The sequence below is a fragment of the Limanda limanda genome, chromosome 17 (assembly GCF_963576545.1).
Source record: "Limanda limanda chromosome 17, fLimLim1.1, whole genome shotgun sequence".
NCBI classification, from domain to species: Eukaryota; Metazoa; Chordata; class Actinopteri; order Pleuronectiformes; family Pleuronectidae; genus Limanda; species Limanda limanda.
In genome coordinates this window covers 12220959-12339455 of record NC_083652.1, presented here as the reverse complement: position 1 = coordinate 12339455, position 118497 = coordinate 12220959, and the positions used below count along the sequence as shown (strand labels likewise).

Below are 118497 nucleotides of genomic sequence, written 5' to 3'. Positions count from 1 at the left end.
TGCTACTATTTTTTATAGTTTTTTATGTAACTATTAATTCCAGGAAAGACTGTTTGTTTGTATGTGGAAAAAATATCTCTCTTTATGTTTATCTTATCAGCTTCACACTTGGCAAGTGTATTGCAAATTGTGAGGGAGGAAGGCCAGTGTAGAGTTGATTTATATATTTTTATAGATATTATCATGGCAACAACATTCATAGAATCACTTCCTGTTTGACAGTTTGTCCCCAAAGTAAAAACACAGTATTCGTGTTGTTGCTGTGAGGCTCGTCACCAGCATGAAGACAACAGGTCCCTGAGGTAATAACCTCCAAGGACGGATGAGTTTGAGATTATCAATTTAAAGAAGAGCCAATAAATCTCCATTTCAATCACCATGCGACTTTTCTGGATCCGTCGTCGGAAGATTAAATCATCGAGTGTTTGGCTTCTTCTTGGCTCAACCGGGTTTCCCTCGTTTTCACATCGTCACTATGTTTTATTGTTTCGCTGGGAGACTTTTTCTCTGAGCTGATTTCCATAAGACATCTCACAAAATGGCAGAATCTCAACTCTCAATCATCTGATGTCCCACGCGCCCCACAGGGATCACGCAGTTTGGCGCCGTGTTCTGGCATTTTGAGCAGGACGCTGATTGGATCCACGTGGACGCGGTAATTAAAGGTCAAGATTTCGTACTGATGCAACTCGGTGGAGCTCGTCGCTGACGGCCTCCATCATTAGTTTGGACCCGACTCCCTGTGTAATTACATCTGTCATTGTTCTGGTTATAGTTTCTGTCTGTTGGTTTTCGTGTTTTATACTTTTATACTTAAAGAACCTATACTGCAACCAGCCAACAGGGGGCGATCATAACACTTTGGCTTCATTTAAGGAGGCAGTCATGTCGTTCATCTTTATTTACCGTCCACACTCTTGATCCACCATCAAAACTGAATCTTGTTTACATTCCTCTCGATCTCTCTTCCAAGATGTGATCTCAGCCCAGTGAAGGTTTATTGTTTGTGTCCACAGTCCACACCAGCGTCTCGTCTGCTAAAATTAGAGAGACTTTCTCTGGAATACTCCTGACCGTCTCGTGTGTTATTCTGCACACGTCCCGGCCTCGGCTGCGGTGTTGAGCCACTTCACTCTGAAGAGCCGGAGTCTGTCTAGTTTCAACAGGAGCTCGAGTGGGACCAGAGCTTCTCCGGCGTTCATCACTTACAGATCTCTGCCCGACAGGAAGCTCTCAGCCCCGCTCGCCGATATCGATCTGTTCAGATGCTCTCTGAGGTGGAGGCTGCATTAAAGATTAAAAGATACAAGGCAAACACAGTGAAAAGTGAATTAGCCACCAGAGGGCTGCGAGGAAGCAAACAGATCATCAGCTCTTCATGAATAGAGTGCATCATGAATTACGTGATACTGTAATAAGACGTCAGACATGATTAATATTTAAATGTTTTGTTAATTACGTCAACGCATAACATCCTGGAGCAAAATGCCAAAGAGAAGAAATTTCACAACGACTGGGCAACTTTTATCTTTCTAACAAAATTCAAGTTTGTTTAAACATATTTTCCGAAACGCACAAGGTTCTTTCAGGGTCGACTAAAAGTGACTCATTCTACGAAGGCGTGCGCTCCACAAAATATGTAAATAAACTGATCCATCACTGCAGCTTCGGTCGGTCAAAGTTCAGAGAGGAATTGAGTCTGTAAACTGATGCGTGCTACCGCAGATCATTTGGATAATTGCGTGTCCCTCACGGCCGGGAGCTTTGAATCTCGGCTGTGGTCAGTGACTTCCTGTGCAGGAGGAGGCTGGACGCGTGTTCCTCCCCAGAAACAATGTGCATGAGGGAGTGATATTCATGAGTGTGAAGATGTTGATGGCACTAGAGGAACTGTTGGCTCTTGGTGGAGGTTACAGACTCCTCCTCTGGGTTATAGACCTGAAACTAAGACCCTGAGTGCGAAGTGGAGAAGTCATCGAGCCTCTCACCGCTCGTACTCGACCTTGTGTAACGTCTCAGTTTTAAATCTGCAAAGCTCGTCTCACCAGAGGCAACTGAAGAGACGCAGCACTCACATCAGCCTCCAGCTCCACTTCATGTATGTAATTATAATTTAGCAGGTCACATGGGGCAGGTAGAGGCACGGAGGGGGAAGGTGTGGAAGGACCTGATTCATCCTCAAACTGTCTCTCTGCTAAATCTCTTTTAAGTGTCAGGGAACAGACTTTTGCACGACTCCCTTCATTGTGATTTCACAGCCGACACCGAGACAGTCTCCCTTCAGTCAGCAGGAGATTTACGCCCCTTACCTGCTTCCACATCTGAGGCCTCGAGCGTTTAGCTTCCTCGTCTCCTCACAGTTTGTCCCTGTGGCCCCGAGGCTCGTGAGGAACACTATGTACTTCAGGAAAATTGAATGAGAGGAACACAGAGAATCTGAAATTAACTTAGAGCCAGAGACGATTATTTTAAATGAATCAAACATTGCTCAATTTAATCAAATATGTTTATTGATTTCGGACCCAAACTTGGGATGAGATTTTGTCGACTCAGCAAAGAGGCTCAGTTCATTTCGTCATGTTTCTTAGTTTTTTAGCTGATTTCAACAGAACTTGGTGGATGAAGCGTCAGGAACCTTTTGAACTTTGTGGATACAGATCAGGTGGCGGATTCAGGAAGTTTCAATGTCTTTGGTGCAATCTCCAGTTCATTTATTAATCATTTTCTGCCATCGGAAAACAAATATCAGTCCGTCTGTCCATCATGATAATTGAGTGTGTTTAATTTGGTGCAGATTCAAATCAAAATCTGGATCTAGTCAATTTAAATGTGGTTTCACTTCATGTACTTTATCATAATGCAAGTTAAAAAGGATTTTTTATTTATAAAAAGCTTTTTTAAGTTACAGGAAACTCATATTCTAGCAGTTTTCAGTTAGTGTTGGTTCATGTTTTTTGGGAGGAAGTTCTGACGAGAGGCCTGATGGTCGACATGGAAGCTGCTCCACTGCCAGCTCGGATCAATTAATTAATTAGCGGGGGTGGGATGTATTGGTTGCTATAGCAATAGCGTTCCCAGGTTCACCAACCCCGGGCTTTAATTTCCGTCCGCTCCCCCCCTGGTTCATCCTGTTTATACACGTCTCTGAATATTTATTATGATGTTTGCAATTTGGTTTAATTTATCGATATCCATGACGAGTGACTGTGCCGCTAAAAATGTGTTTGTGCTCTTCTGTTTGACCATTAGAGAAATATGATTCTAATGAATCCCCTGACGAGGACCTCATCTCAATCACAGGCTCCATTTGTTTTACTGTTTTCACACAAACTTTGTTTTTACTTTCATCACTGGGCAGTTACTGGAAAGAGAGTTAAAATGGAGCCAATCCTGTTTTTCATGAGCACATTTATGGAGGTTTTCTCTGAGTCAAACGAGAGCAACAGGTGCTGCTGAAACAAACATGGAGGCGGCTCAGTTCAAGGTTGTTTATTATCTGTGTAATAACCGTCGTTACTCTTCTCGTATCGTCTGAAACTTCTGTTGTGAATGCCACAGCCAATGAGCGACATGTTTTCTGCTCATTAGCTGTGAACGGCACACGCGTGTAAATGAGTCATCGCGCTGGAATCATTCGTGTTCGTCTGCGTGATCATTTTTCTCTCGCTGCCAAATTCCAACCTCAAGAATTATGGGAATACCATCTCTCATCTTGAGGAGTTGACATAACGTCTGATTCGCAGTCGTTTGATCCGACTTTATTTAGATGTGAGTCCAGCTGCCAGATGTTTGTGGGTGAGGATCGTGAGGCAACACCTCCGCTAATCTGTAGATAGGACATGAGGATGTGATCAGTGTTTCCTAAAACAAAGGGATGTTTGATTTGAAGGTGGACGTCTGGACGACTCTGACGTCTGATGTTCTGCAGGTTTACAAACGTTTACAAAGCAACAGACACTCAATTGACAGTAGGAAAAAGAAATTAGCCGTCAGCCTCGGCCTCATTATTTCACTCGATATGTTTCTCCTGCCGTCCTCACTTGACCTGCCGTCTCCCCTCAGAGCGGAAGGGTTGAACACCGGCCAGATTGTGAGGATTTCTGGGAATAACAAATTACACAGAGTAATGGCTCCGTAATGGATCCTTCTCTCCTCTGCGATGAGGGACGTGTGGATGTGACTTTGAACAGCACTGTGGGAAAGGAAAGAGTAAAAATAGCAGCAGAAGTGATGCTGCAAAAGACAAGTGTGTGTTGTCAGGGTTGTATGTGTGTGTGCTTTTTTTTGTGCAGCAGTAAAAGGCCACTAACGTCCGTCACACCCATTTCAACTGATGCCAAACACCAGGGGATCCGGTTTGAAAGTAAATCAAGTGGCTCATTAAACTTTTACGACCGAACACATCGCTGTAGTTTGTCGTTAAACGCTGCAGCCAGAACATGTTGACAATATTATTTATTATCATGTCTTTATTAGTCACGTAGATCGTAGATAAGCACGACGACTCCCCGGCTGTTTACCGTTACTGATAAGATCCCAAAGTAAATACAGTGGATGGAGGGAAAGTTGTGTAGATTTGCAAAATGAGGAAGAGTATCTAATATGTAGAAAGAAAGTTAACCCACTTTAAAAACTTAAATATACATGTTAAGGGCAGTGTGTTGTTGTGAAGTCTGAAAATACCCAATCAGCAGTTTCCAATCTGTAGCCGTCTCTAATGAAAACACGGTAACGTGGCTGTAGCCTCAGAGCAAATGTCTCTGGCCCTTAACGTACACTGGGTTCATCACAGCTGTGTCACTGAATAGATTCAGAGAGTACGTGTTTTCGATCCATGCTGCCATTCAAATATGTTCCTGGTTCCCGGTGTTGCTGGCAGGCAGATGAAGACACCGTCATGGGGAAGAGGGATTAGTGTAAAATGGAGAAACACACAGCGCTGTCTCCTTCGAGGCATCGTGGTGTTTGCTCTCGATCCAAAGAATGTGCCAAGATGAAGAAACAAGACGAGAGAGGATCTCACACCCGCAGGCCGGTTCCTCTCCTCCTCACAGCTGCCCGGCCGTGGCACCCTTTCATTAATGTGAGTTTCCAAAGTGTTGGTTGTTGCTTCATACGTTCATGTGTTGAGGGTTTGATCCCAGACACGAGCAGATCACATCCCCAGTGTTCACTGCTTCGCTCTGCAGTGATCTCTGCTGTGTGACGAGTCCCTGTTCTATTTTTCCTTTTCTGGTCAGGATGCAGCGCTTCCACGTTAACGCTCACAGCTGCGAAGCTTCACAAAAGACGTCCTCCTCCTCCTCCTCTTCCTCTTCCTCTTCCTCCAGCTCCTCTTTCTCCAGAAAATAAAAACTGTCCTGACGTAGACGACAACGGATCGTGCATCCCACCAAACACTCCAGTTGTCTGGAGGATCAGGGATAGAAGCAGTTAACTGAGTCACACATTTCCCGTTCTGCCAAAGTTTGGGTCATCAGACTCTAAGACTCTGGGATCAGGAGACAAGGGTTCAAACCATCTAAGTCCATCCAAGAGGAATGATGCGTCCCCCTCCCTCTGTCCAGCAATGATGCCAACATATCCCTGGTTTGAACGCTGGTGCTGTGGATGTAGCTTAAATGAAGGCTGACCTGGCTCCATGGAAGAACATTGTAAATACTTCTTAAATGTCTCTTGATGCACGTTTAACTTTCTTTTGAGTTTTGGTTTGAGACTCTGGAGTCTGTTTCCTCATCGAGCTTTATTGTGGATAAAGAATAGAGCTGGTGAGTTATTGTGCTGCACAGAGGACGAGACACTGTGAGGTGAGCTGACAGAACAGCGCTGGTACACAGAGTTTATTGTCCTGACGTTATAACTATTGTCAGTAGCTTCTTGTCTCTTATCTAATCCCCGAGGCTTCATACTATGAGGTTATGTCACTTAAGAGTGTTCTTTCATTTGATTCTTCTTCTATAAACCTGAGGAACATTAGACTTCGATCTGAAAATCCATCAATCATCCATAGCATCCTCTGAGGGACGTGAGAGGACGGAGCTGCTGACACTGGACGAAAGACGGACACATCCTGGAACGTCGATTGTGAAAATTGGCTTCATTCTCGAACTAAGGGAGGAAGTGGAGATCACCTGTCAATCAGACTTAACCCCCCCCCCCCCTTCGTCCAAAAGCTCAGTTTCATCGCTGCAGACGTCAGATGAGTTCCATCAAACTTAAATCATTATGTGAAATGTAAAAAAAAACATGCGGTAAGTATTTTAGAATTTAAAAAGGAGCGAATCTGGGGCAGAACCTTGAAATAACCTCCCTGGTGGAGGGAATAAACTCTTTAATGATAACTAACTGTTAGAACCCAGAGCAGTGACTCTGTTCAGACTCAGATGATGAAACAAGACGTGCAGCAGATGAAGGAGGAGGAGACTGGTTCTGGACCATAACTCAGACGACTGACTGGGTTTAATCCCGCAGAAAAAAACCTCCGCCTCCGACTTTGTGTTTAAATTCCAAAGTGTTAATACCAAGATGGATGGAAATCTTCCTCAGAGTGAGAGGGATTCCTCCGCCGTGTCTTTCACAAGTCGAGTCATGTTTTTAAGCTCTCAGCTGAGATTCAGATGTTTTCTCTCTTTCAGACTTTTCTCTGTCTGGTGTGGAGACAAGAGCCCAGTGTTCTGGAAAACGCCCCAGAGTTAAAAATCATTACCCTGAAACCCGTTTGATTCTGAGCTCGTCTCTCTTCACGTCCCTCGGTGTAAGTTCTCGTCTCTCGTGGTGACTTCCTCCGGTGCTGATGTGGCAGACGGGATCACTGAGTATTACCTCATCCAAAAGGGATCGTGCAAATGAGCTCATTCGCGGCCCGATCGCCTGGTTGCCAGTTGGTACACGAGTGGATTCGCTTATTTGCCGCTAAAAGACAAAACATCTGGCGGCTACAAGCGGTTCCCTCTGGAGGCTGCAGGCAGCTAATACCATCTGTTTCACTGAAAGTCCACATTTTCTGCTGAAAGGGAATCACTTAACATGCGTTTCGCCCGGCCGAGCCAATTCCGCCCACATCTGGACCACGAAATGAAGACCAACTGTTTCATGGCAGTCACTCGTTGGATATGCATAATAGATTTTAAAAGGGATATCATGTTTTTATGTGCGCTACTAGCATGTTGGTCGAGGCCTCGTTTCTGTTTGATCTCGACCACTTGTGGGCGCGCGGCCATGAGACTTGTTACAGATGTTCCATCCTCAGATATGACAGTCGTTACATGAACGTGATTTATAGAATCGCAGCAGATGATCAAAGAACCGCTCGTCTCCTGCACTCATAAACATTTAAGACCAAAAAATCATCAAGAGGGTCTACTTCGTTGTTTCCAATTATCTTTGTTTCATACGGAGTTTTCTAACTAAAACGGGACCAGCAGTGTTTACAGACTTCTCACTTTCAGCAGCAGAGTTGATGCATTTTCAAATGAAATCGTAGTAGTGTGGTGTAGTAGCCTATGAATATGTTAATATGGCCCCGCCCCCCTGTCCCCGTCTCTCCACCCTCACAGCGCCACCTGCAGATGAGGAGCTGAGCCCCACCCACAAATAGAGAGGATTGGTTTCTTAGGTTTGTGACATCAGAGACCCTGACTCCGTTTCGTTTTGTTTACGGCAGTGTTGAGGTGCATATTTTCAAATGAAGTCCTTTATCATATAAAAGCTTTTTGATTTTCACTGTACGAGGATTTTAAAATGTGTGTGTGGGTGTGTTTGTGTGTGTGTGTGTGTGTGTGTTTGTGTGTGTGGGTGTGTGTGTGTGTGTGTGTGTGTGTGAGGTGGAGACACAAACCTGTAACTGAGCCAGAGGCAAACAAATTGGGGATTTTATCAGTGAGTGCATGTCAGTTATTTCCTATTTGCTGCTCCACATACATCAGCGCTCAGTCTCTTTGTGTGGCCGTCAACACAAACTCTGCACATCTGCTCTGCGAGGTTCAAAGTCCTGAAACATCATGTGTGACGAATCGAGTCCCTGCAGCTCCCGACGACCTTGTCTGCAGCAGCATCCGAACGTGGAACAACAAAGCGTCCGTGAGGAGTTGGAGCTCCGGGCCTCGGCCTCATCGCTGCCTCACAGATAAACAGATGAGCCGAGCCAGTCATAGCTTTTCATTAACTTCATTTTACAGAGTGTTTCCTGTGCAGGCTCCGTTCTTTTTGTTTCGCTCTCGGCCTTCTGCAAATAAAAACCATACAAATAGGACATCTGGGACGTATCCCAAATTGTGCAAGGACCATGGCGCTCAGGAAGAAAACCAGCATTGTCCCCTGAGGAGGTCCCATTATATCTGGAGGTCAAGAGGAAACTGCAGCAGGTGATTGGGTGAATGAAACCGAGCTGAGAACGATCACAAATCCAAGTGTTTGTCGTTTCAAGGAAAGTGGAGGAACAAGGAGAGATATCATCTTTCTATGGAGTCATTGTTATAGTTTGTCACAGCGGAGACCTGCTGCTGAGACAGGATGACCTCACGTCTCAGGGGACGGGAGCTGCTTGTTTAGTTCAATCATATTTCAAAACATCTTTATAAAAATACACTGGGTGGTAGAAACCAGCTGTTTATGAAAACTACACCCAAGTATTACAAAGGAACTATTCAAATCTCATACCCAACCTTTACTACTCTGTATGTGGAACTGTAGGACTAATTAACTTTGCTCTCGGTGTGATTTGGATACGTCATAAGATTAATATTCATAACATTTTAATAAACAGGCTCCGTAGCTCAAAATTGTTCCCACATTTTTGATGTTTTGTTTATTTCAGCATATCGGACATTAACATTAATGATCTCTGTCATGACAACATTCATAGAAGCAGATCCTCTCTATCAATTTGTCTACAAAGTAAAAGCACAACGTTTGTTTTGTTGCCGCAAAGCTTTAAACCAAACTGAATTCCAGGGCTTTTATTGTGAAACGTGGCAACCTTGGGTCTGAAGATTAACACATGAACAGTAATAAGTAAATTCATTTTATTTAAAGAAAAACATTCAGAGTGTCATTTTCAGTGCAGATAAACCAGGTAGAATGAAACACAAAGTTTGAGGACGACTCACAAATGAAAAGGAATAATTCTGAAGCATCACAGGTCAAGAGAAACTAAACATTACAAACACAAATATTTACGAGTACTTCACTAGTTTAAAATACAGAGAGGGAAAAATATATGCTTTCTAGATAATAACAGTGGCATCAGTGTAAGATGTTTCCTTCTGAGTTTCATCAAAGCTTCATCATCTGTCAAACACAAATATTTGCATCGCAGCTTATATTGTCAGCCAGTGATTTATGAGCGTGCACGTCGGAGCCGGCTTCAGATTTCCTCAACTCAACACATTTGTTTGTGTGAAAGTTTCAAAATACCTGCTTTCGTTATTAGTTTGTTTTTGCAAGGTAAAGTTTCTGCTGATGGTAAATAAAGTTCGGGACTTACAGATCACACCCTGTCTGGAAATCTTTGGCATTTAAAAAAAAAAACATTCAAAACACATTTTGAAGGAGTTGAATTATTTCATTTTGGACTTTTGGCCTAAACTGTGGGTTTATAAAACTTCTGAGGGAATTGGCAGGAGTCTTCTTAAAAACCCGTAACTTGCCTGTCGATCTTTGGATTTCTTCACATGTTGATCTGCTGCAGTAAGTGTCTCCATGTGTCCAGAGACTCCACGCTGCTGGTGTCTTAATGTTCGCCTTCGCAAAACGTGTGAGGAGTTGATCGAACCTGTCAGGTGGCGGCTTCGCCTCGCTCGCACTCGCCCTCCGGTTGCTTCTGGATTCCGGGTATTTCTTGTTTATGCCTCGTGTGTGTCTGTGTGTGTGTCTGTGTGGTGTGTGTGTGGTCCAGGGGTATGTGTTCACATCATGGGGACAACAAACACGTTCTCATAACATTAATCATTAAATTCTAAGGTGAAGAAATGTTTTAAAGGTTAGTTTTGGCAGGAAGGAGATTAATGCAAGTCAATTCAACGTCCTCTGAAAACATGGTTGTGTGTGTGTCTGTGTGTGTGTGTGTGTGTGTGTGTGTGTGTGTGTGTGTGTGTGTGTGTGTGTGTGTGTGTGTGTTGGCCCTCTGGATCCTTGTTCCTGCCAAATCACCTGCACACCTGCTTCAGATCAGCTCTTGACTGCTACAGTATTAAAACCTCGGCTCTTACTCGTCCGTTCCTCTTGTCTTTTACTTAATTTTCCTCGTGTTTCGTTCATGTGTCCAAACTAATTTTTGTTCACCTGAGCTTCAGGTCACCTTCAGTTCCTTGTTGGGTCCCAGGCCTGAGATCTGGGGTCCAGAGATCTGTCCTCCATTCTGGGTCAGTATGTAACTAAGCTTCCTGCCAAGATGACCAGGAACCTCAACCCTCCGCTCGGCAGCCGGACTCTGCTCCTCCTCCTGAGCACCAAGCTCTTCTTCTTACATTCTGTCTCTGACTCTGAAAGCTAAGTTCAATGTGACATTGGGTGTCTCCTTCAGCAGGAACCTGTCGTTACGTCTCAGGGCCAAGATGCATTTCATTCACATTATTAATGGAAAAGAAAAAGATTCACAAACCTACATTCAAGTGTTTCTCATCGGAACAGGAGCTGGTCCTCAAGGCTTCTGTGTCTCTCTGCTGGATTCAGTTAACTTCCTGTTTGAAATCAAGGACACGTTTATTTGGAAATCATTAGAAAAGTGCATGTTAATATTAAATTGCGGATACCCAACCTGTTGGTGGCGCTGTGGAATCCTGGATTGTGTTTGGTCTTTCATTGTTCAGTGTTTTTGTGTGTTTTCATTTGCTTGATTTGCTTCCTCCCACAGTGCAAACACTTGCAGGTTGGGCGGAGGTCAATAGATCACTCTGACTTGACCGAAGGTGTGACTGGATGTTTGTCTGCGTGTGTTGGTCCGGTGACACGCTGGCGAAGCGGATGTCCCCCCCGCCTCTAGCTCAATGTCAGCTGATTGTCTCCAGCCCCCCCCTGCGACCCTGGAAGGATCAGCTGGAGAAGCGATGGAGGACATTTGGGTTCAGGTCGGGTTCTGTCCCGTTGGCTGAGCTCTTTCTGACTCTTTGACTTTGCACGTGTCTGTTACCTGGGAGAAGACACAAAAAACAGACTCAGGCAGTTTCAGGTTGGGATTGATTAGTTTTTCTCTCAAGCTCCAACGTGTTTGGACAGAAACTTACAGACTGAACCTCAAACTAAATCACTGTAAAGTGCACATGTGAGACCGAGGCACCGGTGGAAGTGTTTTATTCCATCTCCTTCAAACCTCAACCAGTTGCAGCCACTTCCAAAGTCTCATTTTCACTTCAGTTTGCAGTAGCCAGAATAGTTTGGTTTGGTTTCCTCAGACAACTCATGGAAGTGGATACACCAACGTACACATTCGCCTGTGCAACATTTGTGCGACTACAACAGCGACCGATAGAACAGACCGAGCCTGTGTTGTGCTGATGTGCTGCAGAGCGAAGAATCTGCAGCATCTGGTCTTAATCGAGGAGGCCACAGGCAGGAGAGGCCATTACTCTCTGGCTGGCACTTTGTGAATGAGGCCTTTATGAGAGGTTTGGACATACGTCTGTGAACCAAAACAGCCAGTTCAAGCCACACTCTGACATTTAAATTAGCTTTTGGCCATTAACATGACATGCAGCCACTCATACACAAACATTTTGGTAGGTGAGTGAGTGTGGCTCCCAAAACCACATTCCTGTAAATGCTTAGTGGAGAACTTTGCCGCTCTCGCCGTCTGAAGCAGCCGTCCTTGTTGTTTTCAGGTCGCATCAGTAAACATGTGAAATCAGAGCAGGACGCTTCTGTGTGTCTTTGAAATTCAGAGTTAAAATGTGTTTCTACTGAGGCACCTGGCTCCGGACGCCTGTTGAATGACGTGCGGTTTTATTCAAGTAGGAGTTTTCCTGTTTTCTTTTCACACACATTGATGTTTTAGCAAAGTTCACTTTTCCCAGAGACCGAGGATTGTGACAGAGGACATCAGAATATTAATTTACGAGAAAACGGGCGACGTAGGGACTGATTAAAAATAAAAATACTAAATTAAGTCTGATTGTTTAGGATTTTTTAAACATTCATGTATTTAAAAAGTCATGATTATTGTCTAATGGTTCAAAAAATATATTGACTTTCATAACCTCTGGGTGTTTTTGGTCAAATTTCAAAATGATTAAATTTGTGACTTTCTGGATCATAATTATGAGAAATTGCAGCTTCGAACTATATAGATAATAAAATATATAAATATAAACACTGATGTATCATATCAATTAAAATGCCTTTTTATTTAATATTTAATGACAATCATCCAAGATTATTGTCTCATAATTGTGCCAGAAAGTCCTCAGGGTGGGTTGGAATAAAACAGTTCATGAACTTCTCTGCAGATTTCACGTTCGGTGTCTGGACAGAAAACACATGAGCTAATAACATGGAATTTACAGACTTACTCTTAATGAGATAATTGCACATGATTGGTGTCATTAGCCTGGGTTACGGAGGAAGTCATATTCAGACTGAAGTGTGATATTCAGCCGGAGGAGCTGCTGGTGAACAAGGACCAACGGAGACTGATCCTCACTTTGAGATCTCATCTCATGCATCTTCGTCAGTTCTGCACTTGCTCCTCTTCACCCTCGTCCACCTCATCCAGATCAGATGATTTCTTCTGTTCAGGTGCAGCTCGTGTAACTCTCCACAAAGGAGCAATCGATTTAATCTAAATATTTAACTTTGTTTCCTAGAAATTATAAACGCATTGCGATCTTCTGATTCAGGCGGCTGCTCGAAAAAGACCAGAAACCGAAATTTTTGCAGAAATGACCAGAAACCAAAGACAACTTAGAAGGTTTAAGCGAGAAAAAGTTCAGAATTCCAAAACACCGATGTTTGGATAATGGTTGGCAGGATATATGATATTTGCGGATACTGGCTTTTAAATACGAACTTAAAAACACTGGAAATGTTTTTTCCTGAATAGACAGAAAAGGTTCTGTTTTCACACATGATGCAATCCTCTGGTGAAACAAAGATGCTTAATATTCCAAACACTTTGCCTGTGTGGCTGTTAATGGAGTCCGTAAATGAACGGCACCGCCTATTAAGTGTAACGCTACAGGGCAAAGGGGGGGTGGGGGGGGGGGTCTCGTTCTGCAGTTTCCTAGCACTGGTGTTTATCCAAAACAAACCTATTTTTGGAGTTGATAAGCAGAATATGCATTAGGCCCGTTTTAAAGTTGTACCACTTAACAAGCTGTGTGTGTGTGTGTGTGTGTGTGTGTGTGTGTGTGTGTGTGTGTGTGTGTGTGTGTGTGTGTGTGTGTGTGTGTGTGTGTGTGTGTGTGTGTGTGTCTGTGTGTGTGCCCCCTCACTGGGTGTGGTTTACTGTACAGGGACAAGCTCAGTGTGTTTCCTCCTGGAACTGAAAGGCCACTTCAGACCCTGAAGTGACTCGAGGGTCCGAGCTCTGAGGCCTTCGTTCAATAAACACTTTCTTTAGAAGATGTTCACGAAGCAGAGCTCACGCTGTTGAACACGGGAACATCAACACAAAGATACAAAGATTAGAGAAAATGTTTTGTAACCTTCGTGTTTTCCCTGAAACAACTTGGCTCAGGGAGACTTGATTACATGCCGGACGTGTCTCTCTCCATGTTCAGACACACAGGCTACATCCAAAATACATTTTACTGTTAAAACAGGATTTAAAAACAATCTCTGTCCAAATGTGTTTTAGCTCAGTAGCAGTAACAACCCCTGTTCATGATAACACACCTGAAAACTAAATATATATAAATTCCACTGCAGCGATCACCTGATTTTTATCGACACTGGCGTCGGCTCTTATCACTAAAAAGCTTTGGAATCTCCTCGTCTTTAGTTGACGTCATTATCAGAATCTAGTACGCGAAAGGCTCCTCTTCTTCAACCTGAGATATCTAAATTCTTTCTGTTTGTTTGTGTTCTTCACTCGCTCATGAGAATCCACCAGATGGGGAAATCGGGACCAGCAGCATTAATAAACGTCTCTGTTTAAAGAGGCGTTTAAAAAAATAATTGTGTTGATGTGGCCACAGAGAGGGTTGTTAAAATCTTTATCTAATTTTGAGTGCATGTGATTAGCAATTGTTGTTAAACTGGTTCTTACCATAAGACGTTTTCATTGTTTGTCTGGACTATGCAAAAAACTCCTGAATTTTTCTTCATGATACTTGGCAGCAGGAAGCAGAATGAGCCTGAAGAGAAACAAACACATTTTGGAGCAGATCCGGACTGAGGAGCAAATCCCCTATTGTCTTCTTCTCATTTAAGTTTTTTAGTTTTTTACCTTTCTCTCCGATTTCCCAGGGATTAAATCATGGATCGAGAGGAAATAAATTTGGCCGATTCATGATACGGATGCCTGTGTGTAATTTGGTGCGGCTTAATTGAATTTATTGGGACCACTGGGCCCTGGCGGAGATCTACGCTCCAGTGAGAGCGGCTCTGGTTCCTAATAAGACATGACAGAAAACAGACTTTGAAATGTCCCAGAGACCAAAACAGTGGAAGATCTACGGCTTGTTCGTGATAAATGCGATCCTAAGAGATTGTGATTCCAAAGGAACTTTGTGTTAAAGTAACACAAAGTTCTTTTCTGTGCTGGAGACTCAATCTTCTGTGGATGAACCCGGGTGGAGGAATGGATGTGACTATAACCTGGTTCCACAGATCACCTCTAAACATGAGTTAATGCAACACCTCGTCCTGTTGGCATTACACCCGCCTAATAAAATAACAAGTCTAATTAGACCTTGTTACTAGACTTTCCCCCGCCTGTCATGGCTGCTCCGTGTGGTTGCCAGTCTCCGCTCTGCTTGCATGCATCGCTCTTACATTTGATTGGTGTTGGCAAGAATTAAGCCGCTGCACACCATGAGTCCAGAAAGTGACTCGACTACCATGTGGAAAAATTGAGGGTGAAAAAAAAGCATCTAATTGCACGGGACAGACAGTTTGGACTTTACACTTGAGTGGAAGTTTTCCCATGATTGCCTAAAGGTTTCTTTTCAGAGTTTATAGAATAAGGCTGATGGAACGTGCCAGCAGAGAGCATTGGAAATGGAGATGGATAAACTATTCAACTTTCTGCTATTTCTCCAGTGATTAGTTTCCCCCCCTTTTTGATATAACATGGCACTTTTTGGAAATGTAACACTAGACCAGTTTTGGAAACAGTGTTGTGGCTCAAAAGAACCTTTTGTCTATTAAAATCAAACTGTGGTGGTTAGCGCCTCACAGGAGGGAGGTTCCTGGTTCGATTCCCACATTGGCCTCATCCCACAGTGCAGACACATGCACACTGGGGTTGATTGGAGGATGGAACTGGCTGCAGGTGTGAGTGGTTGCTTGTCCGTGCACGTTGGTCCTGTGATTCGCTGTCCTCGTCAAACGGAGGCTGTGATTGGCTCTAGCTCCCCGCGACTCTCAAAGGATAAACGTTCCAGATGATGGATGTTTCTGACAGTTTGTATAAACTATGGATCCACAGTGATCCACCACAATCCTTATTTCCTCCCTTCAGGACCTGAGTGTCTCAGGCTCTGCTCTCTCCCTGCTCTCATCCTGTGTCTGAACCTTGTCCTCTCACTACTGGGGTCCCACAAGGTTCCGTCCTGGGACCCGTCTTCTTCTCTCTGTACACCAACTCTCTCTGCTCTGTTATTCACTCACATGGCTTTTCCTACCCAAGCTACGCTGATGACACCTAACATATCCTGTCTTTGCTCTGATCTGAAACACAGGTAGCAGCAGGAATGTCTGTCTGTCTGTCTGACATCTCTCTGTGAATGACCGCACACCACCCGAAAATTAAGCTTGACAAGACTGAACTACTTTTCCTTCCAGGGAAAGACTCTCCCATGACCAGATCACCACCTTTGACAACTCCCACCCAGACTGCTAGGAACCTGGGTGTGACAGTCAACAGCCAACTCTCCCTTACTGCCAACATTACTGTAACAACACGTTCCGGTAGATTCATGATGCACAACATAAGGAGAACACGCCCCCTTCTCACTCAGAAGGCGCCGCAGGCTCTAGTCCGGGTTCTGGTCCAGGTTCTGGTCCAGATCCAAATTAGATAAGAGCCGGAGCTGCAGAGTCATTTGACCGGGGAGTGAATGACGATTGAATGTATTCACATTATAGATAAAAGCCAGATGTTCCTGGGTTTTTAACCAGTGGTAGAGGCGCTTCATTTGAGCGTGAGGCAGCTATAGATCAGATATTTCTCCAAGAGATGGTGGAGACCAAAAATGGGCTAAAAGAAAAGTAATTAACTAATAGACCATGGGTTTGAGTTCACCAGTATAACCAGGCTGGTGCACGGGACCATGGAAATCACGATAGTCTCTGATTGGCACATGAGGCCGATTACCAATCTAAAATATGGTATTTTACTTTGAATACATTCTATTATTTCTTCATTCGACCCCAAGATATTCTCTCACGACACTTGTTGGGGTCGTGACCCCCAAGTTGTGAATCCCTGTATCAAACTAACTATTAAGCAGGAACCAGAAACTTAATTAATTATTAATAATAATTAGGGCTGTCAGTTTAACGCGTTATTAACGGCGTTAACGCAAACCCATTTTAACGCCGTCAATTTTTTTAACTCGAGTTAAAGCAGAGCTGCAGCTGCAGCTTCAGTATCTGTGTTCGCCTCCAGTCTGACCTGCTCTCGGTTTTTGTTTTAATATTTCGCCACCTAAAATATATATTTTAAAGCTATTGTAGCGTCCCACAGGACACGGAACTTCTTCGTGGTTTAGTAACTGGTATTTTCCTCTACACGAACATGTGCACCTCTCGCTGTTACTCCGTCTCTCGCAGACATCAACACTTCACTTCCTCATTGATCCCCGATCCCCCCATCCTATTGGTTAAAACAGTCACATGTCCCACCCAGACCCCTTCATGACCGTCAGACATCAGAGCGCTCCTTCAACAGTGTTTTACTGAGCATACGTCAAAACCAAACATAAACATAAACCCAGTCCGTTACACTATTAGGCTGCAGCTATATGTTTTTATTTATTTAAAAATAGGGTACTTCTTATTTCATACATTTTCCACAAATAAGGGGAGGACTCAAATAGCCCTACAAAGTTGTGTGTTTCATTTATTTCAAAGTAGGCCAACACCTGCCTGTGTATTTTGTTTGTTTGTTATTTGTTGCTTGTCTGTTTGAGTAGCTAGCTTAAAGCAAAGAAGTAGTAGGCTTACCTTTTATTGGTAACCTAACTGTTATGGTTCATTGTTTCTGAAATAAGAGGACTGACTGCTATGTTCACAGCAAACTTGAAAAAAAGAAAATATTAAGCCATGGTTTAACTGCACTATAGGGAGAGTCCTTGTTTACCTGAAATGTGCACTTTATAATCTTATTTTGTACCGCCCTGTTTGGCAATGTTGTTTTTCAATAATATAAAACATTTGCATAAAGCAAGCCAATCCACTTTTCCATGTTGATAAGAGCATTAAAACGAAAGTAAAATTATGGAAAAATAATAAATGAAGGAACATTCAGAATAGATACAAATTTGCGATTAATTGCGATTAATCGCGAGTTAACTATGACAAAATGCGATTAATCACGATTAAATATTTTAATCGTTTGACAGCTCTAATAATAATGTAAGCTTAAGAGTTGCACTTCACCCAAATTGTTCGAGAATCCACTAGGTTTAATACATTTTAGGATTGATGGGGATTTATTTTAAATAATGCAGCTCCACCTTGGTGCAGCTGCATTATTCACATTAACAACACAATAACCAGAACATGATATACAGTATGTGCCTCGCAAAACGAACCTGGTGCATTTGTGCATCACATAACAAGTAAAACCAGGCAATCATGTCATGATTTCCTATGAAGCAACTGATTGGGGAAAAAGCTCCGGGAATTGAGAGTAGCTTTTCTCTCACCGTCAGCCGTCATTCATGCCAGAGGAGAAACTGAGCTCAGAGAAGCACCAGCCAGCTCCGACTGCTGAGCACAATGTGAAGACAGTCATGGGCAAGGACAAGTCGGAACAGGACGAGCGCCGCTGCCCAGAGCGCCGACGGAGGATGGGATACCAGCAGTGACGTTTAAAATAGCTCAGAATTGCCACATGTCAGTGTGTTTCAGGACGAGGAGAGAAGTCAGACTTTCCTTTCTCTGTGAAAACGCTGATGAACGTGAGCTCGCTTTTAGTCACTGAGCCTTTTATTTTGAAAACTTAGCTCCTCAATAGCAGGTAGCGATTATAAAAATGACAGAAATCAAGGATCCTTAAACCAAATTTATAAATCAACATTACTCATTCACAAAGGTCCGGCTGAAATCACACAGACGGGAGTTATGCATCCAGATCCTCTGCAGTGGAGACGTTTTTGTCTCTGCAGCTGAAAGACGCTCGTCCCTCTCACACTGTGCAGATGATTGTTTTATTCCACCTTCATACGTTCATTTGATTCATACAACAGGTGAATGATAAGTCGGCTGCTGGGTCACACTCCGCTGAGTCAGGAAAGCTGCAGCTCCTGATGTTTGGTGATGAGAGACAGGAATGATAATGGAAGCAGCTCAATGACACTGTTCATTCATGCAGAGCAGGTTAAATAGGAAGAGCCTTGGATGGAAAGGACAGTGTCTGATGCCATCAAACCAATAAGTGTGTGTGTGTAACTGTATCTTAATCTGTGTGTAATCAGATTTTTGATTGTGTACAACCTCAGTTTTTCACGCCGTATTTAATTTTGCACCACATTACTAATTAAAACAAAATTTAACGTAACATAAGAACGACTTAAAATCACGGAGACAACCTTTGAGAAACATTTATTAAACGTGTACTTTGGTCCATGTCCCGTGTGTTAACATGGTGGAGGCGGGATTTATGACCTGTACTGCAGCCAACCACCTGGTGGCGATAGAGACGCTTTGGCTTGTGTGTGTGTGTGTGTGTGTGTGTGTGTGTATGCGTGTGTGCATGGGTGTGTGATATATAAACTGCATTTCCGTACAACATGTGTGGGAAGTTGTTCCCACGCTCCTGGGACAAACTGGACTTCATGGTCACTTCTGCAGAGCATCGTGATTTGGCCGTGAGTTTGAATCCCCAGGTGACTCAGCAGATATATTCCCGAAGGGGGTTTGTCTACAGCTCCCCCGGGATGAATCGTTGTTATGTTGTTATTTTCCTATCTTGAGTTGTGTATTCTGTCCCGGCAGGACGATGCTCTGGTAGATTCGCAGGAATCCACCGGCACATTTCAGCTGCATGATTTATGAATTCTCATTAGTGGCATGTTGCTATTAAATCTCTTGGAAGGAGGGAGAGTGGTTCGATTTTTCTGGAAGAGCAGTGAGGTCATTTACTTTATGCATGTTTCATTTTAGCCTTCCCTTGATACAGATCAGGTTTACATAAATACAGTAGCTGTGTCTGGTCATATTTTGGGCGGCTGTGGCTCCGGAGGTTATGCATGGTGTCCACTAATCAGAGGGTCGGGGGTTCGATCCCAGTCTCCTCCATTCCGTGACGCACTGAACCCCAGATTTATTTTTTTTATTTTTTATTTTGAAGGAGGTTAATATTATTGCCGGTTTCATTATCTGTAATAACAGGTTATTAATGAGCTCTCTATTCATATCAAACATTTTCATATGTCTGGCAGTTTCCAGTTCCACGTCTGTGTTCGTGCCGTTATTTATTACTGTAACCTTGAGGCGGTTTAATTTGGGAAACATGATTAAGAGAGTGCTGTGCCTCAGCAGGCCGTTGGTGAGATATTGGATATGAGCGAGGAGATTGTTTTGAAAGCAAATCGGTTCCAGGGAAAAGACCGTTTGGGTCGATGAGATCATGTTTCATATCAATAATTATTCCTCTGAAGCACAGTCGACCTCAACTTCCTGTCTCTCCTCTGCTCCCCCGTCGCCTCGAGGAGCCCACAGCCGCACTTCCAGGAAGAGGAAATGGACATTTTTCTACTGCATGTGGTCGGTCGAGATGCAGTCAGGCGCCGAGACTTTTCTGGCAAACATGCGGTGCTTTAGGCAAGGTTGAACCCAAAGTGGCCCTTGAATGATGACTAAGGCCCAAATGGCACCAAGCAAATCTGGGCCACCTTTGGTTGACACGCGGTTTTTCTGTGGCTTTGTTGTGACCCAGTTCTGGCAAACGGGAGCGGACAGGCCCCGGTGCCATCATTCCATGCGGTCGATGGGCCGGACGACACTGTGGCAGCGCGACAGTTACTATCAATCCTCCAGAGAACTAATCATCGTGCACAAAATGACTTTACAGCGTGGAGAAATATCTTAAATCCCTTTTTCAGGACCAGCAGCTGTCTTATCAAACCTCACTCCCCTCAGACACTGAAGAAGTCACGCATGTACGAGCCGGAGAGCACGACACTCACAGTTACACAAAAATGTCTGCACCAATGTCAATGCAATTATGAGGTTTTCAACAAATAAATCCTGGAATGTGTTTTGGGCTTGTTTCTTTTACAGAAATGCAGAAAATGGTGCAAAACAAACAAACTGCAGCCGGTCGTGTTCTTCTTCTTCTTCTGCTGCTGTGGATTCTCACTCGAAACAGTCGCACAATTAAGAGTTGTATTAGACAAACTGAGTCACATGGAAAAATGAAAAATGTGCAACAGGGGGAATTGGCCTTTTGAATAAAACCACAAAATATGGAAGTGTTGCAAACATGATGACCCTGCAGGAGCACACAGCTTTTCCCATGAAGTGTTGCTGCTGAACTGGGTTTGTTGCTGAGCCCTGGGCAGCACCAGTCCGATCCAAGATTCCTGTGTAATGAAGGAGGCGTCCACTGTCAGACAAGATCGTGCTCTCTGTGTTTGAGCGGTCTCCACCAGGTGAGAGTGGTTTTCTTGCAAAGCTGGAACATTTGTTGCGTTGGTTGAACCGAATGTTGTCGTCCGGTGCGGCGTACAACACAAATCCTCTCGTAAAACTTATTTACAGCTGTTTTGCTGTGTGGTTTCCAGTTTTACGATGTGTCCCTTTGGTGCAAATTAAAATACGCAATCAGCATGGCTGCACGAGTAAATAGCCTCCATGTGTAGTGAGGAGACGGAGGAGAAGGCCGAGGATCTCGGAGGAGCTCTTTCCTCTGCCACGCTGAGCGACTGAGCAGCCGAGCCAGCGACGGCGTTTTCAGGATCGTGTCTGCAGACACACAACAGCACAGACGGACCTGGAAAAAGACGTTTGCAGCCAAGTGAATCAGACACTTAAAGACTCTTTCACCTTTTTTTCTTTGATTCAAACATGTTAGCTTTTACATTTCTAATGGAAACTGTCTGTCTGCATCAGCTCAGTGAGATAGCAGCTGCAGTGCAGTGGATCAATGTTTTGCAATTATTGTATCGGTTCCAATCACATAAACATGAACAATGGAAATCTTTAAAGATATGTTTTCACATCTATTCACTGTGTTTATGTTGCAGCTTTTCCAGTCTTCTGCCCAAACTGCAGCCGACCTCATCAATAAGAACCAGGATTCCATCACTTTGAAGAATGTGATTGTTACATTTGAACTCTCCGTGGCCAGTAACGGTCATTGTGTAAATATCTATTATTCATACTGTGTTTATGATGTTTATACACTGTTGTGTATTGTTTACTTTCATATTTGTATACTTATGCTCAGCACATACAACGGCAGATTCCTGTATGTGTAAAACCTTCTTGGCAATAAATTATCAACCCCCTCGAACCCACTTCACCTCCTGAGCCGACGTGGAAACATCTTTTTCTGTCATCACACTAAAGAAAGGACTTTTATGTCTTTAAATGCTTCCGTGGCTGAAGCTGTGTGTTTATTAAATGGGATATATTTTGTTTCTCTCCTGCCTTCTAATTGACTTCCTGCCTTTTAATCCTAATGGCGTCTCCTCTCAATAGATCACTCGCCCAGATGCTGCTTTTCCTTTCACGAGCTCCGGCTGGTTCCTCGGTTCAGCTGGATCAGGTGTTGATTTTATCCAGGCTCTGAGTTTTATAGCACAACAGAGAGGGATGCATTAACCTCGGCTCCACCTGTTCCTAATGGCTCCACTGGCTGACTCTTTCTGTAAATGCGTGTAGGAACAGACGCACACAGGCGATGTACAACCTGGACTTGAATGTGAGCTTTCAAAAACAATATTTTTTTCATTAAAGTGTTCTGGCAACGCACACACACGCACAACATGAGTAGATGCACACACACTAGCCAGGGCCATGCATCGCTGCCTTGCCAGTCAGAGAGGATGTGTTTCAACACACAGGTGCAGTGTGTGTGTGTGTGTGTGTGTGTGTACGGACAAAGAGTTGCATTGTGTACAAGCAGATCCTGTCTACATGTTATTTTAGTTATACTCTTTGGACATGTGGGGACAGTGAAATAAGACGACCTCTCACTGGAGGAGGAATTCCAGATGAATTTAGCGATATGGCCCGAGAAGTGATGACGGGAATCTGATGTGGCACTGATCCGTGTATTCATTCTCCCTGCGCTGATCAGGAATCAGTTTGCTTTTCCTCCCTGGGGCGAGACCTGGAGCATTAAACCCCGACGTCCCCCCCCCCCCCGCAGCCCCAGCAGCACCGGCCTGGTGGGTCTCCTGAAGAACTGGGAACCCATTTGCATTTCCAGCTGCAGCTACACACTGAGAGAGATGTTTGCAGTGGCGTGAGCACAGCTGGTTCCCATTGATGAGCGCTGACCACAGGTCCTCTGAGGTTTGTACAGATGAGGCTCGATGGAGCAGGTTTCATTTCTAAACAATTAACAGACATCAGATGAGTCTCCAGAGCCGTAAAACATACAAGTAGTTCATGTCAAACAGCTTCAAACACCGAAATCTGCCTTTACACTGAGGACGCTGATCTGGCTTTGATCAGTTTGGGCTTTATGTTATTTCTGACTGAGGTGTTGTTGTATGAAGTCATACATATTTGAGTTAAAAGCCGTAATCACTGCTCATAAAAGTACATCTTTAAATGGGTGTTTTCCTGGAGCCTCAGGCGACTCTGCGTGTTTGATTTGAAACTCTACAGGTTGTTGTTATTATGGGCTTAATATTTAAGAGCTACATCCTCTGACTGGTTTGTGAGGTGGAGTCGGGATTTTAAATATTCATATTCCGCTCTGGGATTTCTCTGAGTGGCCCTTTCACTCTGCTCCTCCGCTGCTGCTGCTGCTGACTGGAAATCAGGCTTTTCACTGAGTGAGCCACCCAGAGGGAATGTGAGCGCGCTGCAGCGTATAAAAGCAGCAGGCTGCGGCCAGCAGGAGCAGAGACATGCTTGTGCAATGAAACGGAGGAGGCAGCTCAACACCGAGAGAGGAGTTTCTGCACAGTGTGTCTGTTGCATAATGAGGAAACAGTTCAGGTGAAGAAGACGTGTGAAGGGAGGACGTGAGGAGCGACCTCATCCGAGTCACAGCTTCAGTTATGAGTCATTGTCTTCATCAAAGTGGTCGTGATTGTCTCCATGGATTTATTATTCCAAAGGTAGGTTATAGACCTTTTATCTAAATTAAACCCCGTCTTCTCTGAAGGGGTCACTTGGGAGATTTATTAATTTTTTACAATTTTAAAAATCAGAAAATATTAATACTTTGAGGAACACCCACTTTAAAACATAAAAATGTGACAGCTGGAAGGAAAATGCTCCTTAAACCTACAGACCAACACCGACCGTGCCTTAGTGTCATTATTATACATGTGATTTATAGCTCATTTGTCTTAACAGCTTCACTTCTGTTATTGAACATAATCTTATTCCAAAGGCAGATTAAATATCTTTATCTGATTCAAAACACAAAGGTTTTGCCCTGGAGTCATCATTCTTTTTTGGGCGTTAAAATGAAATATTATAAAGAACACCGACTTCAAAACATGAAAACTTTTCAAAAGAATATGGAAAAAAAGTTGTTATAGAGTCAAAAATGTGATCGCTGGAAGGGAAATGCTTCTTCACCGTGCACGGACCAACAGAGATAAAGCCTGAGTCATTATTTCACATGTATCATCAGGTATTATCCTTATTATTCATTAAGTAAGATTCTAAAATGCAATGACACGCACCAAATACTAAATTAGTAGAATATTGCAATTCATATTGAAGAATTACATTTTTTTTTTTTAAATGTTTAAAATCAGCAAATACAAATAGTTTAACATGTTTGCAATATTTGATCATCTCATTTTAAGTTGACTTATAAAGCACCTGCAGACTCGTATATAAATAAACACTGGATTTCTGCCCCGACACCCTTTGCACGTACGCCGGGCTGTGATCTGGATTTAATGATTCCTCGCTGCTGCTTCCCAGTAACTGCATGTTTCTGAGGAATGCGATGCGCTCGCTGTCAACAGAAACTGCCAGAACTTGCCTGGTGTGCAGAGAAAAGTGAGGCCGGAGATGTCAGACAGAGCTGAGAGCTAATTAGTTCTGCTTAAGAGATGAGTCATGTTGTCCGGAGGGGCTTCTCCCGCCCTCCGAGATGACAACACTCGAACCAAAGGTCGAACGAAACCTCAGATTGGATGTTGATGTATTTGACAACATGTTGAGACTGCACAGGATCATTTTGGGGGAAGGAGGAGCTGGAGAAGAGACAGTATCAAATGTTTTTTTGGCGGAAAAAGACATTATTAAATCACTTTGTTCTAATGTCATTTAATCTGACTGACATCTGTTTTCACTTTGAATCTTGGCTGGTGTCAAAAGGATGACAGTGGAATCAGTAACAAGAAATAACAACTTGTAGATTAGTTGCTCTTTCTCCAAGAAAAGAAAAGTAGCTGGAATATTTATATACATTTCCTCCTCATGTACTTCTTATAGTTCTCTTTTAAAACATTTGTTATATTGTAATATACTTTATTTCTTTATTGTTTTTATTCTTTTGTTATTGTAACTTAGGAGAAAAATATAGCAGAGGAATTTCCTTCTGGATTCTAAAGTTAACTGTATTTGTTATAGCTGTATTTATTGTAATGTTAGTGGCTCTTTTTGTTCTATTTTATAGTTTTATTGCCCCATCACAAACCTTATGAGTGTACATACAGATACACGATCAGACTAGTTATACCAGGTTGATGGGGTTGAGACATTGGGGGAGGGAGCTGCAGTTCAGGATCTTAGAGAAATATAAAATGTAATAAAGTTTTCCTGTCTCACACTGATCCGCTCCCTGTTCCCTCTCAGAATCGTCTCAGCCAGAGGAACCACATCGGGCCCGGGGCTCGGTGGTGATGCTGGCGATGCAATACAACAGCCCCTCAGGTGATATCTCCCCCTCCCCCGTCTCTAACCACACCACCATGGGGCCTGAGGTGGAGGCCGTCGCTCGTAACGACACGCGTCCACCCAACAACCCCACGGCTGCAGGCCTCAGCATGACTCTGGGCATCCTGTTCAACGTGGTGGCCCTGGTCATTCTGGCCAAGGCTTACAACCGCTTCCGCCGCAGGTCAAAGGCCACGTTCCTGCTCTTCGCCAGCTCCCTGGTGGCGACAGACCTGGCTGGACATGTGATCCCCGGAGCCCTGGTGTTAAGGATATACTCGGCAGTTGCTGTCTCCACACCGAACACCACCAAATTCAAGGGGGACCCCGATGCCCCGTGTCTGTTTTTGGGGGGGTGCATGGTGTTCTTCGGCCTGTGCCCACTTTTCCTGGGTTGTGCCATGGCTGCCGAGCGCTGTCTGGGCGTCACCAGGCCTCTACTACACGCACGCCTGGTGACCACAGCACGGACTAAAATGGCACTGACCCTCATCTGGCTGCTGGCGCTATGCGTGGCCATGCTGCCCGTCTTCAGCCTGGGGGCCTACACCTACCAGTACCCAGGGACGTGGTGCTTCATCCGGGTGATGGAGGACACCGAGGCCACGGACCTGGCCTTTGTGATGCTGTTCTCTGGACTGGCGCTGAGTTCTCTGGCCATGGCCTTTGTGTGTAACACCATCAGTGGGATCACGCTGGTGCGAGCCCGGCTAAAGAAGAGGTGCAGCTCCCAGCGCCGCTCGGCCAGGTCCCATGACACGGAGATGGTGGTGCAGCTGGTTGGCATCATGGTCACCTCCTGCATCTGCTGGAGCCCTCTGCTGGTGAGTTTAGTCTAAATAACTCAAGTTAATAAACATTTAAAGAGGCATATTCTAATACCCCAACATGATGATATATTCATATTTGATTTGAATCTGGTTTTGAGGACAATAAAGTAGTTTCAAGTTGTAGGAATTCACAAACAGCACTTTTTGCTTGTTTTTTCATGTTTTTAAATCCTCTATTCCGTTAAATGTTCTTTAATATCAGAGTTATTCCCTCAAACCCTCTGTTCGGCTCTGGAATGCCGAGCTGTGCAAGTTTCAAACAAGACGAATGTGTTTCATGTTTCTGCAGGTTTTATAGGACCTGTCACTCAGGACAGGTGGATTGATTTACTGAGATGGAAGCTGAAACATCTCCTCCATCGATTCAGGGGCAAACACTTCAGTCGATTAGCAGCTGACTCACTGTTCATAACTTTAGTCAAATGTCACAGTTTGATTCCCATAAGACAACGTGAGCCGACCTGCAGATGCTCGGTTCGTATCACGCTGAATGGTGAAAGTGCTATTTGTAAATGACAGGATACAGGAAGTCTTGAATTTCATAATAATTACAACTGACTAAAAGCAGCATCCATGTCAACATTAACAATGACAGGACTTTATGACCCTAATAGGAGTTGGCTCATAGCAACTGCCTAAAAATGCATTTTCTCCTTTTTAATTCCTGTGTATTTGAGGCTGGAAAATATGTTGATGTCTGAGGATTTTGCTTATGTCCCAGAACAGCACATGTTTTTATGATCCATCCAATGGAAATTCTTTAGATGTAATTTTCCTCATCATTTTATCCATAAACGTCCTAGTGACGTGTTTGAAACTCCACTGGGATTTTAAAGAAGAACGTTGTGTGAGTTTTCTTTAGTTTAGAGTTTGGAATCACACTCCTACTACAAGTAGTTTCAACTGGTGAATATGTAAAAACAACTTTTTTGGCACTCAAAGGAAATAAATCATACAAACTACCATGACACTCGCCCACATTTCCACCAGGGCCCCACAGTCTCCTTGTTAAGCCATAAATTCACTAGATCCAGATTTTTATTTGGATCTGAAGCAAATTTCTAAACATGCACACGGACATGCTAGAGGAGCACATTAGAGTTTCTACCTCCTCCAAGGCCCAACAGCAGATTAAATACTATCAAGCTGCATCGAATTTCACAGTGTCATAAATATCAGTCCCCTCAACATGCCACATTTTTATTAAATCAAGATCCTTCAATTATTCTCTGGGAAAAGCATTGAAAACAGGGAAAAACTTCCTATCTCACAATCGTAAGAGAAATGTTCAAGAAAGTTCCTGGATCCACACCAAAGATTTTATGAGTTCTTCACTGACCCGCATCACATCCTTCCGCCAAGCTGGTTAGATCGTACGATATTACATGACTGAGGCTGTTTCCTCTTTATTTGGCAGATCTTTGGAGTGATGTCGGCCATGCGGTCCTACAGCGGCTCGCTGAGCAGCGACCGGGACACTTACCGGGCTCTGATGGTGACGGGCGTCAGGATGGCGACCTGCAACCAGATCCTGGACCCGTGGGTCTACATCCTGCTGCGGCGGGCCATCCTCAGGAAGATCTACCGCATCACCAAGAAGCAGGCCAGTTTCAAGGGAAGCACGTTCCGCACCACCCGCTGGGACGTCAGCTCCTTTCAGAACTCGGAGAAATCCAGTGTTAATAAGACTTAGACGATCAGGTGGTCAGAACTGAACCCGGCAGCTTTTCATCCTGAACTGACTTCAGTCTCAGAAGGTCCGAAGGATGAAAAGAGATTTCTTTCCGTGGGAACGAGGCCACGTTTCCTTCGACTTATGAAGCATAGACTGTAAATAAAGAAGGACGACATGACAGCTGCTTAAAGTGATGCCAAAGGGTCTTCATCATCCCCTGGTGGCTGCCTGCAGCATTGGTCATGAACCCCACCTCCCCAATAACTTTTTCTCAAAGAGGATTTCTGTAATATTTCTGCTACATTTGGTTTTAATTAATTATTTAATCATATAAAAACGGGTGAATCATTATGACGGTTAGCTGAGACTGACTCACGATTGGTGGAGTGACCCCCCCCACTGCCATCACCTCTTTGAAACGGTTCATCACTGAAGAGCAATGGATAGTGGGGGAGGATGGGACCCATCGGAGCTCTTCTTCTTTCGGGGATGGAAGGACACATATGTCGGCCACATTTGAAGGAGCGATGAAATGGGACCGCCAAGCCACGCCCCTTTAAATGCAGCCCACGAAGGATGTCACCTATTATACAAGACACAGCTTCTGGCTGCAAATACACAAGATGGAAGTTGTTAGTAACCAGGATATTATGGCTTCGTATCAGGATAGTGGGAGGAAGAGGAGGAGCGTCGGCCATCTTTATTTACAGTCTATGTGTGAAGAGGTGAAAAGGTGGAAACGAGCCAGTGTTAAACTACCGAGGGGGGAATCGCCCCAGCTCCTTATAAACTGCTGACGATGCACGATGGCAGTCTGTCCTCTATGAGAGCAGATGTAAATATAAAGTTGGGCGGGAGGACGATGACTTCAACCCCAGTGACGACTGTTTGAGTCTCACAGCGAACATCTCAAGTCTAGAGTGTCTTTAAATGTTTGATTTGTTCAGTGACACAATGTAAAAGTCAATGACTTGTGTAGATGCTCACGTGAGAGAGCAATGAAAAAGGCTGTGCTCTTACCTCAGCTTGAAGATGTGAAAAACACCATTGTGTGTGTCCAGTGTGATGCTGTGATATGAATGTGTGTGTGTGTGTGTGTGTGTGTGTGAACAGTATTTCCCTCACATGAGTGGGGACTGAAGTGAAACTCTGTGTTACCAAAGCTAATTAATAAAGGTGAATGTCAGATTACAAAATAAATGGTTCTGCTACAGTTTGTCAGTGGCTTTTGCTCATGTCTTGAAACTGTATTAAAATTCTGCAACAGCTATTTTTATGGGACATCTCATTTCTATTGCATCAAATGTTTAGCTGTTTTCTCAACATGGAAGTCAAACCCTGGAGATGCTGCTTATATACACACCTGTATTTTGACAGTGATTTCTTCCTGCACTATAAGAAGAATGAATAATGCAGATTCGGTCAAGTTGAATATTGATGTTGATCGCACTGAGCTTCAGAATCTGCTTTCACAGGAAGTAACAAACACCAGGAAACTCCACACGGTGGAAGACCACATGTTTATTTGTATGTGTACATTAAATTTGTAACAATGTGTTTAAATCTACTGTAAACTGAAAACCCACCTCCGAGGACTTTCAACAACATTCCATTCTGAGGAAAACATGCAAAATATCTTTCTCACCGCAGAAGATGAGTATAAAACAAACAACACCTCCTCCATGTGAAGGAATGTTTGACCTTCCACGCACATTTCATCTGTAGAACATCATTGAGAGAATTAAGTCTCATTCCACACATATTCCTTTCTCTCTCCAGCACCCAGGGTCAGGTTGTAGATGAAGGGCCACACAGCAGCACACTGTCTACGCTCTGGGACTTTCTTATCTAACTCAAACAGCCCAGAGAGACACCAACTCTTTTATAGATCATATCAGAAACAAGAATTATGGACACAGGATTTAGGTAAGGATGCATTAGGTTTAACTGTCCAATAGGATGCAAACACCTTCATGTGACACAACACAACAGACTATTGAGAACATAGAGAACTTGGAGAACATAGAAACATATAGAACTCAGAACATGGAGAACATGGAGTACATATAGAAAATACAGAACATGGAGAACTCAGAACATGGAGACCATGCAGAACATAGAGAACATGCAGAACATGGAGAACTCACAACATGGAGAACATGGAGAACTCAGAACATGCAGAACTCAGGACATGAAGAACATGAAGAACATGAAGAACATGAAGAACTCGAGCGTGGAGAACATAGAGAACATACAGAATATACAGAACATGGTGAACTCACAACATGGAGAACTCATAACATGTAGAACATGGAGAACTCAGAACATGGAGAACTCTGAACATGGAGAACTCAGAACATGGAGAACTCAGAACATGGAGAACTCTGAACATGGAGAACTCCGAACATGGAGAACATGGAGAACTCAGAACATGGAGAACTCAGAACATGGAGAACTCTGAACATGGAGAACTCAGAACATGGAGAACTCAGAACATGGAGCACTCAGAACATGGAGAACTCTGAACATGGAGAACTCAGAACATGGAGAACATGGAGAACTCAGAACATGTGGAACCCAGAACATGGAGAACATTTAGAACAATTGTTTGAGTTAGAAAACTAAATTGAGAGCCTCCATCACAGGCCACGCCCCTGCCACCGTACCCTCCGAAGTCGCAGCCAATGGGAACACAATCACATGCAGCCTCCCTCCAATCAGCTTCGTGGCTCTCAGATAGGGGCGGGGTTTGCCCACAGGTTTCCATTAGCTCTCCAGCAGCAGATCGGGAGCAGCCGCGCAGCAGCGCCCGTGAGCCGGTGAGTTTCTAGCGGTCCTTTGATGTCTTCTGTCTGTGATCCCGGGGACAAGTGCTGGATGTTCTTACGACACCAGCAGCACGAACCGGTCCGGGGGATAGTGTGCTCTGTGCCGGGGAGCTGTGAGCTGCAGGAGCGAATCCACTCGGCTTTGTTAGGCTAAGCTAACATGCTAGGTGCTAGCCCTGGCTAATCATTCACTGGGGTCTCGGTGTCTTGTCCTCGACCATTTTGACATAACGGCAACTCACCGGTGTTTTAACGACTCTCCTGTCGGTGTGGAGCTTTATTACCCGGGGTTCTTCGTGGTGGTCGTGTCCCCGGGTCGGTGCAGCTCGGGTGGGCGAGGAGTGCATTGTGTGTGTGGAGGGGGGGGAGTTAGCTTGTTAGCTTGTTAGCTAGCTAGCCTGTCAGCTTCTGCACTGAATTAAAATGGCGTCTGTTTTTAAATTCCCCCGGTGGAGCTGTGATCTCTGCCGGTGGGTTGCAGCTCTTCTTTAAATCCCTGTCACCGAACTATATGGGGTCCCGGTGCAGGTTCACCGGGGGAATCTCCAGCTTGTGTGTTGTTTTAGTTGTGTTGCTGAACCTGTTGGCTTCTGCTACTTGTTGACTGCAACACACATGGGTGATGCTCATGGGCTTTAAAATAGATGCATCCTCTTTTAGATTAAGTCACGTTTAAAGGTTGCTAGACTGACCTCTACTTTAAGATGCAACTGATTATTACTGTCCATCGATCTTGCTGGCTGCTGACCAGAGACTATGATTTCGGCAGGAAATCTGCTTGACATATAGTATTGAAGTTATCCTTCAAAATGTTTACCCTCATCAATGCTGCTAAAACCTATATCCTGATGTTTTCCTACATTTGACATCTGTTGCACTTCTCTCCGTCCTTGGAGACTTATCCCTCACATGTGGCTCTCTCTGAGGTTTCTACGTATTTTTACCTAAAAGGGTTTTTAGTAGTTTTTCCTGACTCTTGCTGAGGGTTAAGGACAGAGGAGGTCACACCATGTTAAAGCCCTATGAGACAAATTGTAATTTGTGAATATGGGCTATACAAATACAATTTGATTGATTATTGTACTGTTGCATTTTGCTCATCTCTTTTCCTGAGTTAACACAACGATAGCAATGTGTGTGTTGCGCAGATGAATGTGTCTGTGTCAGCTTGTGTGTCTGCCTGTGGACCTAGGGCTGCATTGTGTCCCTGAGGCATGTGATGCTATGCCAACAAACCTCCTTCTGTCTCTACAGCTGGCGGCAGCTTTACTTCACTGGGAGAAAAACAGACTCCCTGTTCACTGAGCTGGAGAAAAACCCATTCAATGATTTTCCTGAAACATCTTGTGTCCAACCAACCCTTACTTTGTGCAGCTTTGTTAATATTTACAATTTTGTGTATGATTTCCCCCCCCATAGAGACGGACTGCAACATCTTCATCTGCTGCAAGAAAGACCAGTTGTAACACTGCTGTTCACTGAACATAGCAACAATGGTAATTATGTCATTTAAGTCTTAATTTTATTTGAAGTTGCATATCTGTGTGTTGTGTGTAATGTTCAGACAACATGCAGGCTGCCAATACACAGGTTACACTGATCGTTTTGTTGACTGTGACTGATAACAGAGCAAACAAATATGTCACATCTGAACAGCTGACAAGGAACTGGTGCCAGTGTTTCTTTCTGGGAGTCTGCCCGGGGCTTTCGGAGCACATGCTGCTCCTTTTAAATTGGCTCCGGCTGCCTGTGCACACATTTGCCTTGTGTAATCACTGGTGTTGGGAGCTTGGCAAAGACATGAGGCAAAGCTACTCAGCGTTTTGTAATTAATCAAAGACAAGTGAGTGGCACAGAAAGTAGGTCTTTCCGTTTAATGAAGTAGGAACGTCTAATCTTTATAAAAGCCTCACAGAGAAGGATCAGTGGACTCAGGTGAATAGCGGTTCTGAATAAAACCGGGATAAGGAAGTGATGTATTACCTCTCTTGCGTAGATCTTGTGATTTTGTTTACAGCACAAGACACCGTTGTCATCTTTTATCACTACAAACTCTCTTGACGTCTGTGTCTTCTACCTGCATGACAACAGTCTTCACTGGGAGATGGTAGTTTTTCTGCGTCTGCTGCACGTTAGAAGCATCCTCAGGGATTGTTCACACATCGACTGCTCCTGGATTTCTACAGACTTCATCAGCCTGGACTCCTAGTATAAAGTCTGTAGAAATCCAGGAGCGTCCACACATACACCTCCTCTGGAGAAACTACAGACGATCTGCGGAGTCCAGTGCACGTTTGAAAGCAGCTTGAGTGTCTTTTGTTTTTCTGCTCTGTGTTTTGCAATTTTGGGCCTGAATAAAATGTCCAGGGGAAACACTGGATCTCCCAAAATAACTCTTAGCACGGTGATGCATTGATGCATCATCAGAGGTAGATGTCAGATTTAGCTTTGCACTTTGACAAAGTTACTAACTTCCCGCCTGGATGCATTCATCACTCAGTGATTGATGTGTGATTTGGTGTAAACTAGTCGCTGTGAACTCTGGAACCACTTTCTCATTTCTCCTTTATTCATGATCTTACTTCCTTTCATCACTAGCCTCCCCCAATGCGCCACCGCTCAATGCGCGTCTTCATGAATGATGACCGCCATGTCATGGCCAAGCACTCGGCCATCTACCCGACTCAAGAGGAGCTGGAGAGTGTACAGAACATGGTGTCATACACAGAGCGGGCCCTCAAGGCTGTCTCTGATTGGCTGGACAAGCAGGAAAAGGGAGTGTCTAAGCCTGAGTTGGATGGCACAGACACAGATAAGGACAGGTGAGAAGATGTAATTTCTTCTGTCCAGTTAGTAAGAAATGATTAAATGCCTGTTCTCTCACCAAGTGTTTTTTGTACTTATCCTTTGTCCTTGTTTATTTTTGGAAGTGAGCCCAGAGACCAGGCCACCCGCACTCTGCGGGGGGTGATGAGGGTGGGCCTGGTGGCCAAAGGGCTGCTGCTGAAGGGGGACCTGGACCTGGAGCTGGTGCTCCTCTGTAAGGACAAGCCCACCACCAATCTCTTGAAGAGGGTGTCTGAAAACCTTGTTACACAGCTCAAGGTAAGAACAGACTCCTGAGAATTCAAAGGTCAATATATATTCCCAAATTTGATTAGAGACTAACCAGTCTTGATTTTTGAGACACAGAAGAGTATAAACAATATTTAAGCCAATATCATTTTTTTTTTTGTCTTATGTTTCTTAAACAAAACTGTGAGGATAATCCTCCTGCAGATTAATCATTTGAACTCAAATTTTCATACCTATCAAAGCTGATCCCTGGCTGCATGTGTTGACATGAGAAAGAAATCTGAAGTGATGGGTTGTTGAGGCAGCTGTAGGGTTTAAGTTCTCTTTATCATTCTGGGTTGTTTTTTTAAGGCTTATTGCGTTCACATTTAGAAAAGGGTGTTTCAGTCAGAGTTTCTGGGGCCAATCGTTTGATGTAGTATCGGAGATATGAAGAGAAGCAAGATGTCTCACTTCTTGACTATTTCAACCATCAGCTCCGGGTGAAAAAACAAAAATGGAATCATCAAATAACTTCCTAGGTTAGTATAAAATAGTATTTACTGAGGGGGAAAAAGTGAGCCATCTGAATTCCTTCTCATCGCTGTTGCACCTCATTAGTGACAGTTTGTTCTGCCTCATCTGATTGATTTTCGTAGAGATCAACAATCAAACTAATTAGAGGGAATATCGACCGATGCTGAACAGTGGCCGATCAATCGCTGCACCCTGACTTTTAGACCATAAAGGATGATGGAGATCATTAAACCTTCAACATAGTCATTTTTCTATAAATCTTCTGTGATTTCTCATCTCTGACTCTTTTCCGTGTTCACAGCTGATCGTAGAAGACAAATATGTGGTGACCCAGAACATCCGCGAGGCGAGTATCATCATCAAGAACGCCAAGGAGCCGCCTCTCACCCTCACCATTCACTTGACTTCCCCTCTGGTTCGTGAGGAGGTTGAGAAGGCCGCCGCCGGTGGTAAGCGCCTACACAAGGACTGTCATGTTGTTTCTCTTCCTTCTTTAGTGGCATCCTGCCTCCAGCAGGGAGGCCAGGCAGGAGACCAGACTAGACAGATATTGTTTATTGGGCCTTCAATGGAGCTAGGGGACAAGAAATGCACCGTCACATAATCAAACTGTGCTATGCTTATAGCTCTCTAGCAACTCTCGTAGTTCCATGTAATGTAATTGTACATTTTTGATGGCCCAATATACAGTATAGGGCAGGTAGTTTAATGACTGTTGAAGACATGGCTTTTCTTCCCCTTGATGATCAAGGTCACCAATGAAATGAAGGCTTACTGAGAATTTAACCAAATACAAAAAGAGAGAGAGACCACTTTGTTTGCATGTGTTTTATCATTGATGATGAACGGTTTGCATTGCAGCAAAAATGAGAAGCAAAACATGTGGTGAAACGGACTTTGGTAACGAGACCCAGCAGTGGGCTATTGACTGTCTCTGATGTTCCATAAGAGGAAGGCTCAGGCTTACAGATAACAACACGGGACATTTGATTCTGCTCCTAGAACTGGGATCAGCCCCAGTTCCTAGGCAGTAATACGAGTTTTACGCAATTTGATCAACTTTGTTATAGTTAATACATGAACAAAGAACGATTTCCAGTAGCTAATCTCCTGGTTGAGAGATCTCAGCAGTGGTGAGGATCTGGGTTTTTGCAGGTGTCAAACCGTGTCCTTATCTTTAGCCCTGTGCAAACAGTGATGCCCGGTTTGGGTCTTACTTTTAAGCCATCAGTTTTGCTGCAGTGTGGACTTGTTTTGATACCCACTTTTTGTGCATCTGATAACTTCTGCCTGTGGTTCCAATTCTGATTCTCTCTGTCAAGCCTTCTAGTTTGTCAATTTTTAGGGACGCTGGACCTTTGACCAACTGGCCGCTCTCTGTCTCGGAAGGGGCAAAGTGCAGTGTACCCAGTATAGGGGCGAAGGGGAGGGCCTCTACCTCCTGTTAGCACCAGAAAAGAAAAGCACGCCTTTTTAACCATTGAAGCGTCCATTTGAGTTGAAGCAATCACAAAGAGACAACCTCCCATTTGTTACAAGCTGATGTTTTTAACCCATAAAGACCAGGTGCGTGTTTATACCTTTAAAACCAGTGTGCGATGTTTGCAGGCGTCTCCTCTTAAAGCTCAATGAGACGTTCTCCAGACCTGTTATGAGATGTTATGATTCACTGATTTCCTAACAGGAAGTGCAGTGTGTTAGGGCTCTTTTTCTGCAAAAAGTTTGTAAAGTATAGTTTCAGATTATGTCTGAGGATCTAAGTCAAGAGGGCGATATTGAAGCAGATAACATCAGAGTTTATTGAAGATGAAAATAGTAAGAAAGAAGATTCAGACCCAGATGATGTTTCAGCTAAACATGGCTCCGTTAGAAAGAGACATGTTTGAGGAGGGGGGGGGGGATCTAGAGGAGTTTGTGGAAACAGTAATGATTTACAATGGGGAAAACAAATGTTTAAGCTATCAAACGTTTTTATATGTCTCTTTTTGCCTAAGAGGCTGAGAAATTAAAGCTTTTGTACACGATAATACGACAATAAGTTTAAAGGGTCGTGTTCACAAGATACTTAAGTTTTACAATGCCTTTCTATTAAGCGCTTTAGGTCTTCATGGGTTAAAGTGCACATTGTTTTTAAACCTTTTTACTAAGTAAAGATTTAACCCACTTCCGGTGGGTTTTAAGTTTAAAGCCTGTTTGATAAACCCATATAAACTGGGAGGTTGGGAGCGTTTGATGGTTCTCCAGTGGAGGGGTCCCCCTCCCCTTCCCCCTCCTGCCTGTGTTCCCCCTGGCCGGCTGACAGAACTCCCCTTGGTCAAACTGTACCTTGTCTTCTTATTCCACCTGCCAATAGAAACGCTTTCAGTCAACGATCCCCCGGAAGTTCTGGACAGGCAGAAATGCCTAACTGCCTTGGCGTCTCTCCGCCACGCTAAGTGGTTCCAGGTTTGGATCTTGCCTTTATTTGTCTCTAAAACAGAAGTAGTTTTGAGTTTGGTTCTATGCTGTTTGTTCCTTTGTCATTTATTTGGGCGTTCAATGTGTTTAATTTCTTCTTTTTTTTTAACTCTTTTTGAAGTGTTCCTGTAGTAAAACTTGACGGTCTTTTGTTTCCCAGGAAACCTTTGTCATTACACTGCTGTAGAGTTGCTTTGCTCACTTAACAGGTTCCACTGCAGTGTCATTTTAAAAGACGTTCATTGCTGCTTCTTAGTTTATTAGTTTCACTCAAAAAATCTGGGACTAATACACCACGTGTCCAGGTGCAATATTTCTATAATCTAATTGTTGGTGTGAGTGAGTTGTTTTCACATTTCTAAAAGCTATCAGTAGAGCATTGTTTGCTTCCGCATTGTGTAGTTTTTAAGAGAAAATGTGTGTTTTTTAAATAGTGAACCATGTTGCTAATACCTCATAGTATCGTGGCGTGTGTCATCTTTGGCTTTCACATTTTAACAATGTTGTGTTCCATCTCTGCAGCTTGTTTTTGTAGTGTGCCCTCAACCTTTCCTGCTCTCTGGCTGTTTCGTTACTGTGTGCTACCAAATCCACAGGAATATTGCACCTCTAGTCATAGTTTATTGTTTTTTTTAATTGCCTCTGACTTAACCATTAACCCTTCCAGTGACGGCACTCATCAGCGCGTCCTTATTTGAATAGTTCACTTGTTTGTCACGTTAAAGTTGGTGTTAAGTTCGAGGTGATTTAATCGACTCCTTTTCTCTTGATCTTAAGTGATAGGCATGATTTTTTTCTTTTCACTCAAACAAATGTTTTATGTCTGATAACTTCACCATCGATCATCTACGGCTTTAATTGCGAAAAGGGTCATAACTAGGGTTTCCCAAAAAGTAACACAACCTTCTTGTATCTTTGAATATTTCCATAATGACAAAGTTAAGCTGTTAAAGTCTGTGTGGCTTCATTTTGATTAATTTTCCATTTACTTGGATATTTAGGTTGCTTTATGCTGCACACGTTCTTCCTCTTTGACTAAGTCTTCTTGTCATCCTCGTGCCCCCTCCTCCCCCTCCTCTGCTTGTGTCTCCAGGCCAGAGCTAACGGACTCCGCTCCTGTGTCATTGTCATCCGGATTTTAAGGGACCTGTGCGCCCGTGTCCCCACATGGGCCCCACTCCGTGGTTGGGTGAGTCCACTCTACGGTCTCAACACACCAATCTTTGTGAAGCTCTGCTCTTTGTGGCTTCTGAGAACAGATCCAAATGTAGGAGGGTCTTTTTTTTATCCTGATTTGGCTGCTCAGAACATCATAGTCATCTTTATTAACTTCCACAAATCTGTTTGGTAAACATTTAGTCTGCCTGGATACAAAAAAGCTAAGCACCACCAGCACGGCTAAATTGCATTACGCAGTGACCTAGAATCTCTCTGTGCTCGTAGCCAAGCTTAAAAATAGCCTCCTTGTACAACGTCTCCCTCTCCTCCGCTGTGTAGCCTCTGGAGCTGATCTGTGAGAAAGCCATTGGTACAGGGAACCGGCCCATGGGGGCAGGAGAAGCTCTGCGGAGAGTTCTAGAGTGTCTGGCTTCAGGAATCCTCATGGAAGGTGTGTATGCAGAGTTTCTTCTCCAGAGTGTTTTGTTATAATCGCACTGTTGAATCTCGTCTTTCAGCCTTTTGTCTGTGTTTTAAATGTTATTAAATGAAATCTGCGTTGCAGATGCTGCAGGAATCTCAGATCCATGTGAGAAGGAGTCCAAAGATGCTATTGGTCACTTGGACCACCAGCAGAGAGAAGACATCACAGCTAGTGCACAAGTGAGTGAGATAGATTTGTAAGTGCCCTCTTTAAGTGAATGTGAACCTCCCTCTCACTCACTGTGTGTCGGGTCCTCAGCATGCCTTAAGGCTGTCAGCTTTTGGACAGCTTCACAAAGTGCTGGGAATGGATCCCCTTCCCTCTAAGATGCCCAAGAAACCTCGCAGTGAGACTCCTATCGATTACACAGGTAACTAATACTTAAATACACAGTCAGACTCCAGAATATACACATATACTGTTTATGTCTGTACCTTGTTATTATAACATTTTTATTGTCCCTGTTTCAGTGCAAATCCCACCCAGTACAGCGTATGCTCCACCAATGAAGAGGCCCATTGAGGAAGAGGAAGGAACTGATGACAAGAGTCCCAACAAGAAGAAGAAAAAGCTGCAGAAGAAATGCAAGTATTTCTCAACACTTGAAAGAAAAGCACCATTATCAATCATTCCCACATTAAAATTAAAATGGAAAAATCAAGTTCTTGCTACGAGTCGTAATAATGTCTTCATTCTGTCCTTCCCAGCAGCTCCAGAGGACAAGGCCGAGCCCCCCCAGGCCATGAACGCTCTGATGAGGCTCAATCAGCTGAAGCCAGGACTCCAGTACAAACTCCTTTCCCAAACTGGCCCAGTTCACGTTCCCGTCTTCACTATGGCTGTAGAAGTGGAAGGAAAGACCTTCGAAGCTTCCGGTCCATCCAAACGCACTGCCAAGCTGCACGTAGCTGTAAAGGTGAGCACAGATTTGAATATAGCCTCAGAACCATTTGAACTGCATCTGCTTGTGACTCTGACAGAGCTGAATCTGTTTGGTCTCTTCCAGGTCCTGCTGTACATGGGTCTGCCCACAGGCGTGGAGGTAAAGACTACTGAACCAGTAAAAGTAGAGGAGACAGAAACAGTTGTGAAAGTGGAAGAGTTGAAGCCGGTAGTGACGCCCATCGAACCTCCAGCAGCCGCCACAGGAGCAGCCGGTGCAGATGCCACTGATGCTGCAGAGGTAGGCAGCCCCTCTCTTTGTGTTAGCAAGTAATAAGTGGGTGTTTTTCCCCATTAGCTGAATGCTCTCGTATCACTGTCTCACTCTCTCAGACTGCTCGTCAACAGGGACCGATCCTGACCAAACACGGCAAGAACCCCGTAATGGAGCTCAACGAGAAGCGCCGTGGACTCAAATACGAGCTGATCTCCGAGACGGGCGGTAGCCACGATAAGCGCTTCGTCATGGAGGTGGAGATCGATGGTCAAAAGTTCGAGGGCACAGGATCCAATAAGAAGGTGGCGAAGGCTTACGCTGCCCTGGCTGCGTTGGAGCGTCTCTTCCCTGAAGGCTCTGTGGCCGAGGCCGCTAAAAAGAAAAAGGGGCCACCCATGGTAAGCACCAAGAAAACCATCTACAGACAGAAAATAAAAATGAATAAAAAAGGAATACGCAAATCTGAAGGGGAAAGGATCAAACTGATGAAAGAGCTCCAGTCGTATCACCAGGTCTCATGTTCTCAGCAGCAGACACATCTTAATAAAATGTTCCTCTCCTCTGCAGCACACTCCAGGTTTCGGTATGATGGGAGGCTCCGGAGGTGGAGACGCTGGCCTGCACAGAGGAAGAGGTGGACGAGGTCGTGGGAGGGGCCGGGGCAGGGGCTTCAATAACGGAGGAGGCTACGGCCAAGGAGGTAAAAGCACACTGTCGACTTATTGCCTGAGCTGGTAATAAAGTCAGTAGCCATGATAACGTGATTTATTGGGACAAAGCAGCATATTGATTATGAGTCTTCCTTCCAGGTGGCTTCGGAACATATGGTTACGGGAACAACGCTAACGCCGGATACAGTGAGTATTCATTTGATCTTTTATAATCCTGGATACAGGCTCTTATCTAAGCTGCAGTTTGGCTTTCATTTACCTGTGAGATGTGTCTGAACCATGATGCATGTTGATGTGTCCGGTGGCAGGAAGATGCACCTGCCCAGGACTCACTTCTCACCTGTTTAACTTTATCAGAGAATGTAACGTAATGCTGAAAACAGTTTCTAGCTTAACAAAAAATCATGATGTGTTAATACCAAACCTTGTTGGGATGTTCCCAGTTCATATATTTTACATTTCTCTGCTTTAAGCCACAGGATTGAATCTGTTTTTGACAAGTCCCCTCTTAAGAGACACCTTTCCGTCCTTCTGGCAGCCTGTTCTGAGGAATGACCTACCAGAGCGTGACAGGAGCAGAGAAATCTAAAAACCCAATAACTCAGTTTTAATGTAATCTGACCCAACTAGTCATACAACTGCCACTTTTTATGGCAGAAAACAAATCTAATTTTGATATTTTTTCCCCCTTCTCTGCCCTGTCTCACTCTTTAGGTGACTTTGTCTCAGACTGCTATGGCTACCACGAGTTTGCGACATAGATCTTCCCCCAGTGTTTTAGAAAATCAAAAACAGTCTTGTAGAGAGGAATAAAAAATTGACAAAATCCACAATAGTGTTGCAACAGCCTCATGAACTCCCTTCACCACCAAGTCCACAACCCTGGGAATAAAGCGCCAATCAGCCTCTCCGCCCTGTCTTGCCAATCCACTTGTCACGCTCTGAAGCCTCCAGGAGATGCCCCTGCATGCACGTAGCCATAATTCTACTCCTGTTCTCTCAACTCACCGTGGACGCACCCGAACAGCCGGACCTCCCCTGAACCGCAGGGCTGGTTTACTGTAGAGTTTCTCCACGTGCAGGAACTGGGACAGGGCTTTGTTCCTGGATCAGGATTTGAGTGAAAGCCTGTAGGAGCTGGACAATTTACTGCCTTTGGGACAATTGTCAAGACAGAAGCAGTGTTCTGTCTCATGATGTTTACCGAAATGATAATACTGAGAAAATCTTAGCATGAGTTGTTCTTCCGTCATTGTCGAGCCTTCCTGTCACATGCATTGAGCTTATTTTGTATTTTCTGCAACGACGACATGTTTATATGACGACGATGTTTATATGAATTTTGCAGTTTCTGTGTGATAACAGCAACACTGTTTAGTCCGAGCCACACTGAATGCATGATGGTCTTACTTTGGCACTATGTTCTTATCGCCGTGTCCCATCTGTTACAGCATCAGATGAACTGAGCTTGTTGGTACGAGGTTTACACACAGATCGATTGAAATGGAAAACCTGATGTTTGATTACCTTTTTTATGATTTTAGTTTTTTTTTTTAATAAATGTCACCGTCACTTCTGTCTTACTCAAGGGTCTGAATTCATTATTTACATGATTGTGCCGATATGCAAGCGGTAGTATAAGATATATACATATAAATATAATATATCCTATTATACCTGTTTTAAGACTGTGCCGTGCTGTTGTTTCCCAGATTACTATAACAATGGTGGCACAAACGGAGGAGACGGGGCATCAAGCAGCCCATCGGGTGGCCCTCCAGCCAGCACAACACCGGATGAAGCACAGGGCTCCTACGGGTCGTACTACCAGAACGATGCCGGCTACACTGCCACTGCTGCCGCCAAAGTCCCGAAAAAGAAAACCCCCATGCAGAAAGGCGTGAAGGCACCATTTCCAGGTCCTCCGGGGACAAACAGTGCAGCTGCAGGGGGCTACCAGTCCACCAGTCCCTCAGGACAGGCCTCCTATAACCAGTATGGCCAGGGTTATGGGCAGGGAAAGAAGAACTTCAACCAGAACCAGGGTGGAACAGGTGGATACATGTACAGCACTGCCTATCCCAGCCAGGTGACAGGTGGCACTGGGGGGAGCCAAGACTATAGTTATGATGGTGAGTTAAAGGAACTGTTATAAATATGATTCTTCATTAAGGCATTTCTTCAGGTGTTTATCTGCCTCGTCACAAAAGATTCTCTGGGGTTTCAGGTCAAAGCAAATCAAGCATATTCAAATATCTGCCTAATTTCCCTGTCTCTTCCCTTCCAGGCTTCAACAGCCAGTCCACTTACAACTCACAGGGAGGAGCAGGCAGCGGCAACAACCAGGGTTTCGGCAACAACCACTCTCAGTACCACAACCCAACAGGCTACGGCAGAGGAGACGGAAGCATGAACTACCAGTACAGATAGACTCTGCCACTCCGCCTGGGACTCACGGGCATCTGTGTGTGAAGCCTCCTCCAAAGAAAGTGATTGACGGCTCTGCCCCGTGCGCTCTGCCTTGTCCATGTTCTTTGCTTCTGTGCTTTTGAGTTAATATGTAGCACATGTGGGCACAAAGTGAGATGTCAGACCTGGGTCGTGGCAAAGTTTAGTGGTTTCAGTGCTTAGTCCTGTGGTTTTAGGTTATTCTAATTATGTTTTTTATTTTTAAATGTGCTACCAGTCGTTATCCTCATCACGCAATTTGAAGACTGATGTCAGAAGCTACTCACCTTCTCTGGTTTGATTTCCTTTCTTCTGAGTTGACAAGCGTTTTTCTCTCATAATGGAATTAGTAATATCTTGTAGTTTGAAACCACAACGGTTGTTGTACTTTTTGTAACAATTCAATTGACCCAAATAGTTCAGTCTCTTCTTCAATGTGTGCATTTTATTTTAATCCTTTAGTTTTTACCTAACGTGATGTAATTCTTTCAATCAATGGTTTTGGAGATGAAAGGAAAATACACTTACATTCTGATGTTCTATCCACGTCTCTGCTCAGTGTAGCTTTTTGATTGGGTGGGATTTGTTCTTGTTAATGTATAACAGTGTGTATTAATAAATGATTTTTATTTTGAATTGATGTCTCAAGGATTTTTTACTACTGATACTTTATTAATAAATGGATAATCCTATAGCTTATTAATAAGAGTGTCCTAGAAAGGGTAAGTTAAAATAATACCGACACTTGTGATGACATAAAGCTAAAAATAGAGGGTGTTTATATTTCACATAAAGATGCAGCATTTGTTTTAAATGAAACAAGAAATAACTACAAATACAAGTGACAAAAAATATATATTTTAATGCACCAGCATTTGACTGTACAAAAATAATAAATTGTATATAACATTAATTCGTTGCATACATTTTCTAATCAAAATTCACAAGATTAATATCACATAATATAATCAAAATCAATTTACAAAAAAATACAGGAATATTTTTTTCATGTTCTTAGAGACAAAGAAAAATACTTGCAGGCAGTGATGAAAATGCAATAATGTTTATATATTAAGTGTAAGTTATTCTTTAAATCTTTTTAAAGTAATATAGTGCTTTAAATCAAATAATTGTATTAATAAAATATAATTTAGCGAAAGGAATGAAAAGATGCAAAATTCACAGTATCAATTTTATTTTTAAAAATTCTAAGGAATGGTTCTAAAGATGTTTCATTATACATGTATCATTCTTATTGTATTAATCAATAAATGAACATTGGTAATTACGGTAATTGGTTTCCTCACTTTTTCAGCAGGAAATTGTTTACGCCCCCTTATTTCAATATATTCGGCCCATGGTATAAGACGTCACTTCCGCTCCATCTTAAGCCACGCAGGGATCCAACATGGCGGACACCGGTGCGGTGGACACGCTCCTGCGGCTCCTGGAGACGACGGACGGCGGCGTGGAGAGCCTGGAAGTGGCGGCCGGCCTCGGGGTGGACCACCAGGTCGTCGTCGGGGCTGTGAAGAGTCTGCAGGCCGCCGGTGACGTGAGTTTCCCGGCGTGAGAGGCAGCGGAAGTCCCGGCTGTCAACATGACGCAATCCGGTGGTTTGAGTGACGCTCGGGTTTTAATGTCGGTTCTGTTTGTTCCAGCTCATCTCGGCAGAGCAGCGATCCTCCAAACACTGGGAGCTGACGGAGGAGGGCGAGGACACCGCCCGGCATGGGAGCCAGGAAGCCCGGGTGGTGGGCTCCATCCCGCCGGAGGGGCTGGCCCAGAGCGAGCTGATGGTGAGGTCACAGGTGGAGGTTCAGCTCCATCACATCATCCACAAGCTAATGAGGCTAATGTAGAAACACAGGAGCTGAGGGTGAAGCAGCAGGTGGAGGTTCAGCTCCAACACATCCTCACAAGCTAATGAGGCTAATGTAGAAACACAGGAGCTGAGGGTGAAGCAGCAGGTGGAGGTTCAGCTCCATCACATCATCCACAAGCTAATGAAGCTAATTAAGAAACACAGGAGCTGATGGTGAAGCAGCAGGTGGAGGTTCAGCTCCATCACATAGTGTAGCAGACTTCAATAACTTTAATATTGTTGAATATAATTGAACCACCACAGTTTCAGTATTTAGATGCTTATGTGTCCCCAGACCATGAATTGTGTGCTTCTCTAACTTCTATTGCAGGTTTATCATATATTGTATATCTATAAAAGAGACAACCAGTCACACCTGTGGTCAATTAAGAGTCCAATTAAGCTTATGTCTTAGGGAGGAAACACCTGGAGAAAACACACACAGACAAGTGAACCTCCACAAGTTAAAAAGCACATCAGTGGTTTCCCAGTGTAAGTTCCCAGTTTGTGTTTCCGGTGGTGAACGTCTGCTTCTCTGTCCCTGTGTAGAAACTGTCCTTCGGGAAGGTCGGCTTCAGCAAGGCCATGTCCAACAAGTGGATCCGAGTGGACAAGGTGCACGAGGGCGGACCCAGGATCTTCAGAGCTGTACGTGTTCCTACATGATGTCCTTGAGTGTGTCTGTGTTCACGTCAGTAAGTTTCATGTGTTTGTGTTTGTGTTGTTGTCGTCAGGTTGATAACATCCAGGACCAGGTCCAAGAGAAGCTGCTGCTGGTGCAGAAAGGAAACGGATCTCAGCTGGAGGAGAAGGAGAAGAACGAGCTGAAGAAGAGAAAGCTGCTCTCTGAAGTGTGAGTCTGAGGTCTGCACGTGTGCTGAATGTGTGTCTGTCTGGCAGTAGGGGGCAGTAGAGGGTTTGTTGTGCTTCAGTGTTTGATCTGAAACTAATAGAAGCTCAGTGGGATTCATTGAATTCTCTGAATCAAACTGCAACACATGCTTTGTGATTGAGGATTTGATTGAGAGCCTTTAATTTGCACTACTCAACTTGAGCAATTATACTGTTCAGATGTAGAAGGTAGAGGTTGTATAAAGGTTCTTAAAAATGTCTGAAATTCCATAATCTAAATTCAAGGCCTTAACAAAGTTTTGAATGTGTTAGAATATTGCATACAAGGTCTTAAATACGTTTAGGTACGACTTAATTATATTATCCATTTAAGTTGCTCTTTAAAGTGTTTTGGGGACATAAATAGTTTTGTGATGTCTCCGTGTGCTGTAGTTGTGCTAACTGAGCCTACAAACAGCCAAGGCAGAGTTGAGTAGTTAGAAGTCATTTTATTTTCTGTGTTCAGGACGGTGAAGACTTACTGGATCACCAAAGGAATCTCCTTCAGCACGACTCTCACCAAACAGGAGACGGAGCTCACACCTGAGATGATCGCCACGTGAGTCCACTTCCAGTTACCTCGGCTGGAGAACGTGTCCTGTTTGCTCTCCCCTGTCTGTCAGTGACAGTGTGGAGGGTCTCAAACACAGGACACAGAGAAACCTCTGCCCTTATAAAGGGGACGGGTCCAAAGATGAGGACTTTGTCCTAAAGGCAGGGCAGGACATGATCATAAGGACCGAAAAGATGATTTACATCAGTGCTACATGAATTAATGCTGTAGCTCGTACAGATTTCTCGAGGACTAGGTATGACATGTCTTCTTTTTTCTTCCTGGACTCAGAGGCAACTGGAAAGAGAAGAAGTTCAAACCCTACAACTTCGAGGCCTTGGGCGTCGCCCCAGACTGTGGCCACCTGCACCCGCTGATGAAGGTTCGAACTCAGTTCAGACAGATCTTCCTGGAGATGGGGTGAGTCCCTGTAAATAAAGAAGAATCCACACACACATTCTTAAACCAGGAAACACAATAAATGAACTCTGTTTTCCTGCAGCTTCACCGAGATGCCGACCAACAACTTCATAGAAAGCTCGTTCTGGAACTTTGACTCCTTGTTTCAGCCGCAGCAGCATCCGGCCAGAGACCAGCACGACACCTTCTTCCTGTCCGGTAAGACGGAGACTGTGTCTGATACGTTCTGTCCACGTAGACATGTTCTCACTTTTGTATTAACTGGACATTTTACGAGTGTCCGGAGGAATTAACTTTTGCTTTCTCGCATAAACCCTTTACGGATAATTTCTTGAAGATGTCTGTATCTCAGTCTGAAAGCAGCATGTGATCCGGTCCCTGTGATTTAAGTTGATCATTCACCACGAGGATTCATTTTTCAGATCCAGCCCTCGCCCACGAGTTCCCAATGGATTATCTGGAGCGGGTGAAGAAGGTCCACTCAGAGGGAGGTTTCGGTTCACAAGGGTGAGTCACACGCTCGCACAACAAACACAATCGTCAGCGGCAACGAAACCACCAACAACATCATGATCCAACTTCCTGTTTCAGGTACAAATGCGAATGGAAGATCGAGGAGGCTCAGAAGAACATCCTCCGAACGCACACTACAGCCGTCAGTGCACGCATGTTGTATAAACTCGCACAACAGGTGAGTGCACAGACATTTATACATGTATTTGAACTATTGTGGTCAATGTCCCATCCACTAACAACGAAGAGGCGGGGTTTGACCTTATGTTCCTCCATGCTGTAAATGTTTAAATGACGACTGTTATAGGAACAGAGTCATTCAGTGATCATGTGACCACACAGTTCATTTACTGTATCTGTGTCTCCAACAAACCAGGAGACGTTCACCCCCGTCAAGTATTTCTCCATCGACCGGGTGTTCAGGAACGAGACGTTAGACGCCACCCACCTGGCCGAGTTCCACCAGATCGAGGGCGTGGTCGCCGACTACGGACTCACACTGGGAGACCTCATGGGCATCCTGCACCAGTTCTTCACCAAACTGGGTCAGGACACATTCTGGTGCTTGTGTTGAAATAAAAGATGCAAATACACAAAGCCACGTATTCCTGCAAACATGATGCTAGTGATGCTAATCACGTGTTCTCTTCAGTGTTTTGTCCTCATGACATGTTTGAATGACTTTATTTCTCGTTTTGTAATTTTCTGTTTTCTAGGAATTACCAAACTACGCTTCAAACCTGCCTACAACCCGTACACAGAGCCCAGCATGGAAGTGTTCAGCTACCATGAAGGTCTGAAGAAGTGGGTGGAGGTGGGGAACTCCGGAGTCTTCAGACCAGAGATGCTGCTGCCCATGGGTCTCCCAGAGGATGTGTCTGTCATCGCCTGGGGTCTTTCGCTGGAGAGGTGAACGAACACAGACCTAAACACAAACTGTCTCTGCAGGTTTAGAGAGAACACAACTCTTTTTAATGAAGTGTCATCTCGAAGACTGTTTTGAAAATGGGAGCATGTTTGTCTCTCGCATTTGAAGAAGCCACCACTGCTATTGCAGGAAATTTGACTTTCTGTCTGAACACAAACTGATAAATCGGTCGGACTCTGGTCAGACCTGTGATAAATACGTGGGACATGTTGTTGTGCTGCTGCTCACTTTGTCTCCTCCTCCTCTGTCCTGCAGACCAACGATGATCAAATACGGCATCAACAACATCCGAGAGCTGGTGGGACACAAGGTGAACCTGCAGATGGTCTACGACGGCCCCATCTGTCGTCTGGACTCCTGAGCGGCACCACAACCACTTGATCTGACCATGTGACATCTCATGTCTGACTCCTCCTGCCAGTTGTTCCTAATCCAACCGGCAGGGCTTCGACATGTAGGATCAGACTTTGTATGAACTTGATTCTCTGATCTCTGCTGCTTCGCAGAACATGGAGTCAGGAGACATGTTGCTCGTATAAAGTCACAAAGTTTCTCAAGTACAGGGAGGAAAAAAACTTTTGGAATGTGACAAACATAAAATGAAGTTTTTTCCAAATCTGACTTGTGTGTTTCTTCTAAACATGTTGTAATCAACGGTTTCAGCCTTGAACTCTGGAGGATTCTCTCTCAACTGGGTCGGGAGCTCCTGAGGTTTCCTTCACGTGACGTCTGCAGCAGGAGATTCCCTCGGTCAGCGCGTGTTGAGCTGTTGTTATTGTGCTACTTTCCAGATATAGATCACTGTATGTTTGTAAAACCATGTTGTGCTGAAGGTTTGTTTTTGGGATGAAGAGTTTGGATGTGATTTAGCCGTTTGGCTTCTGTGTAACTCCAAAGATCTGGGATTACAGTCGACCTTCATCACTGTTTAAACAAACAGCCTGGGAACCAATCAGCTGGCTGTCAACAGGTTGTTGTTCAGCAAAGGAGTTTGTTATAAAAGAACAGAGCTGATTTCAGGACCTTTTTGTGGACGCTGGGTTGGACCCAAAAAAGAGATTCGATTTTGGTGCAGATTCAGGATTGTTTGGAACATTGAGATTTTGATTTTACAGTTTAATTATGTAATGTTTCCCCCATTAGATTTTGTTGTATTAAATGTAAGTCCAGTAAAGTTCAGACTTCACGAAGCTCTGCTCCAGCATCTGATCACGTGACGCTGCTCAGACTGAAGTGAATAAATGAGGATTCAAATTCCCCTAAAAAGAAAACAGACATGTCTGAAAAAGCTTTGGCCTTTTCCAAATAAATTGTGCACCAATAGTGGAATACTTTGTGAGAGAAGTCTCCCTGGAGCTGTTGAATTAGTATTTATAAAATTTCCTGTGATTTTAGATTTTTGAAGAAGAGTCAGAGGAGTCACCTGAAATCCTCTCGCCTCATTAAGTGAAAGTTCAGGTCTTAGAATAGCAGCAGCCGTGAGCTGGTTTTAAACCAGCTCACTTTCCTGGGACTCTACTTACTCTCGTGCTTTAATCTGCACTATGAGGCCCGACAACATGGGGGGGGGGGGGGATCCGTGTGACACCTGCAGTACAGGCCCCAGGATTACGCTGTGTTGATGAATTGCTGGAACTTCGTTAAGTCTTCAACCGAAGCTAATCCCTCAGTGTCTTGAAATAACATTCCAGTGCAGCTCGGTGGAAACCGCTTTGCTGACCTCCACCTTTTTTCTCTTTCATTCTGATCTTTGAGTTTGACTCAACTGGACAAAAAAGACACAAATCTGTGATCTCTGGCCTCAGAATGACTTTATGTTTAATCTGGTGCACAGGTGGATTATATCTGAACAGCAGATTGACAAACTTTCAATCTCATCCAGCTCGAACAAACAAGTCAAATCAGCCTGAACGTGAGGCAGCATCTCGACTTCAGTGTTTGTACAAAGAAATAAGTCACAGTGTCGCCATGACACTCGAGAGCAGCTTCTCCCTGAAGCTCAGGCACAGACACGATGCCCAGTGATCTTCTGCACTAATCCTCTCCGTCCTCTGCGTGTCCTTCTCCTGCTGTTTGACTCTTCAGCTGATAGGTTAAGTGAGAGGGAGACAACAGTCTGGACACTTTGAGGAATGAGTCGTGATGTCAGAACACGGAGGCGTGTTGCTGTGAGAGTTTCTACACACAGGTTCAAATGACATCTCCTCACAGCCACGTTTCCCAAACATTCATCCTGGTTGGTTGTACAAGTCGACCTCCTGTCACTAAGTTACTGGGCATCAAGGCGGATCATGATCACGGGGGGGTGAGGTCAGAACTCCCGGGGGTGGAGGTTCTCCCTGCTCGGCCCGGGGCTGCCAGAGAACGGCAGGGGGCCGTGACTGGTCGGGCTGTGGGAGTGCGGGAAGAACGAGGGGATGTAGGGAAGGCCTCCCATCAGCAGCGGGCTGGCGAGGGGGTCATCGTCCTTGGGCAGCGCGATGACCACGTCGTCCTGGTCCCACACGTGAAAGGCATTGTGGGCGAAGGGATGTGCTGGGGGGGGGTGGCTGGAGGCCACGCGCTGCGCTTCGTTTTCCTTCTCCATCTCTTCATCACCGGCCGGACCCAACACGCATTCTGCACAAGAGAGCAAGGGAAGTTATAGATTTAACATGAACATTTGCTTGTGACAAAAATGAAAAGGCCTGAAATTATTGACCAGAGAGGAAGTGTGAAGATTTCATTTAAACTATATAATATAAACTCCACACGATCAGAGAGATGAGCTCAAACTGTTGGATAAAGTTATGATCCATTCGTCCCTCTCATAAGAAACTGATCCTCGAGATGAGATGAAGCATTTTTTTAATTTTAGAGATAAAAGATTAAAAGTAAATAATAAAAGCAATGGATGAAGTCTCATTTGAAAATATTATAAATATAAATAGTAAAAATGAGTAAATACATAAATACATATTAAAAACATCTAAGAGGAAAAACAAATGATCTTGAATAGTGTATAACTACCCTTTACATTCATTATTATTATTAATATGCAACCAGGTGTAGAATGTCTGATTTGAAAACTACTGTATGTGATAATAATAATCCATACATCATATTCCAAATGTAAGTTAAATAGTGGATGAGCTATAATAATACAAATAATACTAAATGAAAATGAAATGTCATGTTGACACTCAAGGACATTACAATATATTATAAACAAAGATATGAATCATTAAAGTAAGAGAAGAGTTAAAATCTGATTGAGTCCTACCTGCAATGTCGATGGCCAGATCCTTGATGAGATGTCCCACGATGGCGTAGGCCACGCCCACCACCACCAGCGCCGCCATGAGCAGGTACAGCACGGCCTTGGGCAGCGGGATGAGGTCCTTCACCACGGGCTTGTACTGCCGGTACAGAGGGTCCTCCAGGGGCGAGGAGCCCAGCCCGGTGAGGTTATAACCATCCATGATGAGGAAGACTATAAACAGGACGCTTCTCCAGACATGACCGAGACGCCTCTCACAGGAAAACTCAGATTCTGCAGAGGAGACAGAAGCTGTCAAACATGTCGGGATCAAATAAAACAGTGAAAGTAATTTGGAACATTCAAACTTCAAACCTGATACGTGTGAGTGATGCTTCTCCAGGTTCTGCTGCCTCCTGCTCTGTCCCTGGTGCTGAAGAGCTGAGGGTTTGTCCACCGCCAGGTTCCGCCCCCTCCGTTGACCGCCCTGCTCTCTCTCTCTCTCTCTCTCTCTCTCTCTCTCTCTCTCTCTCTCTCTCTCTCTCTCTCTCTCTCTCTCTCTCTCTCTCTCTCTCTCTCTCTCTCTCTCTCTCTCTCTCTCTCTCTCTCTCTCTCTCTCTCTCTCTCTCTCTCTCTCTCTCTCTCTCTCTCTCTCTCTCTCTCTCTCTCTCTCTCTCTCTCTCTCTCTCTCTCTCTCTCTCTCTCTCTCTCTCTCTCTCTCTCTCTCTCTCTCTCTCTCTCTCTCTCTCTCTCTCTCTCTCTCTAACCGCCTCTGACAAGCCTCTGCTCACAACAAGCTTACACGCCGGCGTCGCTCTTCCCTTAATTCCCTGGAGTTACTGAGAAAGTCTCTTCGTGGGGAATCAATTCTCTCTATTTGTGCTGATCCAGCCTCTTTAGGGTTTGCCTGATGTAAGGTGTGTAACTCTGAGACACACACACACCACAACATGCCTCACACACAACAAACTGATATTAAATCAACACAATTCCTCCCACATATATCTGAAAATAAAGGTGATAACCTGCATGTCACTCAATAAATGTTATTAACTGTTGGATTAAAATAGATTTACATTTAAAGTTACTCACCAGAACGTGCGAATCCTTTAGGTCCAAATAAATCCGTCTATTGTCTCCCGCTGATCCGGGCTCGGGTGGTGGAGGTCATCCAAGACGTCTCTGTCCCTCAGCACGCTCTCCAGCTCCTCCTGAGTGATCCTCAGGCGTCCCGAGGCCCGATGGGACATGTTGTCGCCCCCCCCCCCCCCCCAAACATTGACACTGAAACCGTATATTGTGAATACGCCAGTTTATTGCACGTTCACATGTTCAATGCCGTCAAACTGCCATAGGATGAAAGTTCATTCCCCTGCAGACACTTAAATAACCTTTATTCATATCAAGCCTCAATGACCTTCTGACCTCTGACATCGTAGTGTTTCAGCCCGTAAAGTGCAACAAGTACCAGCTACACAGAGACGGGTTTAAATAGATCAAAACTTACTTGCTCATTCCAAATCAGTGTCTGAATTTACTAAGTTTTAACTTTGCATTCATCAGTAAAAAGCAGCAAATCTTGGATCTTGACCTTATTCAAAGTTTTCATTCCTGACTACAGTGAATCATGATGACGTCCAAACTAATCGAGTGAGAAACAAAGAGTTGGAAAACACGGTTGTGACAGATATAGAAAAATATCTCTCTATACAAATCTACATCTGAGTTAATTACACTTAATCAGCTCCCTCACAGGCTGGTTCTTTCTTTCAGAATAAAAGCATTCGATATATATTTCACAAACCTGAGAAAAAAAAACCCATTTCCATTATATATATATGACACTTGATCCAAACTAACTTAAAACTGCTTGTATCTCATTTCTGACAGTATGCTCCTGTTGCTGAGGATCAGAGAGTTTGAGTCTACTTGTCCACAGTGAAGGACTGAAGTCCCGTGATGACTCTGCCCAGGATCAGTGCGTGGATATCATGAGTGCCTGAGGACGACAGAGGAGAAGACCGATGACTAACAAGCTCAACAGCCGTGTAATGGATCAACAACTAAATTAATATGAATTGAATGTTAGGGGCAAGATGAACTAAACATGGGTGGGAAGCAGTTGAGAACTAACTAGATCTGTGCAGGACTGTGGGTGGACACAAGTGGTGAATATAATCCTTCAAGTGTTCAGAGGCTGTGCAGCAATTCAGCCAAATGAACTTCTGGTTACACAATCGGCTTCTTCCTCACCTTCGTATGTGTTGACGGCCTCCAGGTTCAACATGTGGCGGATGATGTGGTACTCGTCTGAAATGCCGTTTCCTCCCAGCATGTCTCTGGCCTGCCGGGCGATGTCCAGGGCTTTACCACAGCTGTTCCTCTTCAGCATGGATATCATCTCTGGGGCCGCTCTGAAAAACAAAACAATACATTTGCAACCGTTTTCCACCGGGAGTGAACAGGACAGGACGTGGTTTCACAGCTTCATACACCTCAGGGAAACAAGGAAATTACTTTTTCTCATCGATGAGTCTTCCCAGCTGCAGACACGACTGGAGGCCGATGGTTATCTCCGTCAGCATGTCGGCCATTTTCTTCTGCATCAGCTGATTCCTCGCCAGTGGCACGCCGAACTGGATTCTGGTTCAGAGAGGGAAGTCATTTAGTGTATTGAACTCTAACGCAACAAGTGGACGAGTTGTGCTCGGTTTCTTCTGACCTGTCGAGTGTGTACTGTCGAGCTGCGTGGAAGCAGAACTCTGCAGCACCCAGCGCGCCCCAGGCGATACCGTACCGGGCGTTGTTCAAGCAGCCGAAAGGTCCCTGCAAGCAACAAGAGGAGATGAGCAACTACTACTGTGTACTTTACTTTAACTGCATCTGTAACCGTCACAGTTTGACTCCACTCACCCCCAGGCCGGACACTTTGGGGAGCAGGTTCTCCTCAGGGACCTCCACCTCGTCCATGACGATCATGCCGGTAGCCGAGGCTCTGAGGGAGAACTTCCCCTCGATCTTGGGCGTGGAGAAGCCTTTCATCCCGCGCTCCAAGATGAAGCCACGGATCTTCCCATCATCGCATTTGGCCCAGACCACAGCCACGTCTGCCACGGGGGAGTTGGTGATCCTGGAAGTGAAGGGAAGGGGGCGGAGACAAGCTATCGTAGACACTGGTGAACACTGATATACTGTAATGATGCAGCATGACAGTGGGTACGTTTCTGTTAACAGAATACATTTGAATAATAATTATATGACAACGTATGTCTTACATCTACCAAACATAGTTTCAAGAAGTGAGTGAAAATAGAATGAATAGTCTCAAACATAAACCTGGTATGTGAATGCAAGTTTAACTGTGAACAGCTCCACCAAGTGGACAACTGACGACATATCAGGTCAAGTGCCACAACAAAAACATTTCAACGTTTAAAGAGAAAAACTAAATTTTTAACAATATGTGGTGAAAATACAAACGCTATGAAATATAAGTTCAATATATAAGAAATACTGGAATATTGTATAGAGTGAAAGAAAGAAAGGTCACTAAAAGGTCACTGATGTTTGTTGCTGTTTTCAGATCATTTACGGTTTCTGAACATGACAGTGTAAATACACCTGACCTTATAATCACATGCTTTATGTAACATGTCATTGTTATTCAGATGATCTGTGTTCTCTATCGGTGAAGCTGTAGAACTGCATCGCACAGAAGATATTCAGCTGTTTGGTTCATCACGTTTCTGTCAGTGAAGTTCAATCTGTTTCTTGTCCATGGGGGGGGGGGTTGTTCACGTGACTTCACACGGACTCACCAGGTCTTTGAGCCGGTGACGGTGTAGGTGTGACTGGTCGGGTTGTATTTGGCTCTGGTTTCCATGCCGCTGGGGTCACTGCCGTGGTTCGGCTCCGTCAAGCCGAAGCAACCGAGGATCTCTCCACGAGCTGGAAGAGAGAGAGCGCGGGGGGGGATTACATCTCACACAGGAATAACCGAAAAGCTCAGTCGCTCATCAGAATAGAATCCAAACTGCTATTAACAGATACATGTGATTTTGGTCTTACCCAGCCTGGGGAGGTACTTCTCCTTCTGCTCCTCGGTGCCGTAGGCGTTGATCGGGTGCATGACCAGCGACGACTGCACGCTCATGACCGAGCGATAGCCACTGTCCACCCGCTCCACTTCTCTGGCAATCAAACCATAGGCCACATAGCTGGTCCCAGCGCAGCCATAACCTGTGAGTCAGATGCAGAGAGACGAGTCAAAAACAAACAGATACAAGAGAAGAGAACAAAGTCCATTAAAAGAGGCATTTGATTGTGAGACCAGTGGCTGACTATGGAAGTGTTGTGAAAGTTTATATCTCAACAATAATGGCGTCCATTCTGTTGATCTCATCAAAGTCACATGTTCATTCATGCAAAACAAACAGAGGGGTTCAGACTGACCTTTAATGGTTGGGCCCAGGACGCCCATCTCTCCCATCTCAGACACGATGTCTCTGTGGAAAACTGAGAGAAAAGGACACAACTGTCATGAGAGCAAGTAGTTAGACTGCTGGACTGATTAAACATCACTGAATAACTCACCTTCATTCCTGTTTGCCATCAGGATGCGAGGCATGAGTTTCTCTTGGCAGTAGGTGCGAAACGAGTCCCTGATCATGATCTCGTCCTCCGTCAGCTGACCCTCCAGGTTCAAGCCGTCACGCCAGTCGAACTGGACCTTCGCTGTCAGACATTAGGAATTGGAACAATTCAAATACCTCAAAAAACCGAGTTTGAAATACATCTTGTTAAGCGATTATAACCCAGGATTTATCACTTACGTGTTTTAGACTTCTGCTCAATCTTTTCTGCATCTGTGAAAATACAAATAATAACAAACAAGGGAATAAAACGTTGTTTCCCACCCAGTAGAAAAACATTGTTAAAAAGAGAAAGACCTTAAACTACTACACGCTCCTGCATGTTATTATTGTTATTGTTGTTGTTGTCGTACTCACCTTGTCTGACAGGCGCTGCAGTTGTCTGAGCTCTGGAAGCCGAGAGGATGACACATCTCGGAGGGTTGACCAGGAGACGACCCACAGCTCTCAATGCCATGATGGGAATAAGTCTGAGAAATAAAAACCCCACTTATCTTACTGCAACTCTCTGTTCACTGGGCTCAACCACAATCCTGTCAGCCGCCATGAAAACATGAACTCGTCTTCCTCGCCTCATTGCACCGTTTACCCTCCGTGGATCACACAAGCTACGACTACAGCCTCTATTACATATTACACTTTAAACACATGTCTACGTGAACAGCCTTTGAATAAGCTTTTTATTGCTTTATTTATTGTTTTTATTATTATATTGCTTTTAGCCAGACTCTGTGTTATTGCTTTAATTTATCTAATGTCTCTTGCATATATATTCTAAATAGGCATTTGTTTCCAGTCTGTGAAGCACACATAATAAAATACAGTTTTTTCCTGTTTTATTTAGTTATTCTGTCTGTTTTAGCTGCTCTGGTGTTGACATTGCTCCTGACACTGGTTCTTGTCACTGGTTTGAAACACAGCAGCAGCTCGAGTGGGAGCTTCCCACTCGAGCCACTGAGTAACTTTCCCTCAGATGAACTCTTCACTGTCTCGTCCACTGGAACAACCTTTCAGAGCTAGCAGGCTAAGCTAGGCTAGGCTAACCCAGGTAGACTCCACCGTGGCTACAAGCTAACAGCGCTAGCTCACGCAAGGAGACGTAGTTACGACGTTATAACATTGAACTTGCGTATGATTGTTAAGTAAATGTCACGTTGGTGGTCTGAGGGTTCCACTGAAACAGCAGAAACACCAGTAGCGGCTGTGTGAGGGTCTCGAACCTGTGACGTGCGGCTCCACCGTCCTTTCTCCGTGAACACGTTCCTGCTGCCCGGTTGCAAAACAATACCTGACGTCATCACGCACAGCACCCCAAGCGCCAATCAGGTGCCACGCTGAGTGTCACGTCATCGCTGAACCACTGCCAGTGATGCAATATTTGTATCCTGATTATTATGTATTTATATATAAAGACAGTAAATATGAAATATGCTCTGAGACAAAGTGATTCTTTATTATTAACAAATCATTGTTGCGGATTGCGGCCTTTTAAGGACACTTCCGCCACAGGGGAGGATCCTGATTGGCCAGTTAGCGGGGGCGTGAACGCTGGAGGACTTCCCAGAATAAATATAGATACACAATAAAAGTCAAGTTCAAACGACTCCTCTAAATAAGTTCAGACAGGTCCTCAACCCCCCACTAGATGAATAATATATATATTATTATATATTATTATTACTTTTAGGTTACTAAAGTATTTAAAGCTGTTATGTAACAGCTTTAATTACTTTAGAAACCTAAAAGTTTTATAAAACTGGCTTTTCCTCTAAATGGGGTCAACCAGGTAGAGGTCAAATAGTTGCTTTTCTCAGACACTCCCTACTTGTTGGATATCTTTCATCCTCTGCAGCTTCAAACTCTGCCTAGGTTTTCTGCTTTAAACATCTGTACCACACCTACAACACCTACAGCATTATAACTGATCTGGTCAATTAGACTGCTATCGGATAGAGCTGGCTAGTGTCGGGGGTTTGCTAGTTTGTAATAACCAAGAAAACTTAATTTGTTCAAAAGTTTCTGTGAGTTTCCAAAGATTCAGACAGTCTGAAGCAGAGAATGTGGCTTGGCTGCAAATTCACTCAATAAATCATCATGGTGTGAGGTAAGAGCTTCAGTAAACAGCTGGTGCATCAAACGAATCAGAATTTCTGAGTATATTATAACATTTTGATCAATAATACAATAGATAACAATAAATGTAATAATAATAAGCTAGTGGGTCTAGATATAGTTGGTCAGGGACTCACTTAGACCTTCTGAAGGTTTGTACACAATGTGAAGCATATTGTGTTTTTTCTGTGGTTTCATTACGTCTGAAGATGGGTCACTAATCAGCTGTTTACCCCTGAAACTCAAAAAGTGTTCTGTTGACTGAATCACTTTTCACATCTGGGTGAACTATTCCTTTAAACTGAGAGAATCAAACTTGTTTTGTTTCTTACTATTTAACTCCAACCAGGCTTTAAAGACAAGAACAGTTCAAAGAATTCACTGTTTTTTCACTTTGCTTTAATGTCCCAGTGTCAGTGGTCATAGATTCCTATGTTGTCTTCGATTTGTGCAAAGATGAAAGATTTATAGGATCTGAAGAGAAACAACAGTTTTTGACCTGAACAGATCTATTCGTCTTTAAGTTGTGATAGTGATAGCGCCACCATCTGCCATGCCAAAAAGAGGTAAGCCTTATATTTAACTTAAATTCCATTGACAACAAACTTTCACTGTGTGGTCTAAGCTTGAGGTTGTGGACAGAAACCCACACGTGCGTTGATGTGGTGCGTGCACGTGCATTTTTGATATTATACTTCCTTATATGATCCTGAACATTCACTGTAACCATGATGATTCACAACACATTGTGGTATTCCTGCTTTAGCCAGAGTTCAGCAAAGCAGAGGCTGCAGCTTGTGAGCAGCTCAGAGTGCAGAGTCAGACCAGGCCGGGCCGAAGCCTGCGAGCTGAATTATGAATGAATATATTAGCTTTTATAATTGATGTTGTCTTGCATGGCAGTCAGGCCTATAAGAGATTTGCTTTGTTACTGCTCTGCCAAGAAAAATTCACCGTGAATGGCTGATGATACACAAACACTAAAGACGACCGCGTGTGAATTAATTGGTTTCTATAATTTAATTGTCCAACTTCCATTATCCCTGCAAATTAGACAATTATAATAACTCAAGAGTTTATATTTTTTATTTTATTTTTACTTTCATTTTTTTTCTCTCTGAGGAGTATATTTATATTTATTTTTATCTTCGTTTCATTTTTAATTTGAATTATAGCTCTGTGAGGAGTTAAACTGTCACTTTCGCTTTTATTATTATTTTGTACATGAGTTAACGGAACAGTAGCCACTCCCGCCCTCCCTTTCTGATTGGCTCAGCCTGTTGTCAGTCTCGCTGTGCGGCGCTGTGATTGGTCGGCTTCCCGTTCGGGAGGGCTCCTCTCTTTAAACGCAGGAGGTTGTGGATCGGACTCGTCCTCGGGGTGTGAGTCGGACTGAAGCCCAGCACGGAGCCTGAACCCCGGCTCGCACACTGGGCTGTAGCCGCTGGAGCAGCTCTGGGTCCCGTAGGAAACTCTGTGTGAAACCATGGAACTGGAGGAGAAACCCAAATATGGTAACTGACTGAAACTTCACTTTTATAGACACCAGGAGTTCAACAACAACAAAGTTAGCGTCTGTTCTGTTTCCAGCATTACTCTCATGTCTGTGGCTTCGTATTCTGCTTCGAACTCAAATGTTATCTGCTGGTCTCACTCATCTCATGGTGGGACCAGTCAACATGGTGGTTGCTGTGTCCCAGCTTGTCTGCTGCTTGACCAGTTGCTGCCACATTCCTCAGACTGGTATGGAGATCATGCCCAGCTATGTATAGAGCTGCAGTTATTAGAAAATCCTGTGCATGTAGTTGTTTATTAGAAAATACCTCCAGCATGTGAGGAGGGTCTTCATTTGTCACCCAGGTCTTAGCAGCCTCATACTAGAAATATACTTAATTTTTCAACATAATCTACATTTCACTGAAAGGGCAATCCTTTACTATCGTTCAGTGCAGTGTCTCTTTATTTGTTTATCTGAAAATTCCACACACACGTCATTTGTTTGCCTCATTTCTTCAGCATCTCTGGATACTACAGTGTCATTTTGGGAAATATCCTTCATTTCACACACAATCTACATTTCATTTGTAGTGTAATCCCTTCATTCTGTGTCTCTGCCTTCAGTTGTTTTGATTGCTGGTCCTTGTGGGTGTAATTACGCCCTCTGTACCCCTCGTAAATGTGTTTTCATAGTGACACACCCTGGTGGAGACATGCTGCTCCTTCTTCAGCTGCCCCCGTTTTGCCTGGGAAGTGCATTGAATCAAGATAAATCCGGCAATAAATGATTCACACTGAGAGACAAAGCATGTCTTCGGAGCGTCTTCACACCTTAAAGACCTCGTTGTAGGTCAAAACAACAATGCACATATCTGTGTTCTGTCCTTTTCTGCAGTCACGTGTTGTGCATTACAATGTGGACATGTCCTCGTCCTGAGTCTGTCCCAGGATGTGGACGAGTAGAGATGAGACCTCGACTGTCTGCTCGTATTCATTATGGAGCTTTAACAAAGTGTTTCCCTCCTCTTCCTCACACACACGCCCTCTTCCTCTCTGCCTCCCACATCAGGACTAAACATTACAAACCCTTCACCAGAGGAATAACAGTCTAGTGTTTGCTTGCTTGTAACAGCCAGAAGACAGTTTGACTCATTAGGGAGAAGCACAGGAGCCATCAACGAGAAGATAGTGGTAACTCGGCTGCACATTCATGTCAGAAATCACAGTGAGCAAAGCACCTCGGGAAACAGCAAGTGTATTTTCAGAGTCTGGGCGAATCCAGCTAAAAAAAGAAGGCAAAGGCAGAAATCTTAACGGAGCCGAGGGGGAGCACTTCAGAGGAGATGGAGGCTCTGCCCCAGTTTCACATGTTGGAGTAATTTCAGGCTGTGATAAATGAAGAACCTCAATGAGAGGATGTGAGGCCCAGCCCTGGTGCAGATCGGGCGTAATTATAAGCCATTTTTAGCAGAGTGGTTTGAAACCAGATCCCGAGTCTCTCTGACCTTTTCCTTCATCCGTGTTTCAGCTACATTTGCACTTTTTCCTCCTCGCTTCAGTTACTGTACTGAGACGGATTTACGCACAAACAGCAAATCCTGCCTCCATCGTTGCAGCCAATGCGTTTCCACTTAAATGTGCAGTGTGCCCAGGCAAACCCAAGCAGGATCATGTGACCCTGCTAACTGTCTGTGGTCGTGCCAACTTGCCTGCGGAGGGAAAGACAAAGGCGTGTTCAGAGCAGTGCGATTTCTGATTGGTTATTAAGGTCAGGGGAAAAGAGTGGGGACGGAGAAGGAGAAGAAGAAGAAGAGAAGACGTGGAGTCAGGACCACCCCAGAGATCTGTCCTCTGGTTCTACCACTTTCCTCTTCTGCTGATCTTGGCTGATCTCATGTCGTCTCACTCATTTTGTCTCAATTCATTTGGATTAGATCTGGATTAGATCTGCGTGTGAGTTCTCCCACCAGAGATAAGGAGATGATGTTTGGGTCAGAAGTGGAAGCAGGAGAGAGGAGGTGACAGATCCAGTTTAGATAAAGCTGTGTGAAAAACGCTGCAACTTCAGAGGTTCCAGAAACTGAATTTCCTGGTTCAAATGTTCCAAACCTTGTTCACAGTAAAGTTGAACATCTCACTGTGGATCCTGAAAACAACTCTGATCTATTTTTTCATAGATTCGTGTTTGATTCGAGTTGTTCCCTTTGTTACACTCACCACTATAAATAGATGTGAACTGAGAGACTCCACACCCTCTTACTGTAATGAAAGACATGGGAGGGAAGGCAGCAGCTGTAAACTGTAGATATCAGACACTTGGACTCGGGGTCATGATATTTTTTATAGCGTGTTGCTTTCCTGAGTTTGCTTCTGGCCTCTGAACGGATGTGATGAACCCAAACAGGAAGGGAATCTTGTTATTCTCCTAGAAGGCCCTTGATCCATGAGTAAGATGGATTTGAATATTTTTATATTACAGCAGCAAGAGCCAAGGATGTTCTGATACTGATACCAGCATTTCAAAATATCTGTCTGGTATCGGCATGTTCTCAATTGTATTTATCCATAACCACGTCTTTTAAAGTATAGTCGTACGGATTTTAGAGCTTTAGCCAGAGTTTTCTTAAATGTCAGCAATTTGGCATAAAGTCAAAGTTCTTCATATCAGAGTCACATTGCAAAGACCACAATGTGAAACTTAAACGTTGACCTTTTTCACAATAGCAGACATTTTGACTTTATGTGTGTTTCTATGAACCATCACCGCCTCTCCAACACTTCTCCCAGTAGATCCAGTTGTCTGTAATGGGTTCCCATGTAAACCCTCATCAGAAAAACACTGTATGACATTTCACAAGTTGTTCCACAGGAAGCAAAGTGTTGTTTGTTTATCTCCAGATTGTTTGCTCTGTGGTGGTTTGCCTGCTCTGTGGTTGTTCACTGGTTTTAGCTGAGATCCTGTGAGAAGATTCTAACAGATTCAAACTGTTGCTGACACCTCATTGGGCCGGTTTGAGCAGCACGAGCTGTGGCTTCTGTGTCACTCTCACGTCTCACTATCTGGAGCGTCCAGGAAAACATTTACATGATGTAAAACATCAGTGACAGAACCACAGATGGAAGATAGATCTGTTGTATCGAACACAAAGGAGCTTGGTTGATCAGCGTTTGATATTTAGCTAGATGGAGCAGGGATGTAGGTCAGTGAAGAACCCATTAACAGTGTATTTTTCTTTATATCATTGATTTCCCAGAGAAGAACTCAAAGATCTCGACTGTTATTTATGTGTTTTGGCAGTTTGGTGCAGATCCAAATAAAGATGCCGATCTAGTGAGTTTAAATGTGGTTTCTTGAGGAGACTTTTGGAGGTTTCCTCTCTCTGAGCTGTGATGTGATGTCGTTGCCGTCCAACAAAACAAATTCCCAAGAAACTAGTCACGACTTCTCTGTGAAAAACCTTTTTGTTTAGGAAATTACTGCCATAGCAATATACTCATGAGGGGAATTGGTGCATGCATCAGTAACATTGGCCTTGAAACAACCATAAAATGGATGGAAACCTTCAGTTTTACCGAGTTTTTCCGATACCTCGGGGGAAAAGAGGGACAGAAATTGGCATCTACAGCCTCTGTGGAGTCTTTGTGGAAATTTGAATTCAGTGGAAATACTGTGATTAGCCTTTGGCTGTTCAGTGCAGAAAGAACTGGAAAGTTGTTTTGTCTGCTCCGAGGTCTCAGTGCAATACAGCCATGTCCCCACAAGATGGGAGAAACCACTCTGAGGTGAGGAGACCTGCTCGGGTCCTGTTTCACCTGCTCCACACGGCTGTTTGATTGCAATTAGTCAACACATAGCACACTTGTTGTTACTTTTAACCCTATAAGTTGGAGGTGTCACTTCCTGCAGGTGATGACATCTGTCGCCACGAACATCCTGCACACCTGAATCCAATCGGTCCTCCTCCATGACTCACACACACCAGGAGAGAGAGAGAATTCCTCCTTGTTTTCTCCAAACACATGTTTCAGATAACAGCTACACAACCTCCTGGTACACAACAGCAGTCGGGGGGGATGCACAGGTGGAGCACAGATTGCAAAGAGGCAGTAGTTTCAGAGTAAAGGCAGAAAGGGGGGGGGGGGGGGGGGGGGAGAGTCTGAGGTGGAGCTTTGCTGGCCGCCCTGGGCTCGCAGCTATTCACCGACAGGTTGGACTGGTTTCTCCTGAGTCTCTGGTGGCTCTGCCCCATTTGAACCAGCTCACAGGGAGGAGGCAGTGAAGAGGGGAAGTGGCTGTGAAGGCTTCTCTGTGCATTTCAACGTTTTGGACCAGGAAGGAGTTTCACCATGCCTGAGGAAGAAGTATATTTTGGAAAGAATGGTAACAACTCTTTTTATTTGACTGTTTTTAATATAGATTTACAGCTGTTTTCTCATTGAAAGGCTCAATCTTCAGACTTCTCTGTGTTTGAACTGCATGAAAAGAGCCTGAGAGTTAAGGTGTGTGTTGTGAGTGAAACTGTAGCAGCAGCAGTATCAGCATGTCAACACTGAGGTGGGAATGGGTGTGTGTCTGTGTGTGTGTGTGTGTGGAGCCTCTGATTGTGCAGGTGTGTTAACGCAGGGAGCTGCTTTATCAGTGTTTGTGTAAATGTCTCTGAGTTGTGTTGATCCTGACTCAGCAGGCGAGCAAACCTTTTCCTCTGAAGGTAGAAACGCTTCAGTCGGCCGGACACCAGCTGCTCACACCAGTGAACAAGGCCTCAGTCCCCCCTCCACCCCCCCTCTGTAACTCATTGGTTTGGACTGGTGCAAATTAATCTCAAGTTTATATCTAATCAGTTAAAGCCGTGTCTTGTCACAGACACTGAGCTGTACATGTGAAAAACAAAGCTCGTGCTCTCTGTGACCTCTGAGAGCTCGTCTACTAAACGCTTGCCACAGCATTATCCCGCTCGCCACATCCATAATTAATATGCGAAGACGCCACAGAGAATATCACAGTCCCGTATAGATGCTTACGGTTTGGGAAGTTTGTTTCTACAGCAGAGTTCAGATGCACTGTGCTAAGGATGAGACACAGAAGGAGGCAGGAAATACAAGATGGTGGTTAATGGTTTGAGGTTCTCAACCCCATCTGCCTGTCTCTCTGCCTGTCTGCCTGTCTGTCTGTCTGTCTGTCTGTCTGCTGGTTGGTACATTTGATTAAAAGCAATATTACAAAACTACTTGACAGACTTGCATGAAATGTTGTGCAAGGATGTGGAGCGAGTCAGGGAGGAACTCTTTGGGCTTTTGGGGCGGATCCTGGATTTGATTTCACTTTCTTTTTAACATCGTGTTTTTCAGAAATTACATCGGTTTCCATGGGAGTAATTCAATAATCATGGCTGGAGAAAAAACTGACATATTTAGTGGACTGGTATCTATGAGTGCGTTTGAAATTTGGTGTAGTTTGGGGATTTGGGCGCCTTGTTGGACGTACACTATTCTAGTTTTCTATATAACATTATTTTTAGGCTAAAGTAAAATGTTTTTTAATCCGTCTAGCGTTTGTTTGCTTAGCTTTTATAGCTGCAGGATGAATTTGCATAGAAAACTAAAACTGAGCTTCCTGCCTCAGACAAACTGACCTCAGATAACCTGCAACGAACTTTACTGTATCCATGATCCTGATGATCACAACTCACAGTGAGACTGTGGGTCCTGAGAACAACAACCAAAGATGTTTTGGGGTTTTTACTTTATGAATTTGAAGGAAACCTTGTCATCTCAACCTAATATAGTAATTTTCACACCAGCAAAAATGTAAGTTGGCTCCTTTTCAGTGACTGTTTTTAGCATAAAACTCCAATCCTGACATATTAAAATGAACTTCCATAAATAACTCACACCCCTCTAGTGGCTGTGGATGTTGTTTGGGCTTTGTCGGCTCTTTGGCTCAGTCACCAGAGAGGAATTTGTCCGGTTGCCAGGCGTCTCTGCCTGAAGGGAGAAGTCCTCTAGCAGGAGAATGAGAGGAAAAAGAGGGGGCGTAATGTTTCTTAACCTTAAATCCTCCCGTCCTCTAAAAACTGGAGCGTGGGTTGAAGGTGCATCTCCACTTTTAAAGATGTTATGTTTCCTGAACAGCTCTGAAGAGCTCCCACCACAGAGCCATGTTTTCAGGAGCCAGTGTTCTAAGGGTGCACTGACTGATAACTTCTTTCTCTAAATGCAGGGGAGCCAAGGAAGTTCGACTCGTCCTTCAAGGGCCCAGTCAACAACAGGTGAGTCAGAGATGTGATTTCCAAACCCTGGTTATAAGAGCGTGAACATGAACACAGAACCCAAACGTCTGCTTCTCCTTTCAGAGGCTGCACAGACATCGTGTGCTGCATCCTCTTCAGCATCGCCATCCTGGGTTATGTGGCAGTGGGAATACTCGGTAAGGAAACCCATCTTTTACAAAAAAGACATACAAAAACACAGAGAACCTTTCGATGACCTTTGACTTTATTCTGTCGGGCCACCAGCCTGGTCCCAGGGGGATCCCAGGAAGGTGATCTACCCCACAGACAGTCGAGGCCAGTTCTGTGGGCAGGCCGGCACCAAGCTTGAGTGAGTTGCTTTCCATTTATAGGTCTGACTAAGCCTGGTGCTCTCATGGACATTTTCTCCTTTGAGAACACACACACACACACACACACACACACACACACACACACACACACACGGTACATTAAAGTTTAAACTGCAAATCCATCTACATTAAAACACATCATACAATTCCAGTCCACCATGTTTTATTCACCGAATGGTTTCAGCCGTCTCTCCTTCGATACAAACCACTGCTGAGTCCATTCTTCTCACGTCTGTGATGTTTGTATCACCATTGTGTGTTTTGTCATAGAAAGAAAAAGATAATGATGAACATATGTTGTTGATTCACCAGTAACAAACACAAACTCCCCCCTAATGGAGGCAAGATGGCAAAACCATGCAAATGCAGCCGGGCAGTACTTCATGTCTGTTTTTCCCTCTGTTGAACAGAAACAAGCGAGACTTGTTCTACTTCAACATCATGAAGTGTGCGAGTCCCATGGTGCTGCTGGAGTTCCAGTGTCCCACCACACAGGTGTGAGCTCCACTCCCTTCTCCACTCATGTGATCTTCTCTGCTCATGTTAAACTGTTGTTGTATTCAATGCCATGAATGTTTTTTAGTAACGAGAGGGGGTTCTTAAAGAGAAGTAAATCATGATCTTATTACCTCCACTGCATCCTACATCTACGTCTGGTTAGTTGTATCCGTTAAACTTATTTATGAACATGGGGAAAAGCACGTTTAACGATAAGTGACTTGATAATGTCAAGTACTCGTAGGTGAAGACAGGAAGTTCTGATGAAGCTTAAGATTAAGTATCTAATACTTATTTAATCCCATTAAATAACAAGATTGTGGCAACCCCACATATTTAAATTAGTCCTGTCACAGTTTCATATTGAACCAACTTGAAACTTGACACTTGACCCAGTAACATCGGAGCTCTCTAACTTGGTGTTGTGCTGTGCAGTGTGATTTGAAACAAACGTTTTCACACTTGTTGAATGCTGGACACGCCCGGCCAACAGGAAGTGATGTAAAGTGCGTGCGAGGGTTTGTCATAGTGGGACACAAAATGTTTGTTATCTCAATCCACAACCTGCTTTACCTTTTGGCACTGTGGTATAACGGTGTCCATCAGCAGCAGCGTGTGTTTCAGTCTGATCCCCGACTGTTTCAAGTTTACTTTCTCAGCTGGAACAGAAAACAGACTCAAAACCTGCTTTTAATTAGCATGTTTTCATGGAAGTGGCTTTAGTTTTCTTCCTGTTTCACAAAGAGCAAACAGTGAGTGTTGGCATTCGTTCTCTCTGCTGCTTTTATTGTCTGAACTCACGACCACTGATTTCTCTCCCGGCGCTCGGTGTGAACGCCGCCTCCCGTTCAGATGTGTGTGGAGAAGTGTCCTGATAAGTTCATGACCTTAGTCAAAGCCTACACCAACAAAAAGGACTTTGAGTACTACAAGACCTTCTGCCAGGAAGGCGTCACTAACACGATGGTGAGTTTGAATCTGCGTTACTGAATCCTTTAGTTTAACGCTCGGATGCTTCTTTCCAATGTCTCTATTCCCTCACTTTGTTTTGATCATCTACGTATTCTTTGTTTCAGGGTGTTCCAGAAATTATGCGGTTAGAACTCTGTCCTGCCATGCTGATGCCGAGCAAGCCCTGTGAGTGACATAACATCTAAAGCTTATGATACAACAAGAAAAGTAAAATAAAATTTCATATAAACAGCAGGTTAAGATTAAATATGATCAAATCAATCAGTAAAGAGCTTTTCATTAAATAAATAAGAGTATAGGAGGATGTTGTGTACTTCCAGAGAACTGATGTGGATCTGTACTCGACCAGTGTCTCTATAAAAAGCTGTAATTTCTCCCACTTGTGCTCCAGTCACACGCAGGTGTTTCCCAGCCTTGGGTCAGAAGGGGGGGGTGATAACTGTGGGAAACAACTCCCACTTCGACGATGGAACTGGGAAAATTCGAGATGCCAAGGACCTGTTGGACGGAGTCAAGTGAGTCCATCTCTGCAGCTTTAACCTTTCAGACTTTCTATTTTCCCGGTGCTCGAGCTGATAATCACAGGAATCTCTCTGCAGGAACGCCACCGTGGTTATTGAGGCTCGTCAGGTGGTCATGAAGATCTTTGAGGATTACACCCAGTCCTGGTACTGGATTCTCATGTAAGACGCTCACTTTGATCCAGTTGTTTGAACAGAAAGATCACATGCTGGTTTCCCTGCTCCCTCTCACCCTCCCTTCTCACGCCCTCTCGCTCTCTCTCTCTCCAGAGGCCTGGTTATTGCCATGCTCCTCAGCCTGCTCTTCATCGTCCTCCTGCGCTACCTGGCCGGGATCATGGTCTGGGTCATAATCGTGCTGGTGATACTGGTGATAGGATACGGTAAGACCTCTGTCATGCTCAGGGAACCTGTTCCAAATAAGGTGGTTCAGCAAACCTTCCGACTTGAAAATGCTGAGACAGGAATTTAAAGAAGTCTCTGCAAGAGTTTCCACTTAAACTAATCTTCAACCTGCACTTCTTCGAGTTGTGGGTGAAAGTCAGAGGACCTGGAGAAATCCCAGAACAAACTTAATCCACACAGAAAGACCTCAGGGCTGAACCAGCAAACTTATCATTACAGTTTTTAAAAACCCAATATCTCTGTTTTGTTTCTCAGGGATCTTCCACTGCTCCATGGAGTACGTTCAGCTGAAGGGAACGCCGGGCGCTAACGTGACTCTCCAGGATCTGGGCTTCCAGACGGACTTCACCATCTACCTGCAGATCAGACAGACCTGGCTGGCCTTCAGTCAGTGCACAGCACATTTCATTTACACTAACATGTTGTTTAAAATTATGAAGACATCCACCTGATCCCTCCTTCTGTCGTTCTACTGCTTCAGTCATTATCCTGGCCATCGTGGAAGTCATCATCATCCTGCTGCTCATCTTCCTCAGGAAAAGGATCCTCATCGCCATCGCTCTCATCAAAGAAGCCAGCAGGTCAGAGGATAGGATTTGTGTTTTTTGTGTTGTATTTGTGTGACCACCAGTGACACTGTTGTGTTTACAGAGCCATTGGTCACGTGATGTGTTCCCTCTTCTACCCGCTCTTCACCTTCCTCCTCCTGGCCATCGTCATAGCCTACTGGGCCGTCACTGCTGTGTATCCTTTAGTCACAGATCTTATCAGGAGGAATCTAGAGTTTTGATTGACGTTTGTATTTGTTGTCAAAATGTTCCCGTGATCCTTGACAGAACCGATCAGTTTCCTGTCGACCTCAAACGAACCCATCTACAAAGTTTTCAACGAGACGGCGTGTGACCACTCGAGGACAGTTTGTGAGCCGGCTGTAAGTTCCTAATCCAACAGCATCTTGTAGATTTATTTCCATATTAAATCTCCTATGTAAACAACCTCTCCGTCCAACCTGCTCAGAACTACTCCACCAGTACGCAGAAAGCCGAGTGTCCCGACTCCCAGTGCCTCTTTGCGTTTTACGGCGGGGAGACAGTTTACCACAAGTACCTGATCGTGCTTCAGTTCTACAACGTCTTCCTCTTCTTCTGGTGCGCCAACTTCGTCATCGGCCTTGGACAGATGACGCTGGCCGGAGCCTTCTCATCGTACTACTGGGCGTCGGTGAAGCCGGACGACATGCCGGCCTTCCCAGTGTTCTCCGCCCTCGGGAGATCTCTCAGGTGCGTGAGTGGAGGAAGCTGTGGTTCACTTATCTTTCTTTGTTTCTTTGTTTCTGTCTTTTGTTTATTTCCTACTGAGCTGCTGTGTCTCTGCCTCGTTTCAGGTATCACACTGGAAGTCTGGCGTTTGGTTCTCTCATTCTCTCCATCATTCAGATCATCAGGGTTTTCCTGGAGTATCTGGACCACAAGCTCAAAGGTGTTTCACTTTTCTGGATCAACATTAATTAATCAAAACACAAAACTTAGTTTATACAACGTCAGTGATGGAAATGAGCTGCAGTGTTATTGCACCATGTTTCCCTCTTGTGGTTTATTTATTGAAGAGTAACTGTCTCTTTACTTTATTTATATGTGTTTGGTTATAACCTTGAAAACGTGTCTCCACTGTTTGTTAAATGCTCTCTTATCTTTGAATCATCACAGGAACCCACAATAAGTTCACTAAGTTCCTGTTGTGCTGTCTAAAGTGCTGCTTCTGGTGTCTGGAGAAATGCATCAAGTTCCTCAACAGAAATGCCTACATCATGGTGTGTGCTTGTTTATCGTTATTTCATTAAACTCCGCCCTCTTCATAAAAACTGGGTTGTTCTTAATGTGGAAACGTATTCAGATGTAATGAGTCCATTTCGTCTCTAGGTGGCAATTTATGGCAAAAACTTCTGTGCCTCAGCCAAAGATGCCTTCTTCCTCCTCATGAGGAACATGATCAGGTGAAGGTTTTATAAGTTTACACAAAACTAATTTAATGTGTGTTATTTGTGCATCAATCTCATTATTTTTCTTAAATGTTCCAGGGTGGCTGTCTTAGATAAAGTGACAGATTTCCTCCTGTTTTTGGGCAAATTGCTCATTGTTGGACTCGTGGGTGAGTTTGATTATTCCATGATTGTTCCTCATGCTGACTGGAAGAGGATCCGTTATCTGACACAACCTTTGCTTCCTCAGGGGTCTTTGCCTTCTTCTTCTTCTCTGGGAGAGTGAGGGCCTTTGATGATACAGCACCCAATCTCCACTATTACTGGGTTCCCATCCTGGTGAGTCATACAGCCCATTTGTTCTATTGAAACTGTAAATTCCAGTTTCCCCAGCTGTGTTTAGGTTCTGATGTGTGTTCCTACGGTTCTCGTCCTCCTCAGACTGTGGTGGTCGGCTCGTACCTCATCGCCAACGGCTTCTTCAGCGTGTACGCCATGTGTGTGGACACTCTGTTCCTCTGCTTCTGTGAGTAGCACCCCCCCCCTCTCAGCAGCTATAACACACAATCTGCACCCGTGTCAGACGGAGTTTACACATAAGAACCGACATGTCAGACGAGCTGTGTTGAAGAAAGGAACAGATCAGTCACTGATGGAAGCGTAACGATGACTCTGAGCTTTTCTCACTTCATGAATCCTCACTTTGCTTTTGGTGATGGGCTGTTTCTAATTTCTCAAAATTGCATGAATGTGGTTTCTCAGAATTACAAAATAACAGCCTGTGGCTTGACAGTGAGTGAACCTGGAAACTGCTGCTGCTCCGTTTCCAGCTGAATCTATTTTAAATCTAAAGTGCTTGTCGTTGCCTTTGCTTGCTCACTTTTTGACTTTCTTTCTCTTTTTCTCTCGCCCTTCCTTTTCTCACTTCCCACAATTCACCTCCCCCTTCCCCTTCCCCCCCATTGTCCCTTTTTATATACTAACCTTCTGTTCCACCCATTAACACATACTAACAAACACACTTGCGCACGATAAGGTGAAGACCTGGAGCGCAATGACGGTTCAGCCGCGAGGCCTTATTACATGTCGTCGACCCTTCACGAGATTCTGATGAAGGACAAGGCCGAGGATCCGCCCTCGTCTTCGTCTCTGCGCCGAGACGAAGAAGACGTCCAGAAGGCAGAGCAGCCCAGTAAAGAGGAGGACGCTGCTTCTTAGAGGAGTTTCTCATAGAAGAATTGATCACTGAAGGCCTGACTCCTTTTTAACGGCTGTAGTTGAACCCTGATATGTTGGAGGAGCTGGTACTTTGTTGTTGCCCGATGGGAAATTCTAAATGTTGCACTAAACCCAATCATCGAGGCAGATTGTGATGATGCTACAGAAGATGATGCCTTAAAGTGGCCGAGTTCATTCACAACTTACTAGTTCCCTTTAACTCTTTCAACACAAGGAAACGTTGGACATGAGATGTTATGAATATTGTTATTCTTTATTGACTCTTCACTAGTCTCCAGACAGTATTTGTCCAATCAGAGCTTAGCAACCGTAACCAGGAGCTGCTGGTCTGTCAACATGGTGAAGCTGTGTGGCAGCAAAATGTAGAACAATTTTCAAAGTTTGAAAAAGAAAAAGCTTGAAGCCACAGAGACGTCTGGGGTTTAGCGACTGGTCAATCGGACGTGAAGCATGTCTCCTGAAAGGAGCTCTTTAAAGTGTACATCTGAATATTACTCATTCTCAAGCTGCTGCATGATTGAAGTGATGAAGTGACAGTTTCCTACTGGACGTGATTAAGTGGATTAGAAACTTTCTCCTGTTTTCAGATTGTTGTTGGTTCATGGACAAACTGCTTCACTGAATAACTCATATTTCTAAACCTTCCACTGCCACCGGCCAAACGGAAACTTTCATGTGCCTCAGTTGTTAAAGTTGGTCTGTTTGTACTTTAGTGTTTATGGACACAGAAGAAAAGACGTGATCATCAGTGCTATTCTTCAAAATGCTGTTCTATCAATGCACTTTAACTTCTGTTCACATGCGTATATCTGTACGAGTTTTTACTGTAGATCTTTGTAGATTTTTAATCTTAATTGCACAAAACATGATTTTAACTTAAATAGATGCACGTTGGCGACAAATGTACCGATTCAATTTACAGTTATTGCCTTTTTTTCTACTGAAGCCAATTAAAATGTTCCTCTGACCTCCTCAGGTTTACTGGTATGAATATTTCATATATTACATATATATTTCAAAAATCTGCAGAACACATAATAAGGTGCTTCAGAGTTTCAAATGGTCAAACTGTGGCTGTGTAAACGTTCATTTAATGTTGTTTCTGTTTGACCTGGTTCCAGTGGAGGACCTGGAGAGGAACGACGGCAGCCCCGAGCGGCCCTACCTGATGCCCGAGAGCCTCCGCAAAGTCCTGAACAAGAAGAACAAGACGCCGGCGGCGGAGTAGAGCGCCCCCTGGGACAACGTGAGCCTCAAAGTGACTGTGGTGACTCAGTGGGGACAGCAGGTTGGACGAGAGTCGGTCCCCAGGACGCCTGCAGGGGGACAATCACCTGTGTCATCCACCGTTACTTTTGTTTTTATACCAAATGTGCTTCAGTCGTCGTCGACGTGTGGCGTCTTGTCTGGATCTCAAAACGGGTTCTCATTCCCACGCCTTGTGGGTTTTTAATATTTTGGAGCAAAGTCAACATCCCCAAAAACATTTTAAATGTGTTGTAAATTTTAAAAAATCTAATATACGATTTAATATGAGTATTGTTTTATTTTTAATATCTGCATGTTACATATACAAGTAAGGTTATCTATTAAAGTTAAAGCTTTAATCTCAGCTTTATTTCCTTTTTATAATGTGTAATCTTATGCAATATTTGAATAACTAACTTTATTGTTACCAAAGCCATTACGCTGCCAGTCAGGCAAATCGTCGTCAAAGCCTTTTCTACATTCATACACTTTAATGTATCTGATGATGTGTAATTTGTTTTTTATTAGCAACCATACGGAGAGATTTATAGAAAGGAAAAAGCAAATGTATTTGTACTCATATTTTTGGAGTTGGATTGAGGGTTTTTGGAATAAAACAGTTTTGTACATATATTTGTGAGAAACTACGAGTTGTGTCTTTGCGCTTTTGTCTTGTAACCAACAACAAACCCTGTGAGTCTGAGAGTGTGTGTGTTTGTGTGATTAAACACAAGTTTAAATTTAACACAAAGTAGAACTCGATCGGAGGAAATCAAATCTGTGTAATTTCAGAATGTAAAATAATGTTTTCATACATTGATCAGATGTTCTCTGTCGGCAACACTACACATTTGTCAGTTGGAAGCACTTTAAACATTCAGAGACACACACCAGACACGAATTACTCTCTTTGTCCCTGTGACCCACTTTTTAACAACACTCAACACTCAGTGTTGTGGCTGCTGTTCTACTTGTGACCACGAGGTGGCGCACAGCAGCTGCACCAGTTCCCAGTCAGTTCAGAAGCTGTTGTAGTTCTGTCTTTATGGAAGTGTCACCTGACGCCTGCAGGACAGTTTTCGATTATCAGGTTTCATATCTTCAACATCACTGTCACTGACTCTTTGCCAAACAGATCAGATGGAGACTGTGAGGTTCAGTGTCTCCTCAGGATACACAACTGAATCCCGACTGTAGGGAGACAAAGCTGTTTCCACTGAGAAACCTTCAAAACCACTGACACTGAGTAAATGTGGCCTGATGAGTTCAGATCCTACTAGTTAAGACTACTGCCACAAATACTATGAAGTCCTCGTACTGTGTACTTTTTGCGTAACCCTCTGTCAAAAGGACAAAACCTTTCTAATCCAGAGGTGACTTTGAGACTCCTGCCGGCGGTGAAGCCCCATCACATTGTTAATGATATTACATAATAGTTAAACTTATTGACAATAGCTGCTTAGTGCAGAATTGAATCTTGGAAGATCCATGACATGACCATTTAGGGAGATCATAGGTCATAAAAGAATCAAAGGTACGACCATCAAAGATTAAAGCCAATTGGTACTTCACAGGACGGCCCAGTATATAAAAAGTCATTTTTCAGCATCAAGTCCCGATGTGCCTTTGGTTCGTTTGTCACTTCACTGCAATCTACAACAGATCTTCACCTCACAGCATCATGCCCACCAGGAGAGACAACCGACCGAGGAGGAAGCAGTCTAAAGCTGCTCCCAAAGAGAAGCTTCCAAGCAGTGAAGAGCCAGAAGCTCCACCTGCCGACGTGATCCCCGACCAGCAGAAAGCAGAGACAGAAGCACAGAAGGTCAACCAGGGGGAGGATGCTCGGATAAAGGAGATCCCTATCGTGCCGAAAGGAGAGTTCGTCTTCGGTCCTAAATCTGTTCTGGCGAAAGGGAAGAAGAGGTCCACTTCTGAATTTGAGAATGAGATGGTTGCTCCAGCCTCAGAGAGGAAAAGCGAGGACCCGTCCACCAGCAGAGAGCAGAATAGTTGATGGAGAAGCTCCAACTGAGGGACACAGCAGCAGCAGGAGGAGGAGGAGGTTCTGTCTCAGGAGAAGAAGAATTCTGTCCGAGTTTACCTTTATTTCAGCTGAATTCATATGACTATAATCCTCAATAAACTCACTTCTTTTTAAAGACGGACTCCCTCTCATTTATACACAGAACTACAGTGTGAATATGGTTTGTCTGTCTTTGGATTTTGTGGAACGAGCAGGTAAAGTTCGGCTGAAGTGAGTAAAAGTAGAAACAAATAATAGTTTTACATGTCTGCAAATCCCAGTATTCCCAAGATCGACTTATATATATTAACTTATCTCCAAAACACCTTGAGGGAAGTTGGTCAATTTGGCACAAACATTCCTGGCAGCCCAAGGTCAAAGGTCAAGGTCACTGTTTTTATGTTTTTCTTGAACATGATATCTTAAGATCATTATTGAGAGACCCCTGGTGGCTGATGTTATATATTGTTCATTCAAGGGGATTGTCCCTAATTGTTTGTTGCCAAGACTAAAGTAGTCAGCTGTTCTCAGGGGCCCCTCTCTCCCTCGGGGGGGCCTCAGGCTTCGAAACAGTGAAATCACAAAAGAAGCATTTCTCTCAGTGGTTTTGCGTCACATGTCCCGTGTGGTTAGCGACTCTTGTCCCTGGAGGGTTTCAGTTTGTGACCGGTACGCACTTGATATGAGCCACTGACGCCCCGGCAACCTTTCAGAAATGTGAAATAGCCTTCAGGTATAGTCTGAGTGTGTTTGAAGGTCTGAGTCACGGCGTCTCACTTCTCTCTTGTTGTGAGGAGTTTTACACTTGAAGGCTTTGACCTACAACGTGAGCTGGCCTCAGTTTGAGCTCATACAAGAGCAACGGAAAGACGACAGAGATTGTTGTCAGTGCAAAGATCAGTTTCTCTTACGATATGTGGGACATAAGCTCTCATAGAATATCGTAGGGTTTTTTATTCTGGACTAAGTCGGATCACTGAGGCTACGTTGTAATAGGTGACAGAGGGAGGACCTGACTTATTAACTCCACTGCAGAGATCACATGTTATTCGGCCCTAATAATATTTGTATTATTTTTGTGTATTTACACTTTAGCCTCCGTTACGTGTTAAAAACAGAATTAAAAACCCGGCATTCTTCAGAGTTTCTGTGTCTGGACTTATGGGCGTTACTTCCAGTTCTTGCTTGGTCTCCTCAGACTCAGAGTATCAGGCTAAAGAGCAGAGAAGCAGTGAACACACTATCAATGACATACTTCCCCAGTCACGAGGCCCACAAATGCAAAGGGTTTGAGAAGGAATTGTGTTTGTGTTGATAAAGAAGCGTCGGTCTTCATTCCTCATCGCTGCTGTCGTACATCGGCCTTTAAATTCCGGAAGTCCAGACAACAAATTCCTGAAAGTCCGAGAACTGTGCGTCACTTTCAGATTGTGTTTCTCTCTTGTAATCCCCCTGACGGGCAGAAAGCCGACATGAAAACATTCAGTGGTTTGCTGCTTGTGAGTCTTACACAACCTGAGGAATGTGTTCGTACCTACACGCTGCAGAAAGTGCCACTGTGGTATGTGGCCTGTTGAAGTATCTCAACACTACGTTGGCCCTGGGAGCTCAACACACGCAAAAAACACACATGCAAATACACAAAACACAACAGAAGCGTTTCCAGGGGACGAACACGGCTGAGTTCCTCTTGAAGTGTTTCTCATGTCAGGAGCTGCATCCTTCAGATTCTGCATTTCAAGACCAATTGCGTCACAGAGGCACTTTCAGTCTTTCCTGTTTCGATCCCTGAGAAACGAAGGCTCCAACTGTCGCGTCCTTCCCGTCCCAACTTGTCCCAGGAAAGGTTGTTTCCATGGTTTGTGACTCATGAAGTTATGAGTTGAAGTTATAGCCTCGGTGATGAAATATATACGATTTACTTATAAAACTGTGATCACATGATTCAGATGTGTTTTGCAGATTTATGCTGCAAAGAGTAAATGTTGTGTGTAATACCCACATGCAAGATGGTGAATAGCATAGTTGTGTTGTTTCATATTCATGATGCCTGACATGTTTTCAGCTCATATGAAACATGTTTAAATGACAGGAAAACAACTGCAGGTTAATAAACAACTAAAATCGGAGTTCTAGAATTGAACAGTAGGTGTGGGCGGGGCTCGAACCAAACAGGGTCACATTGTGTTTACAGCTCAGGGTCAAACATGAAGCCATCACCAGGAACCCTGAACAAGACAGTGAGGGTCACAGCTGAGGAGGAAAAGGGAAAAATAACCCGGAGCCAAGACTTCATACGAAGAGGAAACATGGAAACAGGAAGCGAGCGCCACTTGTGGGTTTTGTTTCAGAGCAATCAGGACAAAAGATCCTGATATGAGCCTTGAGGTGTGTGATGCATGAAGATATGATAAATGATGTGCAACCCAAGGTATTAATATGTGGTTTAGGATTGACTTCCTGTCAGTGAAATAAGAGACTGTTTTTTTTTTTAAATGGGGACGATGACACAGTGAAGATTTAAACATGCTTTTATTGTTCTGCATCTCCTGATTTGACCTCATTCTAGTTTTTATTATTGTAATAAATGGGTGGTCATGCTTAAATTTCTGTCATACGTTTAGTGTTTTGATTCAATTTTATGAGCGGGAGTGGTTGTGGTTTATATTTTATTTAAAGGGATATTTAAGTTATCAACGAAGTTTTTTTTTAAAGTACCGCAACCATAAACTTAAGTAACACATTTGATTCTATTTATTTAGTATGAGAAAGGTAAGATGAATTAAAAATGAGAAGACTGAGCTGATTGAAAACTTTTCTTATTCAAGTGCTTTGAACTATTTAACTATTTAACAAAGTCATATCCATCATTATACTTTATCTATTTTAGACAGAATTTATATTCATTTTCTCATTCAATTGTTTTTTTTACAGTTTTATAAAGATTTTTCCTTTCACATATTTTATTCTGCTCTTTTTAAATTTCTTTGTTTTAAAATGTGTTTTCTGATTTCAATTTGGTCTTTGTGCTGTTTTTAAAAATGTCCCTGCAAATAAACTTGAGTTTTGCTCTGTTCATAAAATGTGCTTATTAAATCAAACTACACGCACACAGTCACACACACTCCTCCCTCTCTGAGTCTCCTCCCACTCGCAGCCCAGGGAGTTTCAGGCTGCTTGTTTCTGTCCTCACGCACTCTGCGGGGACACAGCAGCAGGTATCGGTCTCTTCTCTGCAGAGGAAACAAAAACCTCCACATGGAACCAGATGTGAGAGATATGATCCAGATGTGAAACGGAGCGAAAACCTCTGCGGAGAGAAACGCGTCTTCTCAACTCGTCACTCAGGCGCGTTCATGTGGTTTGAAACCAGTTTCAGAACTAGATCTAAGTTTTGGGCTCGTTCCAACATGCAGCCTTAGACCTGGAGTCGGTTTTCAGTCCCGAGGAGATGAGGAGCTGCAGAGTCTGACTCCACCGGACGTCATGGGGAAATGGGAGCTGACTATGGTGAGTGTGAGAAAAGAGAAAAAAGTAAACTCAGCAGGATTCAGATCCTCAGAGATGAATCTTTGTCTTTGTGGGTCAAAGTTTGTCTGATTAATATCTGAAATATGTGAAAGAGTGGGTTTGTTTGTTCACTGAGCAGTAAATGTGCAGTTTCCTGTGGATGAATTGTGTTTTTATTCTGGTTAAAGTTGGTAACTACTGTAAATGTAGCTCAGAGAACATTTGGAGTTTCCTGAGGATAGATTGATTCTATTCTTTAATAAGTAAAATATCCTGGGATCTGTGATTGTCTGTCTCTTTGCAGCTTATTCTTCAATATGTAAAAAGCTTTAAAAACCTGTTGGACTCTGTTTGTGGAGAAACTGCTTGAGGAGAAGCTGGCTCCTTGTTTGTGTGTCTTCAAGTCACAGAGATAACAAACAGATCTGATTTATCTGGAAATATATAAACACGTCTAAAACTCCTGCACGAATAAGAATTGTAAAAATTGTAAAAAATAAATTGTAAAATAATAACGAAAAATACAAATGTAAGTTTTTTAAATGATTGCACGATGGAAGATTCTTGCTGGAGGATGTTTTCACGACCTTCAAGGTTTTTCAAAGGGACTTTGTTGAATCTCAAATGTGAAATATTCACATGAGAGGGAAACTGATGTTGCATAAGATCAAGACCACGACTGAGTCTGTTTGTCAGAGTTCAGGGCGGAGGAGTCGTGCTGCTGCTCCATGGTCTGTTCTGTCTGTTCTGTCTGTTCTGTCTGTAATACTCAATGCTGCTGTGGGCTGAGTGACGTGCTGAGAACAATCAGGGTCATTTTGACATATGAGTCACAGGTTTGTTCCATTTTCACTGGAATTAAACAGAATAAATTACGATTATGTGGATATTGCTGGAGTCTGATCCAAACACGTACTTTCCTCTCACGTTTAGATTTAATATTACACTAATTTGATGAATTGTCCTGCCGTACAGTGTGTTTGCTCCAGATCTGCCCAGTGCCACCAGCTCATCCCCGACACGAGGCCCAGCTTCACATCTGCATAAGGAACAAATGGTTCTAGTTTCTGTGCTGGACAATAGGGTTTGTGTGATACTGGTCCACACTGGCCACCACCACACAACCGCAACATAAAGACATTTAAATAACCTTTTACAGCAGAAGATAAAGGTTGTGTAGTGAATTGATTTTAAATTAATACTGTTTGTTTCATCCCCTCGCTGCAGTGACTCACGCTGGTTGTCAAATTTATTTGTATAGATTTGTGTGACATTTGCATATAAACCAGAGAATTAGACATTAGTCAAACATGAGCTCGTACTGACTCTCATGTTTATAATGTGACACTTAGAAAGGACCGGGGAAATAAAGAAGCGTCTCCACTTCCTCCCTCTTCAAAGAAATACAGGGAAAATATCTCAGATACGAGCGCTAGCATCCGATGACGTAAGTAATGTCGTCCCAATTTGAGCATCGCAAATTAACTAGAAATTACAATCTGGAAGGCAAGGGGAGTGGGAAGGGAGACAGAGATGCATGATGGGAAACGCAGGATCCGATGTTTAGGGTTTTCGTAAACAAAAAGTCACGACACGTTGACCTGAGTTTCTTCTTTGTTTGTTGACTTCTTGTGTGAATATGGAAATGAATGTTTGAATTGAATGATGACGAGTGGAGCTGAGGCTTCACCGGTCCCTGGAGGTGAAGATGAAGGAAACAGACTCTTGACATTTTGGATCCGTTGCGGTGTTTCTGCTTTGATGCACCAACCTTTTGATAATCCTCTTATTTGTCCCTAAACATTCGTGTTCACCTACAAAACTCCTGGAAATCTCTCCTTCCTGTGTTGCAGGGAAACTGAGAAAACAGGACGTGAGAATAACAATCGTTCACGTGTTTGTGCTCGAACTGCAGGATGATGATGAGTCAAATCCTACCTAGTAATTGTGGTTCATAGGGGATCAGTGTGTGTCTCAGTGGTGGTGTTGTGTCACTTGTTTGTGTGTGTGTTGGTTCACCAGGCCTCCTGCTATTTTTACCTCCACGTGGTTCGACCTCTGACCTTAACGTTGTGACCAGTAACACAACTACACATGTGTTTGTGTGTATGACCTGTATCTGTGTATCATCAAGACACAAGCCAGGGTTTTAAAACAGCAGCCACTCTGAAAACTCTCACTTCCTCCCCTCACCAGAACCCAGTGCAGGAGTGGGGCGAGGAGTTCGAGGACGGCGCCGTGTACGGGGTCACCCTGCGCCGGGAGCCCGCCCCCCCCTCCGCCCCCCAAACCGACGATGCCAATCCCTCCTGCGCCTTCGTCCAGTACCGGACCTGCAAGGTGCGGCGCCTGAAGGCCGCCACGCTGGAGCTGCTGGTCAACCACCTGCTGGACCCGAGCTACCAGGAGCAGGACTACAGCAAGATCTTCCTCTCCACGTACAGGACGTTCACCAGCAGCTCCACGCTCATAGAGCTGCTCTTCCAAAGGTAACTCACCATAAGGTCAAGACCTTTTGTGTGAGAAAAGAGAAAAGTCAACTCAGCAGGATTCAGCTCCTCAGAGATTGATCTTTGAAATATATGTGAAATAGTTGGTTTGTTTGTTCACTGAAGAGTAAATGTGCAGTTTCCTGTGGGTGAATTGTGTTTTTATTCTGTTTAAAGTTGGTAACTACTGTAAATGTATCTCAGAGAGCATGTTGAGTTACCTGAGGATAGATTGGTTCTATTCTTTAATAAGTGAAATATCCTGGGATCTTGGATTATCTGCCTCATAGAGCTGCTCTTCCAAAGGTAACTCACCATAAGGTCAAGACCTTTTAGGCTTAAGCCTGGGAAGTTAATAAAGTCTCCAGGTTGAGTCGGGAGCTCTTTAGACATCGTTTCCCTGACAGAGCGATTCTCTGCCCTCAGCTTTGATCTCATAATAAGTATCTGGCAGGTGCTCATTATCTGGAAGCTCTCGACAACAGCAGTTGAGCACAGAGTGGTTTGAGGTCTGGATCAGCGCAGGGCAGGGAAAATAATAATTAAAGTAAAACAACCGATAAGCAAAATAGCTCTCAGGGTTCAGGGGCACTGTGACGTTTTCTTAAAAGCTGTTTTCCTGGTTGCAGAGACGGTGCTGCGTCAGACCTGGACAACTGTGAACACTACAGGAGGTAATCAGAATTCTTTTAATTGCCAAGTATATTTGCACATACAGGAAATTGCCTTGGTGTGGTTGGTGCACTGTACATAAATAACAATCAGACATTAAACAACAATATAAAACAATATAAAACAAACGACTCTGAACCTGAAGAAGCTTTATATCTGATATATCTGCTGCTCTGGTTGACTGTTTCTCTATGCCCCAGCCCTCTGCTAGCCTTCATCCAGACGTGGTTGGATGAGTTCAGCGAGGACTTCCGGGACCCCCCCCGGCACTCGGCCCTCCGGCTGCTGCTGGACCACCTGAGCATCAGCTCCGCGGTGCTGGACAACATGCGCAGCCAACCCAACTTCTGCTCGTTGGCCGGGCAAGCGGAGGCGCTGCTTAAGAGCTTCCAGAGAGAAGGTACAACACGGTCCGGAGTGCTGAGGCCTTTGTGTGGATGTGGAAAACCCTCCTCACTCATCTGACCCCTGTTATCTGTGTTTGTTCAGAACCGGAGACAGACGTCGGTTCTGCTCTGGCGGATCTGGATCAGGAGGCCGAGGGATCTGGTGAGGACGAGGATTCAGGATGTGAAAACTCTCTGGATTCAGGAGGGATCCTGGATTTCTCTGCTGCCGCCGTTGCCGAACAGCTCACCCGCGTGGATTCTGTACGTGAGCGTCTCCGTATCCACACGTGTCCTCCGTCCTCCAGTCCTGATTGACAGCTGACGATTGGTTTTCATGTGTTTTCAGGCTCTGTTTGTCCGAGTGGTTCCGTACCAGTGTCTGGGCTGCGTGTGGTCCCAAAGAGACAAGAAGGAGAACATGTCTCCCACCATCCGGGCCACCATCTCCCAGTTCAACGCCGTCACCAGCCAGGTGATCATGTCTCTGCTCTGCCAGCCCACGGACGCCACCTCCAGCCCCACCTCCTCCTGCCTCCCCCCCACTACTCCTGCACAGAGGGCCCGCTTCATCGAGAAGTGGATCCGAGTAGCACAGGTCAGAAAAACTCAGAAACAACATGATCACCGGAGCTTTCGATCTGATGTCGAGTGAATCAACTGATCGTGAATCTTATCTCCTGCAGGAATGTCGTCGGCTGAAGAACTTCTCGTCTCTCCGAGCGATTCTGTCGGCGCTTCAGTCCAACGCCGTCTACCGGCTGAGAAAGACCTGGGCGGCTGTCAGCAGGTGATATAACCATGTCTCTATGGCTGTGTTTACATCTTGTGATGCATATTTGTTCTTTAATGAGGTTATTGACGCCTCATCCAGAGCAATTCACTGCCACTGATGGAGCAAGTCAGCAAATACCTTTGACTCATAATCTGTGGCAGGTCACAAGCATTGTGGTGAGTTATTATGAAGTCGAGGGCGGGTGACGCCTAACTTCATGTTTGTGCTGTGAACATCTGCACCCAAGAGTGAAGGGAAACATCTGTACACTTGTTGTTGTGAATGATGTTAATTATTAAAGTGTCTAATAGTTTAAATGGCTGCGTATTAACTGTGTCTGTTCTTCTTCCAGAGAGAGCATGGCCACGTTCAATAACCTGTGGGAGACTTTCCCTGACGAGAACTGTGTCCTCACCAACAAAGAGCTGCTGGGGGAGGTGAGGAGGAAACCACACGCTCTACAGTTCTATTAGAACCTGGGTTCTATGTGTAATAGACACAAACCAGGATCTTTATTTGTATCCCACAATGCACAATGTCACAATTATTCATCATCAAACTTTCAAATCGAGCATGTCCATCAACAACTGATGTTTGAGGAAGAATGAACAGGATCATTTAACAAAAGATCATTTGAAATAAATCATCCCAGCAGCACTTATTCAGTCAGTTTAAATCAATATAGATAATTATCTACACTGCTAAGGGTTCATGTTAAGAGGCGAGATCGTAAACTTTATATAAAGAGGGTGAGATACATTTTTAAATACTATATTTGATTCCTTTAAGTTTCCTTATGCAATGTATAAATGTAATGTTCGTGCAGGAAAGTCAATCTGCTGCATCTGCCTTGAGCTGTCAATCAAATCAGAAATCTGAAACGAAATCATGAATACGTGATGAACTCCTGAGGAGCGTTTGCTGAAAACATGTTTGGAAATGATTGTCTTCCCGTGTATGGATTTTCTCTTTCAATTATTAAGAAGCTTCATTTCTCTGCGTGTTAATGTGAAACCAGAGGCCTCCGGCACATTGTGTTCCCGGCTTTTTCTTTCATATCGTCTCCTCCAGGCGCCTGCGTCAGAGGCGTCTTGTGTCTCGTTACAGTGAAAGGACTCGAGTCAAAAGTTCACCTCTGCTCGCTCTGCACACAGCAACCGGGCGAAAAGATCAGAGACTCTTCACGAGGAATCTTTAATCTTTTGTGTTGCTGTTCTCCTTCTTTTTCACTTATGGTTTTAATCAGGTGCGTTTTTATGTCAACACAATCAATCATACGTGTATAATATCACACACAAACACTCCCTCCCTCCCTGCTGCAGGAGAACCATTAAACAGGATGTTCAAGTTAATGTGTAATAAACCTTGGAGAATTTGCTCCATAATGAACTTTCTCAGGAAACCTTTAAACCCGTCTTGCACAACGAACATACAAGCCTGTAAAACCCGGTTGGTTTTATGAACCACTTACTGCTCTTGCCATCGTATGTGTCCTACATCCTTTGACTGAATATAGCTCCGTGTGACCCTCTGTGACAGGACGGAGGCCAGGCCAGCGTGGATAACATTTCTCCAAAGATATCCAAGAGGTGTCCGATCGCCAGACAGATGGTAAGGTCCCACTCTGGAGGAGGGAAGAGTTGGGATGTGACGAGAAGCCCAGTGGCTCCAGTTCCACTGAAAAAGGCTCTGAGAGGCAAAAGTTTCATATCCGTGCAGCTTTTAAACTTTTAAACCTCTTTCATACTTTTCAGCGTTAAAAGCTGGTTTTACCTCAGTGTGGGTGGAGGAGCTCAGAGACCAGGAGCTATCTTTAGCCCTGGACACGTTTCAGATCAGTTGGATTATAGGAGAGTAATAATAGACCAGACTGGGGTCGTTATGAGTCATATGCACATTCTCCTGAGCTGTAACATAAACCCACAGAGCTGCTAACTGGGAAATGAGCCTGTGTGAGTGTCGCTCTGTATGTAAAAAAAAAAAAAAGGGCTGCTGCTTGATTTGAAAGACAAATGAACAGATGCAGTGACAATGGAACAGGAGCGACACTCCAGCTGCTCTCAGACCAGCACTGAGATCTGTGCAAATGTCAGCTGCTGAGGACGATCATATGTGAAATACAAACTCTTGACCCAGTTGTCAAGACAGTATCAGTCTTGTGTAACTGTGCATTATGTCGTCTCCCTGCAGAGTTCTTCCAGTGGAGTGGTCCCGTACCTGGGGACGTACCTGACCGTCCTCACCATGCTGGACACGGCTCTGCCCGACACCGTGCAGGTACACAATACACAAACGTCTGTGTCATGTTTGACTCGTCACACTCAAACACACAAAGCACGAGCTGGACGGAAGGGCGGAGTCTTTTTCAAATGAACAGACCTCAAGTTTGACCCATAAACTTTGAACATGTGCAGGAAACTCCCTCTTAGTCACAGAGTATAGTTTGACTTCATGTTTATCTTTTGTGATAAACACTTGTGTTCACCATCTGACTCCTGGTGTGATCGTTCAAAACATCCCAGTGTGTTGCGATGCATCATGTGTGCTTTGGTCCCAGAGTCCAAAACCTTTAGTGCTGGTGTTTTATGTTTTGTGTTGTTTTTAAATATCACTGACCTAAATTTAATCGTAAGATTGCAGATGAGTACACATGTACAAATAAATGAATACTAAAGGAAGGTTTATTCTTCACACAACAGTAGTTTGAAACATTTCTCACAGTTTTTCCAGATTTCATTCAGTGAATAAGTAATTATTGATAAAAGCAATAAATAAATCTTCTCTTTTGACAGAGTGGACTCATAAACGTGGAGAAGAGACGAAGGGTGAGTGGGACCTCTTCCATCTTTCCCCCCTTTTTTCTCTCTATGTATTTCTGCACATCAGACAAACACCGAGGTGCCAACGTCGTCTCTCAGCGTCACATACCTGAGCAGTCGGGCGTGTGGAGTGTTTGCATTGTCTGAGTAAACAGTGGCAGCTGAACAGTTCCTGACTCGTTGTTCGGAAAGTGTTTCTGATATGTACAGGATCACCTCCTCCTGACAGGTTGTTTTACAGACGACAGGAACATCCCACCATCTCTGTCTCTCTGTTCACGTGACGTTGTTGTGTCCCTGCAGGAGTTTGAGGTTCTGTCTCAGATCCGTGTGCTGCAGGCGTCCTGCTCCCAGGACAACCTGCCTCATCACCCCCGAGTCGCTGCCTGGCTGCAGGGACACCGGCTGCTCACCGACCAGGAGAGGTGAGAGCTCAGAAGCACAATAACAAAAATAGACATTTACTCAGGCAACAGAACCACGTTAACCTTTCTGTTTGAGTAAAAGTAAGGAAGTACTTGGTTTTAAATATATTTAAAGTATTAAAAGTAAAGTGCCAGCTGTGATTGGATCAATTCCCCCTCTTATTATTAAAACTAAAAAGGATATGTTGGTGAACAATATTTGCTATAAGCAGTGGAGTAAAAGTGTAAAGTATCCGAAAATAATCTACTTCCATAAAGTACAGACACGTAAAAAATAAACCATAACGATTTAAATGTTTCAGCACATCCCTGAGACATGTCGGCAGTTAGATAATATTTTCTAGAGCCACTACAATCCTGCAGAGGAAACTTTGAACTAGCTCACTAACCAACCAGTGTTTTATTCCTTTAATATTTAACCCTTTGAGTCTGTTGGGGGAGAATAAAAATGTGCTTTTCACAAAGTCTATGCAATAAAACCAGATAAATGAGTAGCCAGCGTGAAACACACAGTTTAAAACCAGCTGAAGTGACACAAATCAAAGCTGCAGCCTGTGTTTGTGAGTGTGCAGAATCTGACACGTGATTGTGCAGAGTTGTCAGCGTTGTGTTTGTTGTGTTTCAGCTACGAAGTGTCGAGGCAGCTGGAGCCTCCGGTGGACGTCTGCTCTCCGACTCTGTGGTCCGGCCACCGCACGCTCAGCAAGAAACTCTCCAGGTGTGTGTGTGTGTGATTTGAATATTTAAACACAAACATTTCACTACACGCACACACCTCACGTCACCTCTGAAGTCAAATGTAAACATGGTGGATGCACATGTTGTATTTGCACGAGAGGACATTTCTGAAACAGCTTTATGGAATAATCTCTGTCTGGTTCCTCGTCCGTCCTCAGTCTCCTGACGCCGAGCGATGGGTCGAAGAAAGTCCCGGCCGACCAGATCAGCGTCTCCTCCTCTGGATCCAGTGGATCTGAGATGGAGGATCTCTCCTCCCCGAACCCGGCCTGTTCCATCAGACGGCAGGTAAGAAGCTGTGTGTGTCTCTGTGTGTGTGTCTCTTTGTGTGAGTCTCTGTGTGTTGTTCATGTTTATTAATCGTCTTTGCTTTTGTCATCGCCGTGGTTCTGTCCGCCCTTTGTCCCTCATAGCGAGACACTGGAGTCTTTGTTGAACGTGTCGTCACACCGCTTCATGTGAAGCGTCTCTGTGCTCCACACAACATCCACTATTTACACTTCGAGAACAATTGTCCCATTTTAAATCGCCCAACAAACCCTGGAGCAATTCTAATGAGGAGAAAATGACATAATCTTCCTTCACTGAAGATCATTTCTAAGATTTATGGAAACAACTGAATCCTTCAACCAGTGGAATTTCATCTGAGTAGGTTTTAAGTTGAGGTGGTTGTGTAGCGGCTCAATTGCGTCACTGTTCCTTGTACAACAATCAATTTATAATACAAATTCTATAATCATATTCTCCCTCTCGTCTTCTGCAGTCCTTTCACAGCTCCTGCAACGACGTGTCCGAGCCCTTCTCCTTGTCCTCCTCGGCCTCCTCCTGCTCGGCCTCCTCCTCCCCGTGCTCCTCCGCCGCCTCTTCTCCAGACTCTCCCGATCCCTCTGGCCCACCCTGCGACCCCCCCGCCTCGTCATGCAGCAGCGGGGGTGCACGGCCGAAGTCGTCCTTGGCCTCCCACCACAAACGCTCCGTGTCCATGACCTCGCTGCCCGTGTACAACCGGCAGGTGGCCGACACGTGCATCGTCAGGGTGAGCGTGGACTTGCCCACAAGCAACGGCAACATGTACAAAAGTATCCTGGTGAGTTTATCTCAGAGAACTGATCTGGAAATGTTAATTTGTCATATTTAAAAATGTATATCGAGAAGATGACTACCTGATTTCAAACTTTGAGCATTTCTCACAACTGCACGTCTGATTCTTTGTCCTTCACAGTTGACCAGTCAGGACAAAACTGCTCATGTGATTCAGAGGGCGTTGGAGAAACATCACCTGGAGCACCTGAGCTGGAAGGAGTTCACCCTGACGCAGGTCATCTCCCAGGACAGAGGTCAGCGCTGAGCCACGAGCACTGAAAACACTCTGCCGTGAACCAGAACCTGTTTTTGACCCTTGTGTTTTGTTTCTGTTTTCAGAGCTGCTCATCCCGGACAAAGCAAACGTCTTCTACGCGATGTCCACGACAGCAAACTTTGACTTTGTCTTACGGCAATTCCCCAAAGGCCAGAAGAAGCCGCTGAGGGCCACGTCCAGCCTGGGGCGATAAACAAAGTAGTTCCGAGGGTCTGGAGGAGCGTCTAGAGCTCAGAGGACTTTCCCTGAAGATTAGTCTCACTTTTTAAACAGAGGAAACTTTTTTAAATGTGACGGACAAGACGATGCAGAAGCACTTTATGAAGAGGAAGCAGCCGAAACTGATGAAGCTGAAGAGAAACGCCTGGATCAGACTTGCTTTTATTTCCTGTTGGAATAAACTGGGCATGAATCCGACCATCAAACCAAAGAACTCCTTGATTTCCTTGAGTCCGCTGCTCGATGTCACTTCATTTTGTCGTTGCTATGACAACGTGGACAGAAACGCCGTCCATCAAAGAGCAACACGTGCTGACATCAGCGACCTATATATCTATATATATATATATATATATATATATATTTATATATGAACGTTGAGAAATAACACAGCTGGATGCTAACAATAACCTGCGTGTTAGAAAAGGGAATATGGGTCAGATGCTGTGCACAGCCGGTATCTAACTCCCGGCCCCCCCGCGGCGAGCTGTCGGCCCGCTGCACACGAGACCCCCTGCTGTGCTGACGTGTTGCCAGACGAGGAGGAGTGGGAGGAGCCGCCCTCAGCAGCGATCGCGTGTTCCATGCTCGTTTCAGACCTGCTGACGCGATGATTATCGTGCTCGCGGCTCGCTGCCCGACCGGAAAGAGGGCATTCCTGAACTCTGGTAACCATGGCAGCAGCAGATAATGATGGACAGAGATGTAAATGCAAATGAAGCAACAATAAGGTCGAACTGTCGGATGTTTTTCTATTTATTTTCACTTTGGTTCCACATGGTTCACCTCGAACGCACCTTTATTGACACGTTATGACTCACAAGGTTTTAACTTGTCCTCTGACTCTGATTTGGAGACATGGTTGATTTTATGAATTTCTGATGAAAACTCCTGAGAATATTTGAAATGTTTTATTTTTTAACTTAATTGTATTTAACAGTGTGGCTCAGACCTGTGAAGCTGGGATGTAACTGGTCCTGTGACGTGATCGTTTGACAACAAACCACAAACCTCCCCAAGAATGAACATTTTAGAATAAGCTCATTCTTATTATACTGTGCAATATCCCCCCCGCCTTTTAGTAATTTATAAATGATCTTGGCTTATAAATAACTGCAAATTGTTCGATCTTTTTTGATGAAGACAAATGCCAGAGTTGTAAAACAAAATGAATAAACTGTCTGAAAAAATGAATTTCTGCCAAATTTCCATTAAACTAATGTTCTTATTTGTCCCATTTTTTTCCGCGTGTATGTTTTCATGGTAACAGTGTTCTTTGTCATACAAGAACTTTAGATATATATATTTTTTTGATATAAGTCAGCAAACAGTCCCGGTCAAAACGTGGGCGAACAGAAGCTGAAACATAAGGAAGAAAGTGTTTGTGTTAAAGAAGCATCCCAGAGCCGATTAATGATAATAAAAACACAACAAACTAAACTTTCACTTTCAACGGAAACGACAACACTTTCCAACAAGTGTTTTATTGTGTTGCGTTTGATTCGAGGGAGGAATTATCGTCAGAAAAGTCACGAGGGGAAGATTTGATTGAGCGATTTGTTGGATTTGGCTAAAACCACCTGAGAGAATCATCCTCATCATCACCATCACTACCATCTGACATCAGACTCCTCATCAGAGAGCAGCAGTTATAGGCGTCTCAACTGCGAGGTGAGTGATGTATATTGTCTGTGCTCAATAGTTAAGTGTCGCCCCCTGTAGCCGATGTTGTGAAATTGCTCTTGACAGAACAAAAGTTCACCACCACTGAACTAAACTTTATCTCCAGGCCTCATAATAAAGCTAGCTATTTAGTCTTTTTTCTAAGCAGCCGAATTTCACAAGTCAACCTGTGTAAAACATTCTGAGGCAGGAAAACACACGAGAAACGATAAGAAACAAGACAAACGTGTCAGAGTCAGAAAGAAAACTAAATAAATATTGAATACATATACAAAATTAAAAGTTAAAAAGCCAAGAAATGAGAGGAAAATACAGTTTGTTTTCCCGTTTGAAGTGGAAGACGTCACAGGACATTAAGGTGATGATGAGAAACTGCTGTTTCCATGGCAACGTCTTATTCAGCCTAAGTCCAGTTCATCTCAGAATGTTAGTGACCATATAAATGGCTGGAATGGATCAAACTAATTTACTAGAAGTTGCACCATGTCGCCGCTTAGTGGCGTCAGAGAGCTGCTCGCTCGTCCTCTAGTGAAGTTACTGTAATTGGAGTGTATTTACATGGAGGCACCACTAGGGCGCAGCAGCAACTTTTGCGTTGGAGCACGTGTGTAACCTGGCTGTGTTCGTATGTATGGTGCAGAGTGTTTTGTGTGTGTGTTTTGAAACAACACAACCTTGCATAACTTAAAACCCTCATGTTGTGAACACACACCTCGTTTCTTCGTCTGACACCGATACGTCTCTTTTGAAATAGAAACGCTAATAATGTCTCTGTCTGTCCTCTGCTGAGCTGACCTGTCTGTCCACTCAGAGACACAGCTCTCAGCACAGGGGTGTGGTGTTCAGGTGTGTGTCTGTGTGTGTGTGTGTGTGTCGGAGGGGATGCACCGGTCAGCAGTTCTGAAGGAGAAACAGGACACTGCCCCTCATCCAATACTTTCTCATGTATTATGTATGCACGTGATGTCCGGCTGCAGAAACACATCATATCACTGCTGCCCTGAGACACCGGGCCCTGAGGACCAGAGGAGACGGTCAAGGTCTTATCTGGATCCGTCCAGGAAGTGAGCGTGGCGTGCTGCCTGATGAAGACGGATGAAGACTGATGACACGTGGAGTTTAGCTGTCAATGTAATCGATGGTCTTCACTTCCGTTGACCCCCGGAGTGTGGGAGGAAGTCAGGGAGGGAACTACAAGGTCTCAGGCTGTTGGAGCATTTGGTTTTCCACCTTCATGTAATAAAAAAGCAGGGAACAGTCAGAGAAACCAGATCAAATGAAACAAAGACACTTGAATCCGACCTTAAGTTTCAGGTGGATATCCACTAATGAAGATATTATAATGAATAGATTTCCCTCTAAACTCCTCCACAGCTTCAGCACAGGTTGCACAAAGAGCAAAACAAAGCTGTGTGGGAATTCTGTACGAGCAGAGTTAGTGGATTCTTTTATATCAGAGGTCATGACCCCTTGATTTTAGTTTGATAACCACAGGACTCAGAGGAGTGTGGACATGTCTGTACGTCCCTGTGTGGAGGAGAGAGGCATTCAGCTGTTTACATTTCAGCACCAGAGGTAAAGAGGCACCGGAGGGGTGGGAAGAGGGGGGAGGGGGGGGGGGGGTGAACCGCACATGGGTTGAGGTCAACGAGTTGCTGCCATGTTTTTCACAATCTACATGGATGTTACACACGTGGCTGAAACAAAGCCGTCTCTACACACAGTGAACCCTGTTCCCTATTCTCAGAAGAGGAAGCGAGGTGGATATAAACTGTATTTACTCATATACCTGTGAGTGTGAGTGTGTGTGTGTGTGTGTGTGTGTGTGTGTGTGTGTGTGTGTGTGTGTGTGTGTGTGTGTGTGTGTGTGTGTGTGTGTGTGTCACACGGACACGCACGTATATACAAACACTGCCTCACTGAGTGACAGTCGTGCCTGTTTGCACTAATGCACTCCTGGATATTCTTGGCAGGCTTCAGGTCTGTTTTGCCATATGTGCACACGCATGTGAATATGCATGAAAGGCTGAATATAACCCCCCCCCACCACACACACACACTTCCCCTCTGACATTGACGCACACATTTAAACTCACTTACAGATATTCTGCAGCCACATGTGATATTCATGGCTTCTCTCCGCCCTCTCCTCTGAAATTAATGGAGGTTGATGAGTTCGACCTTTCGTACAATTATGTTTAAATTGTTATCGCTGTGCTGTGGTTCAGGTGTTTCTCTCTTCATGCCTCTAAGTTTAACTCAATGTCTGAGCGTGAGAAGGTATATTTTTATCAATGGGACATTTAGTTCTCTATCAAGCACGTGTGCAAATCACCAGAGGTTCTGCTTTTCTCTAAGGAGACGACGCAGTTCTGACAGAGACTGAGTGGGATCTTTAGATTCGTCTCATTTTGGATTCTATCTCAGGGATCTGGGCTTGTTGTCAAAAAGCAAAGAGTGATCAAATAAATGTGTTTATGTTTTCAAAATGCTTTACAAGATTAAAATCCACAGTTAAAAGCAGATTGAAGCTGGTGTGAACCATTTAAGATATGAAATACTCTCAATATAATTCATGAACATAAAAATACAGAACAGTATGTTCAATTTTAAACACTATAAAAAAGGAATGTACTATATGAATGTTACATTTGTGCAATTGAGTGTTTGTACAGTATCTGTGGATGTGTATAATTATAATGTACTGCGTGTGTGTGTTCTAGATGTTTGACACACATCTTTATTTGTATTCTCCTCCTGTTGATGAGCAGGATATTATTTCTATGACACAAAAACAATATCCAGTCCTCAGTGGTACATCACACACTGTACACCGCTGCTCTCTGTAGAAACCCAGGTTGGTCATTTCTGAGTCATTGTTATGATTTATGGGGAAACGACCCCTTGAGAAACTGAGATCACGTTAGAAGAACCTCTGTCTTGAAGAAGGATGTTCGACCACGTCCATAATTTCCCCAGCAGAGACTTCCACATGCTTCCTGTGACCTCATTTCCTTTTCCATTTTTATAACATAACGTCCTTCCCGTTCTCCCCTGGTTCGTGTGGTCAAGTGTATTTTTTTTTTTTTGCAAGCGTTTGCATGGTGACGCTGAGAGCTGGTCTATTTTTAGACCATGGGCCTGGTTGCACACCTCACCTTCATGGATGGATTTATGTGCACGTACTCCTCCAGTGTGTGATTCATGCAGTGACGCAAGCGGCCTCAGTCCCTCGCTCCCTCGCTCGCCCGGCCCCGGCACATGGCACTCAGACAACGTGCTCCCCGACCTCCTTCTCCTTCAGCCTTGTTGCTTTTTTTATATTCTACCGAGAACCCGTCCTTCTCCTCGGCTCTGCCTGTTGCTTCACGAACCTTGGCAACCGTTATCATGGCCTGATTACAGAACATGTCCTTAACCTAGTTTCTCCTGAAAAACAACATCTCCTGTTCCTCTTTCACCTACTTCAGATTCCTTCTTTTAGTCGAATCACATTTCTTTCTTCATGTTCCCTCCTGTTGCTGCAGGATCTTTTTTAAATCCCCTGTGTTGTAACTCATGGCGGAGAGACTCGCTGGAGCTCAATGTAAACAAGCCCCAACTGCTTCTTCTGCAGCTGCTATTAATAAGGAGCTGTCTGAGCAGGAGTTGCTTAAGAGCAGAAAGAAACAACAACCCCTCTGCCACGAATCCCAGCTTCTTAGAAAGAGGGAGAGCGAGAAGCTGAGGTCAAATCAGATCTGGGAAGCGTCACACACAAGCCGTTAGAAGCTGTTTTCTCAGTGTAGATCACAAAATGCTCACCAGGCTGTTACAGTTTAGTTCTTCGTGCCACTTTTTTGTTGCGTTGTATTTGCTGAAGGTTGAGTGTTTGAGCTGCATTGTTGATTGTCAGCGGCAGCGTCATGACAGGGTTTAAACAACCTGGTGTTACAGGTTCAGTGACCCACATTCTGAGAGTGAAATCCCGGCTTAACCTCCTGTTTCTCACTCGGAGTGAGGAAACAGAAACGCTTGTGTGTCTCTGCAACTTCGCACATGAAACCCAGAGTGAAGCGACTCTCTGACGTTCCAGGCCTCCCTCGAGCTCCAGTTCATTTATACTTTTTGTTATCACACTCCGAGATTGGTCACATCCTCGGTTTGCGTAACACTTCGAGCGCGCCTGTTGCTCTGGCAGAGAAACCTGGTGTGTTAACAATGTGGAGCTTAAGGTGGCACGGCTCAACGCAAACAACAGCTGATACTGTAAATCCCCATTCTTGTATTTTACTGCTGTACGTACCCACCTGCTCCCCCCCCCCCCACAACCCCGGCCCTGACTGTAGACAGACTCCCTGTCTCTCAGGACCCACTTCTGCACTTTCCTCTTTCTCCTCCCCTCATCAGCCTCACGACTTGATTCCGTGCAGTTGTTAATAGATTCCGGCGACTTTGTTACTTCTGCTGTTTTATCTTATCCGACTCCTTTTCGAGTCCTTGAACGTCCTTCGCTCTTTTTCCTGTTGAGCGTTGCATCAGCGTGTTCACGGGAATCTGACCGCGCCTCCGAGCTTTGTTCCAAAAATCTGGTCACATCTGCTCGTTTGAGACATGAACACTTTCTTTAATCTTTGATGCAAGTTATGCAATGTTTGGGTTTCTGTGTCTGGAAAAGGTGAAAGTAAATTTACTCGCTGTTAAAAATTAACCACCTGACTCTCGCAGATTGTCCAAAGGTTGGCAGGAAACTGAATGAGACATGTTTTATGATAACTTTTATCTAATTAGGTTAGCATTTCCTGAAGGTGTATAGATTAGTTATGAGTCAGGAACAGATTTAAAGTTATTAAAATTCCTTTGGGCAATGTGTGTCCTTTCAATTTAATGATAGTTTAGTTATGAATGTTTTAATATCTGGATTTTGGTTCATGTTCTTCAGCTCTTTTTTTAAATAAGATCATTCTTGTTGCCCTGACGACTCAAACTAGAACAACATAGATTTTTGGAAATAACTTTAATTAAAAAATAAAACTCAAACACAACCAACCAGAGAGAAACAGTGGACCAGTGGGAATGTGGTTGGTTCAGTTTCATAATCTTGAGCAAGACTTCAGGAGGATGTTTGGTGCTTTCACAACAAAGCAATGAATTTCACAAATCTATTCCCACTTTACTTTGGCCTATGCAGACATTTTACCAATAGCACAGTGTTGAAACATCTTTTCAAAGCAGCTACATATGATATTTCTACATATACAGTAGATCATGACTTTTGAGATTTACACTCTTCAGCTTTACTGAGTTTTAATGCATCTTCAGCTTGTTTTTTCGGCTGCAGCAGGTAAACGGTCTAAACATCCGAACCAGCAGGTAAACGCTTGTTTCTTAGACGGGGCTGAAACAGATTAAAAATGGCGATTGATTCCCGTCTCATTGTCCGAAGAGGAGTTTTACTTATTGATGTTGATCAAACCTGCAGAGTCATTCAAACCCAGAAGTGAATATCAACTGAATCCATTCCCAGTGCAGACAAAGGGCCGGAGAGTGGATCTTACTGGGTTCGTTGACCAGTGGAATAACCACTACCCAGTGAACACGGTGCAGTATTTAGCAGGTGAAGAGCTCTGGAGGTGGTGGAGACCAAAAATGGAGCTACAAATTGTCCTTTGTGTGACGTATGAATGAGGATAACTTGGTTTTGTGTTTGCAGTTTGTTTCTTCTGCTCTACATGATTCATTCGTGCAGTAAATGTAAAATCTGAAAAAGTTTCCATATGAGACACGTCCTGTGTATTTCTTTGTCAGCTGTCAGCGCTGTGTTGTTGTGAGGTTACTGCAGGACGCCAGCCCCCCCCTCCTCTTGTTGTTGTCCTCTGACACGACACAATAAACAGGAAGTGCTTCCTTTTGTCACGCGCAGGTGTTCTCACTCTTCAACCAAATTGGCCACAGGTGTAACCTTACTGTCCCCATTCACCGTGCGTGTGTTTATGTAAGCTTGTGTACATCCTGCTGTATGTGTAGGCGCACACTGGGATGTTTGTTGTGCCTTGCCTACAGGTTGTGTGAGTCGACGGGAGGAAAGGAAGACGAGCGCCCGCTGCTCCACTTACGGACACTTGAACCAAGACGTCTCTGGACAGATGGACGGGCCTGTTGACACTAATCCACTGGATGAGGTAATGGAGTTAGCCGGTGTTTCTCTGCCACCGCTGACTTACTGACTGACCTACTTACCACACAATTCACGTGGCTCCAGAGCAAGCACACACAGATCTGCAGTTTCGTTCCCAGAGGCTTCGAGGACCAGAAGATTGTGTGTGTGTGTGTGTGTGTGTGTGTGTGTGTGTGTATGTGTGTGTGTGTGTGTGTGTGTGTGTGTGTGTGTGTGTGTGTTTGCTGGATTGTCGAGATAAGATCCTGATATGATGATTAATAAGTTCTAGGTGTGTGTGTGTGTATGTGTGTGTGTGTGTGTGTGTGTGTGTGTGTGTGTGTGTGTGTGTGTGTGTGTGTGTGTGTGTGTGTGTGTGTGTGTGTGTGTGTGTGTGTGTGTATGTGTTTGTGTGTGGACTTCCTGTGGGTGCGGGTTTGTGCAATAATTCACTCGTTCATAATTAACAAACTCACAGAAATAGTTCAATCTTATTAATATGAATAGGACATAAAGTGTTTTTATTGAAAATCATTGGATATGATAAAACAATAAAAATTGATAGATATCGATATGAGGATAATTAAGATAAAGATTAATCAGATATGTTCTCCACTTGCCAACCTCAGGTTCACAATGACACACAAAGGGTGTTGGTTCCGTTGTAAATAATTTCTACCAAGAATGTTGTGGTTATTGTAGGTAACAAAAAAACAGTGATTTAGAAACTAGTCATGTCATTGTGACAAGTGGTGGTGAGTACACACTGTAACACAAAGGAGTGTGTGTGTGTGTGTGTGTGTGTCCTTGGCAGTTGTTCTTACAACACATACCTTTAAGGAACAGTTTGATCCAGAAGTAAATGTTCCAGGGATTTATCTTGCCAATAATAAAACCTAATTTTTAATTATGGGTGTTATCAGATTTGTCGTTAGATACAAACCATTTGATTACTACTGGAGTGTGTAACACTTAAGATGGTAGTTGTATGAAACACACACACACACACACATACACACAACTCTTCTCCAAATGGACGAGGATAACGTGTTTGAAACTTTATCTTAGAGAAAAATCACCAAACTTTTAAGCTTTATCTTTTTATCAGATCAAACTTGTGATTCCCATTGACAGTTCAGTTGTAGTTCTCAACATCTGCCCTGGAGCATCTGTGCACAGCTGCCAAGCCTGTGATGACTTTGGTTCTATTCATAATCATTTATGGTTATAATGGTTTAAAATGTAATGCATGCGTTGCTTTAAGACACAAATCAACCTCCCTCCATCCCAACACAAACAAAATACCCATTACGAGGAATATATTGTTAATAAGATATACTGAATATGATTCAGTAATTAAATACATTTTAATTAAATCGATGTAATAATTAAAACATTGTGCTTGATGTTGTTCATTTAGTAGTATGTGGGGACCATCAGATGTGGTTTAGCTCATGAATAGATTCCTCTCTGATTACTGCACACACACACACACACACACACACACACACACACACACACACACACACACACACACACACACACACACACACACACACACACACACACACACACACACACACACACACACCTGATGACTTTGCCGTTACAGCTCTACTGAGCACAAGCTGACTGCTCTTAGACGTGTCATTGATGTACTCGAGCTATTATTCAAATTAATTCCCGTTTAATTTCCTCAGTGAGTCTCCTCGGTGGAAACATCTTCATCCTCGCTGACTCACACGCTGCTGCTGCTCCAGAGCTCTGCAGAGTACGAGAGGAAAAAGATACTGATGTTTAAGATTAATAAGGTTTAAGAGTTTTCTTTTTTGTTATAATCACCTTGCATAATTTTCAGTAACGATATCAGTGTGACTATCGATTTCTGGAGATGAAGAGGATCTGAATTACTTTGACCCTCACCTGACGTTTTCCTCCAGATCAACCAACTTGTTGACTTTGAGTAAAATGATTTGAAACCCTTCAGATGTGGAGCCTTCGTCGTCTCAGCGTGTGTGAACAAGTTAAACAAACTGGATTCAGCATGTTAATGAGAGAGATTAGAGCCGACTGCTTCCTTATGTTTGCTGATCTAAAGGGTGAACTACTCCTTTAACCTTGTCCTTGAACCTGTCCTGCAAAACGACCTCCCAACGAGTCTCCACCCCGTCTCTCTGCAAACTCAAACCTCTTGTGTGTGGGTTGTGTGGTTATCTCCTGTTGCAAACGTGTGTTTCTGTTGTTTCTGTCTAAGTATTTGGCCCCTTTGATGTTTGTCCAGTGCAGCTTTGACCTCTGACCCTGTCAGGAAGCTGCAGAGTTATTTCCCTGACACCTGATCCCACACACAATCTCACAGAGGGTTTTCTGAGATGATCGGACCTCTCAGGTCTCACTCACCTGAGGCCTGTGAGCTGCTCGGCGACTGACCGGCTGGAACCGGATGAGAAACCAGCATCGGTTACACTCTGTGGCCGCGTGTGAGTGATTGACAGAATCGGAGATAAGGGAACAGAAAACGTGAGCGGAAGATGTGGGTCAACGGGGGGGCTGCGGTGTGTGAATGACCCCGTTCACACCTGGTGTTCACAAGGTCGGCTCTATGAAAGAGAGCGGCATCAGGCTGAGTGGATCCATGTGTTGAGTGTAGCTCTACTATGAAATTTAAACTATTTTAAATTGATATTTTAGTCAAATCAACGTCTGGGCATAAAGAGGCGTAAACATAACTTTGGGTAATTGTGAAAGTTTAGTTGCTCGGAGTTTTCCAGTCGTTCATTGTGGCCCAGGACACATTCACACAGATTAAGAGCCTGGTCACACGTGAGCTTAACTTTCACCTCCTGCTCACTTCCACTCCGTGTGGACACGAGTTCCAGATCATCTCCGAGTCTCAGAACTTGTTCCGGACCCGTTAAGTTGCATATGATCGGATCCCTCAGGACTCATGTCAGAGGTATTCAATCATAACAGCTTAAACAGAATTCTAAGAACCATGTAATGCTTTTCAGGAATCTGCCTGTAACCTCTGTTCAACACAATGTAAACAACCCGCTGGATTCTTCTCGGTCATTAGTCGCACAATTCTCTGCAGGCAGTGCAACACAAAGGCTGCTTTATGTCCTGAGTTGTGTAGCAAGCCGCTGGATGCAGTTAGGCTTCTCCGCTTTCACATCATACTCGGGTTATCTCAGCGTGAGACCCTTCTCCGAGGTTTATCTCCGGCCGTATCTCCTTTCCTCTGGGATGCTGACACCCTCCTGCTGGAAACACTCCTGTCACTGCCTCCACTCATGAGTAATGCCAGTTTCATCGCTGCACTGGTATCAGGTGGCAATCACTGGTTAGGATACTTCAACTGCCGACACTGATAGAAGCCAACTCTCTCTAAATGTTGGCTACCTAAAATAATTGAGTGGGCTGGAAAAAATGTCAAATTGTAGAGTGCACTGAGATTGACATACTTTTCTATTCTCCTCAAATATTGGTTTGAAAGCTGTTTTAAGATGAACTCTTGGGTCGGGACTTTCTCCAGAGTTTGTGTTTCACTCAAGAACAACTCAGCAGGAGATTCTCCTCTCAGACGTGTTCAGATGAAGGAGGAGGAGCAGCAGGCAGAGGCCGGACGTCACGTTTAAATTCTGATGCGGAGATCACGTGTATTTATCACCAAAACCTCTGTTGACATCTTTGTGAAAGTCCTCAACACGTCCACTCTCTAGCGGTAAATCCTCCTGAGGATCTCCAGCTATTTTCTACTCGTCACTCGAGCGCTGGCTGGAGAAACTGCGGAGAGAAAGTCCAGAGCCTCTGACTCGACCCAGTCCCTCTTGTGTCAGATTCTTAAAGAATGACTGATCAGTGTGACTCAGTAACTCAGTCACAGGTTTGACATGATTTAACTTCTCTCGTGTTCTCGTCCCGTCTGGAAGCGGCTGCAGCTGGATCTGCCAGCGGTGTGATGGGGGGGGGGGGGGGGGGGCTGTGCTTCCCTAAGTATGCGACACACTTCCCTGAACAGCCGACTTGGAACGGGAGGCTGTTGTCACCCCCTCACACTGGCCCAGTCAGCTGCTGCTCAGGGTGGGGGGCCCCTAAAGTGAGTCCACACTCGCATTCCTGTCTGAGGGGGAAAATAACGATCGGCCCATTGACCCCCCCCCGTCCCTCGGACGCCAAACGCCACCTCTGTGTTACACTCCTTAAAAGGTGGCCTTGTGTCGGGCCCCGAAGACAAACAGCCGCGGCCCTGTATGAGCACAGGGCCGGAGAGGGGGGGGGGTAGATAGATAACGCTCGCTGCCGAGAGACACCACATTCCTGCCGTCAGCCAGGAGCCGGGACTCGAGCCAGCGGAGCCACGTGAGGACGGTTTGGGCGGCCGGCTCCTGATCCCACAGGCGTCTGTATAAGGGCCGGTTTCTCAGAGCAGAGATTACCTCAGAAGTCTGAGAGGAAAATGGGGAGGGGGGGGGGGGTTTCCAGGAGGCAGAGCCATGTTAGGAGCCAAAACTGGATTCTTAGCATGCCCTCCTTTTTGCCTGAGCCTCTTTACCCCCCCGGCCTCAGCTGCTGTGCCTCGGGTTCATTCGAGGCTTCGCTGCTTCAAAACTTTTCGGTGGACGTGTGAGACAGCAAGGGCGGGGCCATGTTGAAGAAAGTGGGTGGGGCTGACCTACATTTCTCCAGTTGTTCAGGGTTTGGCTCAAGTTGAATATCAACAATCGTGTCTGATTGACAGCTGCATACTTCTGGTCCCAACCGTGGCCAGGCTTGTAAAGTGACACCAGATGGAAGCTGGTGAAGGTTCTTGTACCGTGTGACAGTGAGAGTTTGACTTTCAGACGCTCCTTCCTCCTCCAGCGAAAACTGGGCTGTGCTGCGTACATTACATAAATGTTATATAAAGCAGCTTCGCTATGAGCTCGTTGAACCCTTATGTAACGTTCAAATTTCACGCCCTGACCCACTTGGCCTGGATTTTGAACTCCAGATCTGTTTAGAATGTATAAACAGCCCATGTGACATTAATACATCGATGATTAATCCTTGTTTCATGTATCAGAGAGCAGAATGTTTTAACTTTAAGTCAGGAAAACACAACAGCCATAATGATTTAACTATATTTTATTGAAAGTGAGACTGGCACGAACATTATTGAACTGTTGGGATTTATAACATAACCATGTTTAAACATGTAACCGTTAAAATCGAGCCACTTGATGACGTTTTCCGTTGCCATCGTTCCTGCAACTTACTGTAAAAGATTAATGTTCAGAAAACGCATCAACAAGATTTTGGCTCGGGCTCTTTTTCCTCTGAACGTTACAGGAAGCCTCACATGCTTCCCTGGTATTTTAATACTTATTACACATTAACAGTAAAAGCTTCCTTGTGGTGTCTGATAAGCCGTCAATATAAAAAGTCAATATTATGACGAGATAAGGCAGTTGTGAAGTTGTGTTGCAAGTCTCCTCCTCCAGCAGCAGCAACACACTCAGGACCAATGATTAACAGTGACAGTGTCCTTTAGCAGAGTTTTGCATTACATGATATAAACACATTTTTCTTTGATTGATCTTTGTGCCATTTGACAAAAAAAAGCGTGACGAAGATTCAAAAGTTCAGATCTGTTTAGAATGTATAAACAGCCCATGTGACATTAATACATCGATGATTAATCCTTGTTTCATGTATCAGAGAGCAGAATGTTTTAACTTTAAGTCAGGAAAACACAACAGCCATAATGATTTAACTATATTTTATTGAAAGTGAGACTGGCACGAACATTCTGGAACTGTTGGGATTTATAACATAACCAAATTTAACCATATAACCGCTAATATCAAGACACTTGATGACGTTTTCCGTTATCATCGATCCTGCAACTTACTGTAAAAGATTAATGTTCAGAAAACGCATCACTGTCCTCAGACTGTGCATCGCTGCAGCTCCTCTCTTCAGCCTCTGTCTCTAACAACTGGTTTTAGCTCCTGTCTCTTTAAGTTAAGTTCTCACTGTGCTCTGCAGACCTTCTCCATCACTGTCCACAGATTTGTTTAGCCATTCAAATTGCTCTGGTGCTCTCTTAACGTTCGATGCTCCAGCTGAAACGATGCGTTTGTCGAACTGCATTGTGGGTCCACTTGCGTCTCGTTGCCGTGTTGAAGCAAACAGTCAGGCACAGGTGCAGGCCAATAACATCACGTCCATGCAAAGGAGGAGGAGATCATCTGGTTGTGGGTTTTAGCTCCTGTTTATTTCTTTGTAGCTTTGACAAAATGTTAACGTAACACAAACGTGTGAGTCCAGCGTTACAGCTGTTACCTCCCCCCCCCCCCCCCCCTCCACATGGCCTCTAAGTGATGTTACATGTAGTTCCAGGTTAATAAGAACTTTGATATAACTCATTGTTCTGATCATGACTCAGTCTTTCAATGTGCTGCTCTTGAATCCATTATCTTCACCCCCCCGCCTCCTGCTGTGCGGAGCGCTGGGTCGTCATACACAAACTTATTGACCGTTTCATATTCATATTGTTGCATAAACTCCTTGTTTTTCCCAAATAAGTTCACTTGTGTGTGTGTTGTAAGTGGAAATGTGGGTCTTTAACAACAGAGTGTTGTCTGAGGCAGTGTCCACATAACAAGCGCATGTGACTTCAAACACACAAAAGTGGGACATGCATGTGATGTGTGTTTTGTGGTTTTGTTTGAGCAGCTCCCTCCGGGGGAAGTCGATTTCTGTTTGCGATGATCCGAAATGTACTTCGTTTATAAAGTGTCAGGACACGGCATTCTGATTCTGTGTCACTTGATGTTTGGCTCTTTGTTTTCTGTGTGGCTGCCACGCCCAGTGCCGGCTGCCACTCCCAGTGCCGGCTGCCACTCCCAGCGGCACCTGTGATCGTGACTTTCCACAAGGACACGGCGGCTGGAGGGTAAACACAACCGCCTCTGGGTTCCACGGCAACTAAACTGCCCTAGAATGTTTTCAGATTTTCAAAAACATCATCAAATAGCTGATGAAACGTTAACCTTGTGCTTTGTGTAGTAAACATTTATCACATCGTGATCTTTTGAAAAGGTGAAGACTGTTTTTCTTTTATTGCTCGTTGGCAGAAACACGTCACGTGACTGCTGACCTAATTTTAGGCCATAGAAGGGGAACTGGAAACAAAAACAGAGGGAAGGCAAGTGAGGGTAATTTGCAGTGAATGAACCCTCCCCTTGCGCACACACACACACAGACACACACAGACACACACACACACACACAGACACACAGACACACACAGACACACTGCGGGCCCTGTGTGAAAACAAACATCTCACTCTGCCTGGATTCCACAGTAACACAGGCAGTTACTCAACTGAACTACAACTACAGGCAGCAGGTTGTGTAGTATTGTGTAGTATTGTGTAATAAAACCTTCTCAACATAAAGCACAGTATTGGTGAATCCTGGTTGAACACACTGCTGCTGCCAAGTGAAACACAAAAACATAACACAACTCAACGTGTACGATTTTAACAACCGAAGTGTTTTTCTCAACTTCTTCCGTGTTATTGGAAAGATTTTGGCTCGGGCTCTTTTTCCTCTGAACGTTACAGGAAGCCTCACATGCTTCCCTGGTATTTTAATACTGATTACACATTAACAGTAAAAGCTTCCTTGTGGTGTCTGATAAGCCGTCAATATAAAAAGTCAATATTATGACGAGATAAGGCAGTTGTGAAGTTGTGTTGCAAGTCTCCTCCAGCAGCAGCAGCAACACACTCAGGACCAATGATTAACAGTAACAGTGTCCTTTAGCAGAGTTTTGCATTACATGATATAAACACATTTTTCTTTGATTGATCTTTGTGCCATTTGACAAAAAACAGCGTGACGAAGATTCAAAAGTTCTTTAAATAATATTCTTGAAAACAATCTCTGTTCCCTCGAGCGTTATCAGTTTGAATCCTCTTCACTTTTGCCTGAAAACACTCTTACGTACACTGGGCTGTTCTATTAATATCTTGTGTCCTCCACACGTAAACACTCGTATCATTGTTAAATGTAGAATAACAGCTGTGAGCAAAGAGACACCGGGGTCAGTTAATGTGGGTTGTTTTTCTTCTGGAAGATGGTTGATGTGACGGGAGTCTGAGGAATCGCTGAAGGCCACGTCGTGACCGAAAACACACAATCAGCAATTTGTGAGCATCTCCATCATCATCGGCTCTTCTCTCCATTTTAGCATCTCTGAAACTCTGAGTGTATCTGGGAAAACGACCTGTTTCTCATTCTCTGACTTCCAGTCTCGACCCTTGTTTTTGATTGATTGAATATTTATTTAAGCCTTGGAAAACACATTGAGGGATAAGACCCTCATTTACAATGGTGCCGAGGGTACATTGAAGAGTTAATACATTGAAGAGTTAATACATTGAATAAATAAGAATGAAATAAATATGCATATATATATATACAGTAATACAAGGTATGAAAAAATGTGTCGGTATAAAATACTATGGCCAAGTCACCTAGCAGTTACAATCACTGCAGGAGAAGTCAGCTGCACATGAGACCAGACTCGAGAACTCCCTCAATGAAACAAATGAGCACAACCTTAAAGATTCTTGGACCTCATTCCAAATGTCTGTCTGTGTCTGAGTCGCTCCGTCCCCCCCGGTGTCCCTGCTGTAGTTCTTCACACCTGACAGGGCCAGTTGGCGTCTGGTGCATCACGACTCTGGAGAGAAAGAGAGAGAGAGGGGGGGGGGGGGCTAAGCTGCTGCTGATGAATGCACAAACAACAGGATTTGTGGTATTTGCGTCGCCCTCCATCGCTTACATCTCTTCTGTGAGTTAACCCACTGTTTTGGCAGGTGGGGTTGGTGTTTGTGTGTGTGTGTGTGTGTGTGTGTGTGTGTGTGTGTGTGTGTGTGTGTGTGTGTGTGTGTGTGTGTGTGTTGGGTGGGGCCACAGTGCAGCGGTATGCTGAGCAGATTATTATTCCGTTTTCCCTCCCCTCTGGCTGCAGTGAGTTGACGGCCTTGTGGTCCTACAGGAAGGAAGCTCGGGGGGGTGACTGACACAGACGACTCTTTGTTTTCACTTGCTGCAATGTTTTCTCACCTCCACCCCCCCCCCCCACCCTGAGTCCTCCGGGCCTCCAGCATCACTCATCCTCTGTCTCCAGGCTGGTTTATTACAGAATCACCTGTTTTTCTCTCCGGCTACGACCGCACAACACAGTGTTTTTTGGTTTGAAAACGCACAAAATCGTGGTTGTAAAGATGAACGACACCCGTCTGCACTGCAGGTGTAAAAGTGTAAAAGTGTTGAGACATTTGTCGAAGTCACACCCGGACAGGAAGTGACTCATGTGAATCCAGTGATAAGTGTATCAGCGGTTGAGGATTAACTTCTTCATTGGAAGAGTCGAGTTTTGTTCTTTTCTTTTTCTCTGGCTGCTCCCGTTTCTTATCACATGGTGTTGCACAACACACACACAACACACACACACACACACACACACACACACACACACACACACACACAACACACACACACACACACACACACACACACACACACACACTCATATTAACACACATTAAAAAGTAATGAGTCAACTTGTTGAGCAGATCAGACAACACACACACTCATCTCTTACATCTGCTTCAGTCACATTTGTCGGCCTGCACTTGAGGCTGATGGCCAATGAGATATTCAGTGTGTGTGTGTGTGTGTGTGCGTGTACGTGTGTGCATGAACCGGGGGGGGGGGGGGGGGGGGGCGTTCCAGTGGGTCCAGAGCTATATCGGGGCCAGGCCACTCCCTGCCTCACTCAGCCGCTTCAGACCAGTTTCTAATGAGGCTGAACAACTGTCATCCACCTCGTTCCCACTGCCCCCCCCCCTTCCACAGCCGTATCCTTTTACCTGTTTCTGCACCATTATGCTTCTTGGTGTTTATTTAACAATGACAATATTTGCTGGGCTGGTTCATCAGACCCTGAGATGAAGAGATTCCCCATTGTGCGACTCTGACCTGTTGGGAATTGTGCCGTCAGGTTTTCTGAAATCATAAACTGGGTCAACAGCCGAGTGGAGAAGTTGTGTGTATCTCAACACTCGCTGCACTATTGTGTGCGCAGGTTTGTTTGTTCGGGAGTTCAGTGACACAAACGTGGTTGTGTGTTCGCAGCTGTACAGTGTGTAGACAGTGGATTCTTCGGTTGTGTTACCTACGTCTGACCTGAGTTCAGATTCATGAATCCTGGAACCTGCCTGTGTGTAGTGTGTCATTTCTCTGCAGTCCTGGGCTCCCTCCTTCTACCTTCTACTCCTGCTCTTTCATCCCTCTCTCCTTACCCTCCACCTCCACTAGTCCCCCCCCCCCAACCCCTTGTTTCTTGCTCCACTCGCCCTTTTCTGCAGAACGAGGAACCAGGTAACACGAGAGTCCTGTTTCTGCTCCTTTTGCCAAGATCTCAGCCACCAGACACAAACAAGAGTGACAGGGACTGAGCCATAACCTTCATCGATCCATCCATCTGCACCCCCCCGCTCGCTCCCTCTCTTCAGTTCTCCTTTTCCTCTCTCTCTCTCTCTCTCTCTCTCTCTCTCTCTCTCTCTCTCTCTCTCTCTCTCTCTCTCTCTCTCTCTCTCTCTCTCTCTCTCTTCCCACTGACCTACTTTCCCCTCGTCCTGTTTTTAACGAGCTCCAGAGAAGCAGCCGCTCGAGTCAAATCAGGAAAACAGGGGACGCAGCAGATTGCCACCGGACACTTTGCAGTTCCTCGGCAGGTTCAGTGTCACCTTGGTGCGATCCCATGGGTGTAGAGTAGTCGGGGGGGGGGGGGGGGGGGGGGGTGAGGAGTTCCCTGTTTACTGAACACCTCAGGAAAAGTCAAACTGCTCTGTGGACAGCAGCGTGCTCTGTGTGTGTGTGTGTGACTGGGAGCATTGTGAAGGGCATGGATGTGTCAGCCTCAAAGAGCTGCTTTGTTTGCAGTCTTGGATCAAGTTAGAGCACTGGGTCACCCCCCCCCTCTCCCTCCTCCCCTTGCCCTTTATGTTGTTATGAACATGACCCCATTTCTACTTTACGAGCAGAAACGGGAAAACAATGATTTGAGTGTCATTATAACTGATTACTGCATAACTGATCTTGTTTTAGGAGCTGCTTGTGTAATAAATCCATTAATAGCTCTCATTATATTCATTGTTTTCATTCTGTGATGCACACGCACTGTTATGTCTTTGCAATTAAAGGATAAAGATGTTAATATAAATGACCTGATGTCATAGATCTGTCCAGTTTTATTCATACACAAGCTGTGTTCTCCTCCTGATCTCTGGCAGCGTGCAGCCTCTGTGTCTGGACTTGGATTTGATAACACAGCAGCCTTTTATTTGCCGGTACAAAGAATGCGCTGGCCGGTGTTCAGGAGGCCGACGGGACAGTTGAGCTGCAGCCGTCAGGGGCTCAGACCGGCTCGGCCCCGGCTTTGTCCTGCACATCACGCCGCGCTGACGCCCTCACTTCAGCCACTCGCCCTTTAGTCCGGCTTCACTTGCCCCTCTGCAATAAACATGCAGGATTCAGTCGGGGTTGCTGGTCGTACGCCAGTGTGTCTGTGCAGAATGAGGTCATGTTCCAGCGTTTTTAAAATCATTTTAATGCCCACTCAAGATGTAGGGTGTGTCCAAACAGAGGTTTACACACGAGTCTCTAACACAGAGGCTGTTAGTGTAAACCTGAACGAGGGTTTCCAGGTAACGTCAATGCAACATTCATTTCGCACAAAGCTCGTGTGTAGTAGAAGTCGGGCAAAGTGTGTCAGTGTGTCAGTCCTCTCCTCTCGGCGCAGATTAGCCGCTGATGCCTCAAAGAATGAGTTCCTCATTGGGACATGTGAGCTGTCTGCAAGGCCACCTGTGCACAATAGGAACAGGGCGTGCCTGGCGAGCTGCGTCCTTGTCAAAAAATCTAAAGGTCACACTTGTGTGAAGCTCAAAGGATTGGAAGACTTCTTGAATATTTAAGTGAAAGGTTTTAAAAAATGTTTGAATGTAGGGATGTGTGGTTTGAATAAACTGGGGCAACGCAGCATGTGTTAGATCGCTGAGGGTGATTCCTTCTCTCATGTTGATCACTGGGTAATGGATTATCTAACTGGTTTCTAGTTACATTGATGGGAAACAATGATGTAGATTCGTCAGGCTCCTGTCACATGAACTCAAGTCTACGTCTTACTGAACCTGTTGTCGAGTTAAATTCTGCATTTTACGATAAAACAGCTGAGATGAGATATTAATTGATTAATCTGCGACTCCAAAAATGAGGCTTTATGGATTTATCCTTGGACAAAATTAAATAACGTCTCAGTGTGAGTGTGAGTCTGCTTTGTGGGCTGCAGACTTGTGTGTGTGTGTGTGTTTGTATTACACTATTGTTGTTCTATTTTTCTCTTCAGCTGTATATATATATATATATATATATATATATATATATATATAGAGAGAGAGAGGGATATATAATGAATTTTCTATTTTAAATTTATTAAAAATAAATATTATATTGTATGATATTCTATTTTATTCTATTTTATACAATTTTTGTTTTTTGGTTGTAATTACTTGAGCATTGTTTAGAAGAGAGCCCGTGACTCAAGCATTTCATGCCAGTGACTGCTTAATGTAATTGTTGTGCATTTGATAATAAAAAAAATCTTGAAATCGTGTTGTATTGTGCTGCATCACACTGGTAAAAAGAACAGAGGAAGAACAGGCTCTTGTCATGATATGTTGAAAGGTCAACAATCTTTTTTTTATTTAGTTTTTCAGATCTTGAAATGCTCCCATCTTCCACAGTGAACATTAGTGTCATTACATACATGTCAAAAGGAAGCGATGGTAACGACCAACCAGACCAACCACCATCTCTAAACACCACACTAACCTTGTTTCATTCATTTTTTTCATAGAACCATCAGCAAAACCACAAACATTACTGATTAATACACACTGAAAGAAGGGGGAGGGGGGGGGGGATGAGGCAAATACATGTCATCACAGTCGATAGGAGGAAAGACACCAGATAGAAAACAGAACAACACCTCGATGAAAAAAGAGGATATAAAACCAATGAAATAAACATTACAGTTGTTCGAGGGAACTTTACATTTATACACAAGCACCAAAAAGCCAAACATGGTACACAGACTTTTCTTTTTTAAAACTGGGGATGAATCAACTCTGACATGAGTAATGGAGGCACAGGGGGAAATCACAGTTCAGATTATTTTAAGGGGTTTGAAACGTTTGGTATTTCGTTTGCTTCTATTTCTCAATAACTTAATTATCTGGGATCGTGTGTGAACCTAATTTATCTGTTTGTGAATGTACAGTAGGTTTGGAAGGTTTTTAAAAAGAGGAACTCACTCTGAACTCAGTGAACCGTAGTTTACACGTTCACACAGATTTGACTCCCCCCCCCCCCCACGTGCCCACATTACAGTTCGAACTCGACGCTGCAGTTTGTGCTGCGTCTGAAAAGGTCTGTACACATTCTCCCTCTATGATCCTGTGGGCTTTTCTAACAGTGAGATGGGAGAACAGGGAAATAAATACACTGGGCCAGTAAATGGTAACAACAACAACAACAACAAGATATGGTTGATAAAGCTCAAATAAAGTCAAGGCTCAGAGCCTGCAGCTGGTGAAGTCCACCGAATATTTAAAGGCTGGTTAAAGGTTAAGAAATCCAAAACATTTTAATGAGGCTCCGGCCTCAGGAAACAACTTGTTCTCCATTCAGTGCTGGTGCAGTCCAGCCTGGACGGCCATTTCTGTGTAAACATGGCATCATCGAATGATTAATGCTAAAGCTCGACAATCAAGAGGCATCTTTAATTTGAACGGGTCCTGTAGCGACAGCAGACATGTGACTGTAGCTGATTCTCATTAGGATGGTCACTTTCAAAAACATCCTATTGTGCCACTGCAGGTCTGTCGTGTGTTTTTAGTTGGATTTGTATTCAAATTTCTTTTTGTAAAATATATATTTATAATAGATACATATATTCATATATCACAGTAATATACAAACCAAGTGCTTAGAAAATAAAGGCGAAGGCGATCTTTCGTGACAGAATGGAGATGGGGGGGGGGTAGAGGTAGGGTCCGGGAGGAGGTATGGAACTTAGAGTTTGTAGTGTTGGTGCTTCTTTGGTCGAGGGGGGGGTCCCCAGTGTACGTTTGCATTGCATTGTGTTTAAGGCAGATGCCATACATGTGTATGTGTGTCTACAGTCAGGTACCAGATTCACTGATAAAGCTCGAAACTTGTGCTTTCCCACATTCTTGTTGGTAATTGATTGAAATGTGCTTTTGCTGATGTTTTTCTACTAATGACAAAAGTAGAAAAACAGGAAGTTCCATTCCTCCTCTCATCGCTTAAACAAAAGTGCTCTTGTAAGTATGGAGAGGATGTAAGAAATGACAAATCTGTACAATATATACACATTATATTACAGCCCTACGAGATGTCCAGCCTGTTCGTGACGTCGGGGGTTAGTAGGAAAGTGCACAAAGCTCAGCTTCGTGTCCCAGGGGCTCAAGGGGGGGGGGGGGTTGATTAAAGGGCAAAGGCATGATGGCAGGGTCATTCCTCGAGAGGAGATTCTGTCTTTTGTGACGAGTCTAAAAGTCAGTGTCCCTTAGTCTCGTCTCTTGTTTCGTCGTCCACTCGCCTCCTTTGTCCCGCTCTCCTCCCCCCCCGGCCCGGACGCCGCCTGCTTGCAGACGCCTCCTGTAATGTCCTGTGGTGGCGTGAGGGAGAAGTAGGGATGCTGGGGCAGGGGAGGTGGGGTGGCGGAGGGAGGCTCGGTCGGGGACTCCTGGCCGGAACAGCTCATCGCCCGGTGTTTGAGTCTCAGTTTGTGGGGCAGCGCTGTTCCCTTCACCTCCCCCTGGGGGTCCCGGGCCTGGGCCTGAGAGCAGCCGTGGGAGGCCGGCTGGTGGAGGCTGGTCAGGTGCTGGTTGGGGTAGCTGCCCGTGTCTGAGCAGGATGAGGAGGGGAACTCATCGTCATCCGTGGAGGCTTCTTTGTCTCCATCACTGGATAAAGTGTCCTTGCTGGAGGAGGAGGCGGGGCCTTGGTAGTAGGCCTCATCCCTGGCTCCGCCTTCGTAGGTGAGCACAGGCGGCTCCTCGTCCTGGGCACTGAGGTATGGATCTTGGGGCTGCTGGAGATGGTGGTACAGGTGGGACTGGTTGACCCCCTCCATGTGTTGGTGGAGGAGCTCGGGGGACGAATCGCTCTCCTGCTGGTGCTGCTGGTGCTGCTGGTGCTGCTGGTGCTGCTGGTGCTGCTGGGGAACCCGATACATCTGTCTCTCTGAGAACTCGTACGAAGGCGAGTCTAACGTCTTCCTCTCCAGCTGCTCCGTCACTTCTGCCAGGGTCTCTGTGGAGCTCGAGGGAAGTCGACTGGCAAACGCCGGGCTGCTGCTGCTGCCGCTGCTCTGCTTCTGCGCCGGCACATCGGTGTCCACAGGATAGGAGGCGCTGCTGGAGCCGTACAGGATGACGCTCCTCTGGGCAGCAGGCGGGTGAGGAGCTGCCTGGCTCACAGGGCTGATGGCAGGAACCGGCTCCTGCTGCTGAAGCTGCTGCTGCTGCTGGCTGTGATACGCAGCCTCCAGCTCCTGAGAATGCTGCTGGATCTGGTGGTGAGTCGGTACAGAGGCCAGGCTGTGGTGGATGTTGAACATGATCTGGGTGGTGGTGCCATTGGCGATGTCCATCTCCAGCCGGTCCCCTTCCTGTTTGATCTCGAAGGGGAGGGGCTCGGGGCTGTCCCGGGAGGAGCTGTCGGACATGTCGGACAGGGAACCACGCGGGGAGTACTTCACCAGCTGCCTGTGGCTCTCGCTGCGCCCGGACTGCTCTGTCTCGGAGGAATCGGACGTCATCATCATCTGAGAGCCGCTGGAGTAACCGCTGGAGTAGTACTGATTAGAGGAGGAGGAGGAGCCTCCGGTTCCTGTGGCGCTGGCGGCACCGATCTGCTGGCTCTTCTCGATATACGAGGCTGTGCTTATGATGCCAAAGCGCAGCTTCAACTGGAGCAGTTCCGTCTTGAGCCGCACGTTCTCATCGTTCAGCGCGATGACACGGTTCTCCAGAACCATGTCATTGAGACGCCGCTTCTCCCTGGAACGCTTGGCCGCCTCATTGTTCTTGCGGCGTTTCTCCCAGTAGGAGGCGTCCTTCTTCTCGTCAGAAATGAACTCGCGCTTCCGCCTGCAGCTCATGCTGGATTTGGGTTTCACGTGGCGCCCGATGCGACCTGGAGACTCAGAGGGAAGTGAATCCTCATAACCACTGAAGGTGTCGAGGCAGTTCAGGTTCTCCGTTGAGTTCTTGAGTGCTGAAGTTAGAGTTTCCATTCTTGTCCTGTGGAAGCCAGTTTGAACTGGTGCTTCAGCGACGGAGACAAGAACCAGTTCGGTCCGAAGGTTCTTGATCAGTTTGGTGAAGTCACGACTGGAGGGGAGTCTGTGGACCTCGGCGTCGCTCTGGGTCTCGAACACCGTGCTCGTCTCTCCTCTCTTTGCAGTAGATTGTGAGATGAAAGGCTGCAGAGACACAAACAGAAAGAAAATGTTAATTTACGTGAACTGCTCCTGCTTCATGATACTTTAACAACTACGTCTTTTCAGTCAATTCTGCTAATGCTGTTTTTCTGTCAACATGGGAACTGATCAAAGACACATTTCTACATCTCGTTCCGTTGCTGATTTGACATGTCTGGCTTTTACTGACTGCATCGCTCCCGGCAACCAATGAATGATAGCTGCACCTCCCCGTCTGACCTTTTGACCCCGCTATTGATCTGCTCTGTCTGCAGCCTGCGACCCCCGACCCCCAGCCCGGCATGTTGACTTTTCTGATGTAACGTGAGCACAGAGTTCATAGAGTAGGAAACGTCTCCGTATAATATTTAAAACATGGCACCGCAGAAATTGCATTAGTCACATATGCTGAATGCACAAAGGGAGCGTAGAGGAATCAGCCCCTTGGGGTTTCACCAGTTGCGTGTTTGGACCAGACAGACACAGGGTGAGTCAGAAGCTCGGCTCAGGAAAACCTCAACGAGGGAAAGCACCTCCAGAAACTGTGCACCCCCCATGTGTCCGTCCCCAAAGGAATGCAGCAGCATTCTTCGCCAAAATAACCCAGCGCCGAAATCAATGATGCAGAGTGAGCAGATAAGCAGACAAAGGCAGCAGCAGCCGGAGCAGGTCAGGGATAAAGAAGCTGAGACTGGTGCTGGAGATCTGGAGGTGTGGGGGGAGGTGGAGAGGTGGGGAGGTGGGGCACTGACAAATGTAGGTCAAGGGCCCCTGGAAAGAAAGGAGGCGGGAGGCGGGTCGTGGTGCAAGAATAACAAGACCTGATAACATTCGGGTTGCACAATCTCATAACAATAAGGTTAAAAGCAGCAGGGGGCGCTGTGTAATGAGCTGAACAGGTGTGCGTTCAGTTTGCTGTTAGCATAACACCAACGAAGGATTGTTTAGTGAGACGCTGCGACAGCTGCAAGCGAAGTTATAAAGGAATCAATTAAAGTCTTTGTCACGAATGACGACGAGAGCAGATGTAATAGAAGACGTTACAGAAAATGTTGAATTGCCTCTGGTCAAATATCACAAGGTTCAACTTTCCTAGAGAAGTAATTAGTAGAAAGAGGAACAGTAGATCCCATTCATTCAACCAGTGCAAGTAAGTGTGTGTTACAGATGATAAACTGCATGAGCAGCATTATATTGTCTGAGTTTGTAATCTCGGAATCTGGAGAGATGTTTACATTGGTTCTGCTCTGCTCTTCTCCAGGATCTGACTCCATTACATAACGAAACGTATCCTCAAAGTGAATATGGATTCCTGCACAGATTCTGGTGTAATAATTATATTAATTTTAATCTAAGATCTCCACTACATTACCACCATCTCGTTGTGAGATACAGGTGCATCTGTCTGAATTTCCTCCTCTGCTCGGCTGAATGGTTTGAGGTTGAGAGAGAGAGAGAAAGAACGAGGGACTGGGACCCATCTTCTCATCGTGTCCCACTGACCCAGAAACTGTGGAGCGACTGCTCTCTGTAAACACAAGTCTCGCTGCCTCCTACTGTACGGCTCGCCGGAATATAGGTCAGCCCGAACAAGAAGAGGTGAGGGAGAGAGAGACAAATAGAGATGGGATGAGGCGTGGAAACATTAGAGCTTTGTCTATATATAGATGAAGGTGAGAGCAAGTGGAGCGGAGACAAAGAAAAGCAGGGAATCAATGAGGGAGAGAGTTAAAACAAAGAAAGGGATGGAGATGAGATTACACTGTAGAAGGGGGGGGGGGGCAGTGGCGATTGCGACAATGTTGGTATTGCATCAATAGAAGGAATGTGTCGCCCCTAGCAACACAAAGGGGCGAATAGCAGAGGCAGCCAGTCGTGTCAGACTCTCTGAACCGGTGGCCGAAGGCGGATCGGTGAGAAAACAAGGTTCTGTGACAAAAGCAGCGTGATTGACCTCAGACAATCTCTCTCCTGCAGCTGGGACGAGCGAGACACATGAGCAGACTCTGGTGTTTAATTAACCCCCCCCCCCGGCTGCTCAAGCATGTGAATGAGCCAGAATCACACACATCCACAGGGTGTTGTGATTCTCTTCTCACTCAACCTCTTTGTCGGTGGAAACGACAACAGATCCCGGTTGTCCTCAGACGATCAGAGCCTTGACCTAGATTACTCTTTCCAGTCTGTCGTGTATTCTTCACGTGTCATCGCCGGGCCTCTGTGGCACTTGTGGAATGATAGCGACGTGAAGGAATCCAGCTTGCACTCGCTCACACGGCCGCAGGAGTCTAAAAGTGGCAGCGAGCTCTGGAAACTGTGGGACCGGGTTCAATCCCGCGGCACATGTTTCTCTGTGGAGCATTTACAGGAAATGGGAGCAGGTCTGAAATAAAGAATGCAAGGTTTGGCACGTGGTGCAGGGTCTGGGGGGGGGGGGGGGGGGGGGGGGTCATGGGTGGGGTCTGCTTGAAATCCAAATGGGGATTGACTATCTTCTCAAGAAAGAGAGGTAAATTCAAGGAAGAGGAGAGCACATGCCCACAAGGCGGAGTCCTATCCGGGCTTGATCCTTGTTCCACGAACCCTCAGCCATATCAGCCCTCTCTCTCTGGAAAAGGGAGAAGAGGGCGAGTGACTCAGTCCATGTGCTGATCCAGTCTCATGCTTCCTGGGGTAATTCTCCTCTTCTGGCTCCAGACCACAGAGCAACAACACAGCCCGGCCCTCTTCTCCTCTCTCCTCCTCTTACATGTGCCAGGAAACCCCGAGAAAGTAAAGGAGGCCACATAAGTGGGACAGGATGGAAACGGCTGCGTGCCTCCGACCATGAACTCCTGGTTTTTATTTCGGTGGAGCTTTAATCAGAGGCTCAGATAACCTCAGAGCAGCTGCCTCCAGAGGCCAGAGCAGTGATGATGCAATCCTCTGCTAGTGAGAGCTCGTGTTTGATCCCTTTGTATTTACTGTTATTTGATTCAATCTGGATCTGATTGTTCTGCCTCAGTTTTCTTTGTTATGGCAGAGTGAGGATTTATTTTGGTGGAGTTTTGATTCCACCCCCCCCCCCCCCCCTTCCCCTCCCACTGGGCTAATGTGACCTACATTCACCGCTGGCACAGAGACCCAGTGTGCACCGCCCCAGACGACGGGTTTCCGCCGGTTGCATAATCTGCTCCTTTCTTTAATCCATTTTCATTATCTAATTCATTTATTATGCAACTTCCATAACCTCTCCAGCGGCCTATAGGTTGTGTTAGATGCGTGCGCAACTCCGTACAATGCGTAAAAACTGCAGCCAGTCGTGTCCTCTGAGCAGAGACACTCTGTCCTGACTGTCACAACACGATATGAAATATGTTCACGCTCCTGCTGCGTGCGTGTGTGAATACTGTGGATATACACTGTTATTGCACGTGATGCATTAAAACGTGCCATTGACGGAAAGCTGCGGGAGAGAGAGAGAGACGAGCCACGTGCCGCGCGTAAAGCACAAAAGCCGGTGATGAGAATAAAGACGAGGAGGAGTTTTCTATTCCAAAAACAGTGAAATATCACATAAAACCCCTAAAGTGAATCTGAGTTATGTCACTGAGCCACAGACATGGAACAACTCCTCAAGTTCAATTACACACCAGAATGTTAGATTCTGTCTTTGTGTGAAAACACCGGACACGGAATCACACACATAGCGACACACCGTGAGGTTTGTGCCTCCTTTGTTGCCCTGTCTAACAAATCGCCTTCATGCATATTTAATCCGAGCCTCAGTCACCCGAGGAGACTGCGTGGATCCGGCTGTGCCATGAGATCCACCCAGCGGCTCAGAAAGGTTCGAAACCCGCGATTCCAACAGAACCTAGGTTCGAGTCCCACGAACTCTCACTAGAACTAGATCCGCACCTCACCTCCTTCACCGGAGCGCGTCCACGCCACCAGGCTCCATCCTCTCTGCTTGTGGCTCCGTCTATAGTCCGAGATTTACACGCACACGCACGCTACACACACACGCAGACACACACTGAGCTGGTGCCTCGGTGGCTGCTCCTCGCGTTCTGCTCCTTCACAGTCTGCAGCAGCGAGCGGGTTAAAGCTGCACAGCCTGGGAGCTGCTCCACGTGACACGCACAAGTGGCTCCTCGGAGTTTGCATGGGATTTTTCCACTTGTCTGCATGGACGAGCCTTTACTAACCCCCCGGAACACGAGTGGGAGTGAGTCACCGTCTGGAGCCTCTGCAGCACCGACTCACACAGACTCACACAGACTCACACACCTGACTCTGAACAGGGAACGTTTCCTTCAGCTTTAAAGAGGAATAATAATAAAAATTGCCCCAAAATAAAAACCGCACATTTACCTGCGAGACAATTGTTTTTTAGAAAATAATATACCTATTCTACTGTTAATAATAATTACGTATAATTCATATTAATGCTCATGTTATTAATAATATTGAAACCACATCTGCTATGAATAGAAACAGCACAAATACCTGCAACACTTGATTTGTGTAATAGTAAAAATTTCCAAAAATAAGATCAGCACATATTCTGGCAGCAAATATTTTTGTAATGATATACTACAACTACTACTGCTACTACTAGTACTACTACTACTAGTAGTAGTAATAATGATGTAACAACTACAAATAAAATAAACAGCACACATACCTGCACACTAGTGTAATAATAATAATGATATTAGTAATAATAATGAGCACTTTATGTCAGGTTGCATTAAGCAGGTGTGTAAGAACCCCCCCACTGGCCCTGACACACAACAACCTGTGATGTAAACCCGAGTTACGTGCACCAGCCTCATTACAACCGTGGCACCGCTCCAACGCACATACACATTCGCCTCCCTGCGTTTCCATCGCACCTCTTGATTGTAAAGGACCCCCCCCACACACACACACACACATACACACACAAACACACACACACACACACACACACACACACACACACACACACACACACACACACACACACACACACACACACACACCACGATGCGGCTGAAGACGCAGCTTCGCTTTGACATTGAGAGAAAAACGCACCAAAACAAACCCTCATGGCGCAGGAGCTCAACCACACACGCACCAACACAAACCTGTTCCTAAGTGCGTGCGTGTTCTGGACGTGACCGACGGGCATCGAACATGAAACCACTGAAGCATTTATTTCAAATAACAGCAACACGAACTCACCTCTTCGCCTCAGGAGCCAGAGAAGTGTCCGGACGGTCGAGTCCAACAATCCGCGTTACGCACCGGCCGCTGCCTTCACTCCCGCTCTCTCTCTCTCTCTCTCTCTCTCTCTCTCTCTCTCTCTCTCTCTCTCTCTCTCTCTCTCTCTCTCTCTCTCTCTCTCTCTCTCTCATGTCATGTTTGCTCCTCTTCCTCCCTTTGCGTTTCCTCTTCCTCTCCTTCTCTCTCCGACTCTCTAAATCTATGTTAGTAGGTCAGTCGTTGCATAACAGGACGCTTTGGGTGCCTCATCACGTTTTTTTGTTTCTCTCTGGGCTTTGCCCCTCCCTCTCTCTCTCTCTCTTTCTCTCTCTATCACTCTCTCTCTCTCTCCCTCCCTCCTTGCCTTCAAATCCTGTTGCAGGGGGGAAGGAGAGAGGGGGGGGTGGGAGGGACCACAGCCACAGTCTCAGTCTCATCAAGGCCATTGATAACCATGAAAAGGTTACAGCATAAAGAAACATGCAAACAGATAAGAGAAGTGAGGAAAACACAGAAACCAGCCGAGTGCTAACAA

At 44.7% G+C, this 118497-nt stretch overlaps 7 protein-coding genes across 14 annotated transcripts; 5 read left to right on the top strand and 2 right to left on the bottom strand.

Moving 5' to 3' along the window:
• Window positions 1–25331: 25331 nt before the first annotated feature.
• Window positions 25332–29166, top strand: LOC133023416 (prostaglandin E2 receptor EP1 subtype-like). Its single transcript, XM_061090443.1, has 2 exons — window positions 25332–26228; window positions 27652–29166. Exons 1-2 carry the CDS (start codon window positions 25371–25373, stop codon window positions 27925–27927), a joined length of 1134 nt encoding a protein of 377 aa, XP_060946426.1. The 5' UTR covers window positions 25332–25370; the 3' UTR covers window positions 27928–29166.
• A 1515-nt stretch (window positions 29167–30681) lies between these two features.
• Window positions 30682–43341, top strand: ilf3b (interleukin enhancer binding factor 3b). 6 transcript variants are annotated; one of them, XM_061090519.1, is made up of 18 exons: window positions 30682–30728; window positions 32157–32233; window positions 33336–33559; window positions 33668–33842; window positions 34630–34777; window positions 36682–36773; window positions 37879–37974; window positions 38283–38394; window positions 38518–38606; window positions 38686–38797; window positions 38898–39011; window positions 39135–39343; window positions 39434–39610; window positions 39703–39984; window positions 40154–40286; window positions 40396–40443; window positions 41970–42389; window positions 42545–43341. In XM_061090519.1, exons 2-18 carry the CDS (start codon window positions 32231–32233, stop codon window positions 42685–42687), a joined length of 2577 nt encoding a protein of 858 aa, XP_060946502.1. In that variant the 5' UTR covers window positions 30682–30728; window positions 32157–32230; the 3' UTR covers window positions 42688–43341. The 6 variants fall into 6 exon arrangements, with proteins under 6 accessions (XP_060946502.1, XP_060946501.1, XP_060946503.1 ...); XM_061090518.1 differs by having other exon boundaries at window positions 38509–38606; window positions 39138–39343; XM_061090520.1 differs by having other exon boundaries at window positions 38509–38606; window positions 39718–39984.
• A 755-nt stretch (window positions 43342–44096) lies between these two features.
• farsa (phenylalanyl-tRNA synthetase subunit alpha) lies at window positions 44097–48490 on the top strand. The gene is made up of 12 exons (XM_061089621.1): window positions 44097–44260; window positions 44367–44504; window positions 45119–45217; window positions 45304–45422; window positions 45927–46019; window positions 46305–46433; window positions 46516–46631; window positions 46856–46940; window positions 47025–47124; window positions 47323–47491; window positions 47663–47855; window positions 48130–48490. Exons 1-12 carry the CDS (start codon window positions 44114–44116, stop codon window positions 48233–48235), a joined length of 1494 nt encoding a protein of 497 aa, XP_060945604.1. The 5' UTR covers window positions 44097–44113; the 3' UTR covers window positions 48236–48490.
• Window positions 48491–52407: 3917 nt separating this feature from the next.
• Window positions 52408–57047, bottom strand: gcdhb (glutaryl-CoA dehydrogenase b). The gene is made up of 12 exons (XM_061089620.1): window positions 56985–57047; window positions 56122–56234; window positions 55945–55977; window positions 55706–55846; window positions 55565–55627; window positions 55181–55351; window positions 54931–55060; window positions 54026–54242; window positions 53835–53938; window positions 53630–53755; window positions 53366–53526; window positions 52408–53111 (listed from the first exon to the last, which is right to left on the bottom strand). Exons 2-12 carry the CDS (start codon window positions 56219–56221, stop codon window positions 53038–53040), a joined length of 1320 nt encoding a protein of 439 aa, XP_060945603.1. The 5' UTR covers window positions 56222–56234; window positions 56985–57047; the 3' UTR covers window positions 52408–53037.
• Window positions 57048–59239: 2192 nt separating this feature from the next.
• On the top strand, window positions 59240–73504 carry LOC133022821 (choline transporter-like protein 2). Of its 2 annotated transcripts, none has more exons than XM_061089726.1 (22): window positions 59240–59390; window positions 65594–65642; window positions 65727–65800; window positions 65889–65973; window positions 66406–66490; window positions 67346–67459; window positions 67570–67630; window positions 67857–67980; window positions 68065–68148; window positions 68257–68369; window positions 68647–68778; window positions 68873–68972; window positions 69043–69135; window positions 69238–69322; window positions 69409–69671; window positions 69776–69870; window positions 70098–70201; window positions 70311–70384; window positions 70469–70539; window positions 70620–70708; window positions 70811–70895; window positions 72730–73504. In XM_061089726.1, exons 1-22 carry the CDS (start codon window positions 59363–59365, stop codon window positions 72834–72836), a joined length of 2115 nt encoding a protein of 704 aa, XP_060945709.1. In that variant the 5' UTR covers window positions 59240–59362; the 3' UTR covers window positions 72837–73504. The 2 variants fall into 2 exon arrangements, with proteins under 2 accessions (XP_060945709.1, XP_060945710.1); XM_061089727.1 differs by lacking the exon at window positions 72730–73504 and adding an exon at window positions 71406–72707.
• Window positions 73505–78368: 4864 nt separating this feature from the next.
• On the top strand, window positions 78369–88593 carry LOC133023289 (ral guanine nucleotide dissociation stimulator-like). Its single transcript, XM_061090283.1, has 18 exons — window positions 78369–78392; window positions 80589–80881; window positions 81511–81555; window positions 81754–81953; window positions 82043–82203; window positions 82289–82537; window positions 82626–82729; window positions 83067–83151; window positions 83828–83851; window positions 84266–84325; window positions 84905–84991; window positions 85507–85539; window positions 85837–85958; window positions 86584–86676; window positions 86855–86984; window positions 87460–87783; window positions 87919–88033; window positions 88119–88593. The coding sequence occupies exons 1-18, from the start codon at window positions 78369–78371 to the stop codon at window positions 88247–88249; spliced, it is 2280 nt and encodes a 759-aa protein (XP_060946266.1). The 3' UTR covers window positions 88250–88593.
• A 20289-nt stretch (window positions 88594–108882) lies between these two features.
• Window positions 108883–118034, bottom strand: nfil3-2 (nuclear factor, interleukin 3 regulated, member 2). Of its 2 annotated transcripts, none has more exons than XM_061089710.1 (2): window positions 116636–116675; window positions 108883–112733 (listed from the first exon to the last, which is right to left on the bottom strand). In XM_061089710.1, the coding sequence occupies exon 2, from the start codon at window positions 112542–112544 to the stop codon at window positions 110811–110813; it is 1734 nt and encodes a 577-aa protein (XP_060945693.1). In that variant the 5' UTR covers window positions 112545–112733; window positions 116636–116675; the 3' UTR covers window positions 108883–110810. The 2 variants fall into 2 exon arrangements, 1 of the variants encoding a protein (XP_060945693.1); XR_009683029.1 differs by lacking the exon at window positions 116636–116675 and adding an exon at window positions 117942–118034 and having other exon boundaries at window positions 112665–112733.
• Window positions 118035–118497: the final 463 nt, after the last annotated feature.

Bases quoted from the DNA above. Each gene is read 5' to 3' on its own strand.
- farsa (XM_061089621.1), top strand. From the start codon at position 44,114: ATGGCGGACACCGGTGCGGTGGACACGCTCCTGCGGCTCCTGGAGACG. The intron at 44,505-45,118 runs GTGAGGTCACAG...GTCCCTGTGTAG, and splicing joins TGGCCCAGAGCGAGCTGATG to AAACTGTCCTTCGGGAAGGT. The intron at 47,856-48,129 runs GTGAACGAACAC...TCTGTCCTGCAG, and splicing joins TGGGGTCTTTCGCTGGAGAG to ACCAACGATGATCAAATACG.
- LOC133023416 (XM_061090443.1), top strand. From the start codon at position 25,371: ATGCTGGCGATGCAATACAACAGCCCCTCAGGTGATATCTCCCCCTCC. The intron at 26,229-27,651 runs GTGAGTTTAGTC...TTTATTTGGCAG, and splicing joins TCTGCTGGAGCCCTCTGCTG to ATCTTTGGAGTGATGTCGGC.
- gcdhb (XM_061089620.1), bottom strand. From the start codon at position 56,221: ATGGCATTGAGAGCTGTGGGTCGTCTCCTGGTCAACCCTCCGAGATGT. The intron at 55,352-55,564 runs GTCAGTCTGAAC...TCTGACTCACAG, and splicing joins CCTGGGCCCAACCATTAAAG to GTTATGGCTGCGCTGGGACC. The intron at 53,756-53,834 runs GTCAGAAGAAAC...TCTCTGAACCAG, and splicing joins CGACAGTACACACTCGACAG to AATCCAGTTCGGCGTGCCAC.
- LOC133022821 (XM_061089727.1), top strand. From the start codon at position 59,363: ATGGAACTGGAGGAGAAACCCAAATATG. The intron at 65,974-66,405 runs GTGAGTTGCTTT...TCTGTTGAACAG, and splicing joins CAGGCCGGCACCAAGCTTGA to AAACAAGCGAGACTTGTTCT. The intron at 69,323-69,408 runs GTAAGTTCCTAA...CAACCTGCTCAG, and splicing joins GGACAGTTTGTGAGCCGGCT to AACTACTCCACCAGTACGCA.
- nfil3-2 (XM_061089710.1), bottom strand. From the start codon at position 112,544: ATGGAAACTCTAACTTCAGCACTCAAGAACTCAACGGAGAACCTGAAC.
- ilf3b (XM_061090517.1), top strand. The intron at 38,395-38,508 runs GTGTGTATGCAG...TCTGCGTTGCAG, and splicing joins TTCAGGAATCCTCATGGAAG to ATGCTGCAGGAATCTCAGAT. The intron at 39,344-39,433 runs GTGAGCACAGAT...GGTCTCTTCCAG, and splicing joins AGCTGCACGTAGCTGTAAAG to GTCCTGCTGTACATGGGTCT.
- LOC133023289 (XM_061090283.1), top strand. From the start codon at position 78,369: ATGGGGAAATGGGAGCTGACTATG. The intron at 81,954-82,042 runs GTACAACACGGT...GTGTTTGTTCAG, and splicing joins TAAGAGCTTCCAGAGAGAAG to AACCGGAGACAGACGTCGGT. The intron at 88,034-88,118 runs GTCAGCGCTGAG...TTCTGTTTTCAG, and splicing joins GGTCATCTCCCAGGACAGAG to AGCTGCTCATCCCGGACAAA.